General features: G+C 58.4%; 4 protein-coding genes and 1 long non-coding RNA gene across 16 annotated transcripts; 2 read left to right on the forward strand and 3 right to left on the reverse strand.

Annotated features, from left to right (window-relative positions):
• Window positions 1–3815: 3815 nt before the first annotated feature.
• On the forward strand, window positions 3816–11335 carry LOC135976844 (uncharacterized). Of its 2 annotated transcripts, none has more exons than XR_010594135.1 (3): window positions 3816–3978; window positions 8413–8685; window positions 10906–11335. It is a non-coding gene; the product is annotated as an uncharacterized LOC135976844 (long non-coding RNA). The 2 variants fall into 2 exon arrangements; XR_010594136.1 differs by lacking the exon at window positions 3816–3978 and adding an exon at window positions 7833–8063.
• Window positions 11336–15559: 4224 nt separating this feature from the next.
• KIRREL2 (kirre like nephrin family adhesion molecule 2) lies at window positions 15560–33503 on the reverse strand. Of its 2 annotated transcripts, XM_005311543.4 has the most exons (15): window positions 33316–33503; window positions 25749–25898; window positions 25044–25193; window positions 24745–24902; window positions 24282–24432; window positions 23770–23875; window positions 23398–23546; window positions 22759–22886; window positions 22136–22262; window positions 21848–21948; window positions 20185–20383; window positions 19499–19609; window positions 18522–18634; window positions 17784–17867; window positions 15560–17410 (listed from the first exon to the last, which is right to left on the reverse strand). In XM_005311543.4, exons 1-15 carry the CDS (start codon window positions 33365–33367, stop codon window positions 16991–16993), a joined length of 2199 nt encoding a protein of 732 aa, XP_005311600.2. In that variant the 5' UTR covers window positions 33368–33503; the 3' UTR covers window positions 15560–16990. The 2 variants fall into 2 exon arrangements, with proteins under 2 accessions (XP_005311600.2, XP_065429797.1); XM_065573725.1 differs by lacking the exon at window positions 17784–17867.
• Window positions 33504–46820: 13317 nt separating this feature from the next.
• NPHS1 (NPHS1 adhesion molecule, nephrin) lies at window positions 46821–72162 on the forward strand. Of its 7 annotated transcripts, none has more exons than XM_065573575.1 (31): window positions 46823–46925; window positions 48226–48307; window positions 50835–50959; window positions 51692–51886; window positions 52168–52293; window positions 52849–52980; window positions 53390–53471; window positions 54068–54171; window positions 56748–56869; window positions 57214–57385; window positions 57824–57981; window positions 58317–58458; window positions 58909–59033; window positions 59367–59535; window positions 59825–59954; window positions 60161–60333; window positions 61130–61270; window positions 61447–61587; window positions 64671–64792; window positions 66498–66669; window positions 67052–67208; window positions 68843–68994; window positions 69151–69262; window positions 69834–70006; window positions 70235–70285; window positions 70461–70577; window positions 70694–70718; window positions 70890–70995; window positions 71520–71628; window positions 71706–71875; window positions 71968–72162. In XM_065573575.1, exons 3-31 carry the CDS (start codon window positions 50899–50901, stop codon window positions 72100–72102), a joined length of 3774 nt encoding a protein of 1257 aa, XP_065429647.1. In that variant the 5' UTR covers window positions 46823–46925; window positions 48226–48307; window positions 50835–50898; the 3' UTR covers window positions 72103–72162. The 7 variants fall into 7 exon arrangements, with proteins under 7 accessions (XP_065429648.1, XP_065429647.1, XP_065429649.1 ...); XM_065573577.1 differs by having other exon boundaries at window positions 52171–52293; XM_065573573.1 differs by having other exon boundaries at window positions 46829–46925; window positions 51692–51767.
• Window positions 72163–72293: 131 nt separating this feature from the next.
• Window positions 72294–81647, reverse strand: NFKBID (NFKB inhibitor delta). Of its 4 annotated transcripts, none has more exons than XM_065573580.1 (12): window positions 81073–81646; window positions 78416–78519; window positions 78087–78120; window positions 77583–77854; window positions 77026–77204; window positions 76467–76572; window positions 76033–76179; window positions 75734–75785; window positions 75381–75526; window positions 74956–75066; window positions 74572–74736; window positions 72294–74358 (listed from the first exon to the last, which is right to left on the reverse strand). In XM_065573580.1, the coding sequence occupies exons 1-12, from the start codon at window positions 81086–81088 to the stop codon at window positions 74290–74292; spliced, it is 1401 nt and encodes a 466-aa protein (XP_065429652.1). In that variant the 5' UTR covers window positions 81089–81646; the 3' UTR covers window positions 72294–74289. The 4 variants fall into 4 exon arrangements, with proteins under 4 accessions (XP_065429652.1, XP_023967856.2, XP_065429656.1 ...); XM_024112088.3 differs by having other exon boundaries at window positions 77026–77249; window positions 81073–81642; XM_065573584.1 differs by lacking the exon at window positions 77583–77854 and having other exon boundaries at window positions 81073–81647.
• A 41127-nt stretch (window positions 81648–122774) lies between these two features.
• On the reverse strand, window positions 122775–126060 carry LOC101947824 (zinc finger protein 397-like). Its single transcript, XM_005311539.1, has 4 exons — window positions 125776–126060; window positions 125479–125580; window positions 124994–125048; window positions 122775–123601 (listed from the first exon to the last, which is right to left on the reverse strand). The coding sequence occupies exons 1-4, from the start codon at window positions 126058–126060 to the stop codon at window positions 122775–122777; spliced, it is 1269 nt and encodes a 422-aa protein (XP_005311596.1).
• Between the last annotated feature and the right edge of the window lie 11577 nt (window positions 126061–137637).

The following is a 137637-nucleotide window of genomic DNA, read 5'->3' on the forward strand; positions in this document are numbered from 1 at the left end:
CGCGAATCTCTGATTCGCGGGAAGCAGGGGAGGGGGCGGAGTGTGCAGGGGAGGGGAGGAGGGGCAAGTGAGCTGGGGGCGGGGTGAACAGCTGCAGCGCGGGGCCCTCTTGGCGCGGGGCCCAATTCAGCCGAATCGGCTGAATCGGCCTAAAGCCGGCCCTGCACGTGTCCCAGGTGAAGAGGGTGCTGCGCAGCCTCAAGGAGGCAGAACTGATGGTAAAAGCTGGAAATTATAAGGTGGGGATGGCAGAGGTGTCGTACCTGGGCCACAAGATGGGGAGCGGCTGCCCAAGCCCAGAACTGGCCAAGGTGGAGGCGATCAGAGGTTGGCCCATTCCCCAGACCAAGAAACAGGTCCAGGCCTTTAACGGAATGGCAGGGTACTACCAGAGGTTTGTATCCCACTTTAGCTCCCTAGCTGACCCCATCACTGAGCTACGTAAGAAGGGTAAGCCAGACGAGATGGTCTGGACCGAGCAGTGCTAGAGGGCTCTCTGTGCACTGAAGGAGGCTCTAATCCAGGGCCTGGTAAATCTGGTAATCCCAGACTTTGCCAAGCCCTTTACAGTGTTCACTGACGCCTCAGACACAGGGCTGGGCGTGGTGCTGATCAGGGCCAGCTCCAGCATTTCTGCCGCCCCAAGCAAAAAAAAAAAAAAAAAGCCGCGATCGGCGGCGGCAGTTCAGCGGCAGGTCCTTCGCTCCTAGAGGGAGTGAGGGACCTGCCGCCCCCGAATTGCTGCCCCTCTCCCTTGGCCGCCCCAAGCACCTGCTTGTTAAACTGGTGCCTGGAGCCGGCCCTGGTGCTGATGCAAGCCGATGCTAAGGGGGAGAGACACCCCATCGCATACCTGAGCAAGAAGATGCTGCCCTGGGAGCAGAACTATGGTGCCATAGAGAAGAAATGCCTGGCCATGGTGCAGGCCCTTAGAAAGCTGCAGCCATATCTATTTGGGTGGCGCTTCACTGTGTACACTGACCACTCTTCTCTGACTTGGCTGCATCAAATGAAAGGGGCTGATGCTGAGATGCTGGTGACAGACACACCTGGTCAGAGGGTGGCCAAGGTCAAGATGGGGGCTCTTAACCAAGAGAGCCTGAATCACAACCCTCCAGACTGGAGTGCTGGGAGAAGACCCGATCTCAGTTTGAACCCCAGGGGTATTGGGGTGGCAAAAGGGCACGGGCTGCATAAACCTTCCCACATACAGCCTGCGAGTGCCATCAAGCCCACCAGACCTAAGGGAGGGCTTGAAACTGGAAGGCCTCGGTGTAACTCCCACCAAGGAATGGGAGAGATGCTAGGGTGACCAGATGTCCCGATTTTATAGGGACAGTCCCGATTTTTGGGTCTTTTTCTTATATAGGTTCCTATTACCCCCCACTCCCTGTCCCGATTTTTCACATATAGGTTCCTATTACCCCCCACTCCCTGTCCCGATTTTTCACACTTGCTGTCTGGTCACCCTAAGAGATGCTGGGGCATCCATGGGAACGTTGGTGGGTTCGAACTTCCCCAGGTCACCGGCTAAAGTGACCCCACTCAGTTCAGTCTCGAAGGCGGGAGAGATGTGACGAAGTGGGGATGTTCTTAATGTTTTCTCTGAATACTGTGTGGGTACCTCAGTTTCCCCTATGCATTTCTTAAGTATCTAGGTGGTGGGATAAGGGTGTGTGATTGTTGCAGAGCCCTAGAGGTAAGGTTGATGCTGTCTGCACAGAGAATGGCCGACACCCTGTCTCCTGGCAATTGATGGCTGGGCCCCTCCCCTGCAAGGTGCCAACTGAAGGTGCTGGAGAACAAAGAGATCAGGTGGCCTCTTTGCCCAGGAAAGAGACAAAGGCCAGAGATGGGGCTAGAGAGTGACCGAGGCTTGGCTGGGGGAAACGAGTCAGGCTGCGGTTGGGGACTCAGGGGGGAAAGGGCTCCAGGGCCCTGGGCTCTGGATGCCCACCCCCAAGATGGACTTTGCTGAAAGTTCCTGCTCTCTGTGCTAACAAGCTGTGTTCTACGCTGTGCTCCTGTCGACTAATAAACCTTCTGTTTTACAACGCTGGCTGAGAGTCACAGCTGACTGCGAGTTTGGGGAGCAAGGCCCTTTGGGAGCTCACGGTGAGAACAGGGCTGCTGAATGCTCCGAGGTCGGTCCCAGGAGGCATTGAAGCCAAGGAGGCTTCCCCTAGCAGAGTGTGCTCTGAGGGGAGTCACACTAAAGAGGATCCAGCCTGGGTTTGATTCAGAGCAGTTCCAGAGCACTGAGCCTGTGACCTCCGTGCCAGTGGGTATCGGGCTGGCTGGGGGGCAGAGAGGGGGCTGTACTGGCCTGGCTGGGTCGGCTCTGGGGGGAGCTGAGGGGGTGTGTACCAGGCTGGATGGGCTGGGTCCAGAGAATGGGGAGGGGGCAGGTTCTACGCTAGATGTGTCGGCTCTGAGGGGCGGTACTGGGCTGGATGGGTCCGGGCCTGGGGGCAGGGAGCAGGCGGGTAGTGGTCTGGATTGTTCGGACCGGGGGACAGGGAGGGGGTGGGTATCGGACTAAATGGATCGACTCTGGCGCGGCAGGGAGGTGGCAGGTGCGGTAAGAAGGGCAAGGCGAGTGAGGCACTTGCCTCGGGAGCACGAAGCTGAGGGGCACAGAAAAGCCCTGGAGCGTCTCTGCCTGAAGGAAAGCTGCGCGCGGCTCTCCCGGCTGCTGCTGCCTATGGCCACAGACACCGGCAGCAGGCTGAGGCAGCCGGCTGCTGCACATCAGGAGGGGGAGGAGGCACACACGTGCTTCGCAGCCTTCCCCTCCCCTGGCACTAGGGTTACCATACGTCCGGATTTTCCCGGACATGTCCGGCTTTTTGGGCCTCAAATCCCCGTCTGGGAGGAAATCCCAAAAAGCCAGACATGTCCGGGAAAATAGGGAGTGAGGGACCGGCGGTGCTTGGCCGGGGGCTGGAGCCGCTGGGGCTGGCAGTGCTCGGACGGAGCCGCCGGGGCTGGCGGTGCGGGGCCGGATCCGGCGGTGCGGGGCCGGGGCCCAGGGCTGGCGGTGCTCGGCCGGGGGCCGGGGCTGGAGCCGCCGGGGCTGGAGCCGGCGGTGCGGGGCCCTGGGCCGGCGGTGTTCGGCCCGGGGCCGGCAGTGTTCGGCCCGGGGGTCGGGATGGGGCCGGCGGTGCGGGGCCGGGGTGCTCGGCCGTGGCCGGAGCCGGCGGTGCGGGGCCCGGGGCCGGCTGTGTTCGGCCGGGGGCTGGGCTGGGGCCGGCCAGGGGTGATGGGACGGGGCCGGGCCAGGGGTGCTCGGCCGGGAGCGGCGGTGTGCTCGGCCCGGGGCCGGGGCCGGAGCCACCAGGGCAGGAGCCGGCGGTGCGGGGCCCGGGGCCGGCGGTGTTCGGCCGGGGGCCGGGCTGGGGCCGGCGGTGCGGAGCCGGGGGCCGGGGTGCTCGGCCGAGGCCGGAGCCAGTGGTGCGGGGCCCGGGGCCGGATGTGTTCAGCCGGGGGCCGGGCTGGGGTCGGGGCCGGGCCGGGCGGTGCTTGGCCGGGGGCTGGGCCGGGGCCCGCCGTGATCGGGGCCGGGGCCGGGGGCCGGCGGTGCAGGGCCGGGGGCCGGTGGTCTGGGGCAAGAGCCAAGCCGGGCAGGAGACGCCGGGGCCAGAGCCGCGCCTCCTCGCGCCCCCCCGCCCCAGCTTGTCTGCTGCTTCAGGCTTCCCGCGAATCAAATGTTTGCGGGAAGCAGGGGAGGGGGAGGGGCAGGGGCAAATGTTTGCGGGAAGCAGGGGAGGGGAAGGGGCAGGGGCAGGGGGCGAAGCGTCCAGGGGAAGGGGCGGAGTTGGGGCGGGGCGGGGGCCCGTGGAGTGTCCTCTTTTTGGACACTTAAAATATGGTAACCCTACCTGGCACCCACCTGGAGGAGACACCAAGGGGGCTTCCGGTGGGAGACAGGATAATCTGCAGTGGACCTCACTCACCTGAGCAGCTGCTGGGGCTTCGGTGAGTGTTTGACCCTGTGATCTGCCCCCCCCCCCCCCAGCCACCATTCCTGCAAACACTGGGCAAGGGGCAGCCCCATCCCCCATCCCCAGTGCGGCTATGGCGAGGGACAGCAGGGGAGGAAGGAAGCCACATGTGATGGTAGCTCCCTCCCCCCCAGCACCCAGAGCCCACACTCCTTCGGCCCCTAAACTCTGTCCCAGAGCCTGCACCCAGCCTTCTGCACTCCCTCCCAGAGCCTGCACCCCACCCCGTGCCCCAGCCTGGAGCCTGCACCCAGCACCCAAATTCCTTCCCAGAGCCTGTACCCCCACCACCTTCCCCCACACCGCCTCCTGCACCCAAACTCTGTCCCAGAGTCTGCACTCCTCCACCCATCCTGCACCCCCACCCTGTGCCCCAGCCCGGAGCCTGCACCCAGCACCCAAACTCCATCCCAGAGCCCAACCTCTCAACCGTCCTACACCCCAATCCCCTGCCCCAACCCAGGGCCTGCACCCCAGACCTCCTCCCCCCACCCAAACTCCCTTGCAGAGCCTTAGGCAGGTGGGGGGCAGAGTTGGGGGGGGGCGGGCTCTGAGAGTTCTGGGCACCACCAACATTTCTACAAACCTGCCGCCCCTGATACTTGGAGGGGGGGTGAAGAGGCGAGCAGCGAGTCGGTGGATGGAAGGGGGCATCCATTTTCAGTATTTTAATTTTTGGTACTGCATTGATTGACTGCTGTGTGCATTAATATAGTGACCCCCTGAGTCTTTGAATGAGGCTTTATATTGGGGGGGGGTGAGGAGGCGAGCGGCAAGTCGGTGGCTGGAGGGGGGCAAATCTCCCAGATTCAAAATCTGGTGTGTCTGTTGGTCCTTTTTGCTGCTTTTCTCTGGGCTCGGGGTTGTCCCAATGCTGCAAAGAGGGTATTCCCAAAGGAAGGTGCGTGCTTCTAATCCCCTCTGCTCTTCTCTAGTCAGCCCACTTGACAAGTTTGATTGTCCTTGGTCTGGCTCCCAGCCCCTCTCCAAGGGTTGCAGCTGTCTGGAGGTGCTGCCTTCCACACCTTCCTTATTCACACAACAGGGCAATTGATTACAAAGTAGGGGGAAGATCTTATTCTAACTTCTAGCAAAAAGACATTTTTCTTTTACCTTAATTATACTACCTTAGGGGCCCACTATAACACATTACCAAGGTTCAATACAAAGTCATATAAAAGTTATACAAAAATGCATCATGCAGAGATTTATCTACAACTGCATTGATTGACTGCAGTGTGCAGTAATATAGTGACCCCTGGGGCTTTGAATGAGGCTTTATACTTGGGGGGGGCGGAGCGAGGTGAGTGGCGAGTCGGGGGGCAAGCGGGGGGGCAAGCGGCGGGTGGGCAAAGAGGCGAGCAGTGAGCCAGCAGGAGTTCTAGTATGTTACATGCACTATGATGCACACCTTATATGTATTAGTTGATTTTGTACGCGGAACTTATGATTCAAATAAATAAACGTTCTATTAAGAACATAAGAATGGCCGTACTGGGTCAGACCAAAGGTCCATCCAGCCCAGTATCCTGTCTACTGACAGTGGCCAATGCCAGGTGCCCCAGAGGGAGTGAATCTAACAGGTAATGATCAAGTGATCTCTCTCCTGCCATCCATCTTCTGACAGACAGAGGCTAGGGACACCATTCCTTACCCATCCTGGCTAATAGCCATTAATGGACTTAACCTCCATGAATTTAGCCAGTTCTCTTTTAAACCCTGTTATAGTCCTAGCCTTCACAACCTCCTCAGGCAAGGAGTTCCACAGGTTGACTCTGCGCTGTATGAAGAAGAACTTCCTTTTATTTGTTTTAAACCTGCTACCCATTAATTTCGTTTGGTGATCCCTAGTTCTTGTATTATGGGAATAAGTAAATAACTTTTCCTTATTCACTTTCTCCACATCCTCTATCATATCCCCCCTTAGTCTCCTCTTTTCCAAGCTGAAAAATGATCATTATTCTTGTTATTTATGTATTTTTCTTTTTTTTACAAAGTAACTACTATGAAATTATATGGAGGGAGGAGGGTGCAATTTTATATTCTTGCCTCAGGCGCAAATAGTTAGTTACGGCTCTGGCTGGCTGGGTCAGATCTGGGGGGCAGGGAGGGGGTGGGTACTGGACTGGATCGGTCGGCTCTGGGGAAGCTGAGAGGGGTGGGTTCCATGCTAGATATGTCGGCTCTGAGGGGCAGGGACGGGGCAGGTACCGGTCTGGAGGGATCAGCCCTGGGGGGGTAGGGAGGGGTAGTTACCAGGCTTGCTGGGTTGGATCTGGGGGGCAGGGACAGTGCCAGTGCTGTGCTGGATTGGTCACCTCTGGGGTGCAGAGAGGGGGCGGGTACCGGGCTGGATGGATCGGATCCCAGGGTCAGGGAGGAGGCGGGTGCCAGGGCTGAATGGGTCAGATCCAGGGGGAAGGGAGGGGATGTGTATCAGGGTGGAGGGGTTGGCTCTGGGGGGCAGGCAGGGGGTGGGTACTGGCCTGGATGGGTCAGCTCTGGGGAGTTGGGTGGGGCCTGGAGTGGGCGGGTTCCAGGCTGGATTAGTTGGCTCTGCGGGACAGGGAAGGGGCAGGTACTGGGCTGGACAGATCGGTTCTGGGGGATAGGGAGGGGGCGAATACTGGGCTGGATAGGTCAATCCTGAGGGGCAGGGAGGGGGCAGGTATCGACCTGGATGGGTCGCCTCCGGGGGCAGGTGTTACCAGGCTGGATGGGTCAGGTCGAACAGTGAACAGCAGAGGCTAACACAGTGGCGGATTAATAATTTTGCCGCCCCTAGGCTGGGAAATAATTGCTGCCCTGGCCCCGCCCCAACTCTGCCCTTTTCCCGCCCCCATTCCAAACCCCTCCCCAAAGTCCCCGTGTCACGGACTCACAGATCGTGCCCACTCTTGGCCCCGTGCGGTCCGTGACGGGGGTCCCTTTTAGTGAGACAGCCATTCTCGGGGGTCCACTCTCTCTCGGGGTCAGGCCCCTCCACCTCCTGGATCCGCACCTCTCTGAGCCTTAGCACGTCTGTCTCTGCCGTGGGCCCCCTCAGGGAGTCCACTCGCTCTGGACCCCTGGGGCCTCCACCCCCGAAGGGGTTGATGCAGCCCTGTTCTCTGGACTGGAGTGACTCTCAGCCAGCATGAAACAGGAGGGTTTATTGAGAGTTGAACACAGCACAGGAAACTCTCTGACCCTCAGGCCTGGCCTCCCTCAGCCCAGCACATCCCAGTCTCCCTGCATCCAGGTGGGATCTGCCTGCTTCCCCTCTCCAGCCCAGAGTCCCCCTGCTCGCAGTTGGGCATCTGAGATCCCCGGCCCCAGGCCCCGCCTCTGTCCATTGTCTACTCTCCAGGTAAACAGGGTCGTAAACCGGGGCCTCCTCTCCTGCTTCTGTCCTCTGGCTGGAACTGGCTGGTTAGGTCACCGGGTCCTCACTCTGCAGCCCATTGTCCTCCCACTGGCCAGAACCGGCTGCGTCTCCTCAGCTGGGCCTCTGGGTCACCAGGTCGCCAGGTCACCAGTCGCTGGGGTATCCATCCTCCCGGCCATCGGCTGGGTCCCGACGTCCTCTCTCCGGCCCTCTGCAAAACACACTCCCTCTCCCCTCACCTCGTTAAACCAGTAACACCCAGGGAAACTGAGTCCCACCCCCTCTGCATGCAAACCATTGAAACTCCACAGAAAACAAGAAAACCCCCCACTTCGTCACACCCCGCCCCAACTCCGCCCCCTCCTTTCCCCTATTGGATCCCTTCCACAAATCCCCGGCCCCGCCTCTTCCCCCCGCGTGTGGCGTTGCCCCTCCTCCCCCCTCCCTCCCTGCCCCGCGAAACAGCTGTTTCGTGGCGCAAGCGCTGGGAGGGGAGAGAAACAGGACGCCGCAGCGTTCTTGCAGAGGAGGCAGAGGTGAGCTGGAGCACGGGGGCGGGGCATAGAGGGGAGCTTCTGCCCCTGAAAATTTGCCGGCCTAGGCAATAATACGGTGCTGGGCTAACAGAGGGAGTTTGCCTGGGATCTGTCCGAGAGGTGGTACACTAAGTGCTGCATTGGGGGGCTGTATTGGTGAGTATCTGAGAGTCTGTTGCGGGGACAGTTTGTCAGTTTGACCGTGTGCTTGATTGTTTGATTGTTTGTTTGAAAAGTGTGAACTGGGAGTGCTTTGTTTCAGGTGGGCCTTGAGTGGGCCTGACTATTATAAAAAGGCAGTCAGCAGCGAACCAGCTGAGCGGCGAACAGTGGAGGCTAACAGAAGGAGTTTGCCTGGGGAGAGCCCACTGAGGCTTTCATCTTGCGGGCTTCTGTGAGTTGCTGCATCAGCTGAGGAAGCTCTTAGAAGGAAGAAATTATGGAAGGTGAGCATTCAGCTGTTGTAACCTGCACAGGTTGTGCCATGTTTGTCTTTCTTCCACAGGACAGAAGTGACTTTGTCTGTACAAAGTGCAAGCTGGTCTCCATATTGGAAGAGAAGGTTCGAGGTCTGGAGCAACAAGTATCGACCCTGCGTTGCATAAGAGAAAATGTAGATTTCCTGGACAGATGTCAGGATATGCTTCTACGGGCACAACGTTCTGAAGAATTGGAGCAGATTGCGCAGAGGGGACAGAGGGACGGTGAAGAAATTTGGCAGCATGTGACCTCCAGAAGAAGAAAGAGGAGCGTCCATGTACCAGCAATGGAGATACAGGTGAGCAACTGTTTTCATGTTCTCTTCACAGGTACTAATGCGGAGAGTGGACTAGAGGATACATCTGAGGGAAGGGAGCAGAAGGAGACTCCACCGATTGGAAGGCATGAGATGCACTGTCCTAGGGATGGGGGTTCCACGACCACCGCTCCCAAGAGAAGGAGGCGGGTGGTGGTGATCGGGGGCTCCCTCCTCAGGGGGACTGAGTCCTCTATCTGCCGCCCCGACCGGGAAAACCAAGAGGTCTGCTGCTTGCCAGGAGATAAAATTCACAATGTGACAGAGAGACTGCCGAGACTCATCGAGCCCTCAGATCACTAACCCTTCCTGCATCTAGTCCAACCCCCAGCTCAAAGCAGGACCAATCCACAACTAAATCATCCCAGCCAGGGCTTTGTCAAGCCTGACCTTAAAAGCATCTAAGGAAGGAGATTCCACCACCTCCCTAGGTAACCCATTCCAGTGCTTCACCACCCTCCTAGTGAAAAAGTTATTCCTAATATCCAACCTAAACCTCTCCCACTGCAACTTGAGACCATTACTCCTTCTTCTGTCATCTAGTACCACTGAGAACAGTCTAGATCCATCCTCTTTGGAGCCCCCTTTCAGGTAGTTGAAAGCAGCTATCAAATCCCCCCTCATTCTTCTCTTCTGCAGACTAAATAATCCCAGTTCCTCAGCCTCTCCTCATAAGTCATGTGCTTCAGCCCCCTAATCATTTTTGTTGCCCTCCGCTGGACTCTTTCCAATTTTTCCACATCCTTCTTGTAGTGTGGGGCCCAAAACTGGACGCAGTACTCCAGATGAGGCCTCACTAATGCCGAATAGGGGGGAGTGATCACGTCCCTCGATCTACTGGCAATGCTCGTTCTTATACAGCGCAAAATGCCGTTAGCCTTCTTGGCAACAAGGGCACACTGTTGACTCATAACCAGGTTCTCGTCCACTATAACCCCTAGGTCTTTTTCTGCAGAACTGCTGCCTAGCCACTTGGTCCCTAGTCTGTAGCAGTGCATGGGATTCTTCTATCATAAGTGTAGGACTCTGTACTTGTCCTTGTTGAACGTCATTAGATTTCTTTTGGCGCAATCCTCTAATTTGTCTAGGTCCCTCTGTATCCTATCCCTACCCTCCAGCGTATCTACCACTCCTCCCAGTTTAGTGTCATCTGCAAACTTGCTGAGGGTGCAGTCCACGCCATCCTCCAGATCATTAATGAAGATATTGAACAAAACCAGCCCCAGGACCGACCCTTGGGGCACTCTGCTTGAAACCGGCTGCTAACTAGACATGGAGCCATTGATCGCTACCCGTTGAGCCCGACAATCTAGCCAGCTTTTTATCCACCTTATAGTCCATTCATCCAGCACATACTTCTTTAACTTGCCGGCAAGAATACTGTGGGAGACCATATCAAAAGTTTTGCTAAAGTCAAGGAATAACAGATCTACTGCTTTCCCCTCATCCACAGACCCAGTTATCTCCTCATAGAAGGCAATGAGGTTAGTCAGGCATGATTTGCCCTTGGTGAATCCATGCTGACTGTTCCTGATCGCTTTCTTCTCCTCTAGGTGCTTCAGAATTGATTCCTTGAGGACCTGCTCCATGATTTTTCCAGGGACTGAGGTGAGGCTGACTGGCCTGTAGTTCCCCGGATCCTCCTTCTTCCCTTTTTAAAAGATGGGCACTACCTTAGCCTTTTTCCAGTCATCCGGGACCTCTCCCAATTGCCATGAGTTTTCAAAGATAATGGCCAATGGCTCCACAATCACATCCGCCAACTCCTTTAGCACCCTCAGATGCAGCTCATCTGGCCCCATGGACTTGTGCTTGTCCAGTTTTTCTAAATAGTCCCGAACCACTTCTTTCTCCACAGAGGGCTGGTCACCTCCTCCCCATGCTGTGCTGCCCAGTGTAGCAGTCTGGGAGCTGACTTTGTTCGTGAAGACAGAGGCAAAAAAAGCATTGAGTACATTAGCTTTTTCCACATCCTCTGTCACTAGGTTGCCTCCCTCATTCAGTAAGGGGCCCACACTTTCCCTGACATTTTTCTTGTTGCTACCATACCTGAAGAAACCCTTCTTGTTACTCTTAATATCCCTTGCTAGCTGCAACTCCAAGTGTGATTTCACTCCTGCATGCCTGAGCAATATGTTTATACTCCTCCCTGGTCATTTGTCCAATCTTCCACTTCTTGTAAACTTCTTTTTTGTGTTTAAGATCAACAAGGATTTCACTGTTAAGCCAAGCTGAACAGGAAGCACAGGCCGCATGGCAAGAGACTATAAAAGGCAGCTGCATCATCTCCATTTTCTTCAATCCTGCTTCTTACCTCTGGAGGAACTTTGCTACAAACTGAAGCTCTGAACAAAGGACTGAATGACCCATCCAAGCTGTGGCTGTACTCCAGAGACTTAACTTACGCCAGCAGTTTATTCCATCACTGCTACAAGCCTGAACCAAGAACTTTGCTATTACTGTATGTAATCAATTCCATTTAACCAGTTTTAATTCTCATCTATATTTCTTTCTTTTTATGAATAAACCTTTAGATTTTAGATTCTAAAGGATTGGCAACAGCGTGATTTGTGGGTAAGATCTAACTGGTATATTGACCTGGGTCAGGGGCTTGGGCCTTTGAGATTGGGAGAACCTTTTTTCTTTTACTGGGGTGTTGTTTTTTATAACCATTCGTCCCCATAAGGAGTTGCATTGGTGGTGATACTGGGAAACCGGAGTGTCTGAGGGAATTGCTTGTATGACTTCTGGTTAGCCAGTGGGGTGAAACCGAAATCCTCTCTGTTGGGCTGGTTTGCTGTGCCTTAGTAGTAAAGGAAACCCAGCCCTGCTCTAAGCAATTTGTCCTGAATTGATATTCTCAGTTGTGTCCCGTCAAAGGCCGCTTTGTAACAAGGTGTTACCAGGCTAGATGGGTGAGCTCCAAGGGGCAGGGAGGAGGCGGGTACCAGGCTGGATGGGTTGGCTCGAGGGGCAGGGAGCTGGTGGGTACTGGACTGGTTTTGTCAGGTCTGGGGGCAGGGAAGGTGTCGGTACCGGGCTGGATGGGTCGGTTCCTGGGGGTGCGGGGGGGTGTTACTAGGCTGGAAGGTTGGCTCCGGGGGGCCGGGTGTTACCAGGCTGGATGGGTTGGGTCTAGGGGGTGGTAAGGGGGCAGGGTACTGGGCTGGATGGGTCAGCTCCTGGGGCAGGGTATTGAGCTGGATGGGTCGGCTCTGGGGAGCGGCTGTTACCAGGCTCAATGGGTCAGGTCCAGGGGGCACGAAGGGGGCAGGTTCTGGGCTGGATGGGTCAGCTGTGGGGGATAGGGAGGGGGCGGATACCGGGCTAGATGGATCCATTCCAGGGGGCAGGGTGGGGATGGGTTCCCAGCTGGATGCATTGTCTCTCGGGGGCACGTACGAAGCTGGATGGGTTGGGTTCTGGGGGCAGGAAGGGGGCAGGTTCCAGGCTGTATGGGTAAGCTCCAGGGAGTGGGGAGGGGGCGGGTACTGGGATGTATGTGTCGGCTCCGCGGGGAAGGGATGGGGTGGGTACCAGGGTGGATGGGTTGGATCCGGGTGGCAGGGGGCGGGTACCGAGGTGAATGGGTCACTTCTGAGGGGCCAGGAGTGAGGGGCCAGGACGGGTGGGTACAAGGCTGGATAGGTCAGCTCCGGGGGGGCAGAGAGGGGGCAGGTACTGGGCTGGATGGGTCAGCTCTGGGGGGTACTGAGGAGGCAGGTACCGGGCTGGATGGCTCGGTTCCGGGGGGCAGGGAGGTTGGGATTCTGGGCTGGATAGGTCGGTTCTGGGGGGCAGGGAGTGGGCAGGTACCAGGCTGGATGTGTTGGCTCCAGGGGGCAAGGAGGGGGTGGGTACAGGGCTGGATGGGTTGGCTCCAGGAAGCAAGGAGGGGGTGGGTACAGGGCTGGATGGGTTGGCTCCAGGGGACAGGGAGGGAGTGGGTACAGGGCTGGATGGGTATGATCTGGGGGGCATTAAGTGGGTGGGTACCAGGCTGGCTGGATCGCCTCTGGGGGGGCTGGATGGGGCCGGCTTCTGTGCTGGTTCAGTAGGCTCCAGGGAGTGGGGAGGGGGCTGGTACCAGGCTGGATGGGTGGGCTTTGGGGGGCCAGGAGGGGCCAAATACTGGCCAGGATGGGTGGCTCAGGGGCATAGGGAGGGGGCAGTTACTGGGCTGGATTGGTCAGGTCTGGGGGGGTAGGGAGCGGGCAGACACTGGGCTGGATAGGTCAGATCTGGGGGGGCAAGGGAGGGGGCGGGTACAAGGCTGGATGGTTTGGCTCAGGAGGGCAGGGAGGGGGCAGATACCGGGCTGGATGGGTTGGCTTCGGGAGGTTGGGAGGGGGCGGGTATAAGGCTGGATGGGTCGGACATGGGGGTGCAGTGAGGGGGCGGGTGTGACAAAGTGTGAGGTTCTCTTGGTTTTTTCTTGTTTTTTTCCAATGGTTTGCATGCAGAGGGTTGGGACTCAGTTTCCCTGGGTGTTACTGGTTTAACAAGGTGGTGGGAGAGGGAGTTTGTTGTTACAGAGGACCAGCGAGGGAACTTGGGACCCTCTTCAGTGTGACAGCCCTTCTCGGGGGTCCACTCTCTCTCGGGGGGTAAGCCCCTCTGCCTCCTGGAACCGCACCTCTCTGAGCCTTAGCACGCCTGTTTCTCGCCGTGGGCCCCCTCAGGGAGTCCACTTGCTCTGGACCCCCCGGGGCCTCCACTCTCAGGCTACATCTACACTACAGGGGGAGTCGATTTAAGATACGCAAATTCAGCTACGTGAATAGTGTAGCTGAATTCGACATATCGCAGCCGACTTACCCCACTGTGAGGACCGCGGCAAAATCGACCTCCGCGGCTTCCCGTCGACGGCGCTTACTCCCACCTCCGCTGGTGGAGTAAGAGCGTCAATTCGGGGATCGATCCCCGAGAGGTCGATTTCTACCCGCCGATTCAGGCGGGTAGTGTAGACCTAGCCTAAGAGGGAATAATGCAACCCTGTTCTCTAGACTGGAGCGACTCTCAGCCAGTGAAAAACAGGAGGGTTTTTTGAGTGTCTGAACACAGCACAGGAAACTGTCAGGGCCTCAGGCCTGGCCTGCCTCAGTACAGCACATCTAAGTCTCTCCTGCATCCAGGTGGGCTCTGCCTGCTCTCTCTCTCTCCAGTCCAGAGCCCCCCTGCTTCCCAGCTGGGCATCTGATATCACTTCCCCCAAGCCCCACCTCTGTCCATTGTCTTCTACCAGGTAAACAGGGTCACCTGGGCGAGAGAGGGACATAGGGAGGGGGTGGGTACCGGGCTGTATTGGTTGGACCCAAGAGACCGGGAGGGGGCAGGTATCGGAGTAAATGGGTCGACTCTAGGGGTGGGCAGGGAGGGGGTGGGTACCAGGCTGGATGGGTCGGCTCCGGGGGGCGACTGTTACCAGGCTCAATGGGTCAGGTCCAGGGGGCGGGTACCACGCTGGATGAATAGGGTCTGGGGGTGCTGGGTGGGGCTGGTACTAGGCTGGATGGGTTGGGTCTAGGGGGCACGAAGGGGACAGGTTCCGGGCTGGATGGGTCAGCTGTGGGGGTGGGGAGGGGGCAGATACCTGGCTAGATGGATCCGTTCCAGGGGGCAGGGTGGGGATGGGTTCCTGGCTGGATGCATTGTCTCTCTGGGAGCACTTACGAAGCTGGATGGGTTGGGTTCAGGGGGCAGGTTCCAGGCTGTATGGGTAAGCTCCAGGGAGTGGGGAGGGCGCGGGTACTGGGCTGTATGTGTCAGCTCCGCGGGGAAAGGAGGGGGCGGGTACCGGGGTGGATGGAACGGAGACAGGAAGGGGGCAGGTATCGGAGTGAATGGGTCTACTCTAGGGGTGGGCAGGGAGGGGGCGGGTACTGGGCTGGATGGGTCAGCTCTGGGGGGCAGGGAGGGGGCGGGTACTGCCCTGGATGGGTTGGCTCCGGGGGCCAGGGTTGGTGCAGATACCGGGCTAGATGGGTCAGCTCTGCGGGGCAGAGAGGGGCTGGTACCAGGATGGATGGGACAGTTCCGCGGGGCAGGGAGGGGGCAGATACTGGGCTGGATGGGTCGGCTCTGGAGGGGCTGGGAGGGGCAGATACGAGGCTGGATGGGTCAGGTCCGGGGGACAGGAAAGTGGCGGGTTTTGGGCTGGATGGGTCGGCTTCAGGGGGCAGGGAGGGGACAGGCACCATGCTGTACGGGTCACCTCAGGGAGGGGGCAGGTACGGGTTGGATGGGTTGGCTCTGGGGGGCAGGAACGGGGTGGATATTGGGCTGGATGGGTCGGCTATGGGGGGCAGGGAGTGACAGGTACCAGGCTGGATGGGACAGAGATGGGGGCAGGCACTGGGCTGGATGGGTTTGCTCCAGGGGGCAGGGAGGGGCAGATTCCAGGTTGGATGGGTCAGGTCCAGGGGGCAGTTTCTCGGCTGGACATGTTGGCTCCTGGGGGCAGGTACCGGGTTTGATGGGTCAACTTTGGGGGCCAGAGAGGGCGTGGTTACCAGCCTGAATGGGTTGGCTCTGGGGGTCGGGTGGTACCAGACTGGATGGATCAGCTTGGGGGGCAAGGAGGGGCGGGTACCAGGCTGGCTGGGTGGGATATGGGGGGCGGGGAGGGGGCAGGTACTGGGTTCAATGAATCGATGCTGGGGGACAGGGAGGGGGCGGGTACAGGGCTGAATGTGTCAGCTCTGGCGGGGGGGGCAGGGAGGGGCGGGTTGCAGGCTGGATGGGTCGGATTCGGGGGGCAGGGAGGGGCCAGGTAGCGGTCGGATCCAGGGGGTGGACCCAAGCAGTATTTGTCGGGCCCTGCCTTGTCAGGCTGGTTCCCCAATAAAAGTCTCACTGACTCTTTCCATGTGTTTTATTAATTATAAATTATTTGTCTGCGCAGTTGTAATGGGAGATTGACAGGTGTGTGTGTGGGGGGGGGGTTTACCCTGAGAACTCCCATCCCCCCTGTGGGGGAACACAGTGCCTGGGGATGGCAGGGAAACGGGGTGTTTTTAATGGTGGGGAAAAACCCAGCCCCCCCACCTGGATCGATTTGGCCCAGCTCTGATTACTGCCAGAGGCTGTGGCCAGGCCCATTTATAACATCAACATCTTGCCCCCGTGGTCTTGCAATGGGGAATTAGAATTGGTGCCCCTTGGAGGGGAGAGGTCTTGTGCCCTATTCCCTCCCCCCCGCCCCCCCCAAGCCAACCAGGCCGCTGCCCGGGGGCATGCCTGAGGTTGCACGCTCTGAAAGGAGGAAACTGCCCTTAGTATCCCCATGGGCTGTTAGCTCCCAGCCCCACCAATCTGTGGGACCCCTACCAGTCCCACCCCAGCAGGGGGGGTGGGTGGGGGTGGAGCAGAGGGCAGCAGACCTAGGCCCCCCATTGGTGGTGCGTGGGAGGGTGCTGCCATCGGGGGGATTCACGCATATGTCCACTGCCTCCCATGAGCCCCATGGTCAGGCTGCACAGGAAGTTGAGAGCTGCCATTTTTACTGGGCCTGCAACTCCAGCAGGTGGGGCCTAGCATCAGCTGCCATCTCGGTCCTTCGGTCGCCATCTTGCTTCCAGGCCTGGCTGATCCAGTGCCAACTGCGGTGGGGGAAGCCATTCAGAAATCCAACATCCACTGGCTCCTCCCTCCACTTGTCTCTGCAGGAAGCTGATTGGGCTGTTGGCCATTTTGAGCCCCTCTTGGTGGCCATTTTGTATCCACCTTGGCAGCCCCAGACTAAGCCAACCGGCCAATTTCAGGAAGTGAATGGGACCATCAGCCATTCTGAACCCACCTCAACGTCCCAGGGCTAAGCCGGACTTCTTCCCCAGCCAATTGGATTCATCACCAGGCCCAACCGAAGAAGCTGGGCAGTCGGCCATCTTGAACCCATTTTTGATGGCATTAGTGTATCCAACCTTGTGACTTCTTCCCTATCCAGTGCGAATCCATCCCCAGCTCCAAAGGAGGAAGTCAACAGGGCCGTCAACCATTTTGAACCCCCCTTGTCAGCCATTTTGAACCCATGCCCTGATTCCTACCCCCAGCCAATAGCCACTCATCCCCACCTCTAGAAGCAAAAGTCAATTGGGGAGACAGCCATTTTGAACCTCTTCCCCCAGACGATGGCCACTCATCTCCACCTCCAGCAGCACAAGTCAGCTAGCCTGTCGGCCATTTTGAGACAGTTGGCTAAGCTGAACCTCCACCAACCCCCTCCCACACCAGGGACGGCCCTGGGTGTCTGTCCCCCAATGGCTTGATGTGTGTTGGGGAGGAAGAGTCACACATGTGTCTGCATGCGCTGCTGGGCGGGCCGCCCGTAGTCCGACTGTTGCGAGAGGGAGGTGTAGGAGAAGCGGGAGCCACCCGACAACTTGCTGGCCTGGTCTGACTGTTCGTAGCCGTTCTCTGCCTTCTCATAAGCGCTGGGCTTGATGTAGCTGGTGAAGGCCCGGGTGTAGGGGGCCGTGAGGTAGCCCCCCCCGTACACCCCATCCTGCGGGTAGTGGGGCTCGTAGGCTGTGCGGGAGCTGGGTGCCCCTAGCGTATAGCGGTGGCTGTAGGGCTGCCCTGAGGGGGGGAACATGGCGGCGTGGGACCTGGCGTAGAGGGGGCGCGAGGCCGGGGCGTACTCCGAGAAACTGCCAGACAGGTGGGGCTCCTCGTGAGCATGGACCTTGTAGTAACCATTGGTGGGGTCCTGGGGGGGGGTAGAAGAGAGACATCAATGATCCAGAGGGGGGAGGGGAGATTGGGGGCTGCCCCTCAGAGGGAGGGTACTGCCCCAAGTGCGACCGACACAGCGACGCTGCCTGAGTCTGCAGAGAGCCTGTGCCCCTCGCTGTTAGGAAGAGAGGAGCTGCTGTCTGCATCCCAATGCGATGTGAATTCCCAGCCCCCTAGCCTGGGGGGACCCCCAACCCCACACCAGCAGGGCACTCAATGTGGGGCAGGAGGGGGACAGGGGAAGTATAGGGGGGCTACTGTGCCTTTAAGAGAGGGGGAGGAGACACCATGGCATTGCCTCTTGGGGGAAAGGAGGCGGGGCCTGGGTCTGGGGCGGGGCTTCCCACCTTAATGTCCTGGCTGCCCTCTTCCTCCTCCAGGATCTCGCTGTGCTCCGTGTGCGACGTGGCCGAGGACTCGCTGCTCGTGGCCTGTGAGGGTGGGGGGGGACGGGCTGAGTCTCGGGGTAGGGGGTCCAGCTTTGTCACCCACCCCACACTCCCTGCAGCCAGATCCCGGGACTTCCACCCCCCGCCCCCCATGAACCAACTGAATCTGGATGCATAGCCCAGCGTGGCATTGTGGGGCGCCGGGCTGTGGGGAGCAGGGTGAGGGGCTCAGTAGGGGGTGCTGTGCTGTGGGGAGTGGGAGGTTTGTCAGGGGGCCGTGCCATGGGGCAGGGGCACAGTGGGGGGGCACAGTGCTGTGGGGACCATGGGGCTCGGTAGGGGGCACAGGGGTGAGGGGGCTCAGTAGGGGGCGCTGTGACATGGAGACCGGGGGGCTCAGTAGGGGGCACTGTGACATGGAGACCGGGGGGCTCAGTAGGGGGTGCAGTGCCGTGGGCACTGGGGGGCTCAGTAGGGGGTGCAGTGCCGTGGGCACTGGGGGGCTCAGTAGGGGGCGCAGTGCTGTGGAGACCGGGGGGCTCAGTAGGGGGCGCTGTGCTGCAGGGGATCAGTAGCGGGCGCAGTGCCGTGGAGACCGGGGGGCTCAGTAGGGGGCACAGTGCCGTGGGCACTGGGGGGCTCAGTAGGGGGCGCCGTGCTGCGGGGGCTCAGTACAGGACACTGTGCCACACTCACCATGGGCTCCTTGACATCATCCTCTGTATCGCTGGGTCGGCTGGGGCTGCTGTCGCTCGTGGTGATCTGCACCAGGACATCTGTCTTCGAGAGCTTGGTGCCTTGTTTGGCTGCTGGACACAGATAGACACAGGGGCGTGAACCTCTCCTGGGTCCCTAGCTCCCCTATGGGCCCCACCCACCACTGGTTCGGGGGGGGGGGGGGGAATCTGTGCGCCCCATGGGTGTGGTCCCCCGTCCCACCTCTGGGGTGGGGCAGCTGGGTAACAGCTGTACATAACACTGCACGGGGATGACTCCCCTGGTGCTAAGATGCAGCCGCCTCTGCATGGGAACAGCTCGCCCGGCACTGAGATGCAGCAACTGCCACTGGAACTGGAGGAGTCACTCCATCGGTGGGTAGCAGTAGAGGGCTGTTATCCTGCACCAGCCATTGGAGGGAGAGGTTACACTTAACCAGCGAGCTGTCCAGATCCAGTCACACACATGTGTTAAAAGAAACACGCAGTGGGGTTACCACATCAGTGCAGACGTGTCTGAGACACGTTATGGCTCCAGGTGCACATGGGAATGACTTGTATGTTCATGTGTTGGGGGCCTAGGCACATGTTAAAGGGGCTGCCCACGTATGTGAGGGTATGTTTGTGTGACCTTTACATGGGACACGTTTCATGTCTGTACAGATATGTTCTCCGGAGCATCAATGTCATCACGAGACTGCTAACACCAACCCGCGTGGGTTCCTGTATCTAAACCGGCGTGTCCATGTGTGTCCTCATGTGTCCCTACCCACAGAAGCACGAGTCTGTGTGGTACCATGTCGGGGCGCGTGAGTGGATCCATGTATTAGCCCAGGCATGTTAACACATGTTAGAAGTTAGAAGTGTGTCTGCATGTGAAGGGGGAAAGGCCCATCTCAGCCTTGCAGGTGATCACGTCTGTAAGTGGGGAGGGGCAGAGCTAGCCAGTGACCTCACCTTTCCCGTGGCACCAGCGCAGGCAGCAGACAGACACGCCAACGACCAAGACCAGCAGCAGGGTGATGGCGGCCACGGCTGAGGCCCCGATTATCATGATGGGCAGGACCTCTGTGGGGGAAAGAGCAGATGAGAGCGGGTCCCTGCTGCTAAAGCACACGGACAGCTTGCCCAGTGCTGAGATGCAGCCACCTCTGGGGTGGGGCAGCTGGGGAACAACCACACATAACACCACATGGAGATAGCTTGCCTGGCACTGAGACACAGCCACCTCTGGGGAGTGGGGGCAGCAGGAGAAAAGTCGCACATAACACCTCACAGGGACAGCTCACCCAGCACTGAAATGCAGCCATCTCTGGGGCTGGGCAGCCGGGGAGCAGCCACACATAATGCCTCACAGGGACGGCTCATCCGGCATTGAAATGCAGCCACCTCTGGAGCGGGGCAGCTGGGGAACAATCGCACATAATGCCTCACGGGGACGGTTCATCCGGTGACAGCCACCTCAGGAGCGGGGCATCTGGGTAAGTTGTAGCCGGTTTGGTGTGGGAGAGTGGGGCAATTGGGTCAGGGGTTGGAGACCATGGGGCCCATCCTGTCAGCATGGGGCTAAGTGGTGCCAGGGTTGGGTGTGGGTGGGGCCAGTTGGGCTGTGGGCAAGGCTATGGGCGAGGGGCAGGGCTTACCCTGCCGGCGCAGCGTGACGGCCGCCGAGCGGGTCCCAAAGCGGTTCCAGGCCGTGCAGTTGTAAGGCAGGGCAAAGTCCTCTGGGCGCGTGGGCTGGATGAGCAGGGCCGAGAGCACTCCCCGCTCCGTCAGCGCTGTATCCACTGTGAATCGCTCCTCCGAGCCACTGTCCAGCACCCGCTCGCCCCACACCCACACCTGCCATGAGACCGGACACGGGCCCTGTCAGTGGGGGGCAGGCTGGGGGGTGGGCAGAGGACAGCAGCACTCACGATGCGGTTGGGGAGTTCAGGGGGTCAGTCAAGGGGCCAGCCCTCACAATATGGTCGGGGCAGATTGGAGGGCCGGGGGGCATCAGCACACACAATGTGTTCGGGGGCAGGTTGGGGAGCTGGGGGTGAGTTGGGGGGCAGGCAGAGGGCAGCACTCACGATGTGGTCGGGGCAGGTTGGGGAGCTGGGGTATCGGTGGGGGCAGGGGGCAGCACTCACGATGTGGTCGGGGCAGGTTGGGGAGCTGGGGGTGAGTTGGGGGGCAGGAGGGGGCAGCACTCACAATCTGGTCGGGGCATGTTGTGGGGCTGGGGTATCGGTGGGGGCAGGGGGCAACACTCACGATGTGGTCGGGGCAGGTTGTGGGGCTGAGGTGTCGGTGGGGGCAGGGGGCAGCACTCATTGCAGTCAGGGACTGTGACCAAGTGAGGGATTTTCTTGGTTTTCCAATGGTTTGCATGCAGAGGAGGTGGGACTCAGTTTCCCTGGGTGTTACTGGTTTAATGAGGTGAGGGGAGAGGGAATTGTTGTTACAGAGGACCAGCGAGGGGACTTGGGACCCCAGCCAATGGCCTGAAGGACAGATACCCCTGGTGACCTGGAGGCCCAGCTCAGGAGTCACAGCGGTTCTGGCCAGTGGGAAGACAATGGGCTGCGACGAGAGGACCCCAGTGACCTGACCAGCCAGAGGGGGCCAGAGGACAGAAGAGAGGAGGGGAGGCCACGGTGACCCTGTTTACCTGGAGAGACGACAATGGACAGAGGCAGGGCTTGGGGCCGGCGATATCAGATGCCCAGCTGGGAAGCAGGGGGGCTCGGGGCTGGAGAGAGAGAGCAGGCAGAGCCCACCTGGATGTGGGGGAGACTGGGATGTGCTGTGCTGAGGGAGGCCAGGCCTTAGGCCCTGAGAGTTTCCTGTGCTGGGTTCGGACACTCAATAAACCCTCTGATTTTACACTGGCTGAGAGTTGCTCCGGTCTAGAGAACAGGGTTGCATCATCCCCTTTGGGGGTGGAGGCCCCGGGGGTCCAGAGCGAGGGGACTCCCCGAGGGGGCCCATGGCGGAGACAGACGTGCTAAGGCTCCGAGAGGTGCGGCTCCAGGAGGTGGAGGGGCTTAACCCCCAAGAGAGGGTGGACCCCCACGAAGGGCTGTCTCACTGAAAGGGGCACCCCCCCACACGGACCACACAGGGCCAAGAGTGGGCTTGATCTGTGAGTCCGTGACAGGGACAGGTTGTGGGGCTGGGGTATCGGTGGGGGCAGGGGGCAGTACTCATTGCAGTCGGGAGCAGGTTGTGGGGCTGGGGTATCGGTGGGGGCAGGGGAGCAGCACTCAATGCAGTTGGAAGCAGGTTGGTGGGCCGGGGGAGTCAGGGGACAGCACTCACGATGCGGTCAGGGGGCGGCGTGCTCCTCACTAGACACTCCAACCGTGCCTTGTCCCCCAGCGCCGTCTGCTGGCTGGTCTCAGTGGTGATGATGGGGGGCCCTGCAATGGGAGGAGGCAGAATTAAGGGGGGCGGCACCTACTCGTACCCCTCCCCCAGCACAGAGACACCCCCCTCCTCAGACGCCTTCCCCACACACTATGAGAAGCAACCCCCATGGGGATGGGCCACCTGAGGCTCCACCCATGGAAGCCCCACCCCCAGGCAATGCCCCACCCCTGCCCTCACCGTTGACCGCCAGCGTCACCTCCTTGTCAGCCACACCGATGCGTGGTACGATGGCCTTGCACACGTAGGTGCCAGCATCCTCCTGCGTCACGGCCTTTAGATGCAGGGTGTTGCCATTGCTCAGCACCTGCAGCCACATGGAGGGGGTTAGAGCAGGGGGCCAGGACTCCTGGGTTTGATCCCTGGCCCTGGGAGGGGAGTGGGATCTAGCGGTTAGAGCAGTGGGGCTGGGGGAAAGGACTCCTGGGTTCGATCCCTGGCTCTGGGAGGGGAGTGGGGTCTAGTGGTTAGAGCAATGGGTCGCGGGCCAGGACTCCTGGGTTTGATCCCTGGCCCTGGGAGGGGAGTGGGATCTAGTGGTTAGAGCAGTGGGGCTGGGGGCCAGGACTCCTGGGTTTGATCCTTGGCTCTGGGAGGGGAGTGGGGTCTAGTGGTTAGAGCAGTGGGGCTGGGAGCCAGGACTCCTGGGTTCGCTCCCTGGCTCTGGGAGGGGAGTGGGGTCTAGTGGTTAGAGCAGTGGGGCTGGGAGCCAGGACTCCTGGGTTCGATCCCTGGCTCTGGGAGGGGAGTGGGGTCAAGCAGTTGGAGGCGGGAACCAGGACTGCAGTGGGCAGGTCACTCACCACACTGGATCCCTTCTTGGTCCAGGCCAGGGTGAGGGGCGGGTTCCCAGCCCAGGTGCAGGTGAAAGAGGCGTCGGCCCCGACATCCACGGTGAGGGGCTTGGGCTGGGAGACCAGGCGGGGCCCGACTGCAGGGAGGGGATCCAGTCACTACCTGACCTCCAACCCCCTCCTGGGTTCTCATGTTACAAGCTCAGGTATGTTCCCTCGGGCAGACTCCCATCCTCCGATGCAGACCATCCTAGTCACACTCCCCTGTCAGCATTCCCACACCCCAGCAAGAACAGTCCCAGTTCGTCACATCGGACACTGCTTGGGTGGGGCTTGTGGTGTGGGGGTGGGGTCATCCTCCCAACACTGTCAAACCCACCCCCTATGGTTCCCTGCCAATACTGTACCCCTCCCCCATGCATGCCCACCTTCAATTGTCCTCCCTCTGCTCAGTGCCCAGCCCCTGCAGCAACCACAGCCTGGCTCCCTGACTGTGCCCTTCCCCCCAACCCATCCCTCACCGTCCCATCCCATCCCCATACTCTTCCCCACTGACAGCACCCTCACAGCATCCTGCCCCCCATATCCCCATCCCTCCCCTGCAACCCCCCCACAGACAGGGATCACAGCGCTCATCCCCCCACTCACAGTGCACATCCACCAGGGTGCTGACATTGGTGCTGCCCACGGCGTTGGCCACCTCGCAGGACACAGGCTGGGTGAAGAAGGAGTGATCCACCCTGGCCTCGTAGCTGTCCCCATTGGCCTCAGCAATGACTGCGCCGCCCTTCGCCCACCTGCCCCACAGCCGGCGGGGGGGAGAGACGCAGAATTATGGGGAGCCGCGGCTGCATCAGCTGGGGGCAGTACCTCCTGTGCCCACCAGGGGGCGTGGATTCCCCTCTGCTCCCACAGGTAAGGCAGCAAGAGCCAGTGGGAGGGGGCCTGCACGTCCCCACTGCAGCCACCAGAGGGCAGTGCATCCCTGCCCCCTCCCCTGGCTGGGCCCGAGACTCTTACCGGTAGCCGGTCACCTCGGGGTTGGCAGTGGCGGTGCAGAGGAAGCTGACCTTGCCCCCCTCCGGGACAGTCTGTGGCTGGACAGAGAGGATCACGGTGGGGGGGTCTGGAGGGGGGGAAGGGGAAGACAGTCAGAGATATGCGACCAGCTCTTGGGTGGGGCTCACCTGCCCCCCGCCGAGCCCCCTGCCCTGCCCCTCACAACACAATGCACCCCACCAGGCACCCCCACCCACTGCAGCATGGCTCCCCCCGGCCCCCACAGCACAGTCCCCTCCCTGTCCTCACAGCACAGTGCACCCTGCTTGGCCCCCCCACCCCTGCAGCACAGTGCCCCCCACCTGACCCTCCCCTGCTCCCTGCAGCACAGTGCCCCCGCTGGGCCCCTTGCCCGGGCCCCCACAACATGGTGCCCCTGCCAGCTCCCCTACCCCCGCAGCACGGCGCCCCATGCCAAGACCTGGCCCTGCCTCCCACAGCGCAGCGCCCCTGCCCCCCGGGTCAGGACTCACACAGCACGTCAAGGGTGATGGAGGTCTGCTTGCCAGCAGGTGCGGCCGGGTTGGCGACGCGGCAGGTGTAGGCGCTGCCCATGTCCTGGGTGCTGGACGTGAGAAGCAGGGTGCTGATGGCCGTCGCCCGCTTCCCATCCTCCATCAGGGCCTGGGGGGCAGGAGCAGAGGTCAGGCCTCAGCCTGGGGCCCACTAGGCCCATCCCCCAATGGGTCCAGGGGGCTGGGAGGGAGAATCTCCCACCCCCCCACTGTGCCGTCCTTTCATGCCATATCCCACCTCCTCTTTAATACCCTACCCCCCCCCACTGCCCCTTTAATAGCCTGTGTCCCACCACACACCTGGGCTGCCCCTTTAATTCCCTGCACCCCACACACTTCAGGTTGCTCTTTAATAACCTGCCCCACACACATACCCTATGCCCCCCCTTTAATGCCCTACCCCTGCACCCTGGCACCTCACCTTGGCATAGAGGGCAGAGTCTTGCAGCTGCCCATTGCGGTACCAGCTGATCTCAGGGGCAGGCTTGGCACCAGACACCTGGCAGGTCAGGTTGTAGGGCACGCTGGCCTGGACCCGGACGATGGGGCCGTTCTGGATCACGGGGTCATTGGGCGGTACTGCGGGGGGCAGATGGGAGACAGGGGATCAGTGATGGGGTGGGAGTCCCCAGGGCGGTGCCCCAGATGTGGGGAGAGGGGGCTCCAGTGCTGTGAGCTTCCCCAGGGCGGTTCCCCAGCTGGGGGGGAGGGGACACTCACAGAGCACCGTGAGCTGGGCACGCTGGGAGCGCAGTGCCGCCTGCGTAGCCTGGCACTCGTACACAGCGTCGTCGCCAAGCTCAGCGGACTCGATCCTCAGGTTGTGCTGCCCGGCCGCCGGATCCCCGACGATGGAGTACCGGGACCAGCCTGCGGGAGAGAGGGACAGACTGCAGGGACTGACACAGCGCCCCCCAGGGACCACCATCTCCCCCCACTGCAGCACAGTGACCCCAGGGATCCCCAGTCCCCCTCACAGCACAGCACCCCGCAGGGACACAGGGTTCCCCTCCCCGCAGCACAGCACCTCCCCAGGAACCCCTTGTCCCCCCTCACAGCACAGCTCCCGCTGGGTACCCTCAGTCCCCTGCCCGACAGCACAGCACCCTGTGGGGTCCCCCGGTCCCTCCCCTGCAGCATAGTGCTCCCCAGGGACCCTCAGTCCCCTCCCACAACATGGCACCCTATGACCCTATGAAGTCTCCTGGTCCTTCCCCCCCACTGAACAGCGCCCCCTGGGGACCCCCAGTCCACTCCCCTGCAGCACAGTGCCCTCTGGGGACCCCCAGGCCCCTCCCCTGCAGCACGGCGGCCAGTGGGGTCCGCTGGTCCCTGCCTCCCTGCAGCACAGCCCCCCGAGGGACCCCCAGTACCCCTCAAAGCACAGCACCCCCTGCTGACCCCCCCCTGCAGCCGCATACGTACCAGGCAGGTCTCGCTCTCCGCCCAGTGCCAGGCCATCCTTGGTCCACTGCACCATGCCCTGGTAGCCCACAACCACACAGGCCAGCGTCACCGACTGCCCCGCCACGATCACCTGGTCCATGGGCTGCTGAAAGAAATACGCCCCCCAGCCTGGCGGGCGGGGGAGGGGGAGGTGTTAACCTGACAGGGGCCCAGGGATTACGGGAGGCGGGGGGAAGGGGGGACTGGGAGCCAGGACTCCTGGGTTCAATCTCATCTTGGGGAGGGGAGTTCATGAGGGAAAGCTCCCAACAGGAGAACAAGGTGGGGGGAGATTGGCTGGGGAAGGGGAGCAGCATGGGGAGCACAGGCCAGGGGGATAGGGGATCCTGTCAGCAGGGGAGGGGGGCGTGGGGAGTGCAGGCCAGAGGGGATGGGGGATCCCATCAGCAGGGGAGGGGGGCTTGGGTAGGACAGCTGGGAGGGGTGAGGGATCCGGGCAGCAGGGGAGGGGGGCTTGGGTAGCACAGCTGGGGGGGGGGGGGGGGATCCTGGCAGCAGGGGAGCACAGAAGGGGGGGATGAGGCATCCCAACAGCGAGGAGAGGGTGCGTGGGGAGCGCAGGCCAGAGGGGATGGGGGATCCCAGCAGCAGGGGAGTGGGGCGTGGGGAGCGCAGGCTGGGGGGGATGGGAGATCCCATCAGCAGGAGAGGGGGGCTTGGGTAGCACAGTTGCGGGGGATGGGGGATCCCAGCAGCAGGGGAGGGGTGTGTGGGGAGCGCAGGCCAGTGGGGATGAGGGATCCCAGCAGCAGGGGAGGGTGGCTTGGGTAGCACAGCTGGGAGGGGTGGGGGATCCGGGCAGCAGGGGAGAGGGGCTTGGGTAGCACAGCTGGGGGGGGTGGGGGATCCCGGCAGCAGGGGAGCACAGAAGGCAGGGATGAGGCATCCCAGCAGCGGGGAGAGGGGGCGTGGGGAGTGCAGGCCAGAGGAGATGGGGGATCCCGGCAGCAGGGGGGGGGGCATGGGGAGTGCAGGCCAGAGGGGATGGGGGATCCCAGCAGCAGGGGAGGGGTGTGTGGGGAGCACAGGCCAGTGGGGATGAGGGATCCAGGCAGCAGGGGAGGTGGGCATGGGGAGCACCGGAGAGGGAGCTGGAGAATCTTGGCAGCAGGGGAGGGGTTGATGTGGGGAGTGCAGGCCGGGGGGGAAGGGGCATCCAGGCAGCGGGGAAGGGGTGTAAGGGGAGGGCAGGATGGGGAGGATGGGATATCTAGCCAGCGGGGAAGGGGGCATAGGGAGCACAGAATGGAGGGGGAGAATGGGGGATCCCGGCAGCAGGGGAGGGGGTAGCTGGGATGAGGCCCCCAGTAAATCCATTTGATATTGCAAGTGAGTGAGGGACTGGTGCAGCTGGAGGGGTCTTTCTGTGGGGCCTGAAAGGGGTGAGGTAGGGTGGGGGCAGGGAGACGGAAGGGGCAGGCAGAGAGGGGTGCATGGAAGGGCAGCTGCTGTGGTTGCCAGTGGGACAGGGAATGGGACCCTGGCTTGCTGGGGGGGTCTGGTCCACCTGCACTGCCCCCCCCAGGAGTCAATAGGGGAAGGAGGGGGTTATGGGGTCTCTGCCAACCTCCCCACCCTGGGCACCTTAAGCAGGGTTGTAAGGGTGTTGTGGTGCCTATCCCCACAGAGCTGGCCCAGCCTTTCTGTGGGGCTGGCAGGCTGGTAGGAGGGGACACGGGGGGGACGTAGGGGCCAGGGCTAGGGAACAGGAGTCAGAGACCCCCGCAATGTACTCAGGGCTATATGCCCCGCACAAGGTGGGGGGAGATTGGATGGCGAAGTGCCCTCTTCCCCTGGCCCCCCCAGCTCCACCCCCCACAGACACATCCTCCCCAGGGTCCCCCCAGCCCTTCCCCAGGGACCTCTGTCCCCTAGCCCAACCCCACAGATACCCACTCCCCCAGCAACCCCCAACTGTCCACCCCATCCCACTATAGATACCAGGGCTGCCCTTAGGATTTATGGGGCCCTATGCAGTATTATTAAACTGGTGCCCCATGCCCGACTTGGGGCACAGCCACCACCCCCGCCCACAGACTCCCCAGAAGAACCACCCCCCCATTGCTTCCTACACAGCCGACGCTGTGGCAGCCCTGGGGGGAAGGGACAAGGTAGCAAAGGATACCAGCCGCCCAGCCCGCCTCACGGCGGCGGAGTCACAGTTCCCCGCCCCATACCCTGCGCAGCGCCGGCGCATTCGGCTCTGGGAATACGGCATTGCCTAAGGAGACGGCAGCGCGCGTTGGGTGTGCGGGAGCCGACCCGCTCTTACCTGCTGTCCCGGTGGTGCCCCAAATTTTCGGATACCCTCTGCAGCCGTGAATGCCCAAGGACAGCCCTGATAGATACACCCTCCCTGCACCTAATTCTGCCCCCCGATTGCCCTGCACTCTCCCCACTACCCCATTCCCCCTAGGCCTTGCCCGAGACACCCCCACCCCAGCCCCCTGGGGCAGGAACTGCTCCATTTCTGCAGAGAAGGAGCCCAGAGGCTGAAGGGTGAAAGATCCTTTTTGCACCACTGAGATTCCTCGGCTCTGATCTCCTGGCTAAACCCTTCTTAATTCCAATCCAATCACACCGCCCTTTGTCCCGATTGTTTCCAAGTTTACCCAATAAACCAGGATCTGAATAAGGGGATAATCCTCTCAGGAGGGTCAGGAGGGGCTGGGGGGAGCGAGACAGAACAAATCAGAGGGAGATGCACATATGCCAGGCTTTGTGCAGCACAGGGGATCCAGGAGTCCCAGCTCGAACCCATTACACCCCACTGCCTGGGCCAGAACCCAGGAGTCATAGAACCTCAGGGTTGGAAGGGACCTCAGGGGGTCATCTAGTCCAACCCCCTGCTCAAAGCAGGACCATTCCCCAGACAGATTTTTGCCCCAGATCGCACTAAATTCTCACCCACTCGCAATGCCCAGTGGGTGGGGGGCTGGGCGTGCGCTGGTCATCGTGGGAGGGCAGAGGGGGCTATGTATGCACACACACAGATGTGACACACACACACACACATGGAGACGCACACACACAGCTGTGACAGATGCACACACACAGGGTTCTGATACCCATACACACACTGCTCACTGACGCACACAGAGCTTTGGCTTGATACACAAACACACCTCTCTCCTCAGTAGCCAGTGACACTGACTCTGACCCCCTCTCCATCACATGCTGACTGAGACACACTCGGTGATATTGCCAGATTTACAGATCCACAAGGGATCACGCAAACCCTGACCCAGATTCACCCCTCCTGACACCCCCGCACACCCTGACACACACACACAGGCTCAGCCCCCTCCCCCTGCACGGACACAACCACGCACAGACTCACACTGGCTCTGGGGCATAGTGTCACACACACACACACACACACACACACACACACACACACACAGTCCAGGAATGACCTGGACTCACCCCCAGGCTCCCCAAGAACATTAGCACCCCATGACGCAGACCCGCAGCAACAGCTGCAGTGCGCCGCGCTGGCTGACGCTCACATCCTGACACACCCGCTCACCAGCGCTCAGCTTACTGGGCTGGTCCCGTGCCCCCACTCCCAGCCTGGGGGAGAAGATACATGGTACCCTGGGGAAGACCCCTGCTACAGCACCCCACTCTTCTCCCAGAGCAGGGGAGAGAACCCAGGAGTCCTTGCTCGCAGCCCCCCCCCGCTCTAACCACCAGACCCCACTCCCCTCCCAGAGGCAGAGATAGAACCCAGGAGTCCTCACTAGAACCCACTCTTGGCCCACAGCTGGAAATAGGGGGAATGATTCCCAGTGGTTAGAGCGAGAGGGGGACTGGGAGTCAGGACACCTGGGTTCTATCCTGGTTTGGGGACGAGAGCGTGTCTAGTGGTTAGAGCCGGGGAGAGGGGAAGGGCTGAGAGTCAGGATGCCTGGGTTCTCTTGCCATCCCTCCTTCCCCACTTGTCAGTTCTCCCATCCCCTCCACTGAGAGATACTTAGCTGCATTTCCACGCTCAACAGCAAATCTGCTTGGAAGCTGCACAGAGGCCTCCACAGGCGTGAAATCTGTGCCCATTGTGCGCCTGCCTCTGGGGAGGGGGCGCTGGAAGCCGCGCAGTTCCAACAAATAGCTTTGTGCAGAAAGTGGGGCCCTGCTGATCCCAGCCTGGCCAGGCCCTCTGCCCCCCAGTAACCCTCCCTGCACAGAAGGGCGGGACAGAATGGGGGAAAGGGCCAGCAGAAAGCACTGAGCCTCCGAGGATGGATATAGCCAGAGGCACGGTGGGTTAGCTGTTAGAGCATGGGACAGCGAGTCAGGAAACACGGACTCCACCATGTGAGCTCGGGGTGGGGGCGGGCTGGGAGCCAGGACTCCTGGGTTCTCTCCGTGGCTCTGCCTCTATACTGCTGCCCAGGTGAACTTGGACAAGTCCTGTTGCTTCTCCATGCCTCAGTTTCCCACATCTACATAAAGGGGATAATGAGAGTGACTGGCAGGAGGGCAGCCTCAGGAGGCTGTCCCATTCCCCACCCGCCTGAGCCACCCAGTGTCCCCCATTAGCCCGGGGGCCAGTATCTTGTCTCTCATGGGGCAGGGAGGGGTGGATGAGGCATGCGAGTGCAGTGGAGGGCCAGGCAGACAGAGGCCAGGCCATGGGGGGCTGTGGGGTTAATGCAGTGCCCACACAAAGCCGGTGTTGTTGTGCTGGGAGTGGCAGTGGGAGGGGGTGGGGCGGGGAGGAACATGGGGGGCCCCACCTTGGGGCAGACAGCTTGTGAGAGCGGGAGCTGCCAGGACCCACAATGGACCCCTTTGTGCTGGGGCTCATTCAGCGCCCATCCCCCCTCCTCCATCCGGCCACCCCCACGCCTGCTGCCTTGGCAGCCCAGAGCAGGGCCGGCCACTCCCCCACCCCCCTCCCGCCAGCCTGGCCCTCCTGCCCCACAGCCTGCGACCCCTCTCCACTGGCCTTCCCCCCCCACGGTCTGCACCCGCCACAGCCTGCACCCCCACCTCCACCAGCCTGCCCCCCTCACCTCCACCAGCCTGGCATCTCCACTAGCCTGGCCCCCCCATGGCCTGTGACCCCCCTAACCCCACGGCCAGCACCCCTCCACCTACGCTGGCCTGGCCCCCCTGCCTTCACTGGCCTGGCCCCCCCAGCATTGCCCCCCCCGCCCACTGGCAAAAGGGGGGCAGCAGGAGAGAGAGAGAAAGTGGTGGGGCGGAGGGTGGGATATGGGGATAGATAAATGGATGGGTGACCGTGTGTATGCGGATGGATGGATGGCCAAACAAACCCTGCACCTTCTCTCCCCTCCTCCCCACTGACCCTCCCCGCTTTCACTACGAGGGGGTGGGTGGAGACTTGCAGCTGCACAGGGCCACCCCACCGGCATGAGAAACCCCCCTCATGCCCAGCCAGGCGCCCCATGGCAGGGGTTGGGGGGCACATGCCCCACATGCCCAGCAATGAGCATAACACCCCCTGGCAGGTTTGCCAGCACCACCTGGCACCAGCTCAGCCCCCAGAAATTAGGTCACTTCCAAACAGCCAACAGATGTTAATTTTGTGTGTGTGTCTGCAAAGCCGGCCCCTCCCCCATGCCCAGAGGAAAGGCAACCCCCACACCCGAGCCAGGGATTAGAACCCAGGAGTCCTGGCTCCTAACCACCCCACTTCCCCCCCCCCCCCAAGCTGGGGAATAGATCCCAGGAATACAGGTTCCCAGTCCCCCAGCTCTAACCCACTAGACCCACCACCCAGGACTCCTGGCTCCCAGCCCCACTGCTGTAACCTACTAGACCCGACTTCTCTCCCAGAGCAGGGGATGGAACCAAGGCCTCCTGATCCTTACAGAAAGTATCACCAGAGCCTGGGTTAGTTACTGAGCTCGCATGGCCAGACCATCAGGCCCCTTGGGTTTGACATCCTGAGCAGCAGGGAAGGGGGGAGGGGCAGGTACCAGGGTCAGTGGGGTCTGATCAGGGGTGGGGGGAGATATGGGGCTGGATGGGCCCATGGAGAGCTGCTACAGAACAGTTACAGTCCCCTCTCCTGACCCCTCCCCCCAGCAGCCCTGGAACCCCCCCCCCAAGCACCTGGGGCCCCCATCCCTCCCCTGTCAGACTCTGATCTTCCTATCCCCATAACCCCATGATTTCCCCCTCAAGCACCTGGGCTCCCATCCCTCTCCTGTCAGACCCCAAACCCACTCCCCCAGTTCCCACCCAGCCCCCTGCCAGCTCCTCTGAGCCAAGTGAATGGAAAACAATGCCCCAAGGCAGACACCCCCTGCTCCATCCAGCCCCCCTCCCCCCCCGAAACTCTGCCCCAAACCTCTCAGAATTCATTAGTGTTTCCGTAAAGGGAATTCATAGCTGGGGGGCCCAGCAGCCCAACCAGGCGTGTAAGTGTGAGCTTGGCTCGGCTCCCCTGACACCTCCAGAACCCCCTCACACACACACCCTGGGGACGACTGGCACCCAGCCGTGCCTGGGCACCTCCACACCTGCCCCAGGGCAGGTCTGCTCCTTTCTCTGTCAGCGCAGGAGGAGAGGATCTGACAGACACACTGGGAAAGGGTGGGGGGAGGGGGGAAATGGAGCTGAGATTTTGCTCTCCCCCATCCCCCTCTGTATCCCTGCCAGAGTGTAGGATAGCCCACAATGCTCTGGGCCTCCAGAAGGGGAAATTGAGGCAGTTTTAGCAATGGAACCCAAGAGTCCTGGCTCCCAACCCTTCCCCTCCAACCACTGGTCCCCACTCCCCTCCCAGAGCTGGGACAGAACCCAGCAACCACCTCCTCAGGAAGTCTGTAGGGGATGATCCAGGAAATTGCAGACTCGCAGGACTCATTTGGTTCTTTCCCCGGAGCTCCCCATGAGGTGGAGGAGAGGCTGGGGGACAGCTCCCCACTGCCTGCTACCCTTCTCCCCCCATGGGGGCTGTATCACAGCACCCCACTATGGGCACTCATTGGGGCCCCTTCCCAGTAAGATCCTGAAGGGGTGGGACAGGCACTGGGGAGCAGGATAATTATCCCGCCCTGAGCTTAGTGCATTTACTCCCCCTCCCCACACAGACACATACATATCCCCCCCCACACCCAAAACACACAGCTTGGCACCATCATCCTGAGTGGCAAAGACCACTCGCTCAAGGTCAGGATGCCAGTAGCAGAGCTGGGGGAGAGAACCCAGGAGTCCGGACCCCCCAGACCCCACTTCCCCAACCCACTAGACCCCACTCCCCTCCCAGAGCCAGGGAAAGAACCCAGGAGTCCTGGCTCCCAGCCCCCCCTCCCACTATAACCCACTAGACTCCACTCCACTCCCCTCCTAGAGTCAGGGAAAGAACCCAGGAGTCCTGGCTCCCAGCCCACCACTGTAGCCAGTGGTGTGTGTGCAGAGTCCTGGAAGGAAGGCTAAGAAGACCCCTCCAATTGCTCAGCCCACTTTGGAGATAGTGGAGGATATGACCCGGGGGGACCCAACTGATCCCCACCCCACAAGCCCAGGTCCCCATCCCCCCAGCTCCTACCTATGTGGGCGAGGCAGCTCAGGGCCAGGATGCAGGGGAGCAGGACTGACATCTCTGTGCTGGGTTGGGGAGCCCTTGGGGGATCCAGCTCCCGTTCCGGTCCGCTGCTGGCACTGGGATGGGGGATCGGTAAATCCACACTGCAGCTCTGCTCTGGATTCCTCTACACCCACCAGGGGAGGGTGGTGGTCAGGACTCCTGGGTTCTATCCCAACTCAGGGAGGGAAGAGGAGGGAGGTCTAGTGGTTAGTGGGGGGGGGGCTGGGAGCCAGGACTCCTGGGTTCTATCCTGAGTTCTGGGAGGGGACTGGGGGTCTAGTGGTTGGGGGAGCTGGGAGCCAGGACTCCTGGGTTCTATCTGAGCTCTGGGAGGGGACGGGGGACTAGTAGTTGGAGGAGCTGAGAGCCAGGACTCCTGGGTTCTCTCTCGATCCCGAGAACCCACTCTGCACAGCCAGGCTGATGATGCTCTGGAGTCCTTCAGCTCTGGGGATAGCGACTCATTGAGGCCAGCAGCCGGCAGGCCCCGCCAGGGTGTGCACTGATTGGTGGAGAGGGTGCTCTCATTAATAAAAAAGATCACACACACAGAGCCTGGGTCATCTGCTGCTGAGTGGGGGGAGGGGGAGCTCCTCATCCCAGACACAGGGTCCCCCCCAGCAGCATGAGAAGGGCATTAGGGGATATGGGGTGTTGGGGGGGGTGGAGGTAGGTAAGTGTGTTACACAACACAGTGCACACATGCATGGATCAAGCCAGCTCACAAGAAGAGTAAAGGCAAGAGTGGGCACATAACACATGCACCTCCACAACCCCAGGAGGGGTGTGACCCGGTGTGTGTGTAGTGAGGGTTGTGTTTGTGCAGTGGTGTTGCTGTGCATAGAGGGATGTGTGTGTGTCTGTATGTGGGTTGCAGATGCAGTATGTGTGCACATTCTGGATGTCATTTGTGTGTCTCTGCGCTGTGCTCGTGTGTTGCAGTTGGTATGTGCGCTGTTTGTGTGTGCAGTGTCTGGTGCTGTGTGAGCACAACCGGAGCTGGTTGCTCCCCTTGCTGCCCCCCCAGCAGGGAGGCCTAAGAATAGGAACTGGGAATCCCAGGGGGCAGCCACTGCATAACAACCTGACGCAACCCCCAGCTTCCTGCCAGCTCCTCGCTAGGCACAGCCTGCTGCCCCCTCAGCTTAGCTAGATCCTCAGCCCCCAGGCCCAAACAGCTCCATCTTCCCCAGCCCCCCAGCCTGGCCTGCTCCCCCTCCTTGATTCCACCCTCTTTCTCTGGTTGCCCCTGTTCTTTCTTGGCCTTTCACAGCTGCCTACCCTCATGCCCCCTCTCTCTGCCTGAGCAGGTAGCACCAGCTGACAGAGCGCATCCCCCGGCCTATGACCCTGCCCCCTGGGGAGTCTTGCAGCCACATGAGTGGAAATGCCATGGGGCTGGGAATTCCCCCACATCTGTTCCCAATTATCTCTTGGGAGTTTGTGCAACAAGGGAAATGGGGGAAGCTGAGACCTCATGGAGTTGACTCACCCCACACAGGGAGATAGAACCCAGGCATCGGACGTCCCAGCCCCCCACCTCTAAGCACTAGACCCCAGAACTCCTGACTGCCCCCTCCCACTTTAATCACTAGTCCCCACTCCCTTCCCAGGGCCAGGGATAGGACCCAGGAGTCCTGGCTCCCAGCTCTAACCACTAAATATCACTCCCCTCCCAGAGCTGGGAAACAAACCCACTAGCCCCTACTCCCCTCCCAGAGCTGGGGATAGAACCAAGGAGTCCTGGCTCCCAGCCCACCCTGCTCTCTGTGCTAGGCCATGCTGCAGGCACATGCCTGCCCTGCCAGTCCCCGGGTGATGAGGGTGAATGGGAAGCAGATTGTGCTGGGGTGTGTGTGGAGGGGGGGAGATTTAAGGGGATTTCTGCTGGTTTGTGTTTTCTTTGCTAGACAGATTTAAGCCCCCACCTCGGTTTCGGCGTGTTTGTGCAGTGCGTATAGTTCTGTGTGTACCTGCATGTTCATGTGTGTTTCGGCATGTTTGTGCAGCGTGTGTAGCTCTGCATGTATCACGTCCTAGTGTGTGCGTTGGTGTTGCTGTATCTCTGGGGTCAGTGAGCGGGACTGTGTCTGGCTCTGGGTGTGTCCAGAGGACTGTCGCAGAGTGCTGTGAGTGGGGGTGTAGCTTGGAGACACCCAGCGAGCTGCCGTTGGAATCTGTCCCAAGAGGATTTGGAAAGAATATTCTGAAGATTTGGGGATTAAACAGAAAAAAAAATTGGCATCTGCATGGAGTGGGGGAGGGTAAATCACTGGGGCTGGGGCCAGGGCCCAACCGCACCAGAGCTCCTAGAGCACTGGGAGGCAGGACTCCAACATACAATTCCCACATCCTTGAGTCTAACCACTGTACCCCACTTGCCTCCCAGAGTTAGGGAGAGAACCCAGGCATCCCAGCTCTCCCTCCCCCATTCCAGCCCTCCCCGAGCTGGGGATGGAACCCAGGAGTCCTGGCGGCACAAACTCTTCCTAAGAGACCACCATAGGTCCCAATCCTTTGCTGGTGCCATCGGCTCACAGGGTGGGGAGGTGGGCACTGCTCCCCCAACACCTGCCCCTCACCCCTCCTCACATCTGAATGGTGAGTGGCCCATCAATTGGTGCGGGCGTCAGGAAAAGCTGTCGGGCTTCCCAGGCTCAGCAGGGCCTGTCGCCCGGGTAACGGGGCCTTGTGGGAACAGGGCCTGCTGTGGCCCTATTGAGGGCGGGCGATGGAGGAGGGGGACAAAGTCTCCAAGGGAGGAGTGTGAAAAGGCCAAGGGACCCCCCCCCCCCCAAGCCCCAGCAACATGTGGCTGCACTCCCACCCAGATCTGCGCCCCCCAGCTGCCTGGCAGTCCCGCCAATCACCAGCCCCTGCCCAGAGTGGGGGGCTGGGAGCCAGGACTCCTAGGTTCTCTCCCTAGCTCTAGGAGAGGAGTGGGGTTTGGTGGGTTAGAGCAGGGGGGCTGGGAGCCAGAACACATGGGTTCACTCCCTAGCTCTGGATTGGAGATGTTAGAGTAAGGAGTCTGGGGGCTAGGATGCCTGGGTTCTCTTCCTATCTCGCGGGGGGGGGGGGGAGGGAGTGGAGTCTGCTGGGTTAGAGCAGGGGAGGCTGGGAGCCAGGACTCCTGGGTTCTATGCCTTGATGTGTTTTTTTCAACTTTCCCTTATGGTACTTGTTGACTATCGGGCTCATGCCAGTATTTAGCCTTAGATGGAGTTTACCACCAGCTTTGGGCTGCATTCCCAAGCAGCCTGACTCCAAGAAGACCCGGTCCCGGCGCACCGGGGGCTGCTACCGGCCTCACACCGTCCATGGGCACCTCTTAACGGTTTCATGCTGAGGGCATGAAACCGTTAAGAGGTGCCTGTGGACGGTGTGAGGCTGGTAGCAGCTCCTCGGCGTGAAACCGTTAAGAGGTGCCCGTGGACGGTGTGAGGCCGGTAGCAGCCCCCGGCACGCCGGGACCGGGTCTTCTTGGAGTCGGGTTGCTTTGGAATGCAGCCCAAAGCTGGTGGTAAACTCCATCTAAGGCTTGATGTGTTTTGACTCTTAGGCAATGGTTCTTCCCAGCACTTGGGAGGGTTCCTGTTTGTTGTGGGGCCCTGTAATGGGTCAGTGAGTTCTCACACCCCAGTTTGATTAATGACAAGGGCCCAGCTGGTACTAAACTGGGCCCCTCAGCAGGAAGAAAAGGGCTGAATGGACTAAGGGGAGAAAGCTCCTTCCCCACCCCAGAAGGTTTCCCTTGCCTTTGACCCTCACTTGCCCAGCACTGAGATGCCACCACTTCTGGAGCAGGGCAGCTGGGGGACAACCGCACAGCTGGGGCAGGAAGTGAAGGAGAATCCCGTACCTGAGCACAACCCCAGTGCATATGTCTGTGTATCTGTGTGTGTGTGTGGAGGGGCGGGGGGGGGGGGGGGGAACGCGTCAGCCTGGCGATTGGGGTTAACAGGCCACAGCATCATGTCTCTTGGGAACTTTTTTCCGAGCACACGCCCGGGGGGACTGCGGGGTGAGATCATGGAAGAAAGCGGGGCAGAGCGCGGAGGGTAATTACCTCCGGCGGGAGGCTGACTTCGTGCCATGCATGGAGCCGAGGCTGTGGCCAGGGCACCAGCTCCATGGGGAGCGCGACCTGTGGAAAATAAACAGTGCCTGGTGATGAGGCTAATTAAAGCACCTTCCGTGAGTTGCCTGGGGACATCGTGCCAGGGCTTCTTCGCACTGGCTGTGGGTTGGATGGGAGACCCTTGGGGCAGCAGCGGGGGGATTTAGTGGATGGAGTGCAGGGAACAAGGGGGGCATCTGTATGCAGTGGGGGATGGGGGGATGGTGTTACAACTTGTGGTTGATAGGAGATTGACCCCTAGCTGGAACCTTGTCCCAGAGTGCACCCCTGTATACCTCCCACTGCACCACCATATATCCTTCTTCCCCCCTCTACCCTCCACTCTGCCCCCTATAGACAGCCACATTATAGCCCCATGTACCCTGCCCCCACTGTCCCCCAATATACACAGACCCATTATATCCCCAATGTACCCTGCCCCTCAATATACACAGCCCCATTATATCTCCATATACCCTGCCCCAAATGTACCCCAATATACACAGCCCCATTATATCCCCCATGTACCCTGCCCCCGGTGCCCCCCAATATACACAGCCCCATTATATCCCCCATGTACCCTGCCCCCACTGTCCCCAATATACATAGTCCCATTATATCCCCAATGTACCATGCCCCCAGTGCCCCCCAATATACAGAGCCATGTATATCTCCATATAACCTGCCCCCACTGTGCTCCCCCCGCACTGCATCCCCAAGACTCCCAGCTCCCCCAGACTCACTGGGTATCCTACCCTGCCCCCCATCTCCTCCACTCCACCTCGGCCTGCCCTGCCTGTGGCCACTGCGCCCTGCCCCCACTGCACCCTAATACACACAGCCCCATTATATCCCCCATGTACCCTGCCCCCACTGTCCCCAATATACACAGCCCCATTATATCCTCCATTTACCCTGCTCCCACTCCCCCCCAATACACAGAGCCCCATATATCTCCATATAACCTGCCCCCACTGTGCTCCCCCCGCACTGCATCCCCAAGACTCCCAGCTCCCCCAGACTCACTGGGTATCCTACCCTGCCCCCCATCTCCTCCACTCCACCTCGGCCTGCCCTGCCTGTGGCGCCCTGTTGCCATTCAGGGGCTGACAGGCAGTGATGGACGGTGCGGCGGCCATCTGCTCCCCGTGTGGGGATGGGCTGGTAGTCGTCTGCCCTCGCCAAGGGCCGTGGAGGCCTCCAGATGGGGCTAGGCCTCCGCGGCCATCGTGGCCTTGTGTCCACAACGGGCACTGAGCCTGCCCTGATCGTGGGGAGTCCTACCCTTTGCCCCCCAGCACGGCAACATGGATGCTGATGTGATCCCCACAGCCTCCTTCGACACACAGGGGAAACTTGGGATCAGAGAACGGTTCCCAGGAGTCCTGGCTGTCAGCCCCCCCTTGCTCTAACCACTAGATCCCACTTCCCTCTCACAGCTGGGGGGGGGAGGGCAGAACCCAGGGGCCCAGGCTCTGAGCTCCCATAGGCAGAGCGATGAGGGGCACATCCAGGGTGTTGGGGGGAGGAGGCCGGGGTGCTGGGCTTTGCAACAGGCTTCCCCTCCTTTCTCCATGCCAGGCCCTGTCCCCTAACCCCCCATTCCTCCTTCAGGAGCTACCTCATGAGCTGCCCATTTCAGTTACAGGCCAATGTACCTGCCACAGACACCTGGCCGAGTGGGTTGGAGCAGGGAGGGCTGGGAATCAGGACTCCTGAGTTCTATCCCCAGCTCTGGGAGGGGAGTGGGGTCTAGTGATTACAGCAGAGGAGCTGGGAGTCAGGACTCCTGGGGTTTGTTCTCAGCTGTAACCTTGTAGAACCCACTGCCTAAAGCTGTGCCTCAGTTTCCCCATCTGTGAATTTGACACAGTCACCCAGAGCAAGATGGGGAATTTCAGCCTTGGGCAGAGGCTGGACAGCAGCTGTGAGCAGGACACTGAGCTCCCTCTGCCATTACAAAGCACCTCTCGTGTTGGAGCGGAAGAGGGCAGGCTGAGACCAGCTCCAATCCCTAGGCCCTTAGGCTGGGCTGCTGGGACTTTAACTTCTCACGAGCACTTCGCAGGACTCCAGAGTCCCCAGGGCTGCCCCTGCCCACCTGGATATCTGCATCTGGGAGGGGGAGGGAGGAACTGCCCCTCACCTAACTAGCTAGCTATCATCCCCAGGCACCCTCTCTAGCTAGCTAGCTAGCTATACTGGCAGTTGGTTTACTATATAACTAAGTGCCAGCCCCTCCTCCCCCTTTTGTCCCTATGAGGCGAGGCGGGCGGGGGGCCCGCTCTCACCATGACGACCTCTGCCCCCCTCTGCGGGGTCGGGGACCCCAATTGTACTGCCACGTCGTGCTTCATTAAATCTTGATCGGAGTTCATTAAAAGTGTGGTTTGGACATTCCTGCATAGTCTATTAATCCTGGCCCCCCGCCCCCTCCGCTCCCAACCGCGGCACCATTATCCCCTGCAGGGGTCACAAAAGTACCATCTGTTTCTGCCGTGTTCATTCCCTGCTGACATGTTGGCAGCGCGGGAGGGAGGGGATGGGGGGCTGCGTAGCTGGGCCTGCCTGCCTTCCTCTGGGCATTGCGCTGTGGCCTCCTTCCCTCGCTGGGGTGAAGAGCCTGGGTACTGGCAAACTACGGACCTAGCTAACCCCAGACAGTCCCTCTGTCTGTCTATCCCCAGCCCCCCATCTATCTATCTATCTATCTATCTATCTATCTATCTATCTATCTATCTATCTATCTATCTATCTATCTATCTGCCCTGTCTGTTTGGGGTGCAGGCCAGTCGGTCTCCATGGCCCATTCTAATAGGCTGCGTCTCTAGAACGTGGCACCTGTTAAAGGACGTGGCAAAATGTAGTTCACCCCAAATCTTCATAGACAATGGAGACAGGAATGGCTTTCACTCCTCTCCCTGCCCTGGGGCCGGAGAAAATAGAAGAAAGGGTCTGTGTCCCATTCACCACCCCCTGAGCCAGCCAGTGGCCCCACCCCAGGGCTGGATTACAGCCATCGTCCCCTGGAGGAGAAAGGCCTCAGCTCCCATTCCCCACCCACCTTGATGGGTAGGTCTTACAGTTGTGTGGGGCTGTGTGTGGTGGGGGGCACAGAGACAGGCTCACCCCACAGGGGACCCCTTCATTCCAGCACCGGCATCATTGTCCACGCTCAGTTCTCTGGGAAGTATTTAATTTGGATTTTCGGGAAGCTCTCTAATCCCTTCAAATGGATGGAAGATGGAGGCCAATACCCCAGCCAAGGTCATGGTGCTCACAAGAGCAGGCCTAGAGCAGTGCTGGGGGGAAATACCCAAGGGTTAGCTTCACCACACCAGCAGGCCTCATTTGGATGACAGGACCAGGGTTAAGCCACAGGACAGAGAGTGGGGGTGTGTGTGTGAAGAAGGGCAAGACGGGGTGGCAGGACACCATTTTCCTCATGGGGGGGTCTTTCAAAATTTTGGGATGGTCTGAAATTTGTTTGGATTCCACTGACCACCCAGAGATCCCAGCATGGGAATCTAGAGGTGGATGGCGGATTCCTTATGGCCCCTGCCCCACAACACCCCTCATCCTGATGTCTGGGCACATGTCCAATTTCATGCCTGCAGTCCAAGCGGCTGGTGTGTTTGGGGTGGGGGGAGGGGCAGGTGGCCCCTCGCTAATCCTGTAATCTCGTTAAGAAAAGATGATTAATTGCCAACAATCCTTACAATTAATTAGAAAAGGGGACAGGGAGAGGAGAGGCTGGTGAGGGGCAAGGGCGGGTTGGCTGGCAGTGCCAGGTCACCAGACTGGCATTGTTTGTGTGGGGTGGGGGCAGGTATTCGGGGGGACTGTGATGAGAGGTGGTATCAGCTGGAAACAAGGCGGGAGGGGGTAAGGGGGACGATCCTGCCCGTTGAGCCGTATTTCCTAGCTGTGGATTTTCGCACAGTCGATCGGTTTAAAGCAGGCGGCCTTAAACCCCTCGCTCTGCTGGCGGATTAAGCCCTCAGCCCGTTTGCACAGGGCATATGTCCTGCCATTATGTTCACTTACGCGCGCGCGCGCGCACACACACACACACACACACAAAACCTGTTGACATTTTGCCGCCACCTGATGGCCAAGTGGTGTGATGCCGGGTGACTCCCACCTGCTGGGCCTGTCTCACAGCAAATTCTTTACAGGATTAAATTCTTTACAGGGGGAGGGATAGCTCAGTGGTTTGAGCATTGGCCTGCTAAACCCAGGGTTGTGAGTTCAATCCTTGAGGGGGCCACTTGGGGATCTGAGGCAAAAATCAGTACTTGATCCTGCTAGTGAAGGCAGGGGGCTGGACTCAATGACCTTACAAGGTCCCTTCCAGTTCTAGGAGATAGGATATCTCCATTTTAATAAAAAAAAAAAAAAAATTATTAATGGCTGGAGGGAGGCTGTGGCGAGGGGCTGGCCGTGAAAGCTGGGCAACCCCCAGAGGTCCAGGCAGACGAATTCTTCACCCCTTCGGAACACCCTGGGAAAATGCCGGGCAGGCAAGGAAATGAATTTCCTGCCCACAGCCCCAATAACTCCAGCGTTCTGTGGAAAAGAAGGAGAATCTCTGGGACGGGAAGCCAGAGCATCTGGCATGGCACTGGGCACACAAGCGGGCCAGTCACAAGAATCCTTCTTCCGAACAGCTCCCAGAGAGGGAAAAGTGTAAGGGCTCTGCAATGCGCAGGCCAGGAAAGGCGGGGGATAGCAGAGCCTTGGTCCTGGCCTTCCTTCACAGGCCTTGCGGAGAGCAAGGTGGCCTGCATTGTCCTCCACATGCCCTGCTGTTATATCATTGGTTCTGAGCCAATCACATGCTTTAGGGTGGCAGCCGGGCACCTGTAGCGGTCAAGAGTTCCTCCCCCCCGCCCCCCACAATGCACAACTGGCCAGATGGCTTCTGTTTTTTTCTTTCCCTGCTTTCCTCTGCAGCATCAGGGATCAGCCACAGCTGGGAACAGGACACCGGGCGGAGTTACCCCTTACTAGGGAGCTCTTTCTGGCTGCCTGGCTGTTGGGTCTTGTGCACGTGCTCAGGGCAGGCTGATCGGCAGACTTGGGGTGGGACAGGGCCGGCAGTGGACAGTAGGGGGGACACCCAGGGCCTGGAGCCACCCAAGGCATGGAGATGCCATGGACACCAACGGCTGTAATGCCAGACTGGGCGCCGGGATCCCATCGCCTGGGGAACGGGCCCTTCTGTGTGTGTGTGTGGGGGGGGGGGGGGGGGGGGCAGCGCTGGGAGATGTCCCAGCTGGTGCCAGCTGGCGGGAGGGGTGGGGGGAGGGCAGGGAGCGTCACCCAGAGCTGGAATCCTTTCCCTTCCCCTCACTCTGCGGGCAGACGGAGGCAAAACTACTCAAAACAAAATACAAAACTACTTAAGACACTACTCAAGACACTACTCAAGATTGTTAAGTTAGGGTTACCATACGTCCGTTTTTTCCCGGACATGTCCGGCTTTTCGGCAATCAAACCCCCGTCCGGGGGGAATTGCCAAAAAGCCGAACATGTCCGGGAAAATGCCGGCCGGGCACTTTCCCTCCAGCGGCGGCTCTGCTCCTCCCCTGACTCTTCGGCTCTGTTTAAGAGCCGAGCGCTACGGGCTTCGGGCGGCCCCCATGCCTCCGGACCCTGCGCCGCCGGAGCCCGGGAGGGAAAGTACCCGGCCGGGGGCGCAGGGTCCAGAGGCATAGGGGCTGCCCGAAGCCCAAGCGCTACCGGCTTCACGGTTTGCCGGGCAGCCTCCAGACCCTGCGCCCCTGGCTGGGCGCTTCCCCTCCCGGGCTCCAGCTGCGCTGTGGAAGCGCCGGCCGGGGGCGCAGGGTCTGGGGGCTGCCCGGCAAACCATGAAGCTGGTAGCACTCAGGCAGCCCTTTTCGCGTGGCTGGGAGTGGGAGGGAGGAGGGGGAGGAGTTAGGGTGGGAAGGGGCGGAGTTGGGGCGGGGCGGGGCTGGGAAATGGGCGGAGCCAGGGCCCCGTGGAGTGTCCTCTTTTTTTATTTGTTAAATATGGTAACCCTAGTTAAGTCCCTGGCAGACTGCGAAGAGCTACAAAAGGATCTCACAAAACTGGATGACTGGGTGTGATGAAGTGGGGGGGGGTTCTTGTTTTCTGTAGGGTTTCAATGGTTTGCATGCGGAGGGGGTGGGACTCAGTTTCCCTGGGTGTTACTGGTTTAACGAGGTGAGGGGAGAGGGAGGTTGTTGTTACAGTGGACCAGAGAGGGAACTTGGGACCCCAGCCAATGGCCTGGAGGATGGATACCCCAGCGACCGGTGACCTGGCGACCTGGTGACCCGGAGGCCCAGCTCAGGAGTTGCAGCCAGTTCTGGCCAGTGGGAGAATAATGGGCTGCAGAGTGAGGACCCAGTGACCTAACCAGCCGGTTCCAGCCAGAGGACAGAAGCGAGGAGAGGAGGCCCCAGTTTACGACCCTGTTTACCTGGACAGAAGAAAAAGGACAGAGGCGGAACTTGGGGGAGGTGGTATCAGATGCCCAGCTGGGAAGCAGGGGGGCTCTGGGCTGGAGAGGGGGAGCAGGCAGAGCCAACCTGGATGCAGAGAGACTGGGGTGTGCTGGGCTGAGGGAGGCCAGGCCTGAGGCCCTGAGAGTTTCCTGTGCTGTGTTCAACTCTCAATAAACCCTCCTGTTTTACGCTGTCTGAGAGTCGCTCTGGTCTAGAGAACAGGGTTGCATCAACCCCTTCGGGGGTGGTGGAGGCCCGGGGGGTCCAGAGCGAGTGGACTCCCTGAGGGGGGCCCATGGCAAGAAACAGGTGTGCTAAGGCTCCGAGAGGTGCGGCTCCAGGAGATGGAGGGGCCTGACCCCGGGAGAGAGTGGACCCCTGAGAAGGACTGTCTCACTAAAAGGGGCACCCCCCATGGACCGCAAGGGGCCAAGAGTGGGCACGATCTGTGAGTCCGTGACACTGGGCAACAGAATGGCAGATGAAATTTATTGTTGATAAATGCAAAGTAATGCACATTGGAAAACATAATCCTAACTATACATATACAATGATGGGGTCTAAATTAGCTGTTACCACTCAAGAAAGAGATCTTGGAGTCATTGTGGATAGTTCTCTGAAATCATCCACTCAATGTGCAGCAGCGAACAGAATGTTGGGAATCATCAAGAAAGGGAGAGATAATAAGACAGGAAATATCATATTGCCTCTATATAAATCAATGGTACACCCACACCTTGAATACTGAGTGGAGATGTGGTCGCCCCATCTCAAAAAAGATATATTGGAACTGGAAAAGTTTCAGAAAAGGGCAACAAAAATTATTAGGGGTATAGAACGGCTTCCGTATGAGGAGAGATTAATAAGACTGGGACTTTTCAGCTTGGAAAAGAGACGACTAAGGGGGGATATGATAGAGGTCTATAAAATCATGAGTGGTGTGGAGAAAGTAAATAAGGAAGTGTTATTTACTCCTTCTCATAATACAAGAACAAGGGGCCATCAAATGAAATTAATAGGCAGCAGGTTTAAAACAAACACAAGAAAGTATTTTTTCACACAACGCACTGTCAACCTGTGGAACTCCTTGCCAGAGGGTGTTGTGAAGGCCAATACTATAATGGGGTTCAAAAGGGGGTTAGCTAGATTCATGGAAGATAGTTCCATCAATGGCTATTAGCCAGAATGGGCAGGAATGGTGTCCTTAGCCTCTGTTTGCCAGAAGCTGGGATTGGGTGACAGGGCCTGGATCATTCCTTCTGGGGCACCTGGCATTGGTCACTGCCAGAAGGCAGGATACTGGGCTTGATGGACCTTTGGTCTGAGCCAGTCTGGCCATTCTTATGTTCTTATGTTCTTGGCACACACCGGCTGACGTAGCCCCACAGGGATTCTCCTGCCCAGAACTGGGGACGCTGTGTGGGCCTGGGCACCAGGTGAGTGGGGGGATTCGGGGTGGGACAGGCCCATAGGTCTGATTGGGGGGTGGTGATATCGGATGGAAAGGGCCCATGGGTCTGATGGGGGAGGATATGGGGCGGGACGGGCCCATGGATCCGAACGGGGGTGGGGGATATGGGGCGGGATGGGCCCATAGGTCTGAACAGGGGCGGGGGATATGGGGCAGGACGGGCCTATTTGTCTGATGGGAGGGGAGGATACGGGGCTGTACCTGCCGTGGGTCTGATTGGGGTGGGAGGGAGAACACGGGGCGGGATGGGCCCATGGGACTGGTCAGGGGTGGGGTAGGGAAGCAGGTTACGTGGCAGGGGTGGTCGGGCATCGGGGCACCTCAGTCCCTCCTGTTCTCTGCCTTTGCACTCAGCAGCTGAGTCTACTGAGGCTTGAAATGCTCCAACCCTAAAGTTACGGGGTTCATTATCTGGGGTCAGGGCCGGCTCCAGGGTTTTGGCTGGCCCAAGCAGCCAAAACAAAACAAAACAAAAAAAAGCCGCGATCGCGATCTGCGGCAGCAATTCGGCGGGAGGTCCTTCACTCCAAGGCGGAGTGAGGGACCGTCCGCTGAATTGCCGCCGAATATCTGGACCTGCTGCCCCTCTCCAGAGCTGCCGCCCCAAGCACCTGCTTGAGAAGCTGGTGCCTGGAGCTGGCCCTGTCTGGGGTTGAACTCCATGACACTGTGAATGGCGGATATACGGGGGGCAGCGAGGCACGGAGGGCAGGGGATGCAGAGGGGAAGGCGCCTGCACATACAGCCACCAAGCCCTGGCTTTCTGTCCCTACCCCCAAATCCCAGGACAATGCCCCACCCCCCCTCCCCCGCCCGCCAGAGCCTGCAGCTCCTGTCTATGTCAGGGCCGGCAGTGGACAGTAGGGGGGACACCCAGGGCCTGGAGCCACCCAAGGCGTGGAAATGCCGTGGACGCCGACGGCTGTAATGCCAGACTGGGCGCCGGGATCCCATCACCTGGGGAACGGGCCCTGGTGTGTGTGTGTGTGTGTGTGTGCGTGTGTCGGTGTGTGTGTGTATATACGCAGGCAGGTGGGCACGTATGCCCCTGCTGGACGGAACTAGCCCTGCTCTGTGTATCATAACCCTTGTACTGCTCCTGGCTGCGAGGAATTCTCCTGCAGCTGATCCCTGAGCGGTGGGGTGGGTGGGGGCAATTGCTGAACTCTTGCCTGAGGAGCTCTGAGCCCAGCCAGCCCGTCGCTTGTCTCTGCCTCATCCTGTAATTAACTGAGCCGCCCTCAGGGACTCCAGCCGCATCCCTGGGCCAAGTTCACAGGCCAGTGGAGGCAGCGCTGGGAGATGTCCCAGCTGGTGCCAGCTGGTGGGAGGGATGGGGGAGGGCAGGGGGTGTCACCCAGGACTGGAATCTCGTCCCTTCCTCTCATTCTGTAGGCAGCCAGAGGCTGGGCACACTCGGGCTGGCGTAGCCCCACGGGGATTCTCTTGCCTAGAGCTGGGGACACTGTGTGGGCCTGGGCACTGGGTGAGTGGGGGGATATGGGGTGGGACAGGCCCATAGGTCTGATGTGGGGGTGGTGATATGGGATGGGAAGGGCCCATGGGTCTGATGAGGGAGGATAGGGGGCGGGATGGGCCTATGGGTCTGGTCGGGGCGTGTGTGGAGGATATGGGGCAGGATGGGCCCATGGATCTGATCTGGGGTGGGAAGGATATGGGGCGGGATGAGCCCACAGGTCTGAACGGGGGCAGGGGATATGGGGTGGGATGGACCCATAGGTGTGATCGGAGAGGAGATATGGGCCAGGACGGGCCTATTGTAGGGGCCATGGGTCTGATTGGGGTGGGAGGGAGAACACGGGGTGGGATAGGCCCATGGGACTGGTCAGGGGTGGGGTAGGGAAGCAGGTTACGTGGCAGGGGTGGTCGGGCATCAGGGTACCTCAGTCACTCCTGTTCTCTGCCTTGGCACTCAGCAGCTGAGTCTACTAAGGCCTGAAATGCTCCAACCTAAAGTTACGGGGTTCATTATCTGGGGTTCTGTGGTGGCCCCCGGCCTGGGCTCTCCTGGCGCGCCGACTAGACGGTCGGGGGTTGAACTTCATGACACTGTGAATGGCGGATATACGGGGGGCAGCGAGGCACGGAGGGCGGGGGATGCAGAGGGGAAGGCGCCTGCACATAAAGCCACCAAGCCCTGGCTTTCTGTCCCTACCCCCAAATCCCAGGACAACGCCCCACCCCCCCTCCCCTGCCCGCCAGAGCCTGCAGCTCCTGTCTATGTCAGGGCCGGCAGTGGACAGTAGGGGGGACACCCAGGGCCTGGAGCCACCCAAGGCGTGGAAATGCCGTGGACGCCGACGGCTGTAACGCCAGACTGGGCGCCGGGATCCCATCACCTGGGGAACGGGCCCTGGTGTGTGTGTGTGTGTGCATGTGTGTGTGTGTATATACGCAGGCAGATGGGCATGTATGCTCCTGCTGAATGGAACTAGCCCTGCTCTGTGTATCATAACCCTTGTACTGCTCCTGGCTGCGAGGGATTCTCCTGCAGCTGATCCCTGAGCGGTGGGGTGGGTGGGGGCAAGTGCTGAGCTCTTGCCTGAGGAGCTCTGAGCCCAGCCAGCCCCTCGCTTGCCTCTGCCTCATCCTGTAATTAACTGAGCCGCCCTCAGGGACTCCAGCCGCATCCCTGGGCCAGGTTCACAGGCCAGTGGAGGCAGCGCTGGGAGATGTCCCAGCTGGTGCCAGCTGGTGGGAGGGATGGGGGAGGGCAGGGGGCGTCACCCAGGACTGGAATCTCGTCCCTTCCCCTCACTCTGTAGGCAGCCAGAGGCTGGGCACACATGGGCTGGCGTAGCCCCATGGGGATTCTCTTGCCCAGAGCTGTGTGGGCCTGGACACCGGGTGAGTGCGGGGATATGGGGGTGGGACAGGCCCATAGATCTGATGGGGGGGATACGGGGCTGGGTGGGCCCATGGGTCTGATCGGGGGTGTGTGTGCAGGATACGGGGCAGGCCAGGCCCATGGGTCTGTTCCGGGGGGCGGGATGAGGGGCAGAACGGGCCTGTTGGTCTGATGGGAGGGGAGAATACGGGGCTGGACGGGCCATGGCTCTGATCAGGGGTGGGAGGGAGAACACGGGGCAGGATGGGCCCATGGCACTGATTGGGGTGGGGGAGAGGAAGCAGGTTACGTCCCCAGCATCTCCCTCCGGCAGCAGGACTGGCCTCCAGGCAGGGGAGATGGGGCACGGCCAGGGGGATGAAGGGCAGTGCGCCCTAGAGCCAGGCAGGGGAGATGGTGCACAGCCAGGGGGATGAAGGGCAGCGCCCCCTAGTGCCAGGTGGGGGAGATGGGGCACGGCCGGGGGGGATGAAGGGCAGCAGCCCCTAGAGCCAGGCAAGGCCGGCTCTAGGTTTTTGGCCGCCCCAAGCAAAAAAATTTTTGGCTGCCCCCCCACCCCAGCCCTGGGTTCTCTCTTCCCCCCTCCCACCTGCACCCCCTGCCACTCCAGCCCTGGGCTCTCTCTTCCCCCCCACCCCACCCCTTGCTGCCCCAGCTCTGGGCTCTCTCTCTCCCCCCCCCCCATCCACACCCCCTGCCGCCCCAGCCGTGGGCTCACCCCCACCAGTGATGACTCTGCCCGCTCCCCCCTCACCTCCAGCCGGTCCAACGCTGGCAGGGTCGGGGAAAGCAGCGGGGCTCCCGGGCCGCGCCTCAGCCCAGGGTCCCTCCATCCAGGGCTCCCGCCTCCAGGACCGGCCAGGACCCGGGAGGGCAGAGCCGGGGGACCGCCCCGGCATGGGGCTGAGGAGCTGGGGCAGGGTAGCCCCAGAGGGAGCGGAGCCCCAGAGAGCGGGACACAGGCCCCGCACGACAGCGCCCCGCCCTCTATGGCCCCCCTGCTGCTGCTGCTTCTGGCCGCCCTGCCACAGTCCCTGGGTGGCTCAGGCCGCTTCGTTCAACCCCGGCTGCAGCGCTGGGGGCAGCCGCCCTGCGGCACCTGCAGGCAGCTCCGTGTGCCCCGTGGGGTGTCCCCCAGCCTGAGTGTCCCCCGCTCGAAGCCTGCCCGGCCCAGCCACAAGGTGTGCTCACTGCTCCCCCGTGGCGCGAACCGCAGCGCCTACAGGGCGCCCCCCGCGCACGACGTGCTGCTGCTGCCAGGGCCGGCTCTAGGCGTTTGCTGCCGGAAGCACACACACACACACACACAAAAAAGGGCCAGAATGCTGCCCTTGAAAATGTGCTGCCCCAAGCATGTGCTTGGTTTGCTGGTGCCTAGAGCCGGCCCTAGAGCCAGGCAGGGGAGATGGGGCACGGCCAGGGGGATGAAGGGCAGCGCCCCCTAGAGCCAGGAAGGGGAGATGGGGCACGGCCTGGGGAATGAAGGGCAGCGTCCCCTAGCGCCAGGCAGGGGAGATGGGGTACAGCCAGGGGGATGAAGGGCAGCGCCCCCTAGAGCCAGGCAGGGGAGATGGGGTACAGCCAGGGGGATGAAGGGCAGCGCCCCCTAGAGCCAGGCAGGGGAGATGGGGCACGGCCAGGGGGATGAAGGGCAGCATCCCCTAGAGCCAGGAAGGGGAGATTGGGCACGGCCAGGGGGATGAAGGGCAGCATCCCCTAGAGCCAGGCGGGGGAGATGGGGCACGGCCTGGGGAATGAAGGGCAGTGCCCCCTAGCATTAGGCTTGGGAATCGGGGGACTGCCAGAGGGTGGGGAGATGAGGCATGGCTGGAGGGGGGGTGAAAAGCAGCTCCTCCTAGTGCGAGGCGGGGATACAGTGTAGCGCCCTCTAGTGCCAGGCTGGTGAGATGGGGCACGGCCTAGGGGATGGAGAGCAGTGCCCCATAGCACCAAGGTGGTGAGAAGGGGCACAGCCAGGCGTGAAGTGCAGCGCCCCTAGCACCAGGCTGGGGAGAAGGAGGAGAGCTGGGGGATGAAGGGCAGTGCCCCCTAGTGCCAGGCTGGTGAGATCGGGGACAGCCGGGGGATGAAGTGTAGTGCCCCCTAGTGCCAGGCTGGGGAGATCGGGGACATCCTCGGGGATGAAGTGTAGCGCCCCCTAGTGCCAGGCTGGGGAGATCAGGGACAGCAGGGGGATGAAGTGTAGTGCCCCCAGGGCACAGCCAGGGGGATGAAGGGCAGTGCCCCCTAGTTCCAGGCTGGTGAGATGGGGCACGGCCTGGGGGGATGAAGAGCAGTGCCCCATAGTGCAAAGCTGGGGAGAAGGGGCACAGCCAGGCATGAAGTTCAGCGCCCCCTAGCGCCAGGTGGGGAGATGGGGCTTTGCCAGGGGATGAAGGGCAGTGCTCCCTAGAGACAGCCTGGGGAGAAGGAACATGGCTGTGGGGAGGAAGGTAGTACCCCCTAGTGCCAGGCTGGGAAGATGGGACACAGTTGTATTTCAGTATATCTCCAATTGTATTTCAGATTCACAACCATCCACAGTGGTCCCAGTTTATCCTCCCAACCTGTCCCAGGAGCACTGGTGGGGATGGTGTCCAAGGGACCAGTCACCACATTCCTCTGTCTTCTCCTTGGTGCCTTCACAAGAGGTGAGAGAACTTCCGCCGATGTTCTCTGCAGATGATTATCTCCAAGTAGTGACAGCAGCCAGACACGGACCGACTCTCCCCTGCCACCCAGCCACCTGTTCCCCATTGCTCACAGCTCTCCCAAACAAAATCCTGCCAGGCTGAAGTTTTCCATGATGGGTCTCGCTCCAGAGGGCACCTTTTTTGGGAAGTTTCATTCAAATTTGTCTGAGCTTTTCTGAGTTACAACCAGAGGATCCCAAGCCCCAAAAGTCATCAGTGTTGGGTTTTTTTGCCCAGCTTTCACGCCAAAACACCTGTACCAATTTCTTTCAAACTTGGCTTGTTTTGGAGCTCTCACTGGCATCTAAACAAGCCAAGCAGGATGAGAAATGGAATAAGGGGATTTAAAGTTATGGATATTTCCATCTCTATTTCCACCAATGATCCCATCAGAAATTTTGCATGTAAGTCAATTGAGAAAATCTGGGCCAATTTCTTTCAATCTTGGCTCACTTTGGAGTTCACAGAAAGATCTAAAGAACAGGCCAAGTTGGATGAAAATGGAACAAAGGATTTAAAGTCACATGGTGCTTCAGCATATTGTATCTTTCTGAGCTTGGGCAAGAAGGTGGGCCAGAGTGGGGGATTCAGGTGTGTGATTTCCTGGAATAATTAATTAATACTCAATTTTGACATGAAATCTTTAAAAATTGGAGGTTAATTAAGTCTCTCCTGTGTTTCCTCTCCCAGGGGCCAGCACCCAGCAGGCTTTCACAGTGGAGCCAGATAACATCACAGTCCTGGAAGGGGCCGTGGCTATCTTGCAGTGCGTGGTGGACAATCCCTCAGGCGTGGTCCAGTGGGTGAAGGATGGGTTGCTGCTAGGACCAGACACAAACATCCCCAGCTTCCCCCGCTACAGTATGATGGGAGACCCCAGCAAAGGCGAGTGGGTGGTCTGGCCTCCAGACAGCCAGATGGGGCTAAATGCGTCTATCCCTCCCACCCCCACTTCAGCCATTGTGGCTGTGAACCAGCTCTGGGGACACCTGTGTGTGTGAGAGCCCTGACTGGCCCAGTTCTAGGACTCCTGGGTTCTGTCCCCGGCTCTGGGAGAGGAGTGAGGTATAGTCGCTAGAGCGGGGCTGGGAGCCAGGAGCAGAGCCAGCACAGAACCCAGGCATCCGGGCCGTATAGATTCACCATTCCCTCTGTGTCCTGCCCAGCAGGGGAGCACCACCTGCGGATCGTGGACAGCCGGCTGGCAGACGACGGGGACTATGAGTGCCAGGCGGGGCGCTCCAAGGAGAGCCCAGGCATCGTGTCGCACACGGCACTGCTCAGTGTGCTGGGTGAGCTGCCAGGCTGGGGGTGGGAGGGTAACCTTAGCTCTGGGGAGCTGGGGGAGGGGTGACTCTTCAGGGCCATTCCTCCTTTCCCCTCCCGGTGCGGGCGAGGGACCTGTCTGGTTTTAAGATTAAGTTAGACAAGTTTATGGAGGGAATGGTTTAATGGTAAAACATATTAGCTGAGGAATACCAAGCAATGGTAGGTAAACAGTATAATGGCTAACAAGGGTCAGGCTGGAGACTCTTGCCTACATGCTTGGGGTCTTACTGATCGCCATATTTGGGGTCGGGAAGGAATTTTCCTCCAGGGTAGATTGGCTGAGGCCCTGGAGGTTTTTCGCCTTCCTCCAAGCATGGGGCAGGGATCTCTAGCAGGAGGGTTCTCTGCCAATTGAAGTCACTAAGACACAGGATTTGGGGACTTCATCAGCAGAGTCAAGGAAAGGGTAGGGACGGTTTTGTGGCCTGCAGCATGCAGGGGGTCAGACCAGATGATCATAATGGTCCCTTCTGACCTTAAAGTCTATGAGTCTATGAGTCTATGAGTCTCCCCCGCAGTGCCTCCCAAGACACCTGTCTTCAAGGAGTACGAGGCCAACAGCACCGTGACCTGGGTGGCCGGCGTGGAGTACACGGTGACCTGCAGTGCCTGGGACGCCAAGCCGGCTGCGGAGATTTCCTTCAGCAAGAGTGAGTGCCCCCCGTGGGTCTGATTGGGGGGGGGGCTGGGCTGGAGAGGCCCATGAGTCTGATCGGGGGGGGATGGGCTGGAGGGGCCCATGGGTCTGATCAGGGAGGGGGGACTGGGCTATTATATAAGACCAGCACTCACCGTGTTGGACCATAATGTGAGAGGGTCTTTCTTTTTCCATATACACCCCTCTATCTAATCCAGCCCCTCTCCCTGGTATCGGGGCACCTGTCCCCCAGGGCTCACGGCCGTGGGGTGTCTCTCAGTGACCCCAGCCCATCCCCTGGTATCTGGGCATCTCTCCCCAGGGTGCGCGGCTGTGGGGGTGCCCTCAGCAATGCTGTTATATATTGGCCGGGGTGGGAGTGCTGGGAACCCCCCTTCCCTCACGATCCCTCCCGCCCCCAGGTGGCAGCCCCCTCCCCGACGTGTCACACCAGGTGCACTCCGGGTCCAGCGAGAAGCTCTCCAGCACCATTGCCGTGCTCAGGTGAGAGGGTCCAGGGGATGCCCCCCCCATTGAAGCAGGGGGGCCCTGACTTAGCCCAGGGGGTCGCCAGCCAGGTGCCCCCAGTGCCCCTTTGAGACACCAGCGCAGTGCCCCCTTCCCTCCCCAGCCTCCGCTAGGAGACCTGAGCCCTCTACAGCTCTGCCAGTGCCCTTCACTCCCAACCTGCAGCCCCTGCCAGCCCAGCCCTGGGCTTCTCCCTCGCCCCCAGCTCTGCTGGTGCCCCTCACTCCCAACCTGCAGCCCCTTGTAGGCGCTAGTTCAGGGTGGGCAAACTTTTTGGCCCGAGGACCACATTGGGGTTGCGAAACTGTATGGAGGGCTGGGTAGGGCAGGCTGTGCCTCCCCAAACAGCCTGGCCCCCGCCCCCTATCTGCCCCCTCCCACTTTCCGCCCCTTGACTGCCCCCCTCAGAACCCCCGACCCATCCAACCCCCCTGCTCCTTGTCCCTTGACTGGCCAGAGTGCTGGTGGCGTGGCAAGCTGAGGCTCCGGGGGAGGGGAGACAGCAGGGGAGGGGGCCGTAGTTTGCCCACCTCTGCTTTAGTTGGTATAGCCCGTTCCCCTTCTGTCCCCAGGGTCACCCCACAGAGCTTGGACAACGGGAAGTGTCTGGTCTGTGCAGCCACAAATGAGGCCGTCTCGGCCGCTGTGGTGGCTGGCTTCACCATGAACATCTTGTGTGAGTAACGCCCACCATGCCCTGGGCATCCCTCCAATCTCTGTGGGGACTCACTCCCAGCTGGGGACACCAATGAAAGGGTTAAAAAGATCCCCACAGCCATATTCTCCTGCATATACATCAACTCCACCTATCAGCTGACCCTCAATGGCTCCCCACTTAAAATATAAGCCTCACCCTTTTCTCTTCTGGGTGTCTCCCCTTCCATAGCCTGCACCCAGCTGTAGTGTTTGCCTCTGACTCTTCCTATTTGCAGGCTTTCTGTTTACTACAATTAACTCATCAAGGAGACTGTATATAAATCGACCCCTCAGCCATTAACCCTTAGGAAAATGGGGAGTCAAAGATCAGGAGGTGACATTTATATAAGTCAACCCTCAATGGCTCATCCTTAAAACAATGAGGTCCTGGAGACTCCTGTTGGCTCATGTATATAAGTCCACCTCTCAAAGTTTAACCCTTCGGACAATGAGGCTACAAAGACCTGTGTATATAAGTTGGCCCTTCAATGTTTAACTGTTAGAACAATGGGGATTGGAAGACAAGGAACATCACTGAAGGAGGAGTGGAGGATGAGTTGGGTCTAGTATTTCAGTTGACCCCTCAACCTGTCTGTGGTGCCCTGAGGAGGTGACTCATTGGTAATCCCTAGAGCAGTGGTTCCCAAACTGGGGTTCGCGAAATGTTACAGGGGGTTCTCAGGAAAAAATTCCCTAATGGCGGACAGAGCTGTCCCTAGGGACCCCAAGCAGCACTTTGCCAGCAGCCCGGAGCCCCTGGACTTCCAAGAGCTAACCAGATCAAAGCAAGCATATCTATCACACTGAGGAGATTTAAATTTCAAGACTCCTTATAAGAAATGGAAAGGGAGGTGGATATTTTTTGCTGTTTTTAAAATTAAATAGGCAGCTAGTATTGTTTTTAAAATTATTATCAAGAACAAGTTTAAGCTTTGTTGTAACATGGGTTTTTGCGTGTACTGCTCAAGACCTGAATGCTTGTGTAGGAGGAACTCTGAGTTGGCTTCTTAAATACCTTCATGCTGTTTCACATCTGATACTTCTTGATGAAACAGAGGAGCCTTGTCTTATAACAGGCTTATTCAAAGTGATTCAAGCTACAAAAAAAGTAAGATCTTGGAAGAGAGTTGCCATTTTCATAATGTAATACAAATACAGTAATGATAAATAATAATAAATAGTGTGTAATAAGCATGACATAAAAACAAATTTTATATTTCCAAGATCACTACTTTTATTATGGTGAAGGAGAAAATCCCTGGAAATATTCATTTTTAGGAGGGGGTTCGCGAGACTTGACATTTTAGTGAAAGGGGTTGACAGGTTGTTAAAGTTTGGGAACCACTGCCCTAGAGCAATGATTTTCTGAAGAGCTGAAGTTGGCCCATGGATGTAATTTGAGCCCTCAGAACCAGCTGTGGAATCCCTTCACTCTATAAGCTGAGCCTTTCCGTGATCAACTCTCAGGAGAATGAGGGGTCAGCTGTCGTGTATATAAACTGGACTCTCACCTCTTAACCCCTAGAAACCTGAGGAGTTGGGGGCCTGTGTCTCAGTCAACCCCTCCTCAGTTACTCCTTAAAGCAATGGCGAGTCAAAGCTGAGGATGTGACCATCACCCCACCACCATTAATTTCACTCCCTATATAAGTCGACCCTCTTAACCATCAACCCTTAGAAGATTGAGGTTCTGAAGGGGAAGAGCTGAACATATATAAGTCGACCCTTCAATAAGTAATGCTGAGAGTACCAAGGAGCTGTATTTTGAGTATATGTCGACCCCTCAACCGTTAACCCTATGAGTGCTAGAGATGAAATGGGTATATAAGGCCAAACCCTAACCATTAACCCATACCGCACCAAGGAGCCAGAGATGCTAGGAGGGTCTATCTCTAGCTGGCTCGGGGAACATGGGATACATTGGTGTGGGGTTGGAGGGGAATTCTCCCTGCTCCAACCCTACTCTGGGGAAACCCAGAGGCATGGGGCTCTGCCCCCAGTTGGCGAAGGGGGTGGGGGAGATTATTTGATGGGGGGGGGGGGATTCCACGTCTGCTTGTCTCCCAGCATAGAGTCATTAGGCAGCTCGTTAATCAGCCTAATTACGCACCCAGCACCCCGAGCTGTTCCCCTCCCCAAGCACCCTGATGAGCGAGCAGCTGCAGGGGGCCCCAGGTCATGGAGGGGGCCCAGCAGTGGGGAGAGGACCGTGTATGTTTCACGCATCCTTCCCATCCCTTTGTCTGTCCAGGTCCACCCCCTTCTCTGTCTCCTCACCACCACCTCCCTTCTGTTCCGATGCCCCGAGTCAGCTCCCTGCCCATACTGCCCCCCACCCCCACAGCTACAAGATCTGTCTGCCCTCCGGAGCGGGGTGGGGGGCAGCATATTTCAGCTCCAATTGACTGGGGGCATCTATGCCCGCCTCCCCAGCTGGCCCCACTGACTCCCCACCCCGGTGGCAGGACATGGCACTGTCATGCCACAAGGGGGTGCCCCTGAGCACAGGCTGTGCCTGGGTTCCCCCACCACCCATCCTTGTCTCTTCCCCCCCAGTCCCACCTCAGCCACCCACCATTGAAGGATACAAACGCCCCGAAATCAAAGCTGGAGAGACCCTGAAACTCATCTGCATCTCGCTGAGCGGGAACCCACTGGCCACGCTGCAATGGCTAAAGGTAACAAGGAGAACAGACAGCGGGGGCTGCGGGTCAGGAGTGAGAGGCACCTGGGGGAGCCCAGGGCTGGGCTAGCAGGGGCTGCAGGTCGGGAGTTAGGAGCACTGGTAGAGCTGTGGGGGAAAGCCCAGGGCTGGGCTAGGAGGGGCTGTGGGTTGTGAGTGAGGGGCACCAGCAGAGCTAGTGGGAGCAGGGCTTGGCTACCAGAGGGCTGCAGGTCAGGAGTGAGGGACACTGGCAGAGCTGTGGGGGGGGGGAGCCCAGGGCTGGGCTAGCAGGGGCTGCAGATCGGGAGTGAGGGGCACCGGCAGAGCCGTGGGGGATGCTAGCCCGTGTTCCCGCAGAACGGGAACGTGATTTCCACCAGCTGGGAGACGGAGGATGCCAGCAGTGCCTCCCGCAGCCTCCTGACGCTCAGCATCAAACCTGAGGACAACGGGGCTCAGCTGCGCTGCGAAGCCATGAACCAGGTGTCGCCCCTGCCGCTGGTGGCCAGCGTCACCCTGCGTGTGGTCTGTGAGTGCCCCACCCCCCCAGCACCCTGCACCCCCCAGTGCTCCCTGCTGGCCAGTGTCACCCTGCATGTGGTCTGTGAGTGCCCCACCCCCACGTCCCCAGCACCCTGCGCCCCCCAGCGCCTCTGGACTGCCTCCCGGCTTTAACCCACCAGCGCCCTGCACCCCACAGTACTCCCTGCTGGCCAGTGTCACCCTGTGTGTGGTCTGTGACTGCCCCCTCCACCCCCCCCCCAGCACCCTGCGCCCCCCAGTGCCCCCTGCTGGCCAGTGTCACCCTGTGTGTGGTCTGTGACTGCCCCCCACACAGCGCCCCCTGCTGGATTAGGCTGGGTCAGGCTGGAGTAGCCAGGAGTAGGGAGCTCCTTCCAAACCAGTGCCCCCATGCCCCCCTGGCAGTGGCTGGGTCTGCAGTTCTGAGATTTCTCCCCCTCCCCAGTTCTCCCCACAGAGGTTTCCATCCTGGGCTCCAGCAGTACCCCGGAGAACAAGCAGATCTCGCTGTCCTGCTCCACCACCCCCAGCAACCCCCCGGTGCAGCTGCGCTGGTGGCTGGGCTGGCGGGAGCTCACCACCACTGAGGTCACCGTCACCGAGGTCAGTGCCCAGCTACGGCCCCCCAGAGCTGCCCCGCCTGCTGTCCCCACGGCCACCACAGGGGGAGACATTGAGCCAGGGGAAACTGGGAGGGGCTGGGAGCCAGGACTCCTGGGTTCTCTCCCTGAATCTTTTGTGAATTTCAATGAGCTCCTCCCGTTATGGGTACTTCAGTTTCCCTCTCTGCGTAACAATAGTGAATATCCCATTCCCTGCCCTCTAAGACAGATCAGGGCCAGAGCCCCCTGGAGGGAACAGGCCCTGGGCCCCATTCCCTGCCCCCAAGCCCACCAGGCCCCAGGAGCAGGGGCTGGGTGCCGGGTTCTCTTCCGCAGGCAGCGCACGGCGGGACAGTGACCGTCTCCAACCTGACACACATGGCCCGGCGCGAAGAGAACGGGCTGCCCCTCACCTGCGAGGCCTTCAACGAGGTTGTGCTCTTCACCCGCAGCACCAGTCTGCCCCTCAGCGTGAAGTGTGAGCCCCCACCCAGGGCAGGGGGGGTGCCAATGAGTGGTGGGGCTGAGCAGGCTGCGAGGGGGCGGGAGGAGGGCTGGAGAAAGGGGAGGGGGCAGGGAGGGATGAGGGGGCAGTGGGGGAGGAGGGATAGTGGGGTGGGGCTGGAGTGAGAGCAGAGGGGGCTGGGGGCAGAAGAAGTGGAGGACCGGAGATGGGGAAACGCCTCCTGTGAAGACTTAAGACCCCCTCAAGTCCCCACCTATGTGGAAGCCCCACCCACCAGCAGCCCCATCCCATATCACCCCAGCCTGGGGTGCACAGCCAGACCTACAGGTGGAGAGGGGCCCTGGGGAAGGGGGGTCTACACCCCCTGTGATGCTGTTGGGGAGGGGGGGTGCTGACACAGGTTGTCATGGCAATACAGGAGTTGATTGACATTAACCCTCTTTTTGTTCCCCATCCCCCTAGACCCACCCCAGAAGGTTTGGATTGAGGCCCCGCCCCCTGACAGCCGATTCCGGGCTGGCACTAAGGTCAGGCTGACCTGCTTTGCCAGTGGGGGGAATCCGGCCCCCCGCCTCGTCTGGATCAAGGTCATGGGGGGGCACCAGGCCATGGGGAGCTCAGCAGGGGGCACTGTGCTGCGAGGAGCGGGGCGGGGGGCTCAGCAGGGGAGGCTGTGCTGCGGAGAGTGGGGCGGAGAGCTCACTGGGGGGGGCTGTGCTGCGAGGAGTGGGGCTGTAGCACCGTGCTGCGGGCAGTGGGGTGGGGGGCTCAGTGTGGGGCAGTCTCCCTTTGGAATGAAACCCACCCTAGCCCAGAGCCCTACCCATGGGGCGTTCTATGCGGCTGTTTCCCAGCTGCCCTGCCCCAGAGGTGGCTGCATCTCTGGGTTTCTCACTGGGCTCTGGGCTCTCTCCCAACAGGACACCAAGTCCCTCAAGGAGGGGACCCAGGTGGCCTCCGGCAAGATCGTCTCCAAAGAGCTGATCCTGACCACTAGCCCCAGCGACAACCTGGCCATCTACCGCTGCAACGCCTCCAACGACGGCAAGAGCCCGGCGCTCACGGCCCAGACCCGCCTCCGCATCCAGTGTGCGTCCTCGGCCCTGGGTGGGGGGGGGCGGGGAGGGGTGGTCTGTACACAAGGCGGAGTCAAGTAAACCCACCCCTTAAGGGCACAGCACTCCCATTGGGTGGTGACAGCAACGCACCTAGGGTGACCAGACAGCAAGTGTGAAAAATCGGGACGGGGCGGGGGGGGGAATAGGAGCCTATATAAGAAAAAGACCCCAAAATCAGGACTGCCCCTATAAAATCAGGACATCTAGTCACCCTACACCAGTCTCAGTTCTGCCCCTTTTCTCCCCCCCCCCACACCCAGTTCCCCCCATAGACGTGAAGATCATGACCATGGCCAAGGAGGTGCGACGTGGCCAGACGCTGACCCTGACCTGCGTCACCGGCAGCAGCAACCCCTTCGCCACCCTGGCCTGGTTCAAGGACGCAGAGAAGTAAGAGAGGGTGCCCCTCACTCCTGACCTGCAGCCCCCTGCTGTCCCAGCCCTGGGCTCCCCCCACCTGGCTTTGCCGGTACCCCTCAGTCCTGACCCACAGACCCCTGCTGTCCCAGCCCTGGGCTCCCCCCACCTGGCTCTGCTGGTGTCCCTCACTCCTGACCCGCAGCCCCCTGCTGTCCCGTCTTGTGCTGCTCTTTCAGGCTGAAGGGTGTGGATCTGGGCCAGAAGCCGGCAGAGTTCGGGGGTCTCTCCACCTCGGGGAAGGTGACCCTGGTAGTGTCATCCTCTGACAATGGGCAGCGGGTGACGTGCCAGGCCTACAGCTCCATCCTGGCTGAGGCAGTCAACACCTTCTACAAGCTCAACATCCTGTGTGAGAGCTTCCCCTGCCTGGGGATAGGGAGCACCATGCTGCAGGGAGTGGGGCGGGGGTTCAGCAGGGAGTGCTGTGCTGCAGGGATGGCGTGGGGGCTCAGGGGGGTGCAGTGCTGCAGGGAGGGGGGCTCAGCAGGGGGCACTGTGCTGTGGGGAGCAGGGCAGGAGCTCAGCAGGGGGCGCTGTGCTGCGGGGAGGGGGGCTCAGCAGGGGGTGCTGTGCTGCAGGGAGGGGTGGGGGCTCAGCAGGGGGCGCTGTGCTGCGGGGAGCAGGGCAGGGGCTCAGCAGGGGGCGCTGTGCTGCAGGGAGCAGGTGGGGGCTCAGGGGGGTGCTGTGCTCCAGAGAGCAGGACAGGGGCTCAGCAGGGGGCGCTGTGCTGCGGAGTGAGGACTCGGCAGGGGGCGCTGTGTGCAGGGAGCAGGTGGGGGCTCAGCAGGGGGTGCCGTGCTGCAGGGAGGGGGGCTCAGCAGGGGGTGCTGTGCTGCAGGGAGCAGGCGGAGGCTCAGGGGGGTGCCATGCTGCAGGGAGGGGGGCTCAGCAGGGGGCGCTGTGCTGCGGGGAGTGGGGTGGGGACTCGGCAGGGGGCGCCATGCTGCAGGGAGCGGGGCTCAGCAGTGGGGAGCTGTGATGCAGGGAGGGGCCGGAGGCTAAGCAGGGGGCTCCGGGCTGCAGGGAGCAGGCAGCGGCAGGGGTCAGCAGGGGGCACTGTGCTGCAGGGAGTGGGGCAGGAGGTCCAGCAGGGGGCACTGAGCGGGGCGGGGTCTCAGTTGCTGCTGCCCCCTGTGTGGCCCCAGATCCCCCCGAGTTCTCGTCGGAGCAGCCAGCTGTGGCCCAGGGTGTGGAACATGGAGCCGTGGAGCTGCCCCTGCACGTCTCCGCCAACCCCCCCAAATTGAACTGCAGCTGGAGCTTCCGTGGGAAGGTGCTGAGACCAGGTGTGTGTGGAGGGGGGAGGCGCTGAGACCAAGTGGGGGGGGGGGCGCTGAGACCAGGTGTGTGGTGCAGGGGAGGCACTGAGACCAGGTGTGGGGGGGGGCTCAGGGGGGGCGCTGTCCCTGCCCAAGCTGGGCATAGTGTTCCCGCATGACTCCTCCCTCTGTCTCTCTCACAGAGGGGTCCCCCCGGCACCACCTGCGAGCAGGGGGCAGCCTGGCCATCTGGAACCTGAGTCGAGCCGACATGGGTCAGTACCGGGCACGGTGCCAGAACCCCGAGGGGCAGAACGAGACCCACCTCCACCTGGATGTGCACTGTGAGTTCCACCCCCCACCCCGCTGCCCCCGACCTCAGTGCCCCCATAAGAACGTAAGAACATAAGAATGGCTGTACCGGGTCAGACCAAAGGTCCATCTAGCCCAGTATCCTGTCTACCGACAGTGGCCAATGCCAGGTGCCCCGGAGGGAGTGGACCACAGGCCATGATCAAGTGATCTCTCTCCTGCCATCCATCTCCATCCTCTGACAAACAGAGGCTAGGGACACCATTCCTTACCCATCCTGGCTAATAGCCATTAATGGACTTAACCTCCATGAATTTATCCAGTTCTCTTTTAAATGCTGTTATAGTCCTAACCTTCACAACCTCCTCAGGCAAGGAGTTCCACAAGTTGACTGTGCGCTGGGTGAAGAAGAACTTCCTTGTATTTGTATTTAAACCTGCTGCCTATTAATTTCATTTGGTGACCCCTAGTTCTTGTATTATGGGAATAAGTAAATAACTTTTCCTTATCCACTTTTTCCATATCACTGATGATTTTATATACCTCTATCATATCCCCCCTTAGTCTCCTCTTTTCCAAGCTGAAGAGTCCTAGCCTCTTTAATCTCTCCTCATATGGGACCCGTTCCAAACCCCTAATCATTTTAGTTGCCCTTTTCTGAACCTTTTCTAGTGCCAGTATGTCTTTTTTTAGATGAGACCACATCTGTACGCAGTATTCGAGATGTGGGCATACCATCGATTTATATAAGGGCAATAATATATTCTCAGTCTTATTCTCTATCCCCTTTTTAATGATCCCTAACATCCTGTTTGCTTTTTTGACCGCCTCTGCACACTGCGCGGACATCTTCAGAGAACTATCCACGATGACTTCAAGATCTTTTTCCTGACTTGTTGTAGCTAAATTATCCCCCATCATATTGTATGTATAGTTGGGGTTATTTTTTCCAATGTGCATTACTTTACATTTATCCACATTAAATTTCATTTGCCATTTTGTTGCCCAATCACTTAGTTTTGTGAGATCTTTTTGAAGTTCATCACAGTCTGCTTTGGTCTTAACTATCTTGAGCAGTTTAGTATCATCTGCAAACTTTGCCACCTCACTGTTTACCCCTTTCTCCAGATCATTTATCAATAAGTTGAATAGGATTGGTCTGAGGACTGACCCTTGGGGAACACCACTAGTTACCCCTCTCCATTCTGAGAATTTACCATTAATTCCTACCCTTTGTTCCCGGTCTTTTAACCAGTTCTTAATCCATGAAAGGACCTTCCCTTTTATCCCATGACAACTTACTTTACTTAAGAGCCTTTGGTGAGGGACCTTGTCAAAGGCTTTCTGGAAATCTAAGTACACTATGTCCACTGGATCCCCCTTGTCCACATGTTTGTTGACCCCTTCAAAGAACTCTAATAGATTAGTAAGACACGATTTCCCTTTACAGAAACCATGTTGACTATTGCTCAACAGTTTATGTTTTTCTATGTGTCTGACAATTTTATTCTTAACTATTGTTTCGACTAATTTGCCCGGTACCGACGTTAGACTTACCGGTCTCTAATTGCCGGGATCACCTCTAGAGCCCTTTTTAAATATTGGCGTTACATTAGCTAACTTCCAGTCATTGGGTACAGAAGCCGATTTAAAGGACAGGTTACAAACCTTAGTTAATAGTTCCGCAACTTCACATTTGAGTTCTTTCAGAACTCTTGGGTGAATGCCATCTGGTCCTGGTGACTTGTTAATGTTAAGTTTATCAATTAATTCCAAAACCTCCTCTAGTGACACTTCAATCTGTGACAGTTCCTCAGATTTGTCACCTACAAAAGCTGGCTCAGGTTTGGGAATCTCCCTAACATTCTCAGCCGTGAAGACTGAAGCAAAGAATCCATTTAGTTTCTCCGCAATGACTTTATCGTCTTTAAGCGCTCCTTTTGTATCTCGATCATCAAGGGGCCCTGGTTGTTTAGCAGACTTCCTGCTTCTGATATACTTAAAAAACATTTTGTTATTGCCTTTGGAGTTTTTGGCTAGCTGTTCTTCAAACTCCTCTTTGGCTTTTCTTATTACATTCTTGCACTTAATTTGGCAGCGTTTATGCTCCTTTCTATTTGCCTCACTAGGATTTGACTTCCACTTTTTAAAGGAAGTCTTTTTATCTTTTACTGTGTTTCTTAATTTGGGGTATACATTGAAGTTGGGCCTCTATTATGGTGTCTTTAAAAAGCGCCCATGCAGGGATTTCACTTTAGTCACTGTACTTTTTAACTTCTGTTTAACTAACCCCCTCATTTTTGCATAGTTCCCCCTTTTTAAATTAAATGCCACAGTGTTGGGCTATTGAGATGTTCTTCCCACCACAGGGATGTTGAATGCTATTGTATTATGGTCACTATTTCCAAGCGGTCCTGTTATAGTTACCTCTTGGACCAGCTCCTGCGCTCCACTCAGGACTAAATCTAGAGTTGCCTCTCCCCTTGTGGATTCCCGTACCAGCTGCTCCATGAAGCAGTCATTTAAAGTATCGAGAAATTTTATCTCTGCATTTTGTCCTGAAGTGAAATGTTCCCAGTCAATATGGGGATAATTGAAATCTCCCACTATTATTGGGGTCCTAATTTTGATAGCCTCTCTAATTTCCCTTAGCATTTCATCATCGCTATGACTGTCCTGGTCAGGTGGTCTATAATAGATCCCTAATGTTATATTCTTATTAGAGCATGAAATTTCTATCCATAGAGATTCTATGGAACATGTGGATTCACTTAAGATTTTTACTTCATTTGATTCTACATTTTCTTTCACATATAGTGCCACTCCCACCCCCTGCACGACCTGTTCTGTCCTTCCGATATATTTTGTACCCCGGAATGATTGTGTCCCATTGATTGCTCTCAGTCCACCAGGTTTCTGTGATGCCTATTATATCAATATCCTCCTTTATCACGAGGCACTCTAGTTCACCCATGTTATTATTTAGACTTCTAGCATTTGTGTACAAGCACTTTAAAAACTTGTCACTATTTATTTGTCTGCCCTTTTCTGATGTGTTAGATTCTTTTTTATGTGAATGTTTATCATCTGATCTGGCCCTCTCTCTGCCCCCCAGATGCCCCCTCCATCCGCAGCCTGGGGGACCCCGTCTATGTGGACCTGGGTGCCACGGCTGAGCTTGTATGCGTAGCCAATGCCAACCCCATCTCTGAGGGCATGTTCCAGTGGACGTGGTTGGTAAGGGGGGGGCGTCTCTGGCGGCGTCTCTCAAAGGGGCACAAGCCACCTGTGACCTTTGCCGCCTGGCCGCCCCATCTGACGTTTGCCATCTCCTGTCTGACCTCTGACCCTTGACATCTCTTATGTGACCTTTGGCCCCTCTGACCTTTTGATTTAGCTTATGATCTCTGACATTTGACCCTCATGTACACAAGTCTGCCCTTTGCCCTCTGATTTGTGACCTTTGCACTATCCCGTCTCTGACCTGTGCCCTCTGACCCCTCTCCTCAAACTTAGGTTTGCTGTCACCATCTAGCTGCTGACCTCCCCAAGGTGGCTTTTGACCCATGCAGTTATGTGGGTGACCTTTGCCCTGGTGGCAAAACTTTGTCTCCACTCTGACCTTTGCCCTCTCCTATTTGACCTCTGCACAGAACTCTGACCCTTGATGTGTAGGGTTACCATATTTTAATTTTTAAAAAGGAGGACACTCCATGGGGCCCCGGCCCCGCCCCAACTCCGCCCCTTCCCCGCCCCCAGCCCCGCCCCAACTCTGCCTCCTCCCCTGAATGCTCTGCCCCCTGCTCCTCCCCCTCCCCTGCTTCCCGCAAATCAAATGTTCGCAGGAAGCCTGAAACAGGGAGGCAGCAGGTAGGCTAGGGCGGGGTGCGGTGCGGCTCAGTCCGGCCCTCCTGGCAGAGCGGCTCCCTTCGGCGGCCAGCCAGCCCAGGCCAAGAGGCTCTGGCCCCGGCGTCTCCCGCCCGGCTTGGGCCCTGCGGCCCCGGCCGAGCACCGCACCGGCCCCCGGCCCAGCACTGCACCGGCCCTGGCCCTGGCCCCCAGCCAAGTGCCCACGCCCCCGGCCCCCGGCTGAGCACCGCGCTGACCCCGGCCCCCGGCCAAGTGCCCGCGCCCCCGGCCCGGCCCCCAGCCCAGCACCACGCCGGCCCCGGCCCCCAGCCAAGTGCCCGCACCCCTAGCCCCGGCCGAGCACCGCGCCGGCCCCGGCCCCCGGCCCCGGCCCCCGGCCCCCGGCCAAGTACCCGCACCCCCGGCCCCCGGCCAAGCACCGCGCCGGCCCCCGGCCCCTGGCCGAGCACCGCGCCGGCCCCCGGCCAAGTGCCCGCGCCGGCCCCCGGCCCCCGGCTGAGCACCGCGCCGGCCCCCGGCCCAGCATTGCGCTGTCCCCGCGCCCCTGGCCCAGCCCCTGCTGAGCACCGCACCGGCCCCCGGCCCCGCACTGCCGGGCCCTCCCTCCCTATTTTCCCGGACATGTCCAGCTTTTTGGGATTTCCCCCCGGATGGGGATTTGAGGCCCAAAAAGCCGGACATGTCCGGGAAAATCCAGACGTATGGTAACCCTATTGATGTGTCTTATGTGACCCTTGTCCCTCACCGGCCTTTTTTATTTCTTTTGTCACCTTTGACCCTCATTTACCCAGATCTACCCTTTGCCCCTCATGACCTTTGCACTTTCCCCTCCCTGACCTGTGACTTTCGACCCTCTGCTGACCTTTCATTTTTCTCTAACCTTTAACATTTGCTGTTGCCCATCCAACTGCTGACCTCCCCAATGTGGCCTTTGAGCCATGCAAATATCAGGGTGACCTTTGCCCCTCTTTGACCTTTGTCATCTCTGTGGTAACCTTTGACCCATCTGACCTTTGCCCTCCCTGGTTTGTCCCCCCCCCGCCTTTGCCCACTGACCCTGACCTTCCCGCAGGGGGCAGAGGAGCGCAGCCTGGAGGAGCTGGAGCTGGAGCCGGAGGCCTCAGGGGCTGTGGGGCGGCTGCGGATCCGGGGGGCCCGGCAGGCACAGGCCGGGCTCTATGAGTGCCGCGTGGACAACGGGCTGCCCCCCCCAGCCCGGGGCAGTGCCCGCCTCATCGTGCGCTGTGGGTGCCCCATGCAGACTCCCCCACCACAGGGACCCCCCAGAAACCCCCACCCCCCAGGGCCTCCGACTCACTGGTCCCCCACCTCAGAGATCTCCCCACCCTCTACCCCTCCCCCAGCCTGAGGATCCACCCCATGCACTGCTTCTCCATCCCGGGGACCCCCCCAGCCCCTCTTGTGCCCCCCTCTCCAGGGACCCCCCCTGAGAACATATGAGAACCCAGCACCCCCTGATGTGACCTTTGCCCATCCCCTCTGATCTCTTCCCTCCCTCCTCCAAACCCCCTCCCCTGGGGACCCCCTTGAGGCCTGCCCCCCCCACAGAACATCCCCCTCCCCCCCCGATTCCCAGACCGCCCTTCACTCTCTCTCTCCCTGCAGTCAAGCCAGAGATCGAGAAAGGCATGGGGCTGGGGAAGGTGGCCATGCCCGGGGACGGGAGCTCGCCCGCCACCCTGCTGTGCCGTGCCCAGGGGGTCCCCAGCGTGCAGTTCAGCTGGGCCAAGAACGGAGTGGCCCTGCACCCTGACAACCCCAGGTAGGAGGGGGCCCAGCATGTGTGAAGAGGGGAGGGGACATGAAACCCCACAGACCCGTGCAACCCGCCAGTATGGGCAGAGACTCCCCGGGGCCTTGGTCAAGCTGGGTGGGGTTGATTAGTCCCCGGTATACAGGCATCGGGAAGCCCTGAGCTTGGCATAGAGAAGCAAAGTCAGAGACCCAGGCCAACCCGGCACTGCCCCTGCCCGACTTCGTCCTTTTCCAGCTCCAGCTCCATCTCACTGGCAGCACCAGGGCACAGCTGGGCATCGCTCCAAAAGCTGGCCCGTATACCAGGCATCGGTCATGCACCTCCTGCAGACCCCAGGACCCACGTAGGGTGACCAGACAGCAAGCATGAAAAATCGGGACACTTTTTTGGGGGGCAGCGGAGGGGATAGTTGCATATATAAGACAAAGCCCCTAATACTGGGACATCTGGTCACCCAAGACCCATGTCCTCTGCCAGCCTGAGCTCGCCGTGGACCCTGTCAATTGGCTCCATTACAAAAACTCCCCCACCGCAGAGCACCGCTTTCCTGAGCGGCTGGAATTTAGGGCTGCCTGCCAGTGGCAGGAGAAGGCTGGAAGGATCCGACTTTCATCCCTAAATGCTGATCACTGTTGATTTCACCGCCTACGCCCCGGTCAAGGGCAAGATCTTTGCAGCAATATGCCCGGGAATTTACGAACGGCACTGGCTGAGACCTTGGGAGAGGTTGCTTTTCGGCAAGTTGTTTGACATATTTTGGCAGGTGACCTTGGCGATTTGTGTTTTCACAGTTAATCAAGCTTTCACTTTTGGAATCTTACTGGCTGCTGGCATTAAATCATGATTCCCTCCCCCCCCGCCCGCCCCATCATTTCCCACAACTGTGAAAACGTCAGCTAAGAAAAATAGGAAAAAATGCTTTAAAATAAACATTGCGATTGTCTGGCGAAAGTACCAAAACTAAAATCTGCCAGGCCAGGAGAGAAAAAGATTCTTTGTTGAGAATTGCTGGTCCCAGCCGGGGCAGCCTGATTTCACCACTAGGGTCACTTGAAGATAACTGGCTTCTGGGGACCCGGGTTGGTTCCAGCCAGTCCTTTAACCCACCCCAGCCAGCTCTGGGACACACACACCCCATGGCTCCAATGCTGCTCCAAGAGCAGCGTGTTAGCCCATTTGCACCCCCTGAAGAGCAACATGAAACAGAAAGGTAAACTGAGGCAGACACCAGCTTCATAAAAATGTCACAGAAAATTCCTGCTTTATCACAGAAATGACTGGCAGAGGCAGACCCCCATTCTAATGTGCCCCTCGTTGCCTGGACACAGGGCACACCAGTGACCCCCAAACACTGAGACCCCAACCCTGGTGAGTGCCCCTCCACAACCCCTCCTCCTTAGAATACCAGTGGGTCCCTGACCTACCTCTGCCCCCCTTGAGTTTGCTGCTTCCATCCTGCTTTTGATCCAGTTCCTGGTTCTCATCCAGTCTCTGTCCTGATCAAATCCTTGTTCTAGTCCAGTCCCTGTTCTGATTCAGCGCCTGGGTCTGGATTGGTCCCTGGTTCTGATTCAGCGCCTGGGTCTGGGCTGGTCCCGGTTCTGACCTGACCCCAGTTCCACCCTGCCCCCTCCCCCCAGGTACACGGAGCGCACGTGGCACGAGGGCGCCTGGCACGGCAGCACCCTGACCATCGCCAATGTCAGCGCCATGCACGACTACGCCACCTTCACCTGCCGTGCCAGCAACGCATTGGGCACGGACAAACTGGACATCCAGCTCCTCAGCACCAGTACGGCCTGGGGGGCTGCGGGTCAGGAGTGAGGGGCATCGGCTGAGGGCGGGTTGGGGGAGTCCAGGACTGGGCTAGCAGAGGCTGCAGGTCAGGAATGAGGGGCACCGGCAGAGCAGGGTGATCTCTCTCTCTCTCTTTCTCCCGCCTCTGCAGGCCCTCCAGACCCCCCCACAGGGTTAAAGGTCGTGAGCGTCACCCACAATTCAGCCACCCTGGAGTGGATCCCCGGATTTGATGGGGGGCTGCCCCAGAGATTCCGCATCAGGTGGGGAGCAGTGGTGTGGGGTGGAGGAGGCAAGGATGGGGTTGGAGGGGACTCTGGATGGGCAGTAGGAGGATGAAGAGGAGTGGGAACAGTGGGGCTCAGAGCTGGGGGGGTCTAGTGGTTGGAGCTTGGAGGGCCATGTGTCTGTGTTAGGGTGTCATAGTGTGACAGGATGCACAGAACTGGGGGGCTGGCATAGGTGGGGGAGGAGGCTGGATACAGTGGGGTTCAGAGCTGGGAAGCTGGTGTGGGTGGGGGCAGAGGAGGAGGCTGGGGACTGGGACTCAAAGCTGGGGGGCTGGCATGGGTGAGGGAAGGAGGAAGGGACGGGGGGGCAGGTGTGGGTGGGGGGAGGACAGGGCTGGGGGCAGGGATAGTGGGGTTCATAGCTGGGGGCTGGTGTGGGTGGGGAACAAGGAGGGGAAGTGGGGCTCAGAGCTGGGGGCTGGCATGGGTGGGAGCTGGGGCGCTCAGAGCTGGGGGGGCTGGCATGGGTGGAGGCCATTGGGTGGGGATGGATGAGGCAGGGCCCCCCCGGGGTCTGGGGTCCCTCACCCCCTGTGTCCCCCAGGTACCGCTGGCCAGGCGCCCCCAGTGCCCTGTACATGGACGTCTTCCCCGCCAAGACCTCCGCGTTCACCCTGACGGGGCTGAGCCCAGCCACCCCCTACAGTATTGGTGTCAGCGCCCACAACACCCTGGGGGAGAGTGCCCAGGGCCCCAGCGTCACCGTCACCACCGCAGGTAGGGGGTGCCATGCTGGGGGTCAGGGGGCTCGGCAGGGGGTGCCAGGCTAGGGAAATGGGGGTCCCAGCAGGGGGCACCGTGCAGTGGCAGAGAGTGTAGTGGGGGCCCTGTGCTGGAATGGGGGGGGCTGTGCTGGGATGGAGGGAGCCGTGCTGTGCAGAGGTGGGGGCTCAGCAGGGGGGGTGTCTGTGGGTTTCGACCCTGACGGAGCTGATGTTGTTTCAGAGCTGCCCTTAGAGGAGCTGCCAGTTGTGGAGCCTGAAGCGCCAAAAACAGGTGGGTACTGGAAGGGGGCGGAGAGCCCTGTCCCAGCTCTGGGAGGGGAGTGGGGTCTGGTGGTCAGAGCAGGGGATGGGCTGGCTCAGGGGGTGGCGAATGGGACACCAGGTGTTTCCCCTCTGGCGGATGCTGGCTCCTGGCCGCTCTCTGATGTTCTCCTTTGCTTTCCCAGAAGCCCCATCGTTGCCCCCAGCCCTCATTGGGGGGCTGAGCGCACTGGGGGCCCTGCTGCTACTCTCCAACGCTGCCCTCCTCGCCTGCCTGCTCAGACGGCGCCAGGCCTGGGCAGGTAATTCCCCACCCCCCTGGACCGGGGCACTGCCCCCAGGAAGCTCACAGCACCAAACGGTGGCCAATGAGGCCCAACCTGGGCTGATCCTTGCTGTTTTCTGGTTCTGACTGCAGGTGTCCGGGAGGAGACCAAGGAGAGGTGAGTGTCAGGGGCAGGCACACGGGGGGCAGGCAGTTCTGTGCATCCTGTCGCACTATGACACCCTAACACAGACACATGGTCCTCCCAGCTCCAACCCCTAGACCCCCCTCCCCTTCCAGAGCTGGGGAGAGAATCTAGGCATCCTGGCTCCCACCCTTTGTCTTTCAGGAGGAAGCCCAGTGCTGGGAATGACTACAACTCGGGGGAAGCAGTGAATCCAGCGGCACGGCAGACACTCCTGGACAGTTACTCAGAGAGGAGTGCGTCCTCTGGGGTGAGAGGATGAGGGAGTGGGGCTCAGCAGGGGCGTCGTGCTGCTGGGAGTTAGGCGTGCTGTGGGGACAGGTCAAGGGACTCAGCAGGGGGTGGGGGTTCAGTATGGGGTGCTGTGCTGGAGGGGCCTCAGCAGGGGGTGCTGTGCTACACGGAGCAGGGTGGGGGCTCAGCAGGGGGCACTGTGCTGCGGGGAGCATGGCGGGAGGGCTCAGCAGGGGGCGCTGTGGTGCAGGGAGAGGGGTAGGAGCTCAGTAGGGGGGCGCTGTGCTGCTAGGACCAGGGCCGGGGCTCAGCAGGGGGTACTGTGGTGGGGAGGGTTCAGCTGACAGGTGGGGGTTGTGTCTGGCCTGGCAGGGAGGGAAAGATAGCAGGGTTGGGGGTTACGGGGCATGTCACTGGCAGAAAGGGAGCAGGGTCAGGCAGTCACAGTGGGGGATGGGGGAGCCAGGACTCCTGGGTTCTCTTTTTGGGGGCTAGTGTTCCCTTGGTGGGTGACAGGGTCTCTCTGTGGCTCCCCTGTAGGGCAGTTCAAGAGGCACCTGGCCGGGGTACTTGCCCAGCCGTGAGCATCGACCCCAGCTGCTCCCCCACCCCGAAAGAGCCGAGGGGGAAACAGACGCCAGCACCACAGGTGGGTCTGAATTGTCAGAGCTGGTTCCCCCTAGAGGGGACAGGCTCCATAGTCCTTTGCTGCGATCCATCCCACAGATCCCTTTGCTGTTCCAGACTCTGGGTTCCCTGCACGCGGGCCCGGCCCCTCAGTCCCCCATGAATACGAGGACATGATGGAGCCTGGGGTCTATGAGGAACTGGGGGCACTACACCTGCGAGCTCCTGCCCCACTGTACCCAGGGGCACTACCCTGCCAGGACCATGTGGTGAGTGGCCAGCCGCCCAGCTCCAACAGGATTCCTGGGTTCTCTGCCTGGCTCAGCAAGGTGTTAGGGTGACAGGCTCTCTCTCTTCCCAGGGCACCTATCCATGGAGGGGCTGGTCCCTGGCTGACTCTGAGGACCCCCTGAGGATCTACGACCAGGTGGCAGACACTCCACCCCCTGCAGCAGATGAGGGGCTGCCCTTTGAGCTAAGGGGGGAGCTGGTGTGAGGGGGCCTACGCTGGCAGCCTGGTGTCTGTCTGACCATAGAATAAACCTCCTGAAACCCACCCTGCCTGGACCTGGCCACTGTTGTATGGGGGACCATGGGGTGCCAGGGGAGGGGCTCAGCAGGGGGAATTATCCAACTGTCCTCCCAGCTCCACTCGGCGACTGCCCTTCTCAGTGACTGCAAGCCAGGTAGCAGGATGTCAATAGCCATTTATTATTTGGAGGTGTCAGGAGCCCCCTTTGGGGGCCAGGAGCCCCTGGTTCCAACATCCCACTCTGGCTTCCCCTCCCACACCTAATACAAAGCAACAGGCACCTGCCCAGGTGTGCCCCCCAGGCTGGTTTGTGGGAGATGTAACACCTCAGACCAAAGTTTGCTCCCTACCCCCAGGGGTAGGGCCAGAATCTCTGCCCCCGTGGGGTTGTTGCTGACTAGCTGGGGGCTACTAGGGGCACTGGGAACAGGAGTCATCATGGGGAGGGAAGCTGCTGGGTTAAGGGGAGCAGCTGTAATGTTTATCCCTGGACAGGTGAAAAGGGGTCTTGGATGGGGGCACCCTCCCCCGCTAGGCAGGGCTGGCCTCTATGCCCCAGCCTGGCACAGTAGCCCCCGTATTATGCTGGCTAGAGCCAGAACAGCTCTGGCTGTCACTGGGAAGTGGGGGGTGGGGGTGGGGGGGGGTGAGGAGAGAAGGTGTTTAGCTGGGGGGCGCCTATTGATTCCCCCCAGGGTCCGGACAAGCCCTTGTCTTAGTTCCATCATGGCAGCTGGCAGGAGCTCCAGTCATAGGCCCGGCCCACACGATGCCAAGGGCTGTACAAACACAGTCCTGCTCCCCAAGGAGCTTACAGTCTGCCCCTCCCCCCCTTGTATAGTCAGAGCTCAGGGGACATGCACTGAGATGCAGCCACCTCTGGGGTGGGGCCACTGGGCCCAGCTATAAGTTGAACCAGGGTATCTGGCCTACAGGTTTCCAGTAACACAGATGCTGTGCGGGAAGTTTAAACAGGCAAGAAGCACTAAACCTTATTTCGCAATGAAACATCTCATGTTCCAACAAGGGAACAAACTTGGGACCCCCCTGTGTGTGTGTGTGGGGGGGGTAATAATAGCAACGCTGGACCCCAGCCTGCTGCCTCCCAAGGACAATAGCCCTCGGCAGTACAGGGACTATGAAACAGAGGCAGCAATTTTGCTTACTGCCCAAAGAGGGCACCGCCGTGCCATTACCCTTATCACAGTCAGTCACTCAAGGCTGTTTGGGGACACAGCGCTGTGTTAATGCGGAGGGTGTGGGTCAAAGGCCGGTCGGACACGTGGGTCCGCCCCACACTCTGCCTCACTCTCCCTCCCCTCTACGTGAACCACTATGGTTCATAAAAGTTCATTTCACAGAAATGATAAGACTGAAGGGGGGGGTAGCTCCTCCCCCCCTTAGTGGGGCTAGACACCTGGGTTCAATTCCCAACCAAGACATGATTTCATAGAAATCAGGGGGGCTCCCCTAGCCATCCCTGGGGCTGAAATTAACACAGGACCCTCTGCTGCCCCCCCCAGCAATATGTGGGGGGGAGATACACCACAAGAGGTGTGGGGCTACCCCCAGACCGAGATTTGGGCTGAGTCAATGCTCAGCAGAGGAAAGGTTAATGGGGCAAACCAACCTCCCTCCTCATCGGGGTGGGTGGGAAGGAGGCTGCTGCAACCAGGATGCCTGGGTTCTATCCCTAGCTCTGGATGGGGAGTGAGGTCTAGGGGTTTAGAGATGGGGCTGCCCTTGGCCTTCCCCTCAGCTGCCACCCACTGCATCGGCATGAGCACATGTAGCCTCACTGGGGGAGGCGGCTTGGGCAGGGTCTCACCTGCTCAGTCCAGTAGGGGGTAGTCACATGCCCAGCCCCAAGAGGGGGAAGGCAAGGGGCTGCAGCCCCACATGGCAGGCAGCAGCAGACCCAGGCATCTGGGTGGCCATGCTACCTCCTACTGTGGGACCCAGGGGGGTCCAAGCAACAAGGGAGCAGGGGACTTGGAGAACCCAGGTGTCCGGGGGGCCCCCATACAATAAGTTAGTTAAATACAGAAAATATTACAGACAACTTTCCAGAGAAATCCTCTCCCCCCACCCCACTTCACTGAGCGGCACCAGATGAGTCCCTCCCGCCCCCTTCCTTCAGCAGCCATGGATCTAGGGGGGCTGGGCGGGACGGCGGGCAGCGCCAGGGAGCGGGCGCCGGCTCTTCAACAAGAGGCGCAGCTGGGGGGGGAAGAAGAGGAGAGGTTGAGTTAGGGGGGACCCTGGAGAACCCCCAACCACACACTATGGCCCCCCTGAAGACAGGATGCACCTGCTTCCGTTGAGGCCAGGCAGGGCTGGGGGAGAGTTTTGGGGTCCACCAGGGCTAGGGAGGCCTCCAGGTCTGGGGGGGCGGAGTGTCAGAGGGGAGGTGGGTCTCCTGGGGAGTCTCACCTGGTCTCCCCCGGGCCCGGGGGGCAGCAGATGGGCCGGCTGCTCATTCTCCAGGTTGCGAGCGCTGGGGTCAGCTCCCCGGCTCAGTAGCAGCCGCACGAGGCTCTCCTGGCAGGGGGGGCTCGGCAGGGCTGCGGCCATGTGCAGAGCCGTGTTCCCGTGGGCCTGGGGGGGGGGGACAGAGGATCACACACAGCCCCTGCCCCCCACCAGGACAGCACCCCCTCCCCAGCAGGCCTGGCTGAGCCCACCCCACCCCCTGCAGCCCAGCTTCCCCCACCCAAACAGCCCCCATCCCCCTGCAGAATGGGCTCTCCCACATCCATTTCCCCCCCCCCCCCACACACACACACACCAAGCAAGGAGACACCCCCACCCCCTCACCTTCATGTTGATGAATTGCCGGGGCCCAGGCAGCTGCAGGAAGAACTGAACCAGTGACAGGTTCCCGTCCTGCACGGCCAGGTGCAGAACCGTCTTGCTGCTCTTTATGTCCTGGGAGGGCAGGGATGGGAGGGTGGTGAGGGCAGATCTTGCCCCCCCTCCCCACCGAAGAGAGAAGGCCAGGACAGCTGGGGCTATGTGGGGGGGAGGGGAGGAATTCCCAGCACCACCCCCATGATATCAGCAAGGTCAATTTGCCCCCACCGCCACATTGCAATTGAAGGGGGCAGGTAGCTAGAGGGCAAGTCTGCCCTCGTGATGAATTCCCCACCCATCCTCCCCCACCCTGCACCGAGCATGGGTCAAGGCTGACAGGCCCTGGGGAGCGGGCACAGAACTCCCCCTCCCCCACTCCGGTCACCTACCTGGCTGGTGTGATCTGCCCCCATGTGCAGCAGGGCCTGGATGCAGGCCAACATCTCCTGCAGCCGCTCTGGGGTCGGGGTCCCGATGCCCAGCGCCCGCAAGGCCTTGTTGTGGGAGATCACTGCACAGTGCAGAGGGGTCTGCCCTGGGGGTGACAAGAGAAGGGGTGAGAGCAGCCCCCTCACAGCCAGCACTTCCTGCTGGGGGAGGTCAGGCGCCCCCCCTCCAACATGCTCCCCCGCACTCCCCCCAGCATGCTCTCCCCCTTCCCACAGCACCACCTGCTGGGAGAGGCCGGAAGACCCCAGCCCCCAGCATGCTCCCTCACTCCCCATAGCTGGATGTGTCCTACCTTCAAAGTTCCTGGCCTCCACGTTGACAAGGACCCCAGATGCCATCACAGCCTTGGGGAGAGAAACCGGGTTAAATTCAATCGGGGGGGGGGAGGGGAGGGAGCGGGGAAGGGAGCAAATTGACACCAGTTTCAGACATTGTATTTGGGTAGGAGTGGGGGCTAGTGGTTGGGGGGGGGGGGGGGGAAGATCAGGGGCTGGGAGACAGGACTCCTGCATTCGATCCCCAGCTCTGGGAAGTGAGGGCGGAGGGCCTGTGATCCCAGACACCTGGGTTCCTTCTCGGCTACACACTCACCATGAGGACGTTGGGGAACCCGTAGGTGGCTGCCAGGTGCAGCAGCGTCTGGCCCTTGTGGTCAGCGGCATTGGCATCGGCTCCCAGCGCCAGCAGGTCCCGCACCAGCTCAGCCTGGTTGGCCGTGGCAGCCACCAGCAGCGGGGTCTGGGGAGGCCGGGAAACCCCAGCGTTAGAGAGCAGCAAAGGGACCCAGGGCAAGACCCTTAGCCCCTAGTAATGCCCTTATCCTGACCACCCAGTGACCCTTGACCCCTACCTTGGTGTGATCCTTGACCCCCGGCAGTGCCCTCACCACCTAATGACCCTTGACCTCTACCCATGGGCCCATCAGCACTGTTGGCCAACTCATCTGCACGACCCTTACCATCCACCCACAGCTCTGCGACCTTTGACCCACAACAGCTCCATTCTCCTGCCCAACCCCCGCTCACCTTGCCCTTGTGCTCCTTGATCTCCAGCCGCCCGCACTCCTTGAAGGCCTCGGCGGCCGCCTGGGCAAAGTGACGCAGCCCCCGGGCAGCCAGCAGGTGTAGGATCCTGGTGGGGGGAAGGAGAGATTATGTCAGTCACCTCTTGCACCCTGAAACCCCTGCAGATCCCTCATCCAGTGCCACCCAACTCTGTACCCCCTCCACCTGCCTCCTGCCCCCCTAGTGCCACCTGCTCTCTGCCCATCCCTAAACCCCAGATCCCCCCATCCCCTCTGTGCCACCCTCCCCTCTGCTTTCACTGCCCCGCCCCATCCCTCCCCCCAAGCTTCCACTAACATTACCAACCCCCCCCCCACAGACCATCCCATCCCCTCACCACTACATCCCCCACCAGTCCCATTTCCCCCACCAGCTCTATCCATTACCCTCCCTGGGACACAGCAGCTCAGCCCCACCCCCCCATGCCCCATCGGGGGGGGGGGGGCTGAGAAGCCCCCTTCCCTCCACTACCAGGAGTGGGGGGGGCAGGGTGAGTTTTGGGGTCCCCCCAGACACTCACGTGTCCCCATCTTCATCCTGATGCAGCAGCCGCGCCGGGTCCATGCTCCGGATCTCAGCTCGGGCCGTAGCCAGCTCCCTGGGATCCAGCACCCCAACTGGGTCCCCGAAGCTGCCCAGCTCTAGGGGGTCAGAATAGGGGGTGCTCCGGGCAGGCTGCATCCAGGGGGCAGTGGATGCCTGTGGAGTTGGGAACAGGCCCAGTGAGGGGGCTGACACAGGGACCTGGTGAGGGGAGAGAGCAGGGGGTTATAGCCCTCACTCCCGACCCACTGTGCCCTGCTAGCCCAGCCCCACAGGTCTGCTGGTGCCCCTCTCTCCTGACCCACTGCGCCCTGCTAGCCCAGCCCCACAGCTCTGCTGGTGCCCCTCTCTCCCGACCCACTGCGCCCTGCTAGCCCAGCCCCACAGTTCTGCTGGTGCCCCACTCCCGACCCACTGCCCCTTTCTAGCTCAGCCCCACAGCTGCCAATGCCCCTCCCTCCTGACCCACTGCTAGCCCAGCCCCACAGCTCTGCCGGTGCCCCTCACTCCTGACCCACAGCCCCCCCATCTCACCTCCAAGTCCCCTGTGGCTGCCATCATGGTGCTGTAGGGATCCCCTGCTCCAAACACCCCGGTCCCCACGGGGGCATAGGAGTCTGTTGCATCGTACGTGGGTCCTGGGGGCTGGTAGCTGCTGGCCGCGGCCGAGCAGTGATAGTGGCAGTCGGGGAAGGCCGCATGGCATGAGGGGTCGACCTGCCAAGGTGGGTAGGGAGCCAGGGGGGGGCCAGGGGCAGATTCCCCCACAGATCCCCTTCCCAGCCCCATGGGCTCCGGGCACTCATCTGGATGGGAGAGAGACATGGATGGTGGGTGCAAAGCATGGGGGGGGGGGGAGAGAGGGGAGACTGGGAGACTGCATGGGGATCACAGAGGGAGGGGATGGCACTCCTGAAGGATCAGAGGGTCTGGGGCACTGTGGTTGTCATACCACAGACAGGGAGTGGGGACCCCAGGGGAATCGAAGGGTATCTAGGGTTGGGGAAAGCTACAATGTGGGGTCCATGTTTGACTAACCTGTCTGGGAAGGGTCAGTGGCATCTGTTGGGACCTAGAGAGAGAAAAAACAGAAATTGCTGATGAGTCACAGGGCGGCTTGCCTGGTGCTGAGATGCAGCCACCTCTGGGGTAGAACAGCCAGGTAACAACTGCACATAACACTGTGAGTGGCCAGGAAGTAAAGGAGAAGCCCCTTGCAGCATGCGCCTTGGGAGGCAGAATGGAACTGACATGAAGGGATTTGGCCCACACACCAGGAGTCACGCCTGAGGTCCGGGGCTAGAGAGGTCTCAGCTGTGGCCAAGACAACCAGGGAAATTGGGGGGGCAGGGCAGAGGGGCGCTCACCTGAGAGCTGGCCGCATAGCCCAGTGCTGTCTGCTGCCGTCTCTTCTGCTCCAGAAGCTTCTTCACTGTCTGGGGTGGGACTGCGCTTCTGTCTCCTCTACCGCCTGGCGAGGGGAAGGGAGACCAAGCATTCAGCCCAGGACTTCTGGGTTCCATCCCCTGGCTGTGACAGGGGAGTGGGGTCTAGCAGTTAGAGTTGGGGTGGGAGCCAGGACACCTGGGTTCTCTCTCCAGCTTTGGGGTCTAGTGGTAGGTAGAACAGTAATGGGATGTCTCAGGCTCTCTCCGACCGCCCCTCCCCACACTCATGGAGCAATCGTTTCCACCCAGGCCGGTGCCTACACAGCGGATTTTTCCTTTCCAAGCCGCCCCAGGAGGAAAACGTGTCATGGACCGTCTGAGACACGGAGACACAAAGGCCGCTGCTGCTGGCTGCGGCTGCCGCCGCCCGCCCCGTGCCCCCGGCAGCTCTGCCCCTGCCACCCGGCAGCGTGTTCCTTCCATGCTGGAAAGCAACAGCTCACTCAGCCCCCACGCCGCCCGCCGGGGAAGTGACGTGGGCCCCAGCGACTGGTGGGGGCGGGGGCTGGGAGTCAGGATGCTAGGTTCTCTCCCCGGCTCTCACCTGGAGCTGGGGAGTCCTGGCTCCCAGCCCCCTCCAGTTCAGCTACCCCACTCCCCTCAGAGCCCAGGCGTCCTGGCTCCCAGGCCCTCCCTCCTCCATCCACGAGCTCTCTCCCAGAGCTGGGGCTGACACACCCAGAACTGGGGCGGGGGAGGGGGGGAAGAGTCAGTTTCTGGAGTGGTTTAGCCCAGGGTGGGGGAGAATCGGAGTCCCCATTCTTGGGGGGGGGGGACAGGAGGCAGCCCCCTGACAAAAGCCTACTGTCCCCAGCCCTGTGACCCCCTCCCCATCTGCTACCCAAGAGCAGCTCCCGACCCACTCCTGTGTCGGGGGTGGTCCCCATCTGACCAGAGCTCCCCGTGTTTCTCTTCTGGGGGGGGGGGAATCTCACCCCCGCCTGCCCTTCCGCTCTGTAGCTGCCCTGACCATGTGCCCCCTTTCCCTGTCCCCTCCCCACTTCTCATCCACTCCTTGGTCAGTCCTACCCTTCCCCACCTCAGCCCAGCCTCCTCCTCCTCCCTGAATGCCCCCAACCCTCCCCTCGGTTCCCCCCTCACCGTCCTAGCTCGCCCCCCCCCCCCAGTTGATTTAATTTCCGCCTCCCTCGCCCCCACATTCAAACCAAGACTGAATGAGAGACACTCGCACGCACCCCGATGACACCGACCAATGAGACTGTGTCCTGGAAACGGGTGTGGAAGGGTAACGCGGGGGAGTGGGGACCCCTGGCTCTGGACCAGGAGTGCTTAGAGCGGGGCTGGGGGTGCTGAGAGTCAGGGTCCTGGGACAGGATTCCTCTACCAAAACCAGGGATAGCGCAGGGACGCTCCGTCCCCCTCTGCTCCGGGGAGACCCTCAGCGGGGTCTGGGGAGGATTGAGGGTTCCCCAGACCCTCCACTCCTCCTCGGGCTCGAGGCCTGTCATTGGCTGCCCGCTAGAGAGGTAGTTTCCTCCTCATCTTCAGGGCTCAGCGCTAGCAGGGGTTTCCCGGTGACGCAGGGCTACTGCTCGGGGATTCCGCTCCACGCACCAGTACCCTGGGACTGTCAGGCCCAGAGGGGGCAGGGGACAGCCCAGACACCTCCCCCCCCCGCCCGTGCCCCAGAGAAGATCCCTTTACCCCTCCACCCACTAGCCCCCACTCCCCTCCCAGAGGTGGAGACAGAACCGAGGAGGTCCAGGCAGCCCTTAACCACCTAACTCCCCAGCCCCCCTGTTGCGTATATCACTGCAGTCTGGGCACCAGCTGCCAGTAACAACCGGTCCATAGCCAGTCCTTATTACAGCACCAGTATATAGAGACCATACAGCCCTGGGAACTCCTCCCATCCCCCGTATTATAGCCCTGTTTCAGCTCGGATAGTCTACACTGAGACCAGTCTAATATAGAACAGGAGTACTTGTGGCACTCCTGTTCCTTTTGCGGATACAGACTAACACGGCTCCTACTCTGAAACCAGTCTAATATAGGTTTCCCCTCCCCCGCTCAATGCAGACTAGTCTATACGGCTGTAACTCAGATGTCAGCTACCCTATTCTGTATAGGGACTGCTCCAATATAAAAGGCCCCTACACCCGGTCTATGATAGCAATGTCCCAGGCCCAGCGATATCGGTCCAATATAGAGCCCCTCCTGCACAATACATTCCAGTCTATGATAGCAATGTCCCAGGCACAGCGTTATTGGTCTCTACACCATACAACCCAGTCAATGATAGCTACAGCACAGACACAGTGATACCGGTCCAATACAGCACACCCCCCCCCGCGCCGCACAATACAGCCCACTCTAGGATAGCTGCATCTCAGGCACAGAGATACTGGGCCAATACAGCCCAGTCTATAATAGCTGTATATCTCATGGAACAGCTAAACAAGTCTGTATACGGACTGGTCCCATATAGATACCCCTCCTTAAAGGCACAGCACCCCGTTTTTGTTCAGCAGCTCATAAAAGGAGCAAAGAAGCAACAATGTATCTCCCGAAAGCAGCCACGCCCCTCTTTTAAAGGGCCAGTGCACCCCACTCACCTTTCTGAGAGCGCATGCCCCTCGGCCGCCGTTCCCCACGAGCTCACTGCCCCAGTAAGCCGAGCCGCGGTGTGTGTCTCGGCTTATAGGGGGCAAGCACTGCTCCGCCCCTTGAAGTGGAAACACCTGCTTTCTGAGGCCGGCCAGAGTGACATCTCCCCACCCCCTCAGCAGGGCGGGGCTAAAACTAAATAACTTTCTGATTGTCCCCAGATCACTGAGAGCCTGGACTCCTGGGTTCTGCGGGGGTGCTAGTGGGTTAGAGCAGGGGGGCTGGGAGTCAGGACTCCTGGGTTCTCTTCCTGGCTCTGGGGGGCTCCAGTGGTTACAGCAGGAGGGGTCCTGGGTTCTATGCCCAGCCCTGGGAGGGCAGTGGGGTCTAGTGGTTGGGAGGGGCTAGGAGCCACGACTCCTGGGTTCTCGCCCCATCTCTGGGAGGAGGGGTTCCCCATGCATGACATCAGAGTTCCCAATGACCGCGTTTGCAGAAGTGACACCGGACGGGCGTACTGCTCTGGGGGCTCAATATGTCACAGCGGGGGCGGGAGCTTCCCCCCAGCCCTGGGGTGTTCCCCAAGCCACGGTCTAGCGCCCAGGCGTTGCCGATTGGCGGCCTCTCCGGGGGGTCCCTTTAAATAAACGACACCCACTTGTAACCACAGGTTCCCTATGAGGCTACGGGCCTGGACAGCCAATCAGAGACCGGCTCCAGGTGCGACGCAGCTGGTTCCCACGGCAACTAGTGAGTGGTAAGAGAAGAGCCAGAAAATTAGAGAGACAAAAAGCAACTTAAAAGTGAGGGGGCTGGGAATGGGCCAGGGCAAGGGACTGGCTGACTGGGGGGTGTAGAATGGGGTACAGGCCTTTCCCCTCTAGGGGGTGACAGCTCTTCTCTGTATCTTGAGTTGTCTTGGCTTTTGAGGAGGGGAGTCTTTCATTCCTGTCCCTACATCCTGCATTTGCCCCATTGCTGGCTCCACTACTTGCTCTAACCACTAGACCCCACTCCCCTCCAAGAGCTGGGCTTAGAACCCAGGAGTAAGGATAGAGATAGCTAGAGACTCCTTATATGGCATTTCCCCTCTCCATCTGTCTATTCTAATTAACAGGCTATTTCTATGGGACACTATTATCTATCTATCCCCATACAGCCATTCCAAGGTCCCAGGTTTGCTGAGCAGCACCACCCTGTGGTGGCGGGTGGAAATGCTCCTCGCAGCGGCAATGAAGCTGTTGACCGTAGGGTGAGGGAGGGAGGGCGCGCGGGGGAATCAGTGGGGCATGGTCGTGGATGGGGCAGGATCCCCAGGTACTGAGTCATCAATAGTGACTCACCACATCAGTGGTGAATCTGCGACAGACAACTCATTGGGGTATTTCCGCCACTCCACACCCCTCTCCCGGCCCCAGGCACGGACTCTGTGTCTGTCTGTCCCCTGCCTCCAGCTCGGGGAGTGGGAGCTAGTGGGCGAGAGCCAGGAGGGGGAACCAGGACTCCTGGGTTCTAGCCCCAGCCCTAGCAGCAGGGGGGGTCTGGTGGGTCAGAGCAAGGGGAGGGGTTGGGAGCAGATCGTCTGGGTTCTCTTAACAACTGTGCCATTAGAGACAGACTGATTGCGGTGCTGCGAGCCCAAAGACCCAGAGCGGCTCCGCCCTGCCCTGCCGGGCTTTTATAGCAACGATAATTTTAGTCCCCGACACACAAGGGGAAGTGAAGAGTCATTAGTTGTAGGAGCATAAACACGGCACCGACCTGCGTGACTCAGGGAAGACGCCTACTCGATAGATGGCTAGATAGTAGGGGATGTGTGGGGAGAGATAGTGGGCAGTGGGTGTGGATGGATAGATAGGGTGATGGTGGGGGGTGTGGGGATGGATAGATGGGCAGTGGGGGTTGATGGGGATGGATAATGGGTGTGGATGGGAATGGAGAGGTAGGCAGTGGATGGGAATGGAGAGGTAGGCAGTGGATGGGGATGGAGAAATAGGCGGTGGGGAGGGATAGATGGGAGTGGGGATGGATGGGGAGGGATAATGGGGGGTGGATGGGGATGGAGAGGTAGGCAGTGGATGGGGATGGATAATGGGTGTGTATGGGGATGGTGAGATAGGCAGTGGGGATGGATAATAGGGTGTGAATGGGGATGGAGAGATAGATGGGGATGGATAATAGGGGGTGGATGGGGATGGATAGATAGGCGCTGGGGCAGAGTGGAGGGGGATAGATGGATGGGGGTGGATGGAGACAGATAATGGGGGGTGGATGGGGATGGAGAGCTAGGTGGTGGGGGTAGATGGGGATGGATAATGGGGTGTGGATGGGGATGGATAATGGGGATGGATAGTGGGGAGTGGATGGGGATGGATAATGGGAGTGGATGTGGATGGAGAGATAAGCAGTGGGGGTGAGTGGGGAGGGATAGATACGCGTAGGGTGACCAGATGTCCCAATAAAATCGGGATTGTCCTGATATTTAACCCTTTGTCCCGTGTCCTGATCAATGTACGATCGGGATGCCATTTGTCCCGATAGTCAGGTAAGGAGACAAGCGGGAGGGAGGTGCTGACTCCATGGGCCTTTTATATTCTCTGTTATGTGGAAGGACACCCCTTTGTTCTTACTGTGGAAAATCACAGTAGCAAGATGGAGTTTGGAGTCACATGGGCAAGTCACATGTCCATGCATGACTCAGTTTGCAGACAGCAGCCATTGCTCACATGCTACCTTGAACATTCCCAGGAAGACTTCTCAGATGTGGATTGGAGTCTCCCAAGGGCCATTGTCAGTTAAGTGTTTCTTGATTGGGCACTTAGGCCTTGGCTACACTTGCACATGTACAGCGCTGTGAGTTAAACCTGACTTCGTGCAGCTGAGTAGGGAAAGCGCTGCAGTCTGTCCACACTGACAGCTGCCCAGCGCACTGTTGTGGCCACATTTGCGGCAATTGCAGAGCTATTGGGAGCGGTGCATTATGGGCAGCACCTTTTCCCATTCTGGCACCGTGGGTTGTGGGAAGGGGGATTCTGGGTCCTGTCCCAATGCCCCGTGATGCATCGCTTCGCATCCCAGAAATCCCTTTGTTTCCGTCCACCTTTGGCGCCATCTTTCAACGGTTTCTGTGCAGCACGATCTGTCTGAGGGAAATGGAGCCCGAACTGCTGCGGCGTATGCTGACGAGTCTCGCCAGCACGTCACGTTTGGCTGTCGAACTATTCCTTAAGATCCAAAGTGAGAGTGAGGGTGAGGAGTCCGACGATGCTATCGAGCCGCATAATGCGTACAACATGAAATTGCTTGTGGCATTCACGGACATGCTCAGCACCGTGAAACGCCACTTTTGGGCTCGGGAAACAAGCACCGAGTGGTGGGATCACATCATCATGGAAGTCTGGGATGACAAGCAGTGGCTGCAGAACTTTCGGATGAGAAAAGCCACTTTCATGGGACTGTGTGAGGAGCTTGCCCCCACCCTGCGGCGCAAGGACACGAGATTGAGAGCTGCCCTGCCAGTGGAGAAGCAGGTGGCTATTGCAATCTGGAAGCTGGCAACTCCAGACAGCTACCGGTCGGTCGCAAACCAGTTTGGAGTGGGAAAGTCAACCGTTGGAATCGTGTTGATGCAAGTTTTGCAAGGCCATTAATTGCATCCTACTCAGAAGAACCGTGACTCTGGGTAATGTGCAGGAAATAGTGGATGGCTTTGCACAATTGGGGTTCCCTAACTGTGGAGGGGCGATATATGGGACGCACATTCCTATTCTGGCACCACCCCACCTAGGATCCGAGTACGTTAATCGGAAGGGGTATTTCTCTATGGTTCTCCAGGCACTTGTGGATCACCGTGGGCGTTTCATTGACATTAACACAGGCTGGCCCGGAAAGGTGCATGACGCACGCATCTTTCGGAACACTTGGCTGTTCAGGAAGATGCAGGCCGGGACTTTTTTCCCAGAGCGGAAGATCACGGTAGGGGAAGTTGAAATGCCCATTGTGATCCTTGGAGATCCCGCTTACCCGTTAATGCCATGGCTCATGAAACCCTACACAGGGAGCCTTGACAGCAGCAAGGAACGGTTCAACTACAGGCTGAGCCGGTGCCGAATGACTGTGGAGTGTGCCTTTGTCCGTTTAAAGGGCCGCTGGTGATCTCTGTATGGGAAGCTGGACTTGGCCGAAAACAGCATCCCCGTGGTTATAGCCGCGTGCTGTGCCCTCCATAATATTTGTGAAGGGAAGGGTGAAAGCTTCACTCAGGCATGGACCTCCGAGGTTCAACACCTGGAGGCTGAATTTGCACAGTCAGAGAGCAGGGCTATTACAGGGGCCCAGCGGGGCTGCAAGGATTAGGAATGGCTTGAGGGAGCAATCTGAGGCTGAAAACCAGCAGTGATATCTGGTGCCCTGCACGGGAGTGAAGTGCAGTAGTTCCAATCTTTAGGAATCAGTGTCTGCTTAGCAGACAAGCAGACTTGCAGTGCCTGTTTATTTCCTGGGCTAAGGAGTCTTTTACTTTATGCAATAATAAAGAATGTTTTCAAAGCCACAGAATCCATTTATTGAAAAGAAACAAGGGGGTAGAGTGGGGAACAGTACAATCACAGATTTGCGTATGTCCTGTCTGGTGTGCTGTGCAGTGAGTGCTGCACTTCAGGACAGCTATACTGCATGGTGATGGGGGTTGAGTGCAGAGGGTAAGGGTCATGGTTTTCAGGGCTGGGTGGTGAAGATACTAGTGTTGGAGGCAGTGGGTGGCGTGAAGAACACGGAAGTTGGGGAAAGTGGGTTGGAGGTGACAGTGGGGCACAATGGAAAGAGTTTTGGGACAAGGGCTGTAGGGGGGGTGTGGCATTTGCGGTACTGCTCCTCTTTCTGCATGGCTACCAGCTCCTGGATAGCATCTGCTTGGCACTCCAGGATGCTTATAAGCCTATCAGTGCTTTGCTGCCGGTGCGCTGCGTTTTCCTGGCGGATCCTGCTTTCTCTCTCCCTCCAGTTCTGTGCTTTCTCATTCTCTTTAATAGATTGCTGCATCACTTCTTGCAGCATGTCTTCTTTGCTTTTTCGCGGCCTCTTCCTCAGTCTTTGCATTCTCTGAGCAGGCGATAAGAGGGAGGGCTGAAGTCTCAAGGTTGATGCAGCTGTATAGGCAAAATGCAACATTTAACAGAGGCAGCATTGTTTATACCAGACAGAGTAATGATTCCCCCCGCACTTAAGGAGTAGAAAACACACAGGGTCTACACAATAGTATAATTTTCCCGTCCGAAACAGAGCACACATATCCCACGGGAGCCTCAAAATGGTGAGTAAGGGGGACTGATTGTTTCAGGGCTGCACTGTCCTCTGGGTTTCTGTGCCTTGGGGAGAGCCAACAGCTTCAGGGGGCACCTACACTGAACACTGTCCCAACATTTTCCACAGAAGTTCATCCTGGATGATATCTCGCTGCTGAGGGTGACCTGGGAAGCAAGGGAGGGTCTTCTACTGCAATGTGGCTTCCGCCCTGGCCCATATGCAGCTTGCCTGTGTGCAGCAATGGTCCCCTCATGGCACAGTGGCACGGACACGTTAGCCTGGCTGGGACAAGGACCACGGTGGCTCTCCCGATGAACCTGCGCAAGCGCATTGCACATGTTCTGGATGAGACATTCAAGGAGATTACCGAGGCCGATTACCGGCCACATCAATGCACTATTCCACATCTAGGCATGCATGCCTAGCCCTCCTCTCCCAAAGAGCCCTCACCGAAAAAATTCCTTCCAGAAAAAAAAAAACCCCGCTTACCAGGAACCTGCTTTTCTGTTTGTCCTCCACCAAGTACCGGCCGCTGCGACTGGCTACCTTCCTCCTGGCTCAAGAAGAGCTCCTGGCTGCATGGCTCCAGGGATACTGGGGTGTCTCCATCCGGCCCACCACCATCACTCCCGTTTTCCTCCTCCTCCTCCCTCCCCCCCACCGGCTCTGAAGTGTCCACGGTGGTGCTCGGAGTGGAGGTGGGGTTAACCCCAAGTATCGCATCCAGCTCTTTGTAGAATCGGCAGGTCGCAGGGGGAGCACCCGAGTGGCCGTTTGCGTCATGGGCTTTGCGCTAGGCACTCCGCAGCTCCTTCACTTTAATCCTGCACTGCAGGGTGTCCCGGTCATGGCCCCTTTCCATCATGTCCTTTGATACCTTCCCAAAGGTATTGTAATTCCTACGGCTGGAGCGCAGCTGGGAATGTACAGCTTACTCCCCCCAAACACTGATGAGGTCCAGCAACTCGCCATTGCTCCATGCTGGGGCTCGCTTGGCGCGTGGAGGCATGGTCACCTGGAAAGATTCGCTGATAGCGCTCCACACCACGCCGGGCTGAGCAAACAGGAAGGGGATTTTTAAAATTCCCGGAGAATGTAAAGGGTCGGTCACATGGTTGGTTACCTGAGGCCAGGGTAGTAGAGTTTGAACTGATGACCAGAGTGGCTAGAACAGGCATTGTGGGATACTGCCGAATAATTCTGGAGGCCAGTCACAGCGCATTGGGCGGCCACACTGGCGCCACAGTGCTGCAGTGGCAGCGCAATACTCGCTATTCCTCTTGGAGAGGTGGAGTACATGCAGCGCTGCAACCACGGAGATACAGCGCTGCAAATGCCTTGCCACTGTGGACGGGGAGTGAGTTGCAGCGCTGGGGGAGCCTTTACAGCGCTGTAACTCGCAAGTGTAGCCAAGGCCTTAATCTGCAAATTCCTTTCTCAAGAAGCTGACCAAATGCTTCACTGATGCTACTTAGAATCAAACACATTGAGCTACAAGTACATAGCCAATATTCATAATTTCAACTACAAAAATGATACACACAGCATAATCATAATCAGCAAATTATAACCTTTTTGTAGACACCTCACTTGATCTCCTTTGTACAAGATTTGGTGCCACTATAGGACCTTGGTTGCAACAATGATCTATACGGTTACAGTTCAAGTCAATAATGTCACACCCCTCTAGCAGACAGTGGCTCTAATCCTAGGGCAGGGGTCTGGTTGGCACAGTGGGTGGGGAATGGGACTTTCCCCTCTAGCTGCCTCCAGCTCCCATTCGGCCCCAGGGTGAGGGACTGGCTGGCTCAGGGGGGCAAGAAATGGGGCACAGGGCCTTCCCCTTCTGACCCATCTCCAATGGACTTTTCAGCTTCCCCCTCCCCCCCGCCTGAAGGTCCTGGTGGACGCAGACGCCCGGGCCTGATCAGGGAAGGTGACTTGTTCACGCTGAGATGCGTGGGGACAGCAGGTCTCTGGACCAGTTCTACTTTTGCGTTCACAACTACAAGGACTTGCCTGGGGGCCCCTCTGTACAGATCGAGCAGGGGGCAACCTTGTCTCACGGGGGCAATTACACCTGCATAGAGTGGGTCTCTGGCACTGGGCGCAGCTACCTGGCCATATCCCCCATGACCTATGTGGCTATCCTTGGTGATAGCAAGTGCCAGTATGGGGCCACAGCTCTGGGGGAGGGGGCCAAGGAGCACAAATGGGAGGGGCCCTTCTGTCACTGACATTCCAATTGGGGGTGGGGCCACAGCCATGGGGGCAGAGCAGGAGAGCACAGATTGGGGGGCCTTTCTGTCACTGACATTCCAGTTGGGGGCAAGGCCACAGCCATGGGGGTGGGACCAGGTTCACAAATGGGAGGGGGCTAGAGCATTGGGGACGGAGCCATGGAGCCCCTCCGCCCCATGCCATGCTGCGCCTAAGCCCCCAGCTGCCATCCCATGGGGGTGTCGTTAGCTAATATCTCATTCCACTTCCTCTGCAAGCCCCACCCCACCCCCCGTGGTGCATGTGGTGGCCACCTCAGGCCCTTATTGCAGCATAGGAGAACACCTGTACCTGATGTACGGGCTGGACACCAGCGCCTATGGCAGAGGATGGTGAGCCTATGGTACAAGGATAGTGAGCAACTGGGGTGGGCACAGCCAGAGCTGGCTTTTCTGCATGTCCAGGTGGCTGATGGGGAAGAGTATCAGTGTGAGGTGCACAGCACCCTAGGGAAATTCACCTCCCTGCCACTCACCATCACTGTTGTGTGTAAGTAGTGGGTACATTTGACTTCACGTTATGCATTACATAGCCAGGGAATGGCTTAGAGCCCCCCATGCACCATGGTTGAACCCCCACCCCGTGCCACCCCAGCACCATCCTTCTACAAGACCAACTTCAATTAAACAAGCTCCCAGCTCGTGCTCCAGCTGTGTCCACTTTGTTGACCAGGCTCCAGTATCCCTGTCCAGTGCACAAAGCCATCAAGCGGCCGAATGATATTGCAAGTCAACCTGTCATCAGGTCAAAAAACACCCATTCAAATAATGTAGATTTGGTTGAAATTTAATATTTTTTAATTATTGTGAAAAAATGTGTGGTTTGCTCCCCTCAAAATTAGCTCTTTGCCAGACTTTTCATTAAATTTTTCATATCAGCTTTTACCTATAATGTTTTTGAAGGGGCAACTCATGGGTGACGGGGGAACAAGCCATTGGGGGAGGCTAGCCCCTTGCCCCTACTTCTCTGCCCGAGGCCCCACCCTCCCCTTCCCTGCCAGAATCCAGAGCCCTGGTGTTTGTGTGTGTGTGTCCCTGCCCGCCCCCCGCAGCCACTGCCCACCCCCGTGCACTCCCAGTCCTGGAGCACCCCCAACCCAGCACCGGGCGGGGTGGCCCCAGCCCCCTCAGACCTGGCCCAGGCCTTGCAAGCAGCAGCCCCAGCCAGAGTGGGAAGGGACCTGGAAGCAGGTAGGAGAGTGCCTGGGGGCGGAGCATGGGTGGGGCCACGCCTGGCTGGGGAGGCACAGCCTTTCCCATCCTATGATACCCGCCGCCTATGGGGCAATTGTTGAAAATTATAATCAGTTAAAATTAACGTTAAATAATCTTTTAAACAGAAAATGGTGTGTGTGTGTGTGTGTGTGCGCGCGCGTGGGGGGGGAGGTAAACAAAATTGTTTAGGTTTTTGGGAAACAGACAATTATGATGGCTGAACAGAACCCTATTTGATCAAAATGCAGATAAAACAATGGATGAAAATTTGGAGGAAACGTTTGCTCAAAGTCAGATTCAATCTTTGACAAAAGAGTAGATTCAAAGTTTAGCAAAAGTTTCAAATGCCAAATTCCCAAAACTTTTTAGGGAAAAAAAGGGGAAACGGCTCCATTTTGTACCCAGCGAAACAGAAACACACATTTTTGTGATCATTCACATTTTTTCTTCCATTGGCCTGTGCAGCTGCCGGCACAAGGGGGCTCTAGTTTCACTTGGGGCAGGGTGTGTTTCATGCTCTGAGTCTGTGATCTCAGCAGGGACAGGGACTGTCTCTGTCTCTGGGTCTGGGCAGTGCTCAGCACAATGGGGCCCTGATCTCAGCGGAGGCTTCTAGGTGCCATTGTAATAAGAGGAGATTGGAGGTTTTATGAACCTGGAAGAAACTCCAATGTCCAATAAACACTTGGGAGGAAAATTCTCCTGGTTAAAAACCCAGCTTCCTTCCTGCCCCCTCCTCTGAGACTGGCCTTCATTGTCCCCCCTAGGACTATGCTGCCCCCTCAACCAGCTCCCACCTCCCCATCTCCCCTGTGCCTGCCCCACTGCACCCTGCATGACACTGGAGCTAATGACCCTATTCTCCATCCCTGCCCCCCACAGATGGCAGTGACTGGTACCAGCTGAGCCCTGGCCCCATGGCAGGCTTCGGAGCAGGGGTCCTGCTGCTCTTCCTCCTGAGCAACCTTGGGGTTTATTGTCTGGCCAGGAGACTCCACCAAGGGAAAGAACTGGGGGGGAGTCAGCAGGGTAAGGGACCCCACCCGGGGTGGGAATTGGGGGAGGGGCAGGAAAAGGGGGGTTCTGGCTGCATCGTGGAAAACCTGGAGTGTGAAGGAAATCAACCCACTGCTCTGTGTGTGTGTGTCACTCCACCCCCTGCTGGAAGGGCTGAGCCCTGCACTGTGTGTGTGAGGGTTGGCGGAAATGGCCTGCTTTGGGGGGGGGGGGGCGGGACGGGACGGAGAAATGATTGATTTGGGTGGAAATGTTTAAAGAAGGAAAATAAACAGTGAAAGGAGATAATTGTGTCTCCTTCCCCAGGAGGCAGCAGAGAGGACCCCAGCACCCCATAGAGAGGCTTACTCTATGAGGTCAGTGAGGGGGTGGTCTGTTAGCCCTTGGGTCTCCACTACACCCACATACCGGCTGGAGTTGAGTAGGCAGATGCAGCCTGTGCCCTCCCCCCAGCAGGGTGAAGCCCTGCCCCCAGCTGGACGGAATCAGCACTACCTGAGCATGCGTCATAGACCCCATCACGATAATGGCTCAGGGGAGATTTTCCTTCACATCCAATAGCCAGATCCTGCACTGGCACAGGAGGCTTGGAGATCTCTCCCCAAATACAGTTGGGGATGCTCATTGTTAGTGCGCCAGGTAACTGCAGTTTACAGCTCTGCAGGGCAGTAAAGACGGGCATGGAACACAGGAGTCCGGGGTCCCAGCCCCAACCCCGCCCCGAGCCACTAGACCCCACTCTCCTCCCAGAGCTGGGGAGAGAACCCAGGAGTCCTGGATCCTACTCCTCCGCCCCGCCCCCATTATTGCAGGTACAGGCAGACATCACACACAGGTCTCCTGCTGGGGGAGTGTCACCTCTTTCACACAATCTGTCTCTCTTCCTGTGTCCCCAGCAGGAAATCCCGTGTGCCGGGGAGATTCCCTGACCCTCGACTATTATAACAGCTCCAAGGACTATTGTAACTGAGCACGGCCGAGATCCCTGTCATCCACAGTCCTCTCCGTGCGGCCGCAACCCAGATCTCGATAAGAGTCCACCGCTCATGCCCCAGGGAGCATTCACCCTCCTCCATGAGCTGGGGAAACCCACGAGAACCCAGGCATCTTGACTCCCAGCCCTCCTCCCACCCCGCAGCAGAGCCCTGGGGCAGGCCCCACTTGGGCCACTGGAACTGGGCATTTCTGGGGCAGTTTAATTGTAGCTTCAATTTTCCAAGCTGTGTTGGCTTTTGGGAGTCAGGTCAGCCTAGCAGATAGAGAACAGAACTGGGAGGGAGGTGACCTGGAGTCTGCCTGCCCATGGGCAACTCACAGCCCTGCTGTGTGCCTCAGTTTCCCCATCAGTGCAAGAGGGATAATGATCCTGCCCTGAGTGCCCTCCTGTGTGTAGCACTTGGCGATCTCTGGCCGGAAAGCGCTAGACACGGGCAGGGTGTCGTTACCGACCCCACTGCTGTTTTCTTTCAGTTCCAGCCCCTTTCTCAGCTTTAACACAGTTTTCGTCAGGGAATTGCCTCTGTTTTGTTTCTTGCTATTGGATAATAAAGCGGTTTTACAAAACCATCAGCTTGGGTGACTGCCGCTGGACAGGGAGGGTTTGCCGGGGGCAGGGGACTCCGAGGCTCAAAAGCAAAAGGAAAAAATGACGCAGCAAGCAGCCTTTCAAAGGGTTTTTTTAGCAGATTGAGCAACTGGGAGCCAATCACACTTTCCCGCCAGGATCCATTTTTGACTGGACGTTCCAGTCGAAAACCAGACACCTGGCAACCCTACCTGTAAGTTGGTCTACTAATGCAGTTTGTTGCCTTGGCTCTCTTGTTCCTGGTGTCTTGTGGACAAAGCTCCCCCTTAAACGCTCTGTTCCCAGGTCTCCAAAACTTAGGGGTCACTGTTGGGCCGTTTATCTGTGCCAAAGTTCATAGGCCCCAAGCCTTATGCTAACTGCTGCAGCCAGCAATTTACAAGAGACAGGCCTGTGGGTTGCTTGTATTACTGTCCCATAAAATAAATGCTAAAGCTAGTTCTATGGGCTACACAATGCTGCCACAGGGCCCCATGTGACCACGAGCAAGCCACTGCAGTGCTCTGTGCCTCAGTTTCCCCATCTGTACAATGAGGATAAAAATCTTACTTTTCAGACTACAAATGCTTTGGAGCAGTTTCTCGCTGTGTCTGAGCAGCATCTGGAACAACGGTACCCTGATCCCAGCTGGGGCAGGGTCTGTCTCTCGCTGTGTCTGGGCAGCACCTGGTACAGTGGGGCCCTGATCCCAGCTGGGGCAGGGACTGTCTCTCGCTGTGTCTGGGCAGCGCCTGGTACAGTGGGGCCTTGATCCCAGCTGGGGCAGGGACTGTCTCTCGTTGTGTCTGGGCAGTGCCTGTGGTGCCCTGATCTCAGCTGGGCCATTAGATGTGACTGTAACACATGTGGTAAATTGTAAGAACGACCACGCAGTGTTTAGCTTTATTAAGCATCGCAGCTTCCTGCCTCGCCGAGGAGAACCGAGACACTCCCAGCCCAGCCGCTTACTGCTGCGTTCATTGATCTGCCCATCTTAATGCCAGAAGGGACCGTTGTGCCCACACAGTCCGCCCAGCCCGGAGACCTCCCCCCAGGGATCCCGGACTCCAGCCCAGATTTCATGGTCGAGCTAGAGCAGTGCTTTTAGGGATGTCTGATCTCCATAGAAAGACTCCGAGGGCTGGAAACTCTGCCCTGTCCCTGGGGCAGTGATTCCCAGGGTCAGTTCCCCTCCCTGGGGAAAATCTGCCCCTTATTCCCAGTCTTGATTTGTCTGGCTTTATCCCCCAGCCGTCAGCTCTCACTCTGCCCCGTCTGTTGGGTTGATGAGACCTCTGCTCCCCGAAAGCTCCTCCCCAGTGAGGTGCTCACAGACCAGGATCTAATCTGCTTGTCTCCTTCTCTGGGAGAAACTCAGTAGATCGAGCTCCTTCAGTCCTTGGCTCTCGGGCAGGTTTTCCAGCCTTCAGATAGTTCCTATTGCTCTTCTCTGACCCCTCCCCGATTTCCTGAAGTCCTGCTGCACAAAGACTAGTGGCGAAAGCCGGCCTCCTGGGTTCTTTATCTAGCTCTGGGAGGGGAGCGGGTGTGACGCTCTATAACCTCGGGGGAACATCCAGCATCCCATGTTCATCCTTGTAAAATGATTGTGTGGTATCTAATGCAAAGTTTGTCATGTCGGGTGTCTTCGGAAGGCTCATGATGCACTGAGCATTGTTGTTACAGTAATGTTATAGGTTATAATTTCATGTATGTAGTTATGAGCCTGAAAATGTATCCTCATGGCTTAAAATAAGCCCAGGAAAAAACTCTCCAAGAGCAGAAAGGCAGTTCACACTTCATCAGGGCAGGTATGGGACAAACTCAGCCCAGCCTCACAGGAACAAAGGATGGTGGCCTAGGCAGCAACAAAAGGATCTGATGGGCTCTTGAGTGAGTCACCCCCTTTCCTTAGGCCTGTTTGGGACTGCGATGAGGTAATGCTCACCTGACTCGGGGGGGGGGGGGGGGCAAAGCCAAGAGGGAAGAAAGAACGTGATAAAAGGGAGAGACCTTTGCCATGCTCTTCCTCTCTTCCACCTACATCTACAGACACTACACCAAATGACTGAAGTGCTGATCAAAGGGGAGAGCTTGGCTGAAGAGCAATCAGCCAGCCTGTGGTGAGAAGCATTTAAGTTTGTAAGGACATTGAAAGTGTTAAGATCTCTTAGAATGAGTTTTGCTTTTATTTCATTTGACCAAATCTGACTTGTTGTGCTTTGACTTATAATCACTTAAAATCAATCTTTCACAGTTAATAAATCTGTTTTTTACTCTACCTGGAGCACTGCGTTTGGTCTGAAGCGTGTCAGAGACTCCCCTTGGGATAACAAGCCTGGTGCATATCAATTTATTTGTTAAATTGACGAACTCATATAAGCTTGCAGCGTCCCATGGGCATAACTGGACACTGCAAGATGGAGGTTCCTAGGGTTGTGTCGGGGACCGGAGATATTGGCTAGTGTCATTCGGTTGCACAATCCAAGAAGCAGCTTACATGCCAGAGGCTGTGCGTGAACAGCCCAGGAGTGGGTGTTCTCACAGCAGAGTAGGGTAAGGCTGGCTCCCAGAGTCAAGGATTGGAGTGACCTAGCAGATCACCAGTCCAGATAACAGCAGAGGGGAATGTCACAGCAGGGTCTACAGGTTAGCGCAGGGTGCTGGAAACCAGAACTCCTGGGTTCTCTCCCTCGCTCTGGGAGAGGAGTTGGGTCTTGTGGTTAGAGCAGGGGGACTGGCAGTGAGGACTTCTTTGTTCTATCTCTGGCTTTGGGATGAGTGCAGGTCCAATGGGTTAGAGCGGGGGGACTGGGAGTCAGGACTCCTGGGTTCTATGCCTGGCTTGGAGAGAGGTGTGGGGTCTAATAGTTAGATCAGGGTAAGGGGGTAGGGGCTTTTCCCTGATAGGCGGCTGGGTGGAGTGAGCTGTGAGCATCTGTCACGGAGTATTGGGGGACTCAGGGCCCTGCACCCCCGGCTTCCTGCGATTCACCATGACTCTCAGCCAGCCAGTAAAGCAGAAGGTTTATTTGGATGACAGGAATACAGTCCAAGACAGGTCTTGCAGGCACAGACAACAGGGACCCCCTCAGTTAGGTCCATCTGGGGGTCCCAGGGCATCCCAGCCCCCCTTGGGAGGTCAGAGCAATCTCTGCCTCCCAGCCATCTCACCACCCAGCTTCCAAGACTCTGCCTTCAGCGACCCCTCCCACAGCCTTTGTCCAGTTTCCCGGGCCAAGGTGTCACCTGGCCTCCAACCCCTTCCTGGGTTCTCATGTTACACGCTCAGGTATTCGCCTTCGGGCAGACTCCCATCCCCCAATGCAGACTATCCTAGCCACACTCCCCTGTCAGCATTCACAGACCACAGTAAGAACAGTCCCAGTTCGTCACATCTCACCCCTTCGAGACCGAACTGAGCAGGGTCACTTTAGCCAGTGACCCGGGGAAGTTCGAACCTACCCCCGTTCCCATGGATGCCCCCGCATCCCTCCCATTCCTTGGTGAGAATTACACCAGGCCCCTCCAGTTTCACGCCCCCCCTTAGGTCGGGGGTGCTTGATGGCACTCGCAGTTCGCATGTGGGAAGGTTTATGCGGCCTGTGCCCTTTTCCCACCCCCATACCTCTGGGGTTCCAACTGGGCTGTGGTCTTCTCCCAGCGCTCCAGTCTGGAGGTCTGTGCTTTGGGCTCTCTTGGTTTAGAGCCGCCCTTTTAACCTTGGCCACCCTCCGGAAGGGATCCTTTATGCTGGGCAAGGGTCCTAAAGCTGTTTTCCCCTTGTCCCAGGCCTTCCTCCCCCTCTGACAGGGGTCACAGGATCCGCAGTACTGTCGGACAGTAACAAAGACCCCAGGCCAGTAAAAGCTCCGTAGCAGCCTCTGCTGGGTACGCCAGGTTCCCTGGTGCCCTGAGAGAGGAGTGTCATGGGCCCGGCACAGCAGCTGGCGGCGATACTTCTGGGGTACCACCAGCTGCCTCCTGATCCCCCCGACTCCATTTTCCCTGGGGGAGCCCATTCTCGGTACAGGAACCCCTTCTCCCACAGGAACCTTTTCCGGCCACCTCGTCCCATGGTCTGTGCCGCACTGAGGTCGGCCAGGTCCCTTATCTTCCGCAAGGAGGGATCTCTCTGCAACTCGGCCTGGAACTCAGCAGCTGGGACAGGGATGGCCACCTGCTCTTTCTCGCCGGCTGGGTCTGAAGCTGCAGCCTCCCTGAGCCGTGTCCCTGGGCGTTCCCTCCCCACCAGGTTAGGGTCCTGCGCCTCAGGCAAGGCACCCCCCCCAAGGCCAGGGCGCAGTGCCCCTCGCCGGCTCTGACTGCGGGTCACAACCAGTGCCCTTTGGGGGTTGCTTGGCCAGTTCTCCAGGTCCCCCCCCATCAATACCTCAGTGGGCAAATACGGGTGTACCCCCACATCCTTGGGGCCCTCCTTGGCCCCCCACGTCAGGTGTACCCTTGCCACGGGCACTTTGACTGGTGTTCCGCCCACCCCCGTCAGGGTCAGGTAGGTGTTGGGCACCACCTGATCTGGGGCCACCACCTCGGGCCGGGCCAGCGTCACCTCTGCGCCCGTATCCCAGTATCCATTGACCTTCCTCCCATCCACCTCCAGGGGAACAAGGTACTCTCTCCGGAGGGACAGCCCCGCGCCTACCGTATAAATCAAAAACCCTGAGTCTGGAGCATCCAGCCCCCTAGAGGAGCTGGCCTGGAGCTCTCCTCCCTCCTTGGCAGGTGGTACTCTGCCAGCCCCCCTCCCCTGGGAATGCTGCCTCTCGCCGGGCTGGGTCTCTACCCAGTCAACCCTCTGTGGGTTCGGTCTGCTCAGTCTGTCCCTGAGCCTGGGGCACTGGGCCCGTATGTGGCCTTTCTGGCCACAGTGGTAGCAGCCCATGTCCCATGGGTCCCCTTGAGTGGGTCGGATGGTCCTGACACCGGATGTTCCCTTTTGATGGGGTTTTTCTGTATTTTCCCACGGGTGGTCCCAGGGTGACTCTCTCTCTGAGTTGTGGTGGGACTGTTCCTTTGGGACTCCTCCCTGTTATCTCCTGACCGGCTCTTTACAAACTCATCGGCCAGCCGGCCTGCATGTCGCGGGTTCTCTGGCTTTCTGTCCACCAACCACAGCCTCAGGTCGGATGGGCACCGCTCATACAGTTGCTCCAGTACCAGCAGTTTGACCAGGTCCTCCTTCGTCTGGGCCCCATCAGCCCACTTGCTGGCGTATCCTTCCATGCGGACGGCTAGTTGCAGATATGAGATCTCAGGGGTTTTATCCTGACTCCGGAACCTTTCCCGGTACATCTCAGGAGTCAGCCCAAACTCACGTAGCAGGGCCTTTTTGAATAGTTCGTAGTCCCCTTTCTCTGCCTCTTCCAGTTGGCGGTACAATGCCACGGCTTTGGGGTCCAGTAAGGGGGTAAGGACCCGGAGTCTGTCCGCGGGATCAACCCGGTGCAGCGCACAGGCCGTCTCAAAGGCATCCAGGAAGTCATCCATGTCCTCCCCCTCCTTGCGTGGGGCCAGGATGCACTTATCGGGGCTCCGTGCAGTCCTGGGTCCCCCCTCACTCACCGCAGCCGGGGGTTCGCTGCCCTTCAGTCTCGCCAGTTCCAGTTCATGCTGACGCTGTCTCTCTTCATGCTGTCTCTGTCTCTCTTCATGCTGTCTCTGTCTCTCATTCTCCTCCCGTTCATGCTGCCTCTGTTGTTCATGATCCTCCAGCTCTCTCCGTTTTAGCTCTTTCTCCCATTCCAGCCAATTCCGCTCCACGGATGCCGAACGTCGCCGGGAGGATCCTCTGCTGGCCGGCGAGCTTCGCCGGGAGGATCCCCTGCTGGCCGGGGGGGTCACGGCGCCCTCGGTATTTGCTGGGCTCCTCCCCACCCTTCCCCTAGGCATAGGAAGGAGGGGTCTCGGGAAGCCCTCAGCAGCCGGCTGACCACTCCCAGCTGGGACAGACACTGGTGCCTGCGCTGCATTTGCCAGGCTGCTTCCCTGAGACACAGGGATCAGTTCATTCGCGCGATCTTCCGCCTCCAGCTGGGCAATGAGCTGTTCTTTGGTGAGCCTCCCACTGCGCAGCCCCCTCTTCTTGCACAGCTCCACCAGGTCGCTCTTAAGCCGCTTGGCATACATCTTCCTGCTGGCCACTCACCGGCCTGTGTGCTCACAGCTCCCCACAGTTCCCAGGGAGACCCCTAGTGTGCCAGCCCTTCTCGAGGTCACCACCTCTCTGCCAGGGTCGAGCTGCAGACTCCTCCGCCCCTGGGACCACTCGCTGCGATCTCCCCGGGGGACCCTGTTACTGCAAAAGTCCTTCTCGCTGATCCCACACTCCCAGGGGTAATAACCGTCTCTCTCTCACTCTTCAGCACGCCTGGTCCCCGTCAATCCCCCTTCGCTTTACTGCTCCCCAGTCACTTACTGCAGGAGGCGCCGTCCACGGGGTGCAGTAGATCCCGCCGTTGCCACCAGTTGTCACGGAGTATTGGGGGACTCAGGGCCCTGCACCCCCGGCTTCCTGCGATTCACCATGACTCTCAGCCAGCCAGTAAAGCAGAAGGTTTATTTGGATGACAGGAATACAGTCCAAGACAGGTCTTGCAGGCACAGACAACAGGGCCCCCCTCAGTTAGGTCCATCTGGGGGTCCCAGGGCATCCCAGCCCCCCTTGGGAGGTCAGAGCAATCTCTGCCTCCCAGTCATCTCACCACCCAGCTTCCAAGACTCTGCCTTCAGCGACCCCTCCCACAGCCTTTGTCCAGTTTCCCGGGCCAAGGTGTCACCTGGCCTCCAACCCCTTCCTGGGTTCTCATGTTACACGCTCAGGTATTCGCCTTCGGGCAGACTCCCATCCCCCAATGCAGACTATCCTAGCCACACTCCCCTGTCAGCATTCACAGACCACAGTAAGAACAGTCCCAGTTCGTCACAGCATCTCAGACCTGTTCCTAGCATACGTGTCTGAAGCACAAAATTGACTCCAGGGCTGGCTGAACCTAGAGGGGAGGTGGGCATTAGCAGGGAGGCCATGAGCATGGAATACAGCAGTGGTTCTCAAACTTTTGTATTGGTGACTCCTTTTACACAGCAAGCCTTTGAGTGCGACCCCACTTAGAAATTAAAATCACCTTTTTTATGTTTAATACTATTATAAATGCTGGAGGTGACAGCTTGCGACCCCCCCCCCCCCATGTAATAACCTCATGACTCCCAGTTTGGGAATGGCTTAGCAAAGACCCCAGAGGGAATTCAGTCTCCAGGGCACATGAGCTGCGCCTTATCTTTGTTTCCAGGTGGCACTGTTACAAATTGCGTAGGGGCCACCATGGTGTGACCCACCTGAATGGGGAAAATGCAAATTGCAGCTCCCAGCAGGCCCCGCCCCCCCGAACTACAGCTCCCGGCGGCCCTTCCCCCAGACTACAGCTCCCGGCAGGTCCCGCCTCCACAGGACTACGGGCCCCGCCCCCCGAACTACAGCTCCCGGCAGGCCCCAGAGCTCCCATCGTGCTTTGCGGCAGCGGCTGGCGCGTCCGGATCCCGGCATGGACCCGTGTTGGAGCTGAAGCTCTGGGCGGCCCAGGAGATGGGGTTGCCCCCCGCGAAGGTGCCCCCCGACGGGGCCTTCCGCCGGTGAGAGCCCCGGGCCCCCCAGCGCGGGATCCCCCCGGCTCCCACCCTGCTCCTGTTCTCCGGGTTCCCGTTTCCCTCCTTGTCCGTCCCGGGCTCCTGCGGCTCCCACCCCCGGCCCCCTTCCCCTGCTCCCTCGGGGTCCCCACTTTGGGGAGCGGCCTCGCTCTCTCCTCGCTTCCTGCCCCCTCCGGTCCTCTTCCCTCCTTCGACCCCCTTTCCCCCCTCTACTCCTTGGTACCTCCTTCCCTGCCCCAGCCCCCCCCCCCCCCGCCTATCATACCCCCACCTGGGACCTCTCTGCGAACCCCCCTGCCCTATGGTCCCCACCCCACCTGGCCCCATTCATTATGTCCCATCTGTGGGGCCAGAGCCCCCCCACCACCACTCTGCTCTCCCCCAGAAAAGGGTCTGCCTGCCCCCGGAGATATTACCCCCGAGCCCTGTGAGGTTACCTGGATGAGCCAGGCCTGGAGGGGGGAGGGAAGGAAAAGGAGCAGGGACAGGGGGGGATATACAGTCCTGAAGCGAGGGCCTCCCATGCTCCTTGTAGAGGTTTCCAGTCGTGTCCCTCTGGGCTGATGCTGTCGCTCTGTATCCCCAGGATGTGCTCAGGCCAGTGTGTGGAGATCTGGAAATACGTCACCCAGCACGTGCACCACCAGAGGTGAGAGGAATGGGGCGTGGGGTCTTTCCCCTCAAAGGGCCGCTGGCTCCCATCTGGCCCTACAGCGGGGGACTGGCTGGCTCAGGGAGGCAGGGAATGGGACATGGGGCCTTCAGCTTTTCAGGTCTTCTCCTAGAGCCAGGGGTAGAACCCAGGAGTCTTGACTCCCAGCCCCCCCCTGCTCTAACCACTGAACCCCACTCCCCTCCCAGAGCAATTGCTGTTTCTGCAGTAGCTTCACCCCTCTCTCTTTCCTCACAGGAATGTGAAGACGATCCGAGGGAACTTGCTGTGGTATCCTTTCCTCGTCCCCCTCCGCCTTGGGGACTTGTTACTATGGGAAACTTTCTCACCAAGGGGCCCATCCAGCCCAGTGTCCCACCCTGTCCCTGCCCCCTAGATCAAGCCCCTGGGCCCATCCAACCCCTGGGGGGGAGAAGGTTTAATTTCCTTGCTGACCTTTGGCTGGCATCTGTCTCTTGGCCTTGGACCCCCCGCAGCCTGTTGGGTCCGACCTCTGTCTGTCCATCCAGGCCTCTGTCCCTCTCCACGTTCAGCCTCCTTTACTCAGGCCTTGCCTCAGGTACCAGCATCTGGAGGAGACAGAGGTGAGTGGGCCGGTGGAGACTGCTGGTTGAATGGAGCATGGGGCAGGTGTGGATAGGGGCGTGTGGGTGAGGGCTGTTGGTGGGACGGGACGAGTGTTGTGGGTGGGATTGGGTAATGCTGTGTGGTGTGGTGGGTGGGGACAGTGGGTAGGGGATAGTAATCTGGATTTGGAGGAGCGGGGAAGAGGATCAGGGTGCTGTGGGGTAGAACAGGGGCCCTGCCATGGGGTGAGCTGGATGCCTGGGTCTATAGCAGTGGGTGGATGGGGGGCACACTCAGAGGCGGAGCTGTCCAGGAGAAGCCCTACCCCCAGTCGGTGTCTCCCCCGCCCCACAGGGAAAGCCCAGCGGGTCAGAACCGGAGCAGGAGTGGCACAGTTGGGCCTGCAGATGGAGATGGCCCAGCGTGAGGTCATGGCTGACGGTAAAGGGGGAGCCCCAAGGATCTGGGGGGCCAGCAAGGGCTGTGCCCCCAGTGCGCTACCCCAGCCCATCGCTCTGGGGGTGGGGGGCATAAAGTCCACCCCAGTCCTCCCATCTGTTCTCCCCCAACACACAGTGGGATCGTCCCCCTGCAGCCCAGATCCATTTCCCCCCCCCCCCCGCCTTGGGGGCACCATCTCCCCACGTGGTCTTTTCCCCAGCCGCAAGGTTCCTGTAGCCCATGGGGCTGCTGCTTTTGCCTCCCATGCTCCCTCCCCAGAAATCACCTGTGGGGTTCACACCCATCACCTCAGGATTCCTGGGTTCTGTCTCCTACTGTGGGAGTGGGGCAGGGGAGGGGGAGAGGCTGGGAGCCAGGACTCCTGGGTTCTATCCCCAGCTCTGGGAGGGGAGTGGGGCCTAGCGTCTGGGGCTCGGGGTGAGGTTTCCCTGATGCTCTTTCTCCTCACACCCTGCAGAGGTCTCCCTAGAGGCGGGCCAGGAGTGGATCTGCAACACCCAGCGCCGCTCCCTGCTGCTCAAGGCCTATGCGGCCTGCACGACCAAGGAGCGCCAGCAGCTGCAGGGCAGCGTAACCCAGTTGGGGGTGCGGCTGGAGCAGCTGCAGGACATCAGCAGGTGTGTGGGGGATGGTTCCGTCCTTAGCGTGTGGTACCCACTGCTCCTGGTCACATCCCCCAGAATCCTTTGCTCCCGAAGCACTACCCAGTGGACATCTAAATAAAAATAAATAAAATCTCTGCTGGGTAGTAACTCCCAGAATCCTTTGCTCCTTGGGAGGGGGTCCCATGGCAAGTGGCATTACGGATAGGGGACTGCCCATCCTAGGTAGCGTCTCTCAGGATCCTTTGCTCCATGGCATGGTCCCACTGGGGATGGGGCCTGGGTTGAGGTGAGGGTGGAGGGATGTCCTGAACTGTGCTTCCCCTCTCCCCCATCCTGTTTTCACGGCCTCCTCTGGTCTGTGCAGAAAGGCCAAGGTGGAGCTGACAGTGGGAGGGAAGGTGCCTGACCTCTGATTTGCTGGCGTGGAGCCTGAAGTACTGGTGAGTGGGGAGGGGACAGTGAGTAGATTCCCAGGTGGGCGGAGAGGAATTTGGGAATCCTGCTCCCTTGTGCTAGTTGGGGATGGTGATCTGGGGATCCCAGTCCTGGGATCTTGAGGGGATCTGGAGATCTCAAGGCAAGATCTAGTGACACAGGGTACCCGGTGATCTGAGCCCTGTGAATGCCAGCATGGGGCTCTGGTGATCTCACCGTGGGATCTGGTGATGGGGTTTGGTTGGGGAGGAGCAGCGAATTGGACTGAGCCTGGTGCCGGGACCCGGGGGGAGTCTGTCGGGCCATTGGCAATCAGGTCTTGGGATCCTGAGGGATCTCACTGAGCCTGGTGCCTGGATCCCAATAAGGGGTGAGGATCCAGTAGATCCTGGTGATTCCACCAGTGATTCCTGGTGATCTGCAGCTTTCTTGAGGGCTGTCGTCTCCTCCCCACCCCAGTAACCCGTCCAAGTGTCTGTCCGTCTCTCCACAGCGGGACGTGCGGACGGCCTGGCAGCTGCGCTTCCACTTCCTGAAGTCGCTCTTCGAGCACAGCATGTCTGGGGCCCTCCCATAAGACCCTGCGAGCTCCCCTGCCCTCTCCCCCCCACTCTGTTTCTGACTCGCCCCATGTGTGTCCAGCAGCGAGGAGCTGCTGGACGCATCCTACCAGCACTGGCTGAGCACAGTGGAGGTAACAGGGGAGGAAGGAGCAATGGGGTAGGGACCCTGGGGACAGCTCGCATGGTGCACAGATGCAGCCACCTCTGAGCTGGGAAGAACTGAACATAATTCTGCACTGGGACAGCTCACCTGGTGCTAAGGTGCAGCTACCTCTGGGAGGGGCAGCTGGGGCATTGGGGCAGCCCTGACTGCTAGGGGGGATTCCCCCCGCCTTGCTCCCTGCAGCGCAGTGGCCCCAATGCTGGGCTGGGGCATCGGGGCCAGCCCTGACTGCCCGGGGAGAGCCCCCTGCCCTGCTCCCTACAGCACAGCGCCCCCTAGCACTGCACTGGGGTATTGGAGCCTGCCCTGATGGGGAGGGTACATTGTTCCTGCCCCGCTGTGGCTCATCCCACCTCTCTGCCCACACAGGACATCGTGGGTTCCCACCCTCCCAACCACATCCTGGCAGCCCTGGAGCACCTGGCCCTGGAGAACACCCTGCAGATGCAAGAGCTCACCTGCCGGGGGGGGGAGAGGGGGATAGCTCAGTGGTTTGAGCATTGGCCTGCTAAACCCAGGGCTGTGAGTTCAATCCTTGTGGGGGTCACTTAGGGATCTGGGGCAAAAATCAGTACTTGGTCCTGCTAGTGAAGGCAGGGGGCTGGACTCGATGACCTTTCAAGGTCCCTTCCAGTTCTAGGAGATAGGATAGGACATTCCCCGCAACATAGAGGCGCTCAAGTAGGTACCACGAAGGGGGTGGTAGTGTGGGTGCATGGTGCTGTACGGAGCCGTCGTCCCCCAGGGGTGGTGGCCTGTTTTGGGGGGGCAGAGTCAGAGCTTGGGAGAAGGGGGTGGTGTGGAGCTTTGACCCCCTGGTGGTGGAAGCTTGTACTGCAGGGGGCAGAGTCAGGGCTCTGTGGGGCTGTCACCCCAGCGGTGCTGCAGTGACCCATGGCACCAGTGCGGGGGCCTGTACCTCTGCCCTCTGGCCTGCAGGTTCCGCTACGAGAGCGCCCGCCTGGAAGACCTGGAGGGGCAGCCAGCAGCCCTTCCCTCGGTCCGGGGCCTCATACAGGTGAGTGGAGACATGGGGAGAGGCAGGCAGGGCTGCCTCTGGGGGCTGGGCAGTCCCAGCAGCTAGGTTATAGTGGGGGAGGGGGGAGCGGGCCACATCAGGGGGCTGTGGGTCCCAGGGGCTGGGATATAGCAGGGAGGGGAGGTGGCCCCATCTGGGTGCTGAGGAGACTTCCCTGTCCCATGGGGTCCCCCTGCACTGTTGGGGCCCTGTAGTGGGCACCCCCTGCCGGGGAGACATCCCCACCACCCAGGGTCCCTCCTGCACAGTCAGTGACCGCCCACCCCTGGGAGAGTGCCCCCTGCTGGGAAGATTCCCCGCCCCCTGTGGTCCCCCAGTGTGGTTGGTGCCACCCGAGACCTACAGAGTGCGCCCCCTGCTGGTCCCCATCCCCCCGCTGTGCCGGAGCTGGAGCTGCGGGCTGTGCGGCGGGATGGGCTGCACCAGGACTGCCAGGAACGGGAGGCGAGTGCCCGCCACGCGGAGCCGCAGGCCTTGCAGAGCAAGCAGCAGCACATCGTGGACTTCTGCCATCTGGTGGGGAGTGTGGGGGGGAATCTGGGGGTCAGAGCAGGGCAACCTCTGGACATGGGACCTGCCTGGGGGGTGGGGGGACAATAGGGCACACAGGAGGATGAGGAGGGGTTGGCTGGGAGGGGGCCCGTGGTTGGGGGGTTCCTGGAGGGGGATCCACAGGGTACCTGGCTGGCCTTGGGGGAAGGAAGTAGAGGGGGTGCATGCTGGGGGGAATATAGGGGTGTGGCGATGATGGGGGAAGGGAGGGAGTGGACAAATTGGGGGAGAGTGGGGGTGCCCTCTGGGGGGAAAGGGAGGGATTGTGGGGGTGAATATTGGGGTTCCTTGCTGGCACAGGGGAAGCAGGGACACTGTCTTGAAGCAGCCCCAGGACTGACACCCCCCGCCCCCCCAATCCACCCAGCGCGAAAAGCAGCAGCACATCCGGGCACTGATCAAAGGCACCTCCTACATCAAATCCCACCTCCGCAAGGACCAGGCCGAGGTGAGACACCCCACCCTCCCCCACTATGGGGTGGCAGAGGAGCGGGGAGTCCAGGGCCAGGATACCAGGAGGCTGTGGGTCGGGACTGAAAGGCACTGGCAGGGCTGGGGAGTGAGGTCCAGGGCTGGGAGGGCAGGGGGCTGTGGGGCGGGACTGAGGGGCACTGGCAGGGCTGGGGGAGTGGGGCCCAGGGTTTGGACTGAGGGGCACCAGCATGGTCTCCCCCCACTGTCTCTCAGGTCCAGGCCTTCGTGCAGAGGAAGCTGCTGGGCCCGGAGCAGGACGTGATGCTGGAATTGCAGCAGCTGCATGGGGGGGTGGAGCGCAAGGTCTGGCAGCTGGGGGCCATCGCCCTCCCCTGCCTGCTGCGCCACAGCCTCCTGGGGTGAGTCCCCCACCCCCCCGCTCTGTCTAATCTGCCTCCCTCCCCACAGGCGCTCTCCCCCACAGACAGCAGGGCCCTGGGGCTGACTGTCCCCTCTTGGAGTGCTCCAGGGGGTGGATACCCATATGGGGGGAGCCCCCTGGCCTTAGGGGGGAGTACCTTGGATGGAGAGTGTCTGGTGAGATGGGGGGTGCCTGAGGGTAGGGGGTTCAGGGGCTGATCCTTGGCGTCCCTGACCCAGTCGTCCCCCACCTGCAGGTCCCGGCCCACGAGCTCTCCATCCATAGGCTGGGCTGGATGGTGCTCGCCCAGCACCGGGCCTCCCTCATTGTGTGCCAGGCTTCCGGCTTCCCTCTCTACAAGGTGAGACACACACTTGGTGGAGCAATGGGGCAGGGAGTGGGGAGGTCCCCCCACAGGGCGGGAGTGAGACCCTCTTCTGGGGGGAGATGGGATGGGGGGCCCCGGAGGAGGGAGTGGGGCAGGAGCATCCCCTAGTTTATTCTGCATTAAACCTCCCTAGAGCCCCATGGGGGGTGATCCTGGGGGGAGGGGGGGCAGGCCCTGTGTCCTCTGCCCCAGGCCCTGGAGCACCTCCTGCCCCACATGGCTGAGCTGAAGAAGGAGCTGCTGGCCCTGCGTGTCCAGCTGGGCGACAAGAGCCAGGCGCTGGCCAGCCTGCAGCAGCGCCAGGGCTCCCCGGGGACCAACGCACAAGGTGAGATCTCCTCCATGGCTCCAGACGGACAGGGGGACGCCCCCCCCGCCTGAGGACCCTTCCCAGGGTCTGCAAGGGGCACTCTCCTGGCACATGAGCCGGCCTGAGGGGCGACAGGACCATGGCCTCTGCCCAGCAGCTCAGCACCCCCCCCAAGCCATAACTTCTCCAGGCCTCACCGACATCTCTTTCCTCAACCCTGGTGCAGCCCCTGTGGGACCACGACCGGGAGCAAGCTGGGGTCTGGATCCACTGGTGATAGAGCAGTACAGGCAACGTATCAAGCGTTGGCCTGAGGTGCAGGCCGCTATTAACACCTGGTGAGGAGGCCCCACCCACCTGGTTTGTGGGACGTCTTGTTCTCCAGAGGGGGGAGGCTCTGCATATCCTGTGCTGGGGGTTGGTTCTCTCCTGCTTGGGGTGGGGGCTGTGAAGAAGAAGGGGGCTTGCCTAAGTGGTGGGGGCACGGGAGGGACTGATCGGGGGGTGTTGGGGGTTGGGGTGGGAAAAAAGGGGGTGGCCTGGTGCCTCTGGAGAATGGGTGTACCTAGGGAGGGGCCAGGGGGCATGTGCCACGAGGGAGGATGTCGGGGGGGGGGGGTGCAAGGGTGGATGTGGGGGTTTCTGTGCTGGGGGGGAGCTGTAGGGGGCGGGGCCGGAAGGAGATATCTCTTCCCCCCTCCCTGTCTGCAGGTGGGAGCAGCCGGGGCAGTTGGCCCTGCCTGCGGAGCACCGCCTGGGCCTCACCTTGCAGCAGTGGCTGGAGCGCTGGACCCTGGCCATCAAGACCCTCCAGCAGCAGCACAGCTGGGCCTGATGGCCCCATCCTGCCTGGGAGGGGCTAGGGGAGCCCCGCCCCCAAAGGGGTGCAGTTGTAGGTAGCCACACCCATGTTAGGGAAGGAGTGTGGGTGGGACACGCCTCTATGGGGTGGAGATTTGGGGGGTTTAGCCCAGTCCAGTCCAGCTGTCCCCTCTTGCGCAAGGTGGGGAGGGTCAGTGTTAAGGGAGTGACCAGATGCTGGTGGTGGGAGGGTTGGTGGGGCTGAGCGGAGGTGGGGGAGTGGCTGTCAGGTGTGGGGGGGATCCCAGATGGGTTTTGTGGCGTTCTGTAATTCACGTTGTTCTGAATAAACTGACTAAATTCACATTCAGGCCCATGGCAGGGACTGGGACATGGGGCCTTTCCCCTCTGCCCCAGGGTGGGGACTGGCTGGCTCAGGTGGGCAGGGAATGGGGCACAGGACCTTTCCCCTCTGATTGGGTCACGGCTCTGATTGGGCCCCAGGGCAGGGACTGGCTGGCTCAGGTCCGTGGGGAATGGTCCCCTGCTAGGCGGCACCAGCTCTGTCTGGCTACTCCAGGCCGGCTGGGCCTGTGGTTCTGCCTGGACCCTCCCGCCCTCCCTCGTGCCCTGCCCAAGGGGCCAGTTAAATCGGCCCTGTCCCGAGGGCCTGAGCCCAGGGGTTTATTCCTGGGCTGACGTAGCAACAGCCCCTGCTGTATCTTCCTGGCCTGTCCTACCCAGCACAGCCCCCCTTGGGGCAGGTAGGGATCCCGCCCCTGAGCTCGCTGCCCTGGCTGGGGCATCCCCTGCTTGGCAGAACCACCTCTGAAGCCTTTGTGGGGGAGGGCGGTTGGGTGGGCAGCTATGTCCTTGTCCCTCTTCCATGGAGAAACTGAGGGATGGAACAGGGAGAGGTGAATGGCCTAAACCCAGGAGTCCTGGCTCCTAGACTCACCCCCTCCTGCTTCCTGTTGGAAATCAAGTGGGGGGAAGCTTTGCTGGGGGGCCCCCAGCTGGGAATGGGGGGTAGACAGCACCTATTGCTGGGGGGCAGGGGCCCCTCTCAGGCTGGTCCCTTTGGCTCCCTCAGCCTGGATGCTGGGCACGTCCCAGAGCCGGCCGCCTCCTGGGTGATTTGTGGGGGGAGGGAGGGTGCCAGCGCTCTACCCATTGTTAGGCAAGAGTCTCCTTGCTTCACACTATCCTCTGGGAGTGGACGGGGCCTGGAGTACCCTCCGCTGACTGGAGGCTGGGGGGATATGGACTCTTGCTGCCCCGCACTGGCTGACAGCATTTCAGGCTCTAGGCTGATCCCCAGGAAACTGCCCCAACAAATCCCTGCAGCCCCCTGCAAATCAGACAGTTCCCCTGGGCAATCCCCACAGGGCTGGTTTCCTAGTGGTGTGACCAGTTTTTGCAAAGCTTTTTTTTTGGGGGGGTCGTCTTTTGGCGCTAGGGCTGGGTGGCTTTTTCTGCGCTGCTGTTGACGAGGGCAGTGGCACAAGGGGCTCGGGGGGGGGGGGGAGGGTGCATGGGGGGTCACAGATAAGAATCACATTCAGCCCTTGCATGGCAATGGCCGTGCAACGCCTTTTAGTATTCAGGACTATTGATCTATACAACAGCAGCATCCAAAGAGACCGGGGCAGAATCAAGGCCCCCGTTGTGCTGGGGGCTGCACAGACACAGAGACAGGCCCTGCCCCAGCTGAGATCAGAGCCCTGTTGGGCCAGGGGCTGCCCCAAAGAGTTTACAGTTTCCATACCCAAAAAGTGGGAGGAAAAACAGGCCCAGTGTCACACAGCAGCACTGAGAATAGAACCCAGGAGTCCTGGTTCCTTCTGCTCTAACTAGTAGCCCCCACTCCCCTCCCAGAGCCTGGGTAGAACCCAGGCATCCTGGCTCCCAAAAAGGGTGGGAGTGGGGTCTAGTGGTTAGAGGAAGGGAAGCTGGGCATCAGGACTCCTGGGTTCCATTCCCAGCTCTGGGGTTAGAGTGGGGTCTGGTACGTTAGCATAGCTGGGGCTGGGAGCCAGGACTCCTGGGTTCTTTCCATCCTGCCCTTAACCATCTCGCACAGCAGGAGGGGGCTGGGCAGGAAGTGGTGATGGGGTGAAAACTACCAAGAAATGCAAATCTTCAAAGGAGCCTGTGTCAGGAACTGGGTGGTGCAGAAACCAGGGCCCTCTCCCCACCTCTAACCCCCCCTTGGCTGGCATTGGATCGTGCCCCCTTGGACCCCAATCCGCCCCCTATGAGCCCTGGGGGGCAGGGAATAGCTGCAGTGCACCCTGGCCATGCCCCCATTCCACCCCCTATGGGCCCTGGGCGGCAAAGAATAGACATGGTACTGGGCACCCCATCCAACTGAAGTGTTAAGTGTTGCAGTACCCAAGGGGTGTGTGTGTGTGTACAGATTTGTGCATGTTTGTGTATGTCCTGAGCAGCTGATCCAGCACCAGGGGGGAGAGGATATGTGGCTGGGGGGGGGGAAGGCCTTGGGCTGCACTGGAGGAGTGCAGCGTGGGGGTGACACCCCAAAAACCTGCAGCAAAAGGATGGACAGATGGAGAGATTGAGGTATGTGGATAGAAGAGGCAGCGAGCATAAAATCTAAAAGGGGAGGGGGGGTCTAGTGGTTGGGGGGGAGACGAGTGGGGTTTAGTGGTCCTTGAGCCCTCCATACTTCAAGGACCCCAAGAGTCTTCAAGCACCTTCAAGGACAGTGCTTGAGGGCCCATGCAGCGGAGGGAGCCAGCCTGCTCCCTGCGTGACAACAGGGATATTTTCACAAGGGGAAGGAATGGAACAATTCTCTCCTGGGGGGACACTGCTGAGAGACACTGATCCAAAGCCCACACTTCCGGAAAGCACTAACGTGTGAGAACCAGCCTCTTAATTGTTTTATGAAACAACACTAGAGTAGAAATAAGAGCAGCCACTATCTGGGTAAAGCCCCACCAGAAAAAGAAAAGACAAGCTGACAGAAAACACAGCTCAATGTTACAAAGAAAAGACTGACAGCACACTTTTTTTTTTTTAAATGCGTGGAGTGGATGGAGCAAGTTTCTATTCCATCTCCCTGTTCCAAAAATCTATTTAATATTTAAAATTTTTATTAAAGTTAATGTTTAAAATCAAATTTACACAAGTTAAAAGGGAAGGTACTGCACATCTGGGATCAGGCTTGGTTATGGGTAATTACAAGGTACATACATATCACATAACCAACATAGATCCAGATTAAGATCCAGAAGTTTTTAAAGCATCAGGAGATTTTAGCCATAAAAGCAAAAAATAAGTTTATTTTGCAACACTGCACTACCCTCGTGCTCCCATTGCTTTTTATGTCACAGGAGCTGCTTTGATAACTTGGTAGCTAAGTGGCAAGCGCTGCCCCGAAGTGACTCCGATACTCACTCAAAGCACCAACTCTCCACACCGAATTCTGCTCCCCCACAGAGAATTCTCTCCGCCCGCTTCCTTGGGCTCAGCCAGCTGGACTGTGTTGCCGCCAGACATTGCTGGTCTGCATAACCCCGCCCACTGACGTGTGACGCCTCCCGTCGGTGTCAACTTCTCTCCCTGCCTGCAACAGACGCGGTGCGCCACGTGCTGCCGGAGCCCCGCTCTCGGAACCAGCCCGTCGGGGCGCGTCCCTCCGCCACTGAGCCAGGCCCCGGGCCCGCGCCGTCCCTGCCCTGCGCTCCCCCCAGCTGCTGCGCTCAGCGCAGGGAGCCGGGCAGCGAGAGCCGGGCTGTGGATCAAGGGGAGTTTTCTGGGGGCAGGGGGTGTGCAGGGGCGATGGAATTTCCGGTCCCTAAAAGTGGAGGGGGGCCACCAGCTCCGGAATGTGCCCGCCCCCCTTCCTCCGAGCCCCCTCCCTCACGCTTCACCTTCACCTGCAGGCCCCGCCCTCAATCCGCCGATTCCCCGTAATCCCCGTCCCCGCATCGCCCCTTCCCCGATGCCCCACCCTCACACCGCCCTTCCCTTCTAGTCCCCGCCCTCACGCCTTCCCCGAATCCCCGCTCCCACGTTGCCCCTACCTCTAAGCCCCGCCCATTCATCCAAGGCCCCGCCCTCACACCGCCCCTTCTCCTGAGTTCCCCACTTTGCGCTTCACTTTCTCCCTGATCCCCCACCTCTTCCCCCAAATCCCCGTCCCCGCACCGCCCCTTCCCCCAAGGCTCTGCTCCTGTGCCACCCCTTTTCCCCAATCCCACATGGCCCCTTCCCCCAAGTTCCTGCCCTTGTGCTTCCCCTTTTTCCTGAAACCCTGGCCCTGCACCGTCCCTTCCCCCAAGGCCCTGCTCCCACACCAGCCCTTCCCCCAATCCCCCGCCCTCACTTGCCCCTTCCCCCAATCCCTGCTCCCGCATTGCCCCTCCCCTGCCCCACCTCTTCCTCCTCGCACCAGCCCTTCTCCCCGAGCTTCCACCCATGCATTGCCCATCACTGCATCACCCCTTCCCTCAAGGCCCCACCCCCACCCTTCCCCCAAGACTCCACCCCGCACCGCCTCTTCCCCTATGACACGCTGCCCATTCTCCCGATTCCCCGCCCCCGCACTGCCCCTTCCCTCTAATCCTCACACCTGCACTGCCCCTTTCCCTGATGCCCCGCCCCTTCATCTGAGGCCCTGCTCCTGCACCACCCAGCGACCCAGGAGCAGGCCAGACCGGGGAGGCGGGAGGTCAGAAACCTCCTTAAGAAAAAGAATCCGGTCCCAGCCCCCCTGCTCTGCCCCAGACTTCCCGGGTGCCCTCGCCCTGAGGCTGGCGGTGCTTCCCGCCCTCGCACAAGCCTGGGAGGGGAACTACCCTGCGCAGGGCCGGCTCCAGCATTTCTGCCGCCCCAAGCAAAAAAAAAGAAAAGCCGCAATCGCAATCAGCGGCGGCAATTGGAAAAAAAAAAAAGCCGCGATCGGCGGCGGCAGTTCAGCGGCAGGTCCTTCGCTCCTAGAGGGGGTGAGGGACCTGCCGCCCCCGACTTGCTGCAGGTGCCGCCCCTCGCCCTTGGCCGCCCCAAGCACCTGCTTGTTAAGCTGGTGCCTGGAGCCGGCCCTGACCCTGCGGATTAGGAAGATGCTCAGATACTGGGGTGATGGGGGAGGGGTGCAGGGGGAGCATATTAGCACCATCGTTTGGTACATGGAGTCTGTTTGGAAATAAAATATTTCCCTAAAGTTATAACCAAAGCCTGTATTCAGCGGTAACCTTGGGAAATATTTAACAGAGCAGCGCGTTTTTTCCCTGTGTAGCCAGCCCCCGACCCGGCACCAGCCCCCAGTTCTGCCCCCTTCCTGTCACTACAGCCCCATCTCACCTGACCCTGTCTGGGTGCCCCTGGACCCCTCGTAGCAGGGGGCTGTCCAAGAGGGTCTCCTTGCAGCCATAAGGGGGTGTCTGGTGGGTGCTGTCACCTCTGCCAGAGACCCCCAAGAAACCAACTGGCTTCCTCTGCATGTGGGGAGGGGCTCCTACTTTCTGATTTGGGCTGGTGGGGGGGAAGTTTCCGTGATGTCAGAGCCCCGGGGGAGGGGGGGTGTCAAATCATGACTCTGAAGTGGCAGGGCAACCTCCCCCCAACCCCACTCAGATTCTGCTAGGGGGCTGGGCTGGGATCTCTAGGGAGGGAGACACAGGAAAAAACAGCTGCCATTATGGAACCCAGGAGTCCTGGCTCCCAGTCCTCCTGCTCTAACCTCTAGACCCACCTCCGCGCCGAGAGACAGGGATAGAACCCAGGGGTCCTGGTGCCTAGCCCCCACCCTAATGGCTTCAGGAAGAGTTTTTCATGATTAATTTGTCACAATCCTGCATCAGTAATAACTCCCTCTTTATCATTTTCTTGTACCGATCTTCTCAAAATACTCAGGACAGTATACTACCTTTGTTAAAATGGGCCTTCTCCCGAAAAAGTGTTATCTGCAGTGATCGATAATGAGCGTTCTTTATTATTATTTTCATGAACCGCTCTCTTCCAAATGATCATGAGAGACCCCTAGTAACTTCAAGATGAAGCCTCTGTGAGAAATTCATTACAAGCGCTGTTATAAAGGACTTCTTCATTTTTCAAATTTTCCCTTACCAATTCACCAATAATGCTCAGGACAGAAGCCAAATGGCTTTAAAATGAAGATTCTCTAGAAATATGTCACGCACAATGATCAGTAATGAGTTTTGCTTTGTGTATTATTTTCCAGGCTCAATCTCTTCCAAAGGATTAGGCCATTATTACAGTCGCTTTAAAAAGACAATTGTATGAGAAGTTTGTCACAAGTCCCATTCAGGAATGACTGCCTCTTGGTTTCTCATTTTCCCGATCCAATTTAGACATATGGCTCAGGACAGAATGCTAACTGCTTTAAAATTAAGATTCAAAGAGAAATTTTTCCCCATCGAGGATCAGCATTGAGTTACGCTTGGCTTACAATTTTAACTAAGCGATTGATTGAACATGATAAGGACGGAATTCTAATGGCTTGAAGCTGAAGAGTCAAGGAGAAATTTATCACCAGCAAAGCTAAATTATTAGTTTTGCTTTGTTTGTAATTTTCAGAACTGCTGTCTACCAAAAGACGAACACAGAATCCTAATGGCTATTTAGCGAAGATTCCATTATACATTCCTCACAAGAACTGAACAGAATTGACTGTCTGTACTTTTCCTGAATCGACCTCCTCCAAATGATCAGGGTATAATAATAATGGCTTTCAGATGAAGCTTCCAGGCGGAATTAGTCAGCGGCGTTGATTAATGACTTTTACTTTGTTTTTAACCCGTCAACCCCAGATGTTCAAGAAAAAGTCCGAATTGCTTTAAAATTAATATTCAATGAGAAATTTTCCACCAGCAGAGATCAGCATTGAGTTATGGTTTGTTTGCAATGTTCATGAACCACTCGCTTCAAAGTCATGAGGACAGAATGCCAATTAATTAGAAAGGCAGATTTGAAGACAAATTTGTCAACGGCAATGATCAGTAATGCTTTTTGCATTCTTTGTCATTTTCTTAACCGATCTCTTCCAAATGTATAAGACTGTATTCTAATGGCGTCAGGAAGAGTGTTCCATGATTAATTTGTCACAATCCTGTATGAGTAATGACTCCCTCTTTATAATTTTCTCGTATCGATCTTCTCAAAATACTCAGGACAGTAATGGACCTTCTCTCAAAAAAGTGTTATCTGCAGTCATCAGTAATGAGCGTTCTTTATTATTATTTTCACAAACCGCACTCTTCCAAATGATCAGGAGAGATCCCTAATGACTTCAAGATGAAAACTCTGTGAGAAAATCGTCACAAGTCACTTCTGCAGCAGAGCTACACCCAGTCCTTTCCCGAGGTATCCTGCCTGATGCGATTTCAGGACGGTGGCATCTGTTATCATTTGTTTTTCTGTTCTGTGATGGTCTCTGTATCTCTGTTGGCTCTCTCTGGGAGCTGTGACTGCTGGCTCAGATCAGATCACCTGTTCCTCTTGTGTGGTCCTTGTATGACCTGGGTGCCACTGCACCCCTCACAGTTTTGGTAGTCCACTTGGGGTGTCTCCCTACTGGCTGGACGCTCACAGCAGTGCCTGCCTCCAGGGCTGCTAGATCCTTGTCTGACCTGTTGTAGTCTAGTGCCTGCTTTCTCTGATGGCCATCTTTCTTCAGTATCCCCATCCTTCTGGCACCAACATTGGTCTCCCCTCATTGATAGCAGATTTTTGGGCCTTTGTTCCATCAGTGCCTGGACTGGATTGAACTGTTTGGCACCACTGTGATGTGGTACTCTTGTGTGCCAAAAATGCTAACTAGGGTCTGAATCAGAAGAAACAGCCGATTCACCTTACCATCACTCCGTGGGTGTGTGGTGGGCAAACTCCCATTTACATGCCAATTTCTTGAATTCTTCTGAAGCAAATTGGGTCAGCTGTCAATGAATACAGTATCCAGAAAGCCATATCTCACAAAGTAGCCCCTCAGTTTGCCAGTCAGTTTGTTTCTTGTATCAAGCATTGCATCAGGGCATTCAGCTCAGAAAAATATTTACAGTTTTCACTGTAATCAAGTCCTGGAGTGGAAGGTAAGTCTGTGCCCACCTTTTCCCATGGTTGGGTGGGCAGCTCATGTGGTAACAGTCTTTCTGCTGGCGGTTATCACATAACAGGCCTGTCACCCCTTCTCTCCAGGAGTGGAATTGTGTATTCATTCCCAGTCAGTTAACTCACCCTTGAGCCTATCTAAAAAGCTGTCAGTGCCCATGTGTGAGGCAGGTAGCTTTTGCATGACATCCTTATGACAGGAGGCAGGGACAACAGCTCCTCAAAATATGGTTCCATCCTGCATGCTCAGGTCACCTTTAATTTGGAAATGGGGTTTTATGCCTATGAGTGCTTGGCTTTTGTCTTCTTCCCACGCTGCTAGGATCGCTCTCTGGACTGTCAGTAGCCAGGTGGCCTTTTCTGTAGCGTCTTTGATTTCCATCAGCTTCGCTGTTGAAATTGGCAGACAGCAGCATGTTAATGGATTCAATGTCCTGAGCCCCTTCCCCCAACTGGCTGATGCAGGGTATATTTGCCTTGCTGTGGGTTTCAGCCAACACCAGTTGTTATCGTGGACAATATCCAGGGCTTAAATTCTCATAGAGTATTTCCAGGAGGGCCCCCTCCACCCCTCAAAATGCTATGAAAACTCCAGGGGGGTTGAAAATATTTACTGGAGTTCTGCTCTGGGCAGCTCCGGCTGAAATTAAGCCCTGATGATATCCGCTGTCTATCTGGTAGTGCTGGAGGTGCATCAACATGTGCTGCTATCCTCTTGGAGTGCTAAGAAGGCGCTTTGCCTTGATTGTCTCTCGGGGTTTGTGGTCTATTACTAGGTGGCTGTAGATGCACTGATGGAATTGCTCCACTACAGCACCAAATATCCTCGTCAGAAGCTCATTTTCTAGTTGGGTGCGCCCCAGCCCAGTCTTTGTCAGGGCTTTGCTGTCATCACTGACTGGCTGCTCCTGCAAAAGAGCCCCCCCTTCCCCAATGCATCCCACTGAAGTGTCACTGGCTCTCCTGGCTGGTGATGCTTCAGGACAGGGGCATCCTTTATCACTTGTTTGGCACGTCAAATGCTTCCTGGTGGGGACAGCCAACATCCTGCCTTGTGAGCTAACATCTGGGTTCAGCTCCTGCAGCCAGGTGTGGACATTGTACCATTCCTATGAAGTGCTTGTGACATTGGGCCAGAAAGGGTTAAGCAACTAGCAGGTTAAATTACCAAAATTCAACCTTTAAAGACATATTAGAAAAGTATGTCAATAATATGATAATTACAACCATTCCTTATAATTAGCTAACAAAGCCATGTTAGATAGAGTAGAGCTTTGAAATGCAGACCTGTATTATTAGCGTATTAGAGAAATACAAATTGTACTTGTTTACTTATACCTTGTTAGATGTTAACCATGTAACCAGATGGTTCCTGTCTCTTACTGTATTCTATTGATTCAGAGATCAATTTGCACCAGCTGGCCCCTTGTCATTACACCATACGCTGCTAGGGCCACCACCACCTACAGTATGAAATTATTTCAAAATTATTCTATTCGAATTTCCAGAAGTGATTTTATACATTCGGTCTTTTGTGTCCCCACTAAAGCGCGTGAATTCAGCGGAGTGCGTCCACAGTACTGAGGCTAGCATCGAATGTCAGAGCGGTGCACTATGGGTAACTATCCCACATTTCCCGCAGTCCCATCCGCCCATTGGAATTCTGGGTTAAGCTCCCAGAGCATGACGGGGCAAAAACATTTTCGCGGGTGCTTCTGGGTGTGTGTCATCAGTGGCTCCTCCCTCTGTGAAAGCTATGGCAATCGTTTCGCGCCTTTTTGGTGTACAGACTCCATACTGCTTTCAGCAGACAGTGCACCGCTTCTCTCCTGGTACCATGAATCCACCTCGCATTTCCTCTCATCTTTCTATGTAATCTCTATAAGTATCTACTCTTTCTCTTCCTCATCGACCGCTTCCGCTGCCAACCCTGCTTGGCCATTTGAACTGAGCAGCACAGCTTCCGCCGCCAGCTCTATAGATAAGATTGATAACAGCACGTCTCCTCACTCTCGCATGCTCAAACCCCCTCACACACATGCTTGTGTGTTGGTAGGCAGCTGCTGTATTTTCAACAGTTTTGATCTATTATCACTTAGGGCTTGTCTATACTTATGCGCTGGTTCGGTGGCAGGCAATCGAACTTCTGGGTTCGATTTATCGCGTCTTGTCTGAATGCGATAAATCGAACCCAGAAGTGCTCCCCGTCGACTCCGGTAATCCTGCTCGGCGCGAGGAGTACGCAGAGTCGACGGGGGAGCCTGCCTGCCGCGTCTGGACCGCGGTAAGTTCGAACTAAGGTACGTTGACTTCAGCTACGTTATTCACGTAGCTGAAGTTGCGTACCTTAGTTTCAATTGGGGGGTTAGTGTAGACCAGGCCTTACACTGCAGAAGTGGGAACGCTGCAGCATCTTTAGCTGGACACCAAAACTGTTAGCATACTATTGTGATAATAATGCCAATCTTTAGACCAGGGTTAAAAAAACCCAGCAGATTAAATTCTTTTTCTGGCAACTAGCAAATCCATAAAAAAGTCCAGGCCGGTCAAATACCAGCCAGGTGGTAACCCTACCCCAGGTTGACAAAATGTCTTATGGAAATGCCAATTTGGGGAAACCAAACCTTTTGTTGGGAAGGATTCTCAGGTCTAGGATGAAAGAAGAACAGGAGTACTTGTGGCACCTTAGAGACTAACAAATTTATTAGAGCATAAGCTTTCGTGGACTACAGCCCACTTCTTCGGATGCATAGGATGGAATTTCTGATCAAACCCAGAGAGACTCCAGCATAAGCCCTCAGTCAGGCTGATGATTTCAGCTATTTAAATCTGAAATTTCAGAGTATTGTAATTGTAGGGGTCCTAACCAAAAAAGGAGTTGAATCATAGAATACAAAGGTTGGAAGGGACCTCAGGAGGTCATCTAGTCCAACCCCTTGCTCAAAGCAGGACTACTCCCCCGATTCCTAAATGGCCCCCTCAAGGATTGAACTCCAATCCCTGGGTTTAGCAGGCCAATGCTCAAACCACTGAGCTATCCCTCACCCCTGGGAGGCTCACAAAGTTATTGTAGCAGGGATTGTGGTATTGCTACCCTTACTTCTGAGCTGCTGATGGCGGCAGCGGCGGCGCCTTCATTGCTGATGTCATAACTATAAAGGGAAGGGTAACAGCCCTCCTGTGTACAGTACTATAAAATCCCTCCTGGCCAGAGACTCCAAAATCCTTTTACCTGTAAAGGGTTAAGAAGCTCAGATAACCTGGTTGACACCTGACCCAAAGGACCAATAAGGGGACAAGATACTTTCAAATCTTGGTGGGGGGAAGGCTTTTGTTTGTGCTCTTTGTTTTGGTGGTTGTTCGCTCTTGGGACTGAGAGGGACCAGACATCCACCCATGCTCTCTAAATCTTTCTGAACAAGTCTCTCATATTTCAAACTTGTAAGTAAACAGCCAGGCAAGGCATGTTAGTTTTATCTTTGTTTTCTCAACTTGTAAATGTACCTTTTACTAGGGTTACCATAATCCAGCAAGCAAAAAAGAGGATGGGAGGAGCCCCACCCCTGTCCTGCCCTAGCCCCGCCCCTGCCCCTCCCACTTCCCCCCCTCAGAACCCCCAACCCTCCTCCCACTCCTTGTCCCCTGACTGCCCCCTCCTGGGACCCCTGCCCCTAACTGCCCCCCAGGACTCCACCCCCTACCTAAGCCTCCCTGCCTCTTGTCCCCTGACTGCCCCCTCCTGAGACCCTCCCCCCATCCTAACTGGCCCCCTAGGACTCTACCCCCTACCTGTACCCTGACTGCCCCAACCCTTATCCACACCCCCACCCCCAGACAAACCCCTGGGACTCCCACGCCCCATCCAAACACTCCCCACCCCCTGACAGCCCCCCCACAGAACTCCCGACCCATCTAAACCCCTCTGCTCCCTGTCCCCTGACTGCTCCGATCCCTCTCCCCACCCCTGCCCCCTGACAGCCCCCCCAGAACTCCCACCCCCCCCGCTCCTTGTCCCCTGACTGCCCCCTCCTGGGACCCCTGCTCCTAACTGCCCTCCACAACCCCACCCCCTACCTAAGCCTCCCTGTGCCTTGTCCCCTAACTGCCCCCTCCTAAGACCCCCCCCCAAATGCCCCCCAGGACCCTACCCCCTACCTGTACCCTGACTGCCCAAAACCTTCTCCACACCCCCAGAAAGCCCCCCACGAACTCCCGACCCCCCCGTCTCTTGACTGCCGCATCCAAAACCTCCCTGCCCCTTCTCCGACCCCCTGGCCCCCTTGTTGTTGGCCTTTCTTCACCTAATGTCTCGGTGAACTTGCTCAAGAACTGCCTGAGCCGCTGGGCAGCAGCGGGGGAGGAGCTCCAGACTGCCGGAGCCGAGCTGCGATGCAGGGAGGGAGGGAGAGAGGGAGGAGGAGGAGCCCTCTCTGGCTGAGTGTCGGAGCCCCATGTAAGTGACACCGTCCGGCCGGCAGCACTGTTAGCCGCGCGTGCTCTGCATGGGGGGGAAGTCCGGACATTTACAAATTCCCCCCGGACGCTATTTTTAGCTTAAAAAGCCGGACATGTCTGGGGGAATCCGGACGAATGGTAACCCTACCTTTTACTAGGGTGTTTACCTCTGTTTGCTGTAACTTTGAACCTAAGGCTAGAGGGGGTTCCTCTGGGCTCTTTAAGTTTGATTACCCTGTAAAGTTATTTTCCATCCTGATTTTACAGAGATGATTTTTACCTTTTTCTTTAATTAAAAGCCTTCTTTTTAAGAACCTGATTGATTTTTCCTTGTTTTTAGATCCAAGGGGGTTGGATCTTGATCCACCAGGAGTTGGTGGGAGAAAGGAGTGAGGATGGTTAATTTCTCCTTGTTTTAAGATCCAAGGGGTTTGGATCTGTATTCACCAGGGAATTGGTGAAGAGTCTCTCAAGGCTACCCAGGGAAGGGAATTAGCTTTGGGAGTGGTGGCAGCGGACCAGAGCTAAGCTGGTAGTTAAGCTTAGAGGTTTTCATGCAGGCCCCCACATCTGTACCCTAAAGTTCAGAGTAGGGAAGGAGCCTTGACAGCTGAGCATCTGGAGAGTGGCGGCGGCTGGTTGGGAACCCAGCTCTGAAGGCAGAGCTGCTGCCAGCAGCAGCGCAGAAGTAAGGATGGCATGGTATGGTATAGCCACTCTTACTTCTGTGCTGCTGCCTGCAGAGCTGGGCCCTCAGTCAGCAGTCGCCACTCTCCAGCCACCCAACTTTGAAGGCAGCAGCACAGAAGTAAGTGTGGCCTGGTATGGTATTGCTACCTTACTTCTGTGCTGCTGCTGGCAGGGTGCTGCCTTTAGAGCTGGGCGCCTGGCCAACAGCCACTGCTCTCCGGCCACCCAGCTCTGAAGGCAGCACAGAAGTAAGGGTTGCAATACTGCTACCCCCAACAAAATAACCTTGCAATACCCCCACAACTCCCTTTTCAGTCAGGACCCCCCCACTTTGAGAAATTCTGGTCTCCTTTGTGAAATCTGTATAGTATAGGGTAAAAGCACAGAAAACACCAGATTTCATGGGGGAGAGACCAGATTTCATGGTCCGTGATGTGTTTTTCATGGCCACAAATTTGGTAAGGCCCGATGTATAGCACAGCCCCAGTGGGGACTCTGGTCACTGTGCTGCAGTGTCAAATCTCTTTGCCTCTGGCCCAATGGCCAGGGCCAGCTCTAGGTTTTTTGCCGCCCCAAGCAAAAGAAATTTTGGCTGCCCCCCACCCCAGCCCTGGGCTCCCCCCTCCCCCACTCCTTGCTGCCCCAGCCCTGGGCTCTCCCCCCCAACCTGCACCCTCCTGCTGTCCCAGCCCTGGGTCACTGATAACTCGCTCCCAGGGCAGGTCATTCAGCAGGAATTTTGGATATGCACAGAACACAGACAGGATTGGTTCCCATATGGTTACAGAAGTACAGTAAAGTGGAACAATTTTCAGCTTGTGTGATTGGAGGATGTCTGGATGCATATTATAAGACTGTCCTACATAAATGAGGAAAAGTTGAGGTGCCTTTATTATTCTTTTGTTCCACTCTTTGTTTCTATAGGGAATTTGCCAATGCAATCACTGTCTTCCTTTTAAACAAATGAAACTAAAAAAAAAAAAAAAAAAAGCAATGGCTGTTGAAAATAGCAATTCCAGCCTAAATCACTGGGAAGCATTGCTTGCTCAATTTTATCCTACTTTTTCTACAGCAAGTTACAGTGGATCAGTATATTTGATTTGGGAGAAATGAAGTAACAGCTGCCCAAATTGAGCTTGAGCTCTCCTGAATTTTGAGGGTGTTCAAATCTGGAAGGCAGGTGCTAGATTCCCTTTCTGAATATTAGCTATATCTGGAAAGGAAAAGTCAATTTCTGTTTCCATGGCTCAGAAGTGGAAATCCTCCTACGTGCTGTATCTAAAGCTGCCCAGGTCCTCTAGCAGAGCCTCCCCTCCGTTACTTTTCATTTTAAAGTCTAGTGGAATCCACGTACTTCCCTTGCCCATATGACAGATCACCTCAACACACCACTCCTTCTCCGGCCCAACCCCCCTGGGTCCTCCGCCTCAGTCATGGAGTCCAAAGCTCAATAGCCCTGGGTCCAGACCCTTCCTTATGACCCCCTTGCTCACAGCCAGACAATTATCACTGCCCAAAGGAATGGCCACCCTACCTGGATCCCTGGGGCACTGTCTGGGGGACCCCTCCACCAAGGGGATGCCTGGTGCAATAGCCAGGGGGCCCATCCTCCATGTAAATGACTGGCACTAGGTCCCTCCCTCACATGGATCTCTGGTGCACCCCTCCCCCATGTGGATGCCTGGCAGGCTGCCCTGGGGGGTCCGTCCCCAACATGGTTCCCTGGTGCGCTGGCCCCTGTCTCGCATGGGTCTCTGGCACGCTGCCTCAGGCACCCCCCCTCCCCAACATGGGTATCTGGCATGCTAGCCCCTGTTCCACCTGGGTCCCTGGCGTGCTGCCCCAGGGGCCCCCTCCCCACACGGATCTCTAGTGCGCTGGCCCCTATCCTGCATGGGTCTCTGGCGCGCTGCCCCGGGGGCCCTACCACACATGGGTCCCTGGCATGCTGCCCCAGGGGCCCCCTCCCCCACACAGATCCCTGGTGCGCTGGCCCCTATCCTGCATGGGTCCATGGCGTGCTGCCCCAGGGCCCTACCCCCCATGAAGTCTCTGGTGGACCACGAGGTAGGAGCTGCGGCTGAAGCAGCAGCCGCACTGGGTGCACTGGTAGGGGCGCTCGCCCATGTGGGTGCGCTGGTGCTGGAAGAGGGTGGAGTGGGCACCGAAGCTCTTCCCACAGGCATGGCACTTGTAGGGGCGCTTGCCAGTGTGGATGCGGTGGTGGGTGATGAGGGTGGCATTCTGCGAGAAGCTCTTCCCGCACTCGGTGCAGCGGTAGGGCCGCTCCCCGGTGTGGGTGCGCAGGTGCTGGATGAGGTTGGAGCTGCCGCTGAACTGCTTGCCGCACTCCTCACGTGGGTAGGGCTTCTTGCCCGTGTGCACCCACTGGTGCTTGTGCAGGTCCGAGCTCTCAATGACACACTTGCCGCACTCCCCACACGGGTGAGGCCGCTCGCCCGTGTGGATCCTCTGATGCCGGATCAGCGCCGAGCTCTCGACGAAGCTCTTCGCACACACTGGGCACTGAAAAGCTTGTCCCTCCTCACCTGTGCCCTGTGGCTGGGCATGGCGCGAGTGCCGGGCAAGGCCAGCACGCCACCCCAGCCTCTCCCACTGCTGCAGGATCTGCTGCACAATGAAGTCCTGCAGCTTCTTGACACCTCCTCTCCCATGGCGTCTCTTCCCAGGGTGGGCTCTTGGCAGCTGCTTCGGCCGGTACTGGCCCTTGCAGGCCCCACGCAGGGGAGGGATCCCTTTGGGTTCTGCTGGTGCCAGCCCAGACAGATTGGCCTTCTTGGGAGCCTGCTCCTGATGATTGTCCTCCTTCACTTCCTCCTCAGTCTTGATCCCGTCAGCTGCTAGAAGAAAGAAATCCAGCCATGATGCCCCCTCTGGACGACGGGCATAATAACCCTCTCCCCCTCTGCTTCACTGTCCGCTTATAGTGTGAGCTCTTTGGGGCAAGGATGGACCCTCTCTGTGTGTCTGGGCAGCGCCTGGCACAACGGGGCCCTGATCTCAGCTGAGGTAGGGACGGACCCTCGCTGTGTGTCTGGGCAGTGCCTGGCACAACAGGGCCCTTATCTCAGCTGAGGTAGGGACAGACCCTCTCTGTGTGTCTGAGCAGCGCCTGGCACAACGGGGCCCTGATCTTAGCTGGGGCAGGGACTGTCTTTGGCTGTGTGTCTGGGCAGCACCCAGCAGAATGGTTAGGGTCTCTGTGCCACCATAATACAACATACAAATAATGCTTAATATTCAGCCAGTTGATTGATTCCCTGTGCATGGTGATGGGGCACCTGGCAAAGGAACCTGCCTAAGCGTGTCACTAATAAACCGAGACATCTTGTTTCTAGCCAAGCTGATGAAGCCTCCAGCAAACGCCAGGGATGGCTGAGCTTGTGGACAGGACCTGGCCTGGCACTCAGGAGAGCAACGCTGGCTTCCTGCCTCTGCAACATTCTCCCAGCGTGACCGTGGGCTCCCCAAGTGGCCAAAGGGGTGATGATCCCTGCTATGTGTGCAGGCCGGGAGACTCTCTATGTCACACCCCAGCCAGCAGGGCCCAGAGACTGGCTGGGGTCTCTAGGCACTAGCTCACTACTAACCATTGGTCAGTCTCTGTGCTCAGGAGCGGGGTTCCCAGGCCTTGCTGGGCCTGTAGCCCCCTAGCTGAGTCCTCCCCTTGTGAGGTGTGGGGTGGAGATGGGAACTGGCCCCAGCCCCTTCAGGGTTTGCTCTCCCTGGCCCTGGCAGCCCAGGCTCTCTGGCTCTTGACCTATCTGCAGAGCAGGCTGACGGGGAGGGGATGTACCCACTCCCAAATTGCACGTCCTTAAAATAAAAGCCAGTGATGTCACCTCCCTCCATCCCCAAACCACCCCATGCCCCATGCTCTGCACCTGCCTAGCGACAACCAAGCCCATCACAGGACAGAGCCCAGCTTGGTGCCAGGGGCCAAAGGGGCTGGATTTGGTTCCCAGTTCCCATGCACTGGCCAAGCACCAAGGCAGGGGATGCCCCGTGCTGGCATCACAGCAGCTCCACTCCATTTTCTGACGAGGCAGAAGGGCACATGGGAGAGCTCAGTGTCCCACTGGCCTTGCCCACACCACGCCTGCTCTGCCCGCTGCGGTCCCAGCCTTTCCGACCATCACAGCTAGTCACAGAGCAGGTCTCGCTCACTGCTCACCTCCACAGCCACCACTAGGGGTCTCCATCTCTTCAGGGATGGAGGATCCGGGACAAGCGTCTCAGCCCCTCCTTCCAGCCAGAAGACAGCATCTGGGCCATGGGTGGAAAATCCTGTTCGAGGAAAGAGAGCAGGGGAACTCACAATGTGCCACTGAGAGCTGGTCCCACAGCTGGACACACCCCACAGGGCAGGGCAGGCGGCGGCCCCACAGGGCAGGACAGGAAATTCCCCACAGGCAGGGCAGACCCCGCAGGGCAGGACAGGACAAACCCCACAGGGCAAAGCAGGAAATTCCCCACTGGGCAGGGCAGACCCCGCAGGATGGGACAGCCCCTGCTGGGCAGGGCAGACCCAACAGGGCAGGGCAGGCCCCACAGGGCAGGATGGTGCACTGCAGTCCATAACTCCAGCTGTGCCAGGAACATCGTCACCCAGCCCCAGTGCCAGAGCCGGCTTCCTCCCTTCTCCAGGGACAGGACGAGGACCCAGGTTCCTCCCTCCCCCAACATCGCAGACAGAACAGGGATTGTGACTCCTCACCAGTGTGTCGTGAACTGCCAGCGTGGCGTTCCTCTGCTTGTCCTCCTTCCCGGGCATCTCTTCAGAGGTACACACGACCTCCGCCTTCAAGGTCACTGGGGCCTGGAACAACACGCAACCCTCACTCAGCACCCGCTGCTCCTGGGACCATCTCCCACCCGCTGCCTCCAGGGACCATCTCCTGCCCTGCAGCCGGTCTGGCAGGACCATCCCCAACTCAGCATCCGGTGCCCCGGGACAATGCCCTCCCTGGTTTGTCTTTGCCTCCCCACCTACATTCCCCCCAGACCAGGATACCTGGGGCGGCCACCCAGGCTCCTGGGGAACAAGCTGGAAATCCTCTGCCAGGGCCACGGCCTCCTGGCCACTCTCCGGGCCATGCTCCCGCACCCAGCTCTGCATTTCCTCAGGCAGGAGGCTCAGGAACTGTTCAAGAACCAGCAGCTCCAGCACCTGCTCCTTGGTGCGGGTCTCTGGCTGCAGCCAGCGACGGGAAAGTTCCCAAAGGTGGCCGTAAACCTCCCGTGGCCCCTCTGCCTCCCGATAGTGGAAGCCCCTGAAGCACTGGCGCTGCGTCTCCATGTCGTGGCGGCACAGGACAGTTCCCTTCACTTTGGCACCATCACCAGCTTCCCTGGCCTCCAGGGTGACGTGGGCCTGTTGGTCTTCCCCACCGAGGGGGTGTGTGTCTCAGGCTCCCCCCGGCGCACTGGGCTCCCCTGGCAGGTGTCAGTCACTCGTTTGGTGGTGGCGAGATCGGGCTCAGTCTCCCCCCCTTCCCCATCTCCCCGTGGGGCTGTGGAGGGCAGGGGGCCCGGCAGCCCCTCCCCATGAAGCTCTGGCTTCTCCTGCAAACATAGCTGATTCACCATCTGTTGCAGTCCCTGACACCTGCTGAGTTCATCATTCACCCAGGCCTGCCTCGAGGGAGGGTGGTTCCCCACTGACTGTGGCTCCTCCCTCAGGACAGGCCTGGTTGGCTGGTCTTGCTCCTCCATCTTCAGCTGCTCGGGCAGAGATGCTCCCTGCTCTGTGCGCATCTTCTATCCTGGGCTTGGCTGGAAATCCAGCCCTGGCCTGTGCTCCAGCTCCCTCGGCCCTGTACAGCGGATGATGTCTAGCTCCGCTCCTGAACCTCCGTCCCTAGCACTGACGGGTGTGAGAGGCTGTGGCAGGGGGTCTCCATGCCACGCCACTCTGGCAGACAGCCTGCAGACAAACCAGTCCACAATTTTTTTTGCAGCCAGGCTGAGGTAAGCCCCTCACCCCAAGTGCCAGGCCCTTCCCAAAGTCAGAGGGGGAGACAGCCCCTGCCCTGGGGGGTACCAGAAGAAAGGCAAAGGATAGTATTTGTGGGAGAGGGATGACGTGATAATCAGCATGCACCATGCCCATTCCAAGCAGATCTCAAGGCACTGGGGGTCTGAGCTAGCGGGACGAGGAAGGAGGGTGGTGGCTGGTTCTCCACAGAGGGAGCAAAGGGACGTTCACCAGGCTGCGGGAGCAGAGACTGTATGGTCAAGGCAATGGAGTGGGAGTTCAGGGCTGGACAGGGCAGCGACAGTGGGGGTGTCTGGTGGGGAGGCGGAAGTGGGACAGGGAGCCCACGGAGGGTCCCATCAACAAGCGGGCAGGGGGCCCCTACGATGCATCAACCCCGCCTCCCCCCAGGGCCAGCGTTTCCCGAAGGGGAAGGACGCCTTTGAACCCCAGTAATCAGGCTTGGCTGAGTCAGGCGGGCGGAGCGCCAGCCAGAGCCAGCCGCCGGGGGCAGGGCGCGCAACCCTGGCACATCCCACAGCACCCGGGACCCAGGGCTGCCCTGCAGGGCCAGGTTTGGCACACGGCTCCTTGGCCCAGCTGCCCCTGCAGGGGGCAAGTCCCGTCGCGCTGCGGCGGAGCTCCTGGAGAGATGCGCGCCAGAACCTCTATGCCTCCGGACCCTGCGTCCCCAGCCGGGCACTTCCCCTCCCAGGCTCCAGCTGCTGTGCTCCTCCCCTGACTCAGACTTCGGCTCTGTTTAAGAGCCAAGCTGCCCGAGCCAGCGCTACTGGCTTCGGGCAGCCCCCGTGCCTCCGGACCCCAGCAGCCGGAGCAGAGCAGCTGGAGCCCGGGAAGGGAAGTGCCCGGCCGGCGGCTTGGTGTCTGGAGGCACGGGGGCTGCCCGAAGCCGGTAGCGCTGGCTCAGGCAGCTTGGCTCTTAAACAGAGCCGAAGTCTGAGTCAGGGGAGGAGCAGAGTAGCCGCGGGAGAGGAAGTGCCCGTCCAGTATTTTTCCCGGACATGTTCGGCTTTTTGGCAATTCCCCGAGGACGGGGGTTTAATTGCCGAAAAGCCGGACATGTCCGGGAAAAACTGGACGTATGGTAACCCTAGGGGTGTGACTCATCCCCCTCTGGGTCTGTGGGCGGCCAATCCGCCCCACTACGTCTCCGGGGCCACCTGACATGGGGAATAAGCGGGGTGACGGGAGACGTGAGCTCGGGCCTGTGATCAGGGCTGAACAACAAACAGTTACGGAGCCCCAGCCCCTGGTTGGGGTGGGGCAGCAAAGAGTCTCTGGCTCAGGCCTGTACTCAGGCTAGGCAGCAAACAGTCGGGCCTCCTAGCTCTGGTGGGGGGCCGACAAGCGCAGGCGTCTTGCCTAAGGGAGCGGGAGGTTGCCACCCATGGCTTGGGGTGGCGGGGGGACGCAGGCGCACCCACTCCACTGTGTCCGGGCCCAGGGCCCTAACAGTGGCAGAGCAGTCTGCCTCTGGGTCAGCAGGGATCCTGACCGCAACGTGCTGACTCACTCGCTGGCAGCGTTGCAGCCAGACAGGGGTTGGCTACCCCTGGGCCACTTCCCAGGTCCCCCTCAGGGTGTACCTGGCTCTGGAGAGGGTCGTTCTGGTCACTGGGGAAGAAGGCCTCTGTCAGCGCTTGCAGCGCCTCCCTGCTTGGGTCTGTAAATGGCCCTGGCCAGTCCTCGGCTCCCTTGGGGTCTGCAGCAGCCTCCAAGCTCGGAGCTCACAGGAGGTGTCTGCCTCCCAGCTGAGTTCTCCAGCCCGCCTTTTGTACTTCCGCTCTCCTGTATGTGCCAACTACAGGGGCTTGCTGCCCACCAAAGGCCTGGCAAGGAGGGGACGCTCTGGATGGGGTAGTCCAGAGCACTCAGCGTCAGCCTAGCTCTGCTCCCATGGCGGGCGGGAGGGAAGACACCGTTCTGTTGACCTGAGTGGGAGCAGAAGGAGGCCAGTGCTGAGCACATCTGCATAGGCCACCCAGTGTCTGAGAAATGCCACGAGCCCCCCAGGACTCGTGGCCTGTACCCGTAGTGCTGGGCAGCTCGCCAGCCCTGGAGACTGGAATTCCAGGTACCCGGTCCAGACCACACCCCCCACCGACAAGCCTCATGCGAAGGTGCAAATCCTGGAACAGCCCCAGCTGAAAGCACAATGCTGCTTAATCATGGGAATAAGGGGCAGCCTTGTAATGTACAATCAAAGGGGAAGCACATTCCCCTAAACTATATATGCTGCACCCCTTCTGCGGGGCAGTAACTCGTAGCACACCCTCTGGCGTACCCCTGCTATTGTTTGTAGCTGGGGGCGTTAGCCTCTTAGAAGAAATGTGGAGTCATATTGGTTTCTTGTCTTCAAAATCTGCCTCCTAGTGATTGCATGTGATTGTGCTTTCAGGGGGCAACACAGGCGAAAGGACAGCACAAATCAAGAGGTTCTTTTGGGTGAGGTTACCATGTAAGTTGGGAAGACAGGGAACAAATGCCTCCATGCAGGGGCAGTGAGTGACAGTAACTGTGACACTGGGAGAGTTTAACTGTGTCTTTCTATTGTGGGAAGCAGGTAACAGGGCAGAACAGCGAGGGCACAGGAGACCAATTCACTCCCAAGAGTCTCCTCAGCATTGGCACCAGTGCCGGGGGGAGGCTGTAGCTTAGTAACTCGGGGAGAAATGCAGAGAGGAGCCCAAGGTGGATGTAACCTCTCCCCGACCTCCTCTCTCTCCATCCCCCTTTCTGGCCCTGAAACCATCCAAGACTTGACAGGCCATTGGCTGCCTTCACCTACCCACTGCACAAGAAGGGGGTTGAATTCAGGGAGCGGCTCCAGGCCCTGGCCTTATTGGGAGGGACAGTTCAGTGCAGGTAGCCTTCAGGGCTTTTACAGCAATGGCGCCTCCTGCAGAACGATGGTGAAACTAACCAGTGGGGAGATGATGATGCAAGTTACAAGTCTGAGCTGCCTCCCTGGAACGGCTGTGGGCACTGCATGTACCCCTAGCGTGGCACTCAGGGGCCCTGTTCCCTTACCTGCTGTCTGTGCAGCCCCTGCTCATGCAGAGCTCTCCTGTGTGGCTGGGCGCAGGGAAATCCGCCCTAACGGACACTGGAGACAATTGAGCTCAGTTGCTGCAGCCCTGTTCCTGCGTAATTCACGCTACTTTGTCTCTGCCAGGCTCTTTTCTCCCCCACGACCACCCTTGTCCTTTCCCAGCCGTACAGGCCGTGCAGCTCCGTTCGCAGCACTGGCTGTGGTATCCTCCTGGAGTTGGGACTCACTCTGCCCCATCTGCTACCATGTGCGCTGCAGGGGCAGGGCTGATTAAGTCTAGCACCCCACGGCTCACCCCTTTCAGACCCCCGATTAGCTGTTAGCACCGTACAGCCAGAGTGCTAGCCCCGTTCCCACTAATCACTGGTGACAGGGCACAGTATCCAGTTCAGAAGCCGACTCCTTTAGCCCCCAAAGCCTTGGGGGAAGCCTGTGGTTCCGAGCGGTCCCATCCCTCGTGCTCCTCAGGACACAGTAGTAACCCCCCTTCTGAGGGCCCTGTTCTGCAGCCCTTATGTTGGGCAGGCCGGGCGCCTGCAGCAGGAGACTTTGCTTGGCAGTGTGCCCCAGCGTAAGGGTTACAGACCTGGGGCCGCACTACTTGGAAGGTGGAGTCTTATGAGCAATGGTGTGTCCCAGCACTGACTCTCTCCCAGGACCCTGTTTCCTTCCTGGTCCTTTACACTCAGCCCTTCCACCTCCCGCTGACCCCCATTTCAGGTACGATCCCCCAGAGAGCACAAGGGTCAGTTTTTTTCTCTGAGCTGACAGCGTCTCCCATCCCACCAAACCCTTCAGCCCTAACAACAAAGTCACTTGCTTTAAGATTCCAAGGCAAAGTTTCTCTCCGGGGAGAGCTGGGTTGCGGGACCCAGGGGAGTAGGACAAATGGCCTTCATCGGTGGCCTCTTCAAAGGCAGTGGGCCAATGGCACTGGGACTGATCCAGAGCGGGGCTCGTTCCACCCCTCCCTGCCATATCCCAAAGTTCCACCCAGCGATTCTTCTGGTGCCCAGCCCTGCAACTCTTAGCTGAATTGTCCCATGCTTCACCCCGTTCGTCCAGGGGCTCCTCCACCTTCCACTACAGCCCTGCTTTACCCTGGGACAATGCCCAGCCTGGGGTGTAGTCTGTCTGCATGATCCTCACCAGGCACTGGCAGGAGCACTGCTTTACATTAAGGTTCTTTTGGTGATGGTCTAACCTTACCCCGTCCTGCATTTCCAGTGTGAACAGCTGTAGATGGAAACCCAGACAGTAGAGATGGAGCAGGACTAATCGTGGTCACTTGGTCTAGCCCTCACCCTGTGTCTATACTGTACAAGTGTTGCTAACAGCAGGTGCATTTTCCTGCCCTGATATGATTTTGGAGATGTTAACGCTTGCTACGGCTTTCTCGCTGTATGGGTTGTGGGATCCATTGGAGCGGTCTGTGTTCTGTGTACAGGACAAGATGTGTATATCTTTTATACCTCGATGTATTACTGTAATTACAATTATTTAATCAATAAAATGAATAAAAGCATTAAAGTACATCAAAAAACATCAAAATGAAACAGAGGATTGCTTTGTACAGGGTGGGGGATTGCATGTGAGTGATGTTCGTCCATCGTTATCGATGAAGACCTCAACAACTCATTCTTTCGATGACCGGGCTCTGTACGTCCGAAGATGACTGATCAGTCCAATTCGGGCGTGGAACGTCCTGTCACATGTCGGGCAGACATGTAATGGCACTGTTGATGATGTACAAGCAGCTCTGGACTTGCGCAGCTCACGCTTTTTTTCAGCCTCAGCAATACGCCTCGCCTCAGAGGTATTACTGCCTGTGTGAATGAGGCTGCGCCATGCTGGACGGTTCAGTGTGAAGGTTTCCCATGTGGCGGTGTTGATCTCCAAGGACTTCAAAGAGGTCTTCAGCGTGTCCTTGAACCGCTTCTTTTGTCCTCCATGGGAGTGCTTTCCCTGAGTGAGTTCTCCGTAGAAGAGCTGTTTAGGAATGCGTTCGTCTGACATTCTCATGACATGTCCGGCCCACCTGGTCTGGGCTCTCATCAGCAATGTGTGAACTGACGGCAGACTGGCTCTAGTAAGGACATCAGTATCAGGCACTTTGTCCTGCCATCTGATTTTTAGAAGCTTTCGCAGACAGGAAATGTGGAAGTGATTGAGCCTTCGTGCATGACTCCGATAGACAGTCCCCGTCTCGCAGGCGTACAGCAGAGTTGGAAGCACCACTGCTCGGTAGACCTTCAGCTTCGTTGGTAGGCTGATCCCTCGACGTTCCCAAACGTTGGAGCGCAATCGGCCAAATGCAGAGCTGGCTTTAGCAATTCTGCAGTTTACTTCATCATCGATTGACACTGCTCGGGAAAGGGTACTGCTCAGGTACATGAAGTGGTCCACTGTCTGAAGTCTCTGTCCATTTACAGTGATGGACGGTTCTGAGTATGGAGCGTGGGGAGCTGGCTGGTGCATTACCTCAGTCTTCTTGATGTTAATGGTGAGATCGAAGTTGTTGCATGCAGTTGAAAACTTGTCCATATTGGCTTGCATTTCTGGCTCTGTACTAGCATTCAGAGCACAATCATTGGCAAAGAGAAAGTCTCGAAGTACAGTTTCCTTCACCTTGGTGATGGCATGCAGTCGCCTCAGATTGAATAGTTTCCCGTCAGTTCTATACTTCATGCCTACTCCTTCAGAGCAGTGTTGAAAGGCATCAGGCAGAGAATATCATGCTGAACAAAGTGGGTGCTAAAACACACCCTTGCTTGACGCCGTTGGTGACTGGGAAGGCCTCAGATGTTTCACCGTCATCCAGGACACGAGCCATCATACCGTGATGAAATTGACGTACCATTCGTATAAATCTGTCTGGACAGCCAAATTTCGACATGATCCTCCACAGGCCCCTGGCGACTGACAGAGTCAAATGCTTTCGTGAGGTCCACAAAAGTTGTGTAGAGTTCAAGATTCTGCTCTTGACATTTCTCCTGTAGCTGCCGCACAGCGAAGATCATGTCAATAGTCCCACGTCCCTTGCAGATAGGGTGACCAGACAGCAAGTGTGAAAAATCGGGACGGGGGTGGGGGGTAATAGGATCCTATATAAGAAAAAGACCCCAAAATCGGGACTGTCCCTATAAAATCAGGACATCTGGTCACCCTACTTGCAGAAGCCACACTGTGATTCTGGCAGTAAGCCCTTCTCCAGGTGAGTGATCAATCGGTTCAACAGAACCCGTGCAAGAACGTTCCCCGCTGTAGAAAGCAGCGAGATTCCAGGGTGATTGTCGCATACCTGGCGATTGCCCTTCCTCTTATAGAGGTGCAAGATGGATGCATTTCTAAATTCTTGTGGAATGGTTCCCTGCTTCCAGAAGGACTGAAACAGCTCAGTGAGTTTCCGCAGCAGCACGGGTCCACCAACTTTGTACACCTCTGCTGGTATGGCATCTGACCCTGGGGCTTTGCCACTTGACAGCTGATTGATAGGTTTCTTCACTTCGTCCTCTTCTGGTGAAGCATCCATGGAGTCATTGACTGCAACCTGGGGCATCTTGTCAATGGCCTCATCACTGATGACTGAGGGGCGATTGAGAATTGCTTCAAAGTGTTCAGCCCATCTCTGGAGAATCTGCGTCTTCTCTGTAAGGAGCACAGTACCATCAGAGTTCAGGAGGGGAAAGCTCCCAAGAAGACGGTGGACCATAGAGTGTGTTGAGGGCTTCATAAAACTGCTTATAGTCGTTCCTGTCCGCATATGCCTGTATTTCATCTGCTTTGACGCTCAGCCACAAGTCCCGCATTTTGTGCAGTTGGTTCTGTACTGTTCTGCAAGTGTTGATAAAGGCGGTCTTCTTTGCCACTGAGGATGGATCGTTTTGATATGCATGATGCAGGCGGTGCTTCTCAGCAAGTAAGGCCTGGATTTCTGCATCATTTTCGTCAAACCAGTCTTGCTGCCTGCATGTGGAGGGCTCCAATATCTTCGATGCAGCTGTATGGACAGTGTTGCGGAATCGCTCCCAGTCTTTCTCAGCGTCATCCTCAATACGAAGATCAGCAAGCTCATTCTCTAGGTCTTCCGCTAGATTTTCAGTGATGTGGCTGTTCTTCAGCTTCGACACGTTGATCCTTTTGAGAGCCTTACAGCCTTGTGGTCGTCTCTTCAGCATGATACGGAGCTTCATTTTGGATACTATGAGCCTATGATCCGTCCAACAGTCAGCGCCACACATAGTTTTTGTAACCCTGACATCTTGTCTGTCCCTTCTCCTGATGATGACATAATCGATCAAATGCCAGTGCTTGGAACGGGGATACATCCACGAAGTCCTGTTACGGGTAGGAAGGCGGAAGACCGTATTGCTGATCAGAAGGTCATGTGCTGCACAAGTTTTCAGCAGTAACAGGCCATTGCTGTTACGCTTTCCCACTCCATTTTTCCCGATGACTCCATCCCAGGCTGCGGCATCGCATCCGACTCTTGCGTTAAAATCGCCAAGCAGAATCAGCTTGTCTGTGCGGTGCACTGACGATAGCAGAGTATCTAATTCTTCGTAGAATTTATCCTTCACATCCTCTGGGTTGGTCATTGTAGGAACATATGCGCTGATCAAAATAGCTTGTTTTCCTTTTTGAAGCGGAAGCTGCATTGTCATGAGCTGCATTCATACCCTTGGGGGAACTGGCAAGTTTCCAAACAAGATGATTCTTGATGGCGAAGCCAACTCCAGATTCGCGACGCTCGTCACTGCTGCGGCCACTCCAGAAGAATGTATAGCCACCGCCTGACTTGGACAGCTGTCCTTCATTAGCAAGGCGAGTTTCGCTAAGGGCTGCAATGTCAATGTTGTAGCGTGCGAGCTCTCTAGTGACAAGTGCTGTTCTTCTCTCCGGTCTGTCTGCCGTGATGTTGTCCAGTAACGTGTGCACATTCCATGTGCCAATAGTGATCGGTGTCACTCTAAGTTTTGTTTTTGTTTTTGTTCGACCGCTTTTGTGGGATCCCCGCCAGCCGCGGTATGCTGGCCAGGGTAAGGTGAAGCAGGCAATGTTTAGGGCACCTTTTCTAGCCCCCTCCTCATTCTACGGAGGTGAGCAGTGCAATCCTGAATAGGGCTGCTCAGTCGCTCAAGAAGATGCCGAGCTCCACTGCTGCTTCGGTCAGTGAAGAACGACCATTATGCCTGAGCCGCCTATGTGCAGGTCCGCGGCTACAGCTCCGTGTATCCACACCTGCTGCTTCGTCGCTTGCCCATCGCCACAGGACTTGATATGATGTAATATGATATGATATTATGTCGAGACTTGCGCGTGAATTGGATTAAAGTGAGGGAGAGTTGCGCGACGTCAGCCTCACTCTCTCTTCCCAGTTCCTATCTGTATCCAGTGGCAGGACAGAAGTCGAGACGGCTGGAGATAGGGCAGGGTGCAGTGGATGACCAGGGACGCCTACGTGTCTTGTCGTGCTCTTAAGCGTTCCACAACGCTTGCTGTCATTGCCTTCCTGACCATTGAACCAGGTTGAACCAGGTTGCCTCAGTCAGCCGGATCCAGCCTTCGCATGCAATGGGTAGACAGGCCCTAACTCACCAAGAGTCTCATACTCATCGGCTACCCTCACCTGGTTTAGCCCGCCAGTCGAGACGGTCTCCGGGGTGTGGCCGCTGTCGCATGCTGACAGCTACTTGGAGCCGCAGGTGAGAGCTGGGTGTTGTCAAGTGGGGACCAAAGTAGATGAGCTACTCCTAGGAGTACGACTGCTCCCCCATCAGAGGTACTACCCCTCCCTGACAACCCCATGTGAGTAGGTAACCGCCCGATAGCTTTCATCACCATATAGATTTGACAGGTTTTCACACCCCGTCCCCATTGCCGGTGCCGTCCCCATTTTTCTGTGTTTGGCCGGGGGAAGGTTGCGTGCTTGTGTTTTGACATATTTAGAGAAAAAGTATGAAAGACTAGAAAGAGAGGCTGTAAGGGGTTTGCAGCTCCCTCCCCGTCCGTCTGGGCGGGAGACAACACCCCTCGCTATGATACTTCTGGGATACCTTGGTTCAGGGGAAAATTAGCTCAGTGTTAATAGTTCAGGCCTGCAGTCAGACCGAGCAAAGATAGAGAGTCTGTGTCGCAGGGCAACAATTTACCGGTGAGGGATGATCTCTTCCGGCCTCTAAGTGCCCTCTACAGGCCGGTGTCTCGCCTGCCGCTGGTCCCGGTGTACCTCCCAGACCCTGGTGCCCCTCTACGTCAGGGTCCTGCCCCCGGCAGTAACCCACTATCTGGGTGTCCAGGGGCCCAGGGGAACCCCCAACCCTCTAACCACACCTTGCCTCAGTGGCTACTGCCAGTCACTGTCTAGCCCCCGCTCACTGGGGCGGACTGCAGTATATAAACCACGCATCATCGGCAAGGGGGGTTGGACCAGCTGCCTCTGCCTATCTCTGGGCTGCCCCTCTGCAGCCCCAGTACCTTTTGTAGGTGTAAGAGTATCCGGACTCACCCCTGCGGCGCCTCCTGCTGGTCGTCCAGGGAATTAGCTCTCCAGCCTCTGGAGCGCCCTCTGCAGGCCAGTGATCTGCCTGTCCTCTTCCTCAGGCTCCCGTGTCCCTCCCAGGACCCCAGTGCCCCTTGCTCTGGGTGCTGCCCCCTGGCAGTACCCACACACGCTAGGTCTCCCCTCCCAGGGGAACCCCCACCCACTAACCCCACCTCACCTCAGGATAAGGCCACTGCCAGTCGCCAGCTAGCCCCCACTCTCTGGGGCAGACTGCAGTATAGGCCACTCATCATCGGCAAGGTTGGGTTCGGACCTGCTGCCTTGGCCTAGCCCTGGGCTGCCCTCTGCAACCCCCAGTACCCCTTGGCCTATTACCAGGCCACAGCCTGGGGCTATCCAGGCTGGAGCTCCCCAGCTCCTCAGCCTTTCCCCAGCCCTCCTCCACTCAGGTACCCTGTCTAGCTCCCTGCAGTCAGGCCCTTCTCTCTCTGCACTCAGGCCTGGTCTACACTACGAGTTTAGGTCGACTTTAGCAGCATTAAATCGAATTAAGCCTGGACACGTTCACACGACGAAGCCCTTTCTTTCGACTTAAAGGGCCCTTTAAACTGGTTTCTTTACACCACCTTCGACGAGGGGATTAGCGATAAAATCGGCCTTTGCGGGTCGGAATTGGGGTAGTGTGGATGGAATTCGACCTTATTGGCCTCCGGGAGCTATCCCACAGTGCTTCATTGTGACCGCTCTGGACAGCACTCTCAACTCAGATGCACTGACCAGGTAGAAAGGAAAAGACCCGCGAACGTTTGAATTTCATTTCCTGTTTGCCCAGCGTGGAGAGCACAGGTAACTACGCAGAGCTCATCAGCACAGGTAACCATGATGGAGTCCCAGGATCGCAAAAGAGCTCCAGCATGGACCGAACGGGAGGTACGGGATCTGCTCGCCATATGGGGAGATGAATCAGTGCTAGCTGAACTCCGTAGCAGTAAAAGAAATGGCAAAGTATTAGAAAAGGTCTCCAAGGCCATGAAGGACCGAGGCCATAACAGGGACACACAGCAGTGCCAGCCTTCTTATATAGGCCAGCTGGGGCCTGATTGGGGCATGGCCCAGCTGTGGCTACTTCCCCAATCAGCCCAGTAGCTTTTCCCTTTGCCCCAGCTCTCTGCCAGGGCTGTTTTAAACCCCTCAGGCAGGAGCGGGGTAGCCACCCTGCTACAGTAGGCCTTTATCTAGGCCTGCAGCCTGGGGTTTTGCCCAGAGCCCTCAATCAGGGCAGGGCGGCAATCGAGAAGGGGCTGTGGCCTACAGGCAGGCA

Source organism: Chrysemys picta, chromosome 20, assembly GCF_011386835.1.
Source record: "Chrysemys picta bellii isolate R12L10 chromosome 20, ASM1138683v2, whole genome shotgun sequence".
NCBI lineage: Eukaryota > Metazoa > Chordata > Testudines > Emydidae > Chrysemys > Chrysemys picta.

What these genes read in the sequence shown, in the direction of transcription:
- KIRREL2 (XM_005311543.4), bottom strand. Translation starts at nt 33,367, where the DNA reads ATGTCAGTCCTGCTCCCCTGCATCCTGGCCCTGAGCTGCCTCGCCCAC. An exon ending in TGCCCAGCTCACGGTGCTCT is followed by an intron (nt 24,903 to 25,043) that starts GTGAGTGTCCCC and finishes TGCCCCCCGCAG; the next exon opens with TACCGCCCAATGACCCCGTG. An exon ending in AGGGCAGCCAGGACATTAAG is followed by an intron (nt 17,411 to 17,783) that starts GTGGGAAGCCCC and finishes ACCCCCCCCCAG; the next exon opens with GACCCCACCAATGGTTACTA.
- NPHS1 (XM_065573573.1), top strand. Translation starts at nt 48,247, where the DNA reads ATGGGCTGGCGTAGCCCCATGGGGATTCTCTTGCCCAGAGCTGTGTGG. An exon ending in CGTCACCCTGCGTGTGGTCT is followed by an intron (nt 57,386 to 57,823) that starts GTGAGTGCCCCA and finishes CCCCCTCCCCAG; the next exon opens with TTCTCCCCACAGAGGTTTCC. An exon ending in GACCCGCCTCCGCATCCAGT is followed by an intron (nt 59,536 to 59,824) that starts GTGCGTCCTCGG and finishes CCCCACACCCAG; the next exon opens with TTCCCCCCATAGACGTGAAG.
- NFKBID (XM_024112088.3), bottom strand. An exon ending in TCAAGGAGCACAAGGGCAAG is followed by an intron (nt 76,180 to 76,466) that starts GTGAGCGGGGGT and finishes CGGCCTCCCCAG; the next exon opens with ACCCCGCTGCTGGTGGCTGC. An exon ending in GGTTCCCCAACGTCCTCATG is followed by an intron (nt 75,786 to 76,032) that starts GTGAGTGTGTAG and finishes TCTCTCCCCAAG; the next exon opens with GCTGTGATGGCATCTGGGGT.
- LOC101947824 (XM_005311539.1), bottom strand. Translation starts at nt 126,060, where the DNA reads ATGGAGACGCAGCGCCAGTGCTTCAGGGGCTTCCACTATCGGGAGGCA. An exon ending in AGCCTGGGTGGCCGCCCCAG is followed by an intron (nt 125,581 to 125,775) that starts GTATCCTGGTCT and finishes GTGTTGTTCCAG; the next exon opens with GCCCCAGTGACCTTGAAGGC. An exon ending in TGGCAGTTCACGACACACTG is followed by an intron (nt 125,049 to 125,478) that starts GTGAGGAGTCAC and finishes TTCCTCGAACAG; the next exon opens with GATTTTCCACCCATGGCCCA.